This window comes from Erinaceus europaeus, chromosome 2, assembly GCF_950295315.1.
Source record: "Erinaceus europaeus chromosome 2, mEriEur2.1, whole genome shotgun sequence".
Classification (NCBI taxonomy): Eukaryota; Metazoa; Chordata; class Mammalia; order Eulipotyphla; family Erinaceidae; genus Erinaceus; species Erinaceus europaeus.
In genome coordinates, this window is record NC_080163.1 from 194785168 (window position 1) to 194918705 (window position 133538).

The 133538-nt window shown below is 50.6% G+C and overlaps 5 protein-coding genes across 14 annotated transcripts; 1 reads left to right on the forward strand and 4 right to left on the reverse strand.

Moving 5' to 3' along the window:
- Positions 1–6702: 6702 nt before the first annotated feature.
- Positions 6703–23596, reverse strand: DACT3 (dishevelled binding antagonist of beta catenin 3). 3 transcript variants are annotated; one of them, XM_060186109.1, is made up of 5 exons: positions 23222–23596; positions 11844–11940; positions 11543–11695; positions 10911–11010; positions 6703–9046 (listed from the first exon to the last, which is right to left on the reverse strand). In XM_060186109.1, the coding sequence occupies exons 1-5, from the start codon at positions 23468–23470 to the stop codon at positions 7375–7377; spliced, it is 2271 nt and encodes a 756-aa protein (XP_060042092.1). In that variant the 5' UTR covers positions 23471–23596; the 3' UTR covers positions 6703–7374. The 3 variants fall into 3 exon arrangements, with proteins under 3 accessions (XP_060042092.1, XP_060042093.1, XP_016047639.2); XM_016192153.2 differs by lacking the exon at positions 10911–11010 and having other exon boundaries at positions 7597–9046; positions 23222–23586; XM_060186110.1 differs by lacking the exons at positions 10911–11010; positions 11844–11940; positions 23222–23596 and adding an exon at positions 11242–11335 and having other exon boundaries at positions 7596–9046; positions 11543–11668.
- A 6674-nt stretch (positions 23597–30270) lies between these two features.
- Positions 30271–64945, reverse strand: PRKD2 (protein kinase D2). Of its 3 annotated transcripts, none has more exons than XM_060186105.1 (19): positions 64632–64945; positions 63906–64280; positions 61676–61733; positions 57768–57899; positions 54264–54418; positions 53946–54168; positions 52114–52191; positions 51875–52028; positions 49538–49655; positions 48363–48440; positions 46909–47167; positions 44433–44485; positions 44257–44329; positions 42450–42556; positions 41601–41762; positions 37021–37119; positions 35157–35424; positions 33298–33383; positions 30271–32853 (listed from the first exon to the last, which is right to left on the reverse strand). In XM_060186105.1, exons 2-19 carry the CDS (start codon positions 64143–64145, stop codon positions 32641–32643), a joined length of 2556 nt encoding a protein of 851 aa, XP_060042088.1. In that variant the 5' UTR covers positions 64146–64280; positions 64632–64945; the 3' UTR covers positions 30271–32640. The 3 variants fall into 3 exon arrangements, with proteins under 3 accessions (XP_060042088.1, XP_016047652.1, XP_060042089.1); XM_016192166.2 differs by having other exon boundaries at positions 61676–61814; XM_060186106.1 differs by lacking the exons at positions 61676–61733; positions 63906–64280; positions 64632–64945 and adding an exon at positions 58423–58520.
- Positions 64946–67319: 2374 nt separating this feature from the next.
- STRN4 (striatin 4) lies at positions 67320–88989 on the reverse strand. 2 transcript variants are annotated; one of them, XM_060186108.1, is made up of 18 exons: positions 88321–88989; positions 81928–82031; positions 81501–81574; positions 80275–80353; positions 78924–79121; positions 77065–77206; positions 73852–74011; positions 73311–73424; positions 72859–72953; positions 72371–72546; positions 72239–72286; positions 71887–72008; positions 69895–70065; positions 69633–69773; positions 69352–69450; positions 69129–69215; positions 68288–68533; positions 67320–68165 (listed from the first exon to the last, which is right to left on the reverse strand). In XM_060186108.1, the coding sequence occupies exons 1-17, from the start codon at positions 88600–88602 to the stop codon at positions 68364–68366; spliced, it is 2262 nt and encodes a 753-aa protein (XP_060042091.1). In that variant the 5' UTR covers positions 88603–88989; the 3' UTR covers positions 67320–68165; positions 68288–68363. The 2 variants fall into 2 exon arrangements, with proteins under 2 accessions (XP_060042091.1, XP_060042090.1); XM_060186107.1 differs by having other exon boundaries at positions 72859–72974.
- FKRP (fukutin related protein) lies at positions 88253–100805 on the forward strand. 3 transcript variants are annotated; one of them, XM_060186130.1, is made up of 3 exons: positions 88253–88272; positions 89822–89882; positions 94369–100805. In XM_060186130.1, exon 3 carries the CDS (start codon positions 94408–94410, stop codon positions 95890–95892), a length of 1485 nt encoding a protein of 494 aa, XP_060042113.1. In that variant the 5' UTR covers positions 88253–88272; positions 89822–89882; positions 94369–94407; the 3' UTR covers positions 95893–100805. The 3 variants fall into 3 exon arrangements, 2 of the variants coding, with proteins under 2 accessions (XP_060042113.1, XP_060042115.1); XR_009548383.1 differs by lacking the exon at positions 88253–88272 and having other exon boundaries at positions 94369–100003; positions 100200–100805; XM_060186132.1 differs by lacking the exon at positions 88253–88272 and adding an exon at positions 93274–93345.
- Positions 100806–101304: 499 nt separating this feature from the next.
- Positions 101305–120771, reverse strand: SLC1A5 (solute carrier family 1 member 5). Of its 3 annotated transcripts, XM_060186122.1 has the most exons (9): positions 120437–120771; positions 119742–120331; positions 114190–114247; positions 113792–113830; positions 112666–112832; positions 105069–105317; positions 104243–104437; positions 103941–104075; positions 101305–102036 (listed from the first exon to the last, which is right to left on the reverse strand). In XM_060186122.1, the coding sequence occupies exons 2-9, from the start codon at positions 120275–120277 to the stop codon at positions 101802–101804; spliced, it is 1614 nt and encodes a 537-aa protein (XP_060042105.1). In that variant the 5' UTR covers positions 120278–120331; positions 120437–120771; the 3' UTR covers positions 101305–101801. The 3 variants fall into 3 exon arrangements, with proteins under 3 accessions (XP_060042105.1, XP_016047655.1, XP_016047656.1); XM_016192169.2 differs by lacking the exon at positions 120437–120771 and having other exon boundaries at positions 119742–120429; XM_016192170.2 differs by lacking the exons at positions 113792–113830; positions 120437–120771 and having other exon boundaries at positions 119742–120429.
- Positions 120772–133538: the final 12767 nt, after the last annotated feature.

The window sequence follows — 133538 nt, forward strand, 5'->3', positions numbered from 1 at the left end:
GGTGCCCACAGGAGACACCAGCTCCACAAAGAAAAGAGTACCTTGAAGACCTTAGGGGGACCAGGCAATGGCACACCAAGGTTATGTGCACACATTATAGTGTGCAAGGACCTGGGTTCAAGCCCCTGGTCCCCACCTGCAAGGGGAAAGCTTCATGAGTGGTGAAGCAGAGCTGCAGGTCTCTGAGTCTCTTTCCCTCTCTGTCTCCCTCCCCCCTCTCTATTTCTCTGTCTCTATCCAATAATAAAGAATTAAAAAGAAAGAAAAAAGGGGAGTCAGGCGGTAGCGCAGCGGGTTAAGCGCACATGGCGCAAAGCGCAAGGACCGGCATAAGGATCCTGATTCCAGCCCGGCTCCCCACCTGCAGGGAGGTCGCTTCACAGGCAGTGAAGCAGGTCTGCAGGTATCTATCTTTCTTTCCTTCTCTGTCTTCTCCTCTCTCCATTTCTCTCTGTCCTATCCAACAACAATGACATCAGCAACAACAAGGGCAACAAAAGGAAATAAATATTTTTTAAAAAGAAATAGAAAAATTAAAAAAAAAAGATCTTGTTAACAGAAAACGTTAGTAAGGAATTGCAACCTTCCAACATTAAGTGGTGCAGCTGTTTCAGAAAACAGTCTGGCAGTTTCTCAGAATGTTAAGAGTTACCACATGACCCGGCAACGCACTCCCAGGTATTTCCCTGGGAGCAATAGAAACATATGTCCACAATCAAACTTGGACTCTAATATTCTGTGTTCATTAGTGGTGTTACTCAAAATAGCCCCAGAATGGAAACAAGACAAGTGTCCCTCAGATGATGAATGGCTAAGTCACATGTGGCATAGCCAAACAATGGAATGCCATCTGGCAATAAAAAGATGCAAAGTACTAACACGAGTTGCAGTGTCCATCACTTAGAAAACACTTCTAAGTGAAAGAAGCCAGCCGCAGAACTCCACACACTGCATTGCTTTCTGTGTCCCAAAAGAGCAAATGGATGGAGACAAAAACAGCTTAGAAGTTGCTGGGGATGAGGGAATGCAGGATGACAAGTAAGGGGTACAGTTTTTGGGGGGTGATGGAGATGTTCTGAACTTGTGATCATTGCATAGCTTGGAATATACTACAAGTCTCTGAGCTTTATTCTTTACAAGGGTGAATTTTTAAAAAAGATTTTATTTACTTATTAATGAGAAAGATAAGAGGAGAGAAAGAACCAGGCATCACTCTGGTACATGTGCTGCCGGAGATTGAACTCAGGACCTCATGCTTGAGAGTCCAATGCTTTTATCCACTGTGCCACCTCCCCCACCACAAGGATGAATTTAAAAAATTTTTGTATTTATTTTCCCTTTTGTTGCCCTTGTTTTTATTGTAATTATTATTGTTGTCGTTGTTAGATAGGACAGGGAGAAATGAAGAGAGGAGGGGAAGACAGAGAGGGGAGAGAAAGAGAGACACCTGCAGACCTGCTTCACTGATTGTGATGAGACTCCCCTGCAGGTGGGGAGCTGGTGGCTCGAACCAGGATCCTTTTGTTGCCCTTGTTGTTTTTTGATTGTTGTACTTATTATTGTTATTGATGTCGTCATTGTTGGATAGGACAGAGAGAAATGGAGAGAGGAGGGGAAGACAGGGGGAGAGAAAGATAGACACCTGCAGACCTGCTTCACCGTCTGTGAAGCGATACCCCTGCAGGTGGGGAGCAGGGGGCTCGAACCAGGATCCTTACGCTGGTCCTTGGGCTTTGTGCCACGTGCACTTAACCCACTGCGCTACCGCCTGACCCCGAACCAGGATCCTTATGCCGGTCCTTGCGCTATGCACCACCTGCGCTTAACCCGCTGTGCTACCGCCCGACTCCCCACCACTGCAGTTTCTAACACAGGGAATAGATATACACAAGTCTGGTGGAGGGAATGGTGTAGGATTGTACCCTTTTTTGGTAATTTTATAAATCACTCACTAACAGAAAAAAAGAGAAAGACACTGTCAGTGAGGGAACCCAATGAGATTGGGGTCTTGGGAGCAAGGAGAGGGAAGGGAAGAGAATGGAAAGAATACCTATCTTATGTGGGGGTCTCTGGGCCTTAGTAAGGATTTTGGTTTTTACTGTGAGGAGAGGAGATGCTAGCTCTGGGAGATTTCTCAGCAGAAGAGAGACTTGAGTTATGGGGAGAAAGAGATTATAGAGGTGGATGTAATGGGACTGAGGCCCATACCACGAAGTCCACACATATGGTTCAGACATTGGAGCACAGGATTTGTATTCTTCATGACCCTGGTTTGATCCCCAGCATGGCCATATGCCAGAGCTGAGCCTGAGCAGTGCTCTGTTCTTTCTCTCTCCTCCTCCTCTTCTCTCATCTCCTCCTCCTCCACATCCACCTCCTCATAAAAATAGGAGAGTAACATTTTAAAATACTGGAAGGTAGTTCACTCAGTAGAACACATTCCTTATAGTGTATGAGGCCCTGGATTTGAGCACCCAGCACATTAACTACCATGGATGGCCCAGGAAACTCCATGGATGGTGAACTAGTGCTGTGGTGTCTCTCCTCTCTCTCTCTCAAGAAATGAAAAATAAATTGAGTCCAAGAGGCCACTCAGCAGTGTCACACATCATGAGTCCTTGGTGCAGTGTGTTCGGGTGCGCTAGTGCGTCTATGAAGGTAACTCTGGGAGCACAGGATTTGCATGTGTGAGATCCCGAGTTCATTTCCCAGTACTACATATAGTAAAAGTGATGATCTGTTTATTTTCTCTCCCTTCAATCAACCAATCAAGTTTATGAAATTCACCCTTGTGGGGAGTCGGGCTGTAGCGCAGCGGGTTAAGCGCAGGTGGCGCAAAGCACAAGGACCGGCATAAGGATCCCGGTTCAAGCCCCCGGCTCCCCACCTGCAGGGGAGTCGCTTCACAGATGGTGAAGCAGGTCTGCAGGTGTCTATCTTTCTCTCCTCCTCTCTGTCTTCCCCTCCTCTCCTCTCTCCATTTCTCTCTGTCCTATCCAACAACAACAACAACAACAACAATAACTACAACAATAAAACAAGGGCAACAAAAGGGAATAAATAAAATAAATATTAAAAAAAAAAAGAAAGAAATTCATTCTTGTGGGAGTCAGGCAGTAGCGCAACGGGTTAAGCACAGGTGGCGCAAAACGCAAGGACTGGCCTAAGGATCTCGGTTGGAGCCCGGCTCCCCACCTGCAGGGAGGTCGCTTCACAGGCAGTGAAGCAGGTCTGCAGGTGTCTCTCTTTCTCTCCCCCTCTCTGTCTTCCCCTCCTCTCTCCATTTCTATCTGTACTATCGAACAACGACGACATCAATAACAACAATAAAACAAGGGCAACAAAAACAGAATATTTAAAAATAAAGAAAGAAAAAAAAAAGAAACTGCAGCGGTTCTCCCAAGGTCACATATATGCACTGACTATTATTTACATAACTATCTATCTCTATATACTTTTGCCCATATTTTCCTTTGTCCTGTCTTCTCTTACCTTTTAAGTCATACCTACACCTATTACTACTTCCAAATGTCTCTCCTTTTTTCCCTTCCTCTCTCTGGGTCCCGACAGAATTGGGTTTCAGAGCCTTCTAGTCATCTTCCCCTAACATTTCTCCCCCTCTGGGAGTATAGACCAAAAATCTTTTGGGGGTACAGAAGGTAGTTCTGGCTACTATAATTGCTTCTCTTCTGAACATGGGCATTAACAGGTTGATACATACACTCGACCTACTTCTTTCCTTCCTTCTTTTTAAGATTTATTGAGAAATATAGGATAGGAAAAACCAGCTATCACTCTGGTACATGTGCTGCCAGGGACTGAACTCAAGACCTCATGCTTGAGAGTCCGATGCTTTATCCACTGTGCCACCTCCTGGACCACCCCCAGACTGTTTCTATCTTTCCTTTGTGGATTAGGGCTCTGGAGAGTTGAGGCTCCAGGACACCTTGGTGAGGAGTTGTTTCTGTTTTTTAGTACATTTATTTATGAGGAGGGGAGAGAGTGAAAGCCACAGCATCACTCTGGCACATGCCATGCCAGGTATCAAACTCAGGATCTAATGCTTTTAAATCCATTACTCAAGCACTACTCCACCTCCCAGACTGCTCCACATGCCAAGCCCCTTTTTGGACTCAGGACCTTTACATTGGTTGAATCCGTTGCCTGGGATGTTCTTTCTCCAAATACCCACTCACAAATATCTCACCTCTCTTCCTTCAGTCTCTGTTTCAATGTCACCTTCCCAGTTGGACCATCCCTGATCTATTTAAGACAGCAAACTTCTCAGGCCGGCGAGATCACTCACCTGAACGGTGAACCTGCAGAGACTCCTGTGTGGGAATTCTCACCATTTAAGCCAGTTGCCAGGTGTCCAGCTGCTTTGCTGTTACAGGATTTGCTGCAGTGACGTCTTTGTACCTGTCTGTCTGTGTATATATGTATTTCTGTGAAATCACCCTTAGCAATATTTGCCACCATGGATCAAGTGCTGGATTCTCAAGCATGAGGTCCTCATTTTTTTTCATATTTTATGTATTTATTAGACAGAAACTAAGAGAAATCAGCAAAGGAGAGATAGGGAAAGACAAAAAGAGAGACACCTGTAGTACTGCTTCATCATTCATGAAGCTTCCTCTCGGCAGGTGATGACTGAGGCCTTGAACCTGGGTCCTTGAGCATGACAATGTATATGTTCTACTGGGTGCACCGCCAACCAGCTCCTTTTCTTCTTATTTATTTTATGAGATTTGGGCCTTATACATATGATTTCACTGGTCCTGTCACCAAAAAAATTTGTCTTTTATTTCATCACGAGACAAATCAGAACAGCATTCCAGTACATATGGCTCTGACGACTGAACTGGGAGTCTCAGGCCTGCAAGACCTGCTGTAGTTGACCTGCTTTCCCAGCCACAGTTTGCCTGTTTAAAAACTCGATTTGTATCCATTTTCCCCTTTTTTATATTTATTTATTTGCCCTTTTGTTGCCCTTGTTTTTTATTGTTGTTGTAGTTATTGATGTCGTCATCGTTAGGACAGAGAAAAATGGAGAGAGGAGAGGAAGACAGAGGGGGGAAAGAAAGATAAAGACACCTGCAGACCTGCTTCACGGCCTGTGAAGCGATTCCCCTGTAGGTGAGGAGCTGGGGGCTCAAACCAGGATTCTCATGCCGGTTCTGAGCTTTGCACCACGTGCACTTAACCCGCTGCACTACCACCCAACTCCCCCTTGTTTTCATTTTTTTAAAAAACTGTTTTATTATCTTTATTTATTGGATAGAGACAGCCAGAAATCGAGAGGGAAGGACCCGGGTTCCTTGAGCACTGTAACATGTGCACTCAACCAGGTGTGCCGCCACCTGGTCCCTGTTTTCGTTTTTTGTGAACTTATCACCAAACAAAACTCAATTAAAGGTCAGATGTAATCAAATAAAATAGCTCAGTGAGTTGAGCACAGGTCTTGCATACAAGGTCCTGGGTTCAATCTCCAGCACTGCATATGACAACAAGTTCTCTAGCCTTTCAATAAATAAATATGTCTTTATTTATTTTTACCAGAGCACTGCTCAGTTCTGGCTTATGGCGGCACTGGGGATTGAACCTGGTACTTTGGAACCTCAGGCATGAGAGTCTCTTTGCATAACCATTATGCTGTCCTTCCTACCCCTATGTTTTTTTAAATTTTATTTTAATTATTTTTTTATTGATGAGGTTAGTGTTTTACAGTGCAGTCACTGACATAGGAGTACAAATTCATTAGGTACCAGGATCCCACAATTTCCTTCCACCCCTCCTTTTCCCTCCTTTCCCAGAGTCCTCTGTTTTGAGGCAATATGTGTTTTTATTTTTAAACAAAATAGCAGCTGGGGAGGTGGCTCAGCAGATAAAAAGCAGGACTTGCAGGCTTGAGGCTCCTGTTTCAATCACTGGCACTGTGCACAGGAAGTAGTGCTCTGGCTTCAAGAAAAAAATTTAAGGTGGAGGGGACTGAGGATATAGCATAATGGTCATGCAAAGGACTTTCACAAAGTCTAAGATTCAGTCCCCTGCATCTCTGAAAGCCAGAACTCAGCAGTGCTCTGGTAATAAGTAAATAAATAAGTAAAATAATCACAGCAATAATAAAAATTGTCCTAGGAGGTGGTACCATGGTCGAGCTCCAGACCTGCAAGTATATGGCCCTAAGTTTGATTCCTGGCACTACATATGCCAGTGTTGCTCTGATCCCTTGGTCTTCTGAAATAAAGAAAATGTGTATTTTTCAAAGAGTAGCAGTCAGTGAAATAGCTCATCCAGGAGAGCACGGGACCTGCCTGCTTGAAACTCCTGGTTTATTCCTTAGAACTGAAAGTACCAGAATGGTGCCCTCACATCTCTCTCTCTCTTTCCATTCTATGTCATGTAAAAAATAAATTAGTCATTTTCTGGACAGCCAAAACAATCAGCAATAGTCCCAAAGGAAAAAGTACATCTGATTTTCCACAGAAAGTGAGCTACAGGCCGGGTGGTAGAGCACAGACATTACCACTTACATGGACCCAGATTCAAGCCCCCCAGTTCCCACCTGCAGGTGGGGAGGCTTCATGAGCAGTGGAGCAGTGCTGCAGCTGTCTCTTTTCATCCTCCCCTTCCCCGTCAATCTCTCTGTCTCTATCAAAAAATAAAGTGAAATGCAATAAAACAGGACTCGAGATCACCACATATGGAACACTGTGCATTTATTTACAAAGAGGTTAGAGAAACAGAATCTGGCCCCCCCTGTGCACCGGGGAGTCATCATCGTCATAATAAATACAGTAACTTTTTTAAAAGGAAAAAAAATAAAATACTGGATTCAAACAGTTGAGGGTCATCCTGAGCTCTCTCCCAGCTCCCTCTGAGAGGAGGGGAGGGGGGGCACGAGAGAGAAGCCATCTTCCTCCCCTCTTCCACCTCCCAATCCTCCATCATTGTGAGTGTGTGTGTGGGGGGGAGAAGGGGAGAGGTAAACGAAAGTTTCTCTTCTTTACAGATGTTACCAACTCCTACGTGACCCTCAAAACCCCAAAGCCTGGGGGCTCCTTCCCCGCCCAGGGCATTCTGCAGGCACCATCTGGGTCAGACTCAGAGTCTCGTGTGTGTGTGTGTGTGTGTGTGTGTGTGTGTGTGTGTGTGTGTGTGTGTGTGTGTGTGTGTGTTGGGGGTGGATGGGTGGGTGGGTGCCAAGGAGGAAATCTTAGGGGTGCAGGGACAAATGGAGGGGCACTTGGTGAACTGGGCCAGGGGTGGTGGTGGGGGCCGATGTGGGCATGAAAAAGGGAGATGACAGGCCTCGGTGAGCGAAGTGAAACAGACAAGACTAAGCGTCTAGGCTAAATTGTGGGGGGGGGGGGTTCAGAGGGAACCCCTCTTCTGCACACCACAGTACACCCATAGCACAGACAAGGGGAAACGGGGGTGGGGTGGGGTGGGGTGGGGTGGGGTGGGGGGCTCCTTCCTTGTTAAGGAGGCTGCAGAGGATGAAGGGCGGAAGGAGGACAGGAGGAAGGGAGGGAGGGAGGGAGGGAGGGGGTCTTTGGAAACCGAGGACACCTCGGAGACCGGCCTGGGGCGCGAGTGACACAGCCGCGATGGGGGTCGCGATGGGGGTCGGCAGCCCCTGCAAGCCGGCCGCTCCCCCCAACTCACACTGTGGTCATGACCTTGAGTGACCCCGACCGGAAGCGCAGGATCTTCTTCTTGAGTGCGTGGGAAGCCTTGATCTTCACGAAGACCTTGGCGGGGCCCGCGGGCGCCCCTGCCCCGGCCGCGCCCCCGGGGCCCGACGCGGCCACCAGCTGCTGCGGCCACACGAGGCCGCCGCTGCCGTCCGAGTCGCTGGAGGCGGAGCTGAAGGCGGGCGACTCGCCCTCGCTGGCGCTCGACTCGCTCTCCCCGTAGCCGCCCGCCCCGCCGCCCCCCGGGCCGCGGCGTCCCAGGGGCCCCAGGCGCCCGGCCGAGCACTCGGAGTCGCTGCCCGCGCAGCCGTAGAGCAGGCGGCGCGGCGGGGCCGACGGGGACGGGACGGGGCCGGGGCCGCGCGTGGACGGGCCGCGGGGGCGCGCACGTCGTGCGTCGGCCGCGTCGATCTCGGCGGTGGAGCGCCAGCGACGGCAGGAGCCCGCGGCCTGCGCCGCCAGGGTGGGTGCGGGCCCGCGGCGGGGCCTGGGGGGCCGCGGCTCTTCGCGCTCGGCCGTGGGGTACTTGGGGGGCCCCGGGGGCGCGGCGGCGCGGCCCAGCAGGCTGGTCTCCGACTGCGAGCGCGCGGCCTTGCGCGCCCTGGGCGAGCCCCGCCGGCCCGACGTTTCCGTCACGCGGCCGCGGCGGCCGGCGGCCCGGGGCCGCTCGCGGGGCGGCGACTGCTCCACGCTGCGGCCTCGCGTCAGGGGGGGCGGCGCCTTGCGGCGCGCGGCGCGGCCGGGGAGCCCGCGGGTGGCGGCCTGCGCGCCGGGGATGTACTGCGCCTTCACCAGGCGGCCCTCGCCCGGGCTGTCGGGGGGCGAGGACGCGGCGGGCGGCGCTGCGGGCTCGGCGGCCGCCTCCGGCTCCCACGGCGAGGCCCAGGCGCGGCCTAGGGCGGCCGGGCTGGCGGGGCGACCCCCGACGCGCTCCAGCGGGAGCTCGGGCGCGGGCCGCGCGCCTCCGGGGGACGGGGACGCGTCGGGGGGCCGCTGGCGCACGCTGTTCTGGCGCCGCGGGCCCCCGTCCGCGCCCCCGGGACTCGTCCGGGGCTGCCCCGCCCCCCGGCGGCGGCGCCTGCGCAGAAGCGCCGAGATGTAGCCGTCCAGGGGCCGCCCCGCGCCCGCGCCCGCTGCGTCCGTCGAGTCCGCCGGCGACCGGGAGCAGGGCCGCGGGCTGCGCAGCGCCACCGCGTGCAGGGGGCTGGGCGTCAGGAAGGGCCCCGCGCGCGGCCGCCGCTCGGCCGACGAGCAGGACTCCGCTGCCGCCGTCGGGTAGGGCGCCGAGAAGGAGCGCGGCACCGCGGCCCGGGCGCTCGCCGCCTCCGGAGCGCTGGGACTGGCGTCTCCTGTAAGGGAGGCAAAAGGGGGGCTGGGAGGCCCTCGGAGACCCGGCTCTGCAGCCTGGGGAAGGGGGGCCTCACAGACCCTGTTCACATGCCTCCCCTCTGCGTAGTATTATTATTGCTTTTTTCTTTTCTCTTCTTTTTTGCCTCCAGGGTTGTTGCTGGGACTCTGTGCCTGCACTATGAATCCACTGCTGCTGGAGGCCATTTTTCCCATTTTGTTGCCCTTCGTTACTGTTGTCATTGGCTGCTGTTGTTACTGGATAGGACAGAGAGAAATGGAGAGAGGAGGGGAAAGCAGAGAGAGGGAGAGAAAGACAGACACCTGCAGACCTGCTTCACCTCCTGTGAAGCGACTCCCCTGCAGGTGGGGAGCCGGGGGCTCGAACCGGGATCCTTAGGTGGGTCCTTGCGCTTGGCGCCACCTGCGCTTAACCTGCTGCACTATGGCCGGACCCCCTATTATTGCTTTTATTTTATTTTCTTTCTTTGACAGAGACAGGCAGAAATTGACAGGGACGGAGAGAGAGAGAGAGAGAGAGGAGAGAGACAGACAGACACCTGCAGCCCTGCTTCACCACTTGCAAAGCTTTCCCCCAGCAGGTGGGGACCAGGGACTCGAACCTGGGGCCTTGCGCGCTGTAACATGTGTGCCCAAGCAGGTGAGGCACCACCTGGCCCCTATTATTATCCTTATTTATTTACTGGATAGAGACAGCCAGAAATCGAGAGGGAAGGGGCAGATAGAGAGGGAGAGAGACAGAGGCACCTGCAACTCTGCTTCACCACTCGCCAAGTTTCCTCCTGCAGGTGGGAAGGACTGGAGGCTCGAACCCGGGTCCTTGCACATGGAGCATGTGCACTCACCACCCCACCCCTACACCCCTCTGATCAAGCTCCTTTTAACAAAACCTTCCTGTCACCCTGCATGCCTGGCTGACCCCTATTTTTTTATTCTGACGTATTTCATTTATTTAGTTTAATGACGGTAATACAGAGGGAAAGAGACTGACAAAGCACTGCTCAGCTCTGGTTTATAGTGGTGCTGGGGATTGAATCTGGGACCTTGGAGCCTCAGGCATGAGAATCTTTTTGCAAAAGTGGAGAGTAGATAGCATAGAGGTGATGCAGACAGTCAGTCCCAGGTTCAGTCTAATGCACCTCTATAAACTATAGCTGAGCAGGGCTCTGGTTTAAAAAAAAAAAAAAAAGAAGGAAAGAAAAAAATCATAAGCACTATGCTGCCTCTCCAGCCCATGACCTCTATTTCTTTCTTTTCTTTTTTTTTTTTTTTTTTTGCCTCCAGGGTTATTGCTGGGACTCAGTGCCTATACTCTAATCCACTGCTCCTGGAGTCCATTTTTCCCTTTTGTTGCCATTGTTTATCATTGTTGTTATTATTGGTATTGCTGGATAGGACAGAGAAATGGAGAGAAGAGGGGAAGAGAAAGATAGACACCTACTGACCTGCTTCACGGCCTGTGAAGCCACCCCCTGCAGGTGGGGGGTCCTGACACCGTCCTTGTGCTCTTAACCAGGTGTGCCACTGCCCAGCCCCCCAATGCTACTTTTGAAACTCCCTCAGAAGGCAGGTACTTTCTCTCTACCTCATTTTAACAAATGGAGACACAAAGGCCCAGCAGGAGACTTGCTCAAAGACACAGACAGGGTATGTCCCAGTCCAAATTCTAATCCCTTCTCTCTCAATTTTAATCTAGGGCAGTTGGACTCAGAAGTTTGTATTCAAAATTGTGCCCAGGGATTCGGGTGGTAGTGCAGCGGGTTAAGTGCAGGTGGGGTTAAGTGCAGGTGGTGCAAAGCGCAAGGACCAGCTTAAGGATCCCGGTTCGAACCCCCAGCTCCCTACCTGCAGGGGAGTCGATTCACAGGCGGTGAAGCAGGTCTGCAGGTGTCTATCTTTCTCTTCCCTTCTCTGTCTCCCCCTCCTCCCTCCATTTCTCTCCTATCTAAGAAAGATGAAATCAAAAACAACAATAATAATAACTACAACAACAATAAAAAGGGGGGGGGCAACAAAAGGGAAAAAAAGTTATGCCTGGACAGCCAGCTGAGTGGATGCTCCAGGCTCAAGCCCAGCCCTCACCTCACTGGGGGGGACCTTTTGTGCTGTGATGTCATTCCTGCCAAATCTATTTTAAGAAAAAAGTTGGCCCACAAAAATTAGATAAAACAAATACCTAGGATACTCTTAGGGCTGGGGAGATATGCCTGAGGCTCTGAGGTCCCAGTTTCAATCCCCTGCACCACCATCAGCCAAAGCTGAACAATGATCTGGGGAAAAGAAAGAAGAAAAGAGGGCTGGGAAGACAGCGTAATGGTCATGCAAAAAGACTTTCATGCCTAAGGCACTAAAGGTCTCAGGTTTAACCCCCAGCATTACCATGAGCCAGAACTGAGCAGTGTTCTGGTTTTCAAAACAAAAACAGAAAACTATCCTCCTAAGGTCTGGCACTCAGGCTCCCGCCCAGTCTGCCTTACCTAGAGACTTGGGCCTCTCACTCGCATAGATGCCCCTGGGTTCCGAGGGACCCAGGCGTCCATAGGAGCCAGATCCGGAGAAGGCACTGTCCCCACAGAAGGTCGATGGTGGCGAGTCTGGGCCTCCAGTGGAACTCGGGTCTTCGTAGAAGCCTGGATTCCAGAGGAAAGGGAAGAGACAATCAGAGGGGCCTATGTGGAAGACCCCGGGGGTAGAGAAAGCAGGAAACAGACAAACAGACAGGGCACAATGGGGAAGGGTGTGTCCCAGGCTGACCCCACTCCTGCCACCCATGCTCACCCGAGCTGCGCCCGCTCTCCTGCTCCAGGCCCCCTGACTCCAGGCTCAGGTCTCCCAGCTGCTGGCCCAGATCCCAGATGAGCCCGGGCAAGGCCTCCTGAGGGCGAGGGAGAGCAGGGTGATCAGTGGGCCCCGTCCTCTGCCCCCCAGACTCTTACTCAAGATGCTTATAAGCAGACTGCGACTTAAGACGATGAGACTTACTCCTAAAGCGAACAAGGAGCGACCAGGAGCTAGCACGGGACTCACTCATGAGGCTCTGGGTTTGAGCACCAGCACCTCATGGAAGCATCATGGAGGACACAAGAGAAGCTCTGTGGGTGGTGGAACAGTGCTGTGCTGTCTCTCTTGTTATTTTGCTTCCCTTTCTTTCTTGGATTTTCTTTTCTTCCTGCCACTGGGTTATTGCTAGAGCTCTGTATCTGCACAGTGACTCCACTGCTCTTAGAAGCCATTTTCCACCCTTTCATTCTGCGGGGTGGAGGAGAGAGGAACGGACACCTACAGCACTGTCCCACTGCTCATGAAGCTCCCCCTCCCAGGCAGATGTGGGCAGAGGACTTGAAACCAGCCTTTGACCAAGATAAAAGGTGTGTTCTGCCAGGTGCACCACTGCCCGGCCCTTCCTCTCTTCTCTTTCAAAGAAGTGCCTGGTCAGTGAAACTGCTGCTGTGTGAGGCCCAGGTTCTGTTCCCAGGGCTGCATTAAAAACAGAAGGACAAGGGAGGGGAGGAAGAGGAATTCCAGAGTTTCAGGCCTTCTTTTATTTCCATTAGAAAGTGGGGGCCAGGTGGTGGTACACCTGGCTAAGAGCCCATAATACTACGCTCAAGAACCTGAGTTTGGGCTCTGCTCACCACTTGCAGGGGAGACACTTCACAAGCAGTGAAGGAGATCTGCAGGTGTTTTATATTTCTCTCTCCCCCTTCTCAATTTCTTCTGTCCTACTGAATAAAAAAGAAAAAAAAAAAGGTAAACGTGGCCACCAGGAAGTGGTTCAGTGGTGAAGCACCTGCTTTACATGCATGAGGCCCTGGGTTTGATCCCTGCCACATCATTAAAACAAGAAAGAGGTGCAGCCTGGGAGGCAGCACAGGAGCTAGAGGGTTGTGTTTGAAAGTGCGAGATCCTAGGGGGCCGGGAAGTGGCACAACTGGTTAAGCACACATAGTGCTAAGTACAGGGATCCTTACACTGGTACTTGTGCTTTGCGCCACGTGTGCTTAACCCGCTGCGCCACCGCCTGACCCCTAAGTTCAGGTCTTACTGTAAAGCCAGTTCATGTGGCTGGGGAGGTGGCAAAGCAGTGGGGCCATAGGAACCACAGGTATGAGGTCCACAGTTTGAACCCCAGCATTGCATATGCCAGAGTGATTCTCTAGTTGTCTCAGTTTCTCTCATTAAAGCATAATATGTTTTGTTTTTTTTTTACTTACTTACTGGATAAAGAGAGGGAAATAGGGAGAAAGAGACAGAGACACCTGCAACATCACCACTTAGGAAGCTTCCCCCCTGTAGGTGGGGACCAGGAGCTTGAACCTGGGTCTTCACACATTGTGGTAACATGTTCATCAACCCAGTGACTCCTCTGCCCAGACCCTAAAATAATCTTTTTTAAAAGAGGCAGTTTAGTGGTTTGGGAGGTGGTTCACTGGATATAACCTTGGACTATGAAGCATGAGGTCCTGAGCTTCAACCCCAATGTTGCATGTGTGGGAATGAACTCTGGTTCTATCTCCCTCTTTTTCATGGTAAATAAATCTTAGGCGAGGGAGGCAGCACATAGTTATGCAGTCATACTCTCAAGCTTGAGGTTCCAAGGTCCCAAGTTCAAACCTACACCCCTGTCCCCCCGCCACCCCTACACCACTATAAGTCAGAGCTGAACACTGCTCTGAGAAGAAGAAAAAAGACTTTAGAGATTTATTTTGGGTGCAGAGAGAAATTGAAAAGGAACAGGAAGATAGGGAGAGAGAAAGACAAAACACTTGCAATCCTGTTTCATCACCTGTGAAGCTTGCCCCCCTGCAGGTGGAGACTGGGGACTTGAACCTATGTCCTTTGCACTGTACTGTGTGTGTTCAACCAGGTGCACCACCACCCAACTCCAGGATTTATGAGAGAACCAGAAGCACTATGGCACATGTGATGCCAGAGATGGAACTCAGTATTTCATATTAAGAGTCCAAGCTTGGTTAAAATAGAAAAATCTTTTAAAAATTAAATAATACTGGGCAGGAGTAGATAGCATAATAGCTATGCAAAGGAACTCTCTTGCCTGAGGCTCCAAAATCCCAGGTTCAATCCCCAGCACCAGAACAGTGTTCTGGTGTGTCTCATTAAAGTAAATAAATAAATTTTTATTATTTATTAATGAGAAATATAGGAAGAGAGAGAAAGAACCAGACATAGTTCTGGTACATGTGCTGTTGGCGATTGAACTCAGGACCTCATGCGTGAGAGTCTAGTGCTTTTATTCACTGCACCACCTCCTAGACCACAATAAAAAATATTTTTTAAAAATAGGGCTGAGGAGGCAGCATAATGGTGATGCAAAAATGCTTTTCAAGCCTGAGGCCTGAGGTCCCAGGTTCAATCCAGAGCTGAGCAGCGCACGCACACACACACACACACACACCACACACACACTCACACGCACACCACACACACCACACTCACACACTCTCGTGCACACCACACACACACACACACCACACATACACACACACACACACACAGTCTCACACACACACACCACACACACACACACACACACTTTATACGACATGAAAAAGTTCTCGAGAGCCAAGCCAACCCTGTTTTTTGTTTGTTTTTGCTGTAGGGAGACAACATTTCTCATTAGTTGCAGATACATGAAGGCAAAACCCCTTAACAGAAAATGACTGAGGTGAAGTTGGAGTTGGGGGTGAGTAATGGGAAGGGGCTTCAGCCGAGAGCCTAGCCCCCTTGGGGAAAACGGGTGGGGCAGAGCAAGGAAGAGTGTCCCATGAATCTGTTTGAGGACAGAGATGGCGACAGCCTCAGGCTGCTGACTGTTGACCCTTAGACAAAAGCGGCTTGTCTGGACTGCTGGCGGGCGGAGTGCAGGCGCCCAGCTCTGCCTATTTAGGGCAGAAAGACCAGAGGACTCCCCAGCAGACAGCCCCCCCCCAGCCCCAACTTCCGAATTCCAGGGCTGCTCTCCTGGTCCCCCCTCCTCACCCCTCCTATCCCCTATGGGAGCCCCCATCTGGGCTTGTTTATAAAAGGAAAGTCAACAAACCCTTCCACTTTGGGCCCCTGCCCTGTGGGGGGCGGGGAAGCAGCTCAGTGGTGCAGTATCAAGGCCTCCAAAGAGAATCTCTGGGCCTGGTGATGGTGCACCCACCGGTGGAGCGGACAAGTTACCATGTAAAAGCCCCGGGTTCAAGCCTTTGCTCCCCACCCGCAGGGGGGACACTTCACAAGCGGTGAAGCAGGGCTGCAGATGTCTCTCTCTCCCTATCTCCCTCACTCCTGTCAATTTCTCTCTTCAAAGAAAATTTTAGAAAAGGAAAGAGAAAGAGGAAAAAAAAGGAAAAGTGGCCACCAGGAGCAATGGCTTTGTCATGTAGGCACCAAATCCCAGTGACAATGCTGGTGGCAATAAAAATAAATAAACAACTAATAAACGTTAAAAAAATAAGAGAATCCATGTATGCACAACCCCCCATGCCCCCCCACTAGTTGCCCCCCTTACTCCCTCTGCTCAGGCCACCCCAATAAGAACATTCTAGGCAGGTTATCCCATGTGCTGTAGTCCCCAGATGCTTCCCCCAGACTTCTAAGACCCCTTCTCCAACCACTTTCCAAAAGAGGTCCCCTGTCCACTGTACCATGTACAACTGCTCTGCTCTTTTACATGTAACTACCCCAACCAGAAGTAATGATCTTGTGGTTTAAAAGTCTACAGCAGGGGACCAGGTGATGGCACACCTGGTTAAGTGCACACATTACAGCTTGCAAGGTCCCAGGATTGAACATCTGATCTCCAACTGTAGGGGGAAACTTTGTGACTAGTGAAACAGGGCTGCAAGTGTCTCTCTGTCTCTCTTCCTCCCCCTTCCCTCTCCATTTCTGGCTATTTCTATCCAATAAAGATAATTCTAAATAAAGAAATACATTCAAAAAGAAGTATACATCAGGTTGCCCTTTGATTGCTTGTCTGCCACCAGGATTGTTTTGGGGGCTTGCTGCTTACAGGGCTCCCTCATGCCTGGTGACCCTTCTTTTCATTTTTGATCTCCTTCCCCTCCAGTGCCAGAGCACAACGCAGGTACCCAGGAAATGTTTTCTTCCTTCCTTTTTTTTTGCCTCCAGGTTATCACTGGGGCTCAGTTCTGGCACTATGAATCCACTGCTCCTGGCGGCCATTTTTTCCATTTCATTGGATAAGACAGAGAGAAATTGAAAGAGGAGAGGGAGATAGATGAGGAAAGAGAAAGAGAGACACCTGAAGACCTGCTTCACTGCTTGTGAATCATCCCCCTCCTGCAGATCTGGGCCTTGAACCCAGATCCTTGCACTTAAGTACTATGTATGCTTAAGTGGGTGTACCACCGCCCAGGCCCCTACTCAGGAAATGTTTAAAGGAATAATACAAATATGTGCCACATAGCTGGAGAACACTTTCACTAGGCCATGTCATCATTGTGTGAACATGTAGTGTCACTACACCAGGTCATTTAACCACCTGCACCTTTAGTTTACATGGTGCACCCTGTTAATGCCACAGCCATGCATGCAAACTGACACATGACTGTGTGTGCATACTAAGGACCGCACGTGCAGAGGAATGCTACAGAGCTTCACAAAAGAATGAGCAAATCTCATGGCTGGGGGTGGGAGGTGGGGAAGGATGGCTCAGTGGGTAGAGTGTAGGCTTACAACCCTCTTAGTTTAATCCCCAGCATGGTAGATGCCTGTGATGCTTTGGTTCATTCTCTCCCTCAAGTGAACTTTTTAAAATTTAAATTATATCGGGAGTCGGGCGGTAGCGCAGCGGGTTAAGCGCACACGGCGCAAAGCGCAAGGACCAGCATAAGGATCCAGGTTCAAGCCCCCAGCTCCCCACCTGCAGGGGAGTTGCTTCACAAGCAGTGAAGCAGGTCTGCAGGTGTCTATCTTTCTCTCCCCCTCTCTGTCTTCCCCTCCTCTCTCCAACAACAACGGCATCAATAACAACAACAACAATAACTACAACAACAATAAAAAACAAGGACAACGAAAAGGGAAATAAATACTTAAAATTTAAATTATAGCTATTGATTTATTTAAATGAGAAGGACCAGATCACTGCTCAGTGCTGTGTCATGGTGGAGAATACGCTTGAGACCTCTGAACCTCAGGCATGAGAGGCTGGTGCACTACCACTGTGTTATTTCCCTGATCTGAAATAAATAAATAAAAAGAGAGCTGGATGGTGGCAAACCTGGCTAAGCACACATAGTACCATGTACAAGAACCTGCACAAGGATCCAGGTTTGAGCCCCCTCTCCCCACTTCAGGGGGGACATCCCACAAGTGGTGAAGCAGGTCTGCAATTGTCTGTCTTTCTCCCTTTCTATCTCCCCTTCTCTCAATTTCTCTCTGTCCTATTCAATAAAATGGGGAAAATGGCCACCAGGATCAGTGGGTTCATAGTGCCAGCACCGAGCCCCAGCTATAACCCTGGAAGCAAAAATAAATGGAAATAATAATAGTTTTTAAAAGCAGGGGACTGGGGCAGAGGGTAGATAGCATAATGGTTATGCAAACAGACTCTCATGCCTGAGGCTCCAAAGTATCAGGTTCAGTCCCCCATACCACCATAAGCCAGAGCTGAACAGTGCTCTGGTTAAAAAATAAATAATAGTGGTCTGGGAGATGGCGCAGTGGTAAAGCTTTGGACTTTCAAACATGAGGTCCCAAGTTTGATCCCCGGCAGCATATGTGCCAGAGTGATGTCTGGTTCTTTCTCTCTCCTCCTATCTTTCTCATAAATAAATAAAATCTTTAAAAAAAAAGTTAAAACAAAAAATAATAAATAATAAAAATAAAATTTAAAAAGTTTAAAAAAGGGGAAAGGAGGGGACTGGGCGGTAGAGCCTATCTCTCCCTCTCCTCTCATTTCTCTGTCTTTATCCAAAATAAAATATTAAAAAAAGAATGAGCCAACTTAATATGTATAGAGAGTAGAATACTAGACTGCAATTAAAATAGAAAGGGGTCATTTCCATTCACTGAACCATTGCCAAGATAGGGAACTGAGCAGAAAAAGGAATGTGCACAATGTCTAAAGTGGGGGTTAACTTCAGAGTACCCAGAAGACCTGTGAAAGCCTGGCTGACAGCCCTACCTCTAGTTTCAGATGCCTGAGAATCTGCATGTCTAAAAAATTTCTCTGTGATGTTGCTAATCCCATGTCCAGATTTCCAGAACCCCTCTGAGACCTCACCCAGTTAACTGGAGTTTATAAAAACAAGAGGAACAAAAGGTAACCCCTTAGTCTCTTGGTATGTAGATGTGGGGGGGGGCAGGGGGGGGTCTGCAGGGTGACAGTGGTGTCAAGTGAGAGAAGGCCAAGGAAGAGGGAGGAGTTCTGGATAGGGGTAGGGGAATGAAGTGTTTCCAGAGGAAGCCTGGCTCCCAGTCACGTTGTCAGGATTCCAGCTCAACCCTGCCCTTCCGTGTGACCTGAAGCTGGTTGCTTCAGTTCTCTGAGCCTGTTGGCTTGCTCCATAGCACAAGTCGCATAGCTCAGGAGCTGCAATCCTGGGTCCCAGGTCCAATCCCTGACACGTGATTTGAGTGACTACATGCACCAGAGCCATCCTCTCTCTCTCTCTCAATAAGTGAGTCTTTATGAGTAACATAGTCGCTGGCGGTGCAGTGGACAAACCCTTAGACTCTCAAGCTTGAGGTTCTGACTTTGCTCTCTAGCATTGCATGTGCAGAGTGGTAGAGTGATGCTCTGTTTCTCTCTCTCCTCCTCCTCACTCACATGTATAAATATAATACATCATTAAAAAAACTGGGGGGAGTCAGGCGGTAGCACAGCGGGTTAAGTGCATGTGGCCCAAAGCGCAAGGACTGGCCTAAAGATCCTGGTTTGAGCCCCCGGCTCCCCACCTGCAGGGGAGTTGCTTCACAGGCGGTGAAGCAGGTCTGCAGGTGTCTATCTTTCCCTTTCTGTCTTCACCTCCTCTATTTCTCTCTGTCCTATCCAACAACTATGATATCAATAACAACAACAGTAATAACTACAACAATAAAAAAGGGCAACAAAAGGGAAAATTAATAAATATAAAATAAAATTTGGGGCCAGGTGGTGGCGCATCTGGTTGAGCACACATGTCACAACACACAAGGACCCAGGTTCAAGTCCCTGGTCCCCACCTGCAGGGGGAGAGCTTTGCAAGTGGTGAAGCAGTGTTGCAGGTGTCTCTCTGTCTCACCCCTTTCCCTCTCAATTTCTGGCTGTCTCTATCCAATCAATAAAATAAAGATAATAAAAAATTTTGAAAATGAAAAAAAATTGAACAGTAGTTTCTTTTAAGCACATAATAAAGGCTCCTATCATTGCATGAATACTTGAATTTCTGACAAAGTAAATATAGAAGATTGAATAAAAAATAGCATGGCGGTGCAGTAGATTATACATTGACACTCAGACATGCGGTCTAGAGTTCAGTCCCCCACAGCAAATATGCAGAGATGCCCTTTCTCCTCCTCCTTTTTCACTCATAAATAAAATATACACAGGAACCAGGCAGTGGTGCAACACACATGTCAGTGCACAAGGATCCAAGTTCAAGCCCCCAGTCTTCACCTGCAGGCTTCATGGAGAGTAAAGCAGCTGCAGGTATCTATCTCTCTTTCTCCCTTTTCCCTCTCAATTTCTGTCTCTAACAAACACATAAAAGAAGGTCACCAGAAGCCATAGACTCATTGTGCAGGCACTGAGTCCAGCCATAACCCTAGTGTCAATAAAAATAAAAACAACATACACATAAAAGCTTATACCTCAAAGGAGGTGATGCAGTGGTTGGGCTCTGGACTTGCAAGCATGAGGTCTTGAATTCAGTCTCTGGCACATACGCTAGAGTGCTCATCTGGCCTCTCTCCTGCCTCTCTGGCTATATGTCAGAAAATAAAAATAAGGGAGTCGGGCGGTAGCACAGCAGGTAAAGCACAGGCGGTGCAAAGTGCAAGGACCGGCGTAAGGATCCCGGTTCGAGCCCCCGGCGCCCCACCTGCAGGGACAGGTGTTGCATCACAGACAGTGAAGCGGGTCTGCAGGTGTCTGTCTTTCTCTCCCCTTCTCTATCTTCCCCTCCTCTCTCCATTTCTCTCTGTCCTATCCAACAACCATGATATCAATAACAATAATAACTGCAAAAGGAAATAAGTATTAATGAAAAAAACAAAAATAAATCTCTAATAAGTAAATATAAAGGGGTTAGTGATGTAGTCCTGTAGCAGAGTACATGCTTTGAATGTATGAGACCCTGGGTTCTATCCTCATTACCTACCACCCAATAAATATTTATTTATTGGTGAGAGAGAAAGAGAGAGAGGAGGAGGAAGGAGAGAGAAACAGCATCATTCTGGCACATGCAATGCCAGGGATCAATCTTGGGATTTCATGCTTAAAGGTCCAATACTTAATCCATAGTAGCAGCTTCCCTGCTATGCCCCCAATACATAAATTGAATTAATGTTTTAATTTATTTGATAGAGACAGAAATCGATAGGGAAGGGGGAGTCAGGGAAGAGAGACAGACACACCTGCAGTACTGCTTCACTGCAGGTGTGGATGGGGATGGGGGCTTGAACCCCGGGCTCTCGAGTAAACTGAACTAATGTAAAAGGATGGGCTGGGGCAGGGGGGCTAACCTCAGATTCTCCACTGTGGGAACAGCAGGAGTCAGGACTGAAAACAGAGGCCTCTTCCTCCTTCTGGTGCTTGGGCAACCCCCCCCCCACACACACACACACATCCCTGTGAAGTCCACACACACCCCTGCTTATAAGTCTGACCTCATCCCTTCCAACTGCAGAACTGCAAAGGACTAAATCTTTAAAAACCCAGAGAACCTTGACCTGAATCTGGCTCTCCGCCAGCCCCAGAGCCCCTCCCCTTTCTCTGCAAGCCCCCTTTCCCTCCCCCATTCCAGTGTGAGCCCCATTCCCATTTAGCTCTGTGGGGAAGTCCTTCTTGCTGGAAAGAGACCTTTTTAGCCCCCCCCTTCCTTCTCCCACCAGGAGTGTCTGGGCATCCAATGGAGACAGACAGACAGACAGATGGGAGACCATCAGACACATCCAGGAATTCTGCCTCTTTTCTCTATTTATTTTGGGCCAGAACACTGTTCAGCTCTGGCTTAGGGTGTTTGGGGGGCTGAGGGATTGAACTTGGGACTCTGGGGCCTCGGTCATGGAAGTCTGTGGCTGAAGCCGCTGCGCAGTCTCCCTTCCCTCTCTTCGAAGGCCCCCCCCCCCCTTTACCAACACCCCCACCCTCCCGAGCAGATTCGGATCAAGTCTTACCCGCACCCTCCTCCCTTTCTTGTTTCAGAGGGGAGAATATTGGGGTGTGTGTATGTGGGGGGGAGGGGAAGCACAGGGTAGAGGCTCAGGGAGGCGATGAGGCCCCCCTCCCCCTCCTTCAGACCCAGGACCCCCCCAACTCCAGAGGAGTTTATATTTAGTGCTTCCCAGCTCCTCGCTCAGCCCGCGGCTGTCTTCCTTCCACCGCCTCCTCCCCGCTGCTGGGACGGAGCTTTGCCTAGAGACTGGGGCTGGGGGGTGGGGTGGGGGAGAGGCCTCTCACTGCCACCCCGTGGGGGGAGCACTAGAAGCTGGGGGGGAATAAACACAGGGGCGGAGAAGAGGGTGGTGGTGGGGGGCATGAAGCAGAGACCCAGCGAGGGGCAGGCTGGGGCGCGGGGAATTCTTGCAGAGGAGGGAAGCGCTTCGTTAGCCCAGGCAGTTTTGGGGCGGGGGGGTTGGTTCTGGTGCAGACCCCCTCCCCCCCCCCGGGCGTCTCTAACTACCCGAACGGGTGGGGCCTCCCACAGCTGTTTCTGGTTGCCGAGAAGAATGTGCGGGGTCCCACTCCGGCGAGGGGTGGGGCGGGGCGGGTCTGGCTGCAGTCTCCCCGCCACCCCACCGCCTCTTTCCCCTTCTGGGGCGGGGGGGGGAGCAGTCGGGGTCAGCCCCGGGGAGAACCCCCTCCCCCGCCACTTCGGCTCAGGTTCCCTCCACGCCCACCCCCTAACACCGCCCCCTCCCCACCCCCAAATGGGAAGCGCTGACCACACACACAGGCTGGAGACCCGGCTCGGCGGGGTCTGGGGCCTGGCGGGCTGGGAGGGGAAAAGGGGGAAGGGACGAGGAGACACGGGCCAGGGACGCGGGACAGGAAGAGCGAGGTGCGCCAGTGCCAGAAGGAGAGACGGACAGACAGAAAGAGACAGACAGAGGATTAGGAAAGTCACGGAGCTGTGGCAGCCCTCAAGGAGAGAGGGAGCGAGAGCCGTTGAGCAAAGCCAAGAAAAGGTCGGGAGAGTGAAGGAATGTCAGAGTCAGAAGGGAGGAGGGATGGTGGCGCTTTCTTGAAGTCCTCCTGGAGCCCCCTGCCTCCCTCCCACCATCAGCACAACCAGGGCATCCCGAAGCCATATCCCCTGCGACCTGGACCTGCCTCTTGGCTGAACCGAGGCTGGGACCAGATAGGGATGGAGGGTGCCACCGGAATAGGCAGTAGTACCACCAGGGGTCCAGAGACTGCGAGCTTCCTTTAGGCCTGGAGGTCCCTTCCCCCTCCCCCCCTGGGAGATCTCCAAGCACTCCAGGACCTGGAGAGGGGGGGGAAATAAATAAATAAAAATGGAGAGCCCTAGGCAGAGGAACCCCGCGGGAAGGTAGGTTTTACATCCAGGCTGTGTGACCTTGGGTGGGTCACTTGCTCTCTCTGAGCCTCAGTTTCTTGGCTCTGTAAAATGGGGACTGTCACCCCTTATCTTCCAAGCTGCAAAGATAAACGCTTGGTCCGGGGTCGGCACAGACTTGGCGCCCAGAAGCGTCTTAGGGGAAGGGGATGGGGCTGGGTGCATCCCCCGAAGCTCCACCAGAGGCGATGCAGCCCCCTCCCTTCCCCCCCTCCTTTCCCCAATTTGGGGGCGGAGAGGCCGGGTCCCGCCCGCCGCCCTGACTCCCGGGTCTCCAGCCCCACCCCCTGTCCTTTCTCCCTCTTCCCCATCCCCCACCAGGACGAGTGTCTTAGCATCCAACCAAGACAGACAGACAGACCCACAAATTGGGGCAGAGGGACGGACGGACAGGCAGCCCCTCACCAGCTGCTCCTCTAAGGCCGCGGCGGCCCGACGCGCTGCTGCCGCATCTTCGTCCTCGTCGGCGTCCTCCTCGTCCTCGGCCTCGGCGCCCCCCATTCCAGGCTGGGCCAGCCGCAGCGCCTGCTGCACGCGGTACTCCTGCCTCTCCCGGAGCCAGTGCAACTCGCAGAGCCCGGCCAGGCTGCCCTCCAGCCAGCCCCGCAGCCGGCCACGCTCGGGGCTCACCGGGAACGAGAAGGCCCGGATCATGGCTGCGGCCCCCCGCCCCAGCCCGGCCGGGCCCTGCGGCCACCCCTCTCCGGGTCCCACCTCCCAGCCCCAACAGCCCGCCTGCCCGCCCGCCCGCCCGCTGGCCGGGCTGTCACCGTCTCATCTGCATAGGCGCCCGCCCATTGGGCCGCCCACCCGCAACTTATCTGCATGGCCACGCCCCCAGAGGCAGAGCAAGCCTCGCCTATTGGTCGGGACCCTCGCTGACGAAAAGGCTCGGCTGAGCACTCGCGCCCCCCGGGACGACGCATGCTCGTAACTGCCTACTCGCTGGGTTGATGAGGAGATCTCGCCACGCCCCCCTATGCAGGCTGCCTTGCAGCCTTGGCCACGCCCCCTCGCGTCACAATGAAAGAGGCCCACCTTTGCTCCAATATCATTGGCTCTGCCTCCCCCTAGTTTGGCCCCCTTGCGGGCGATCTCTGGCTGTCATTGGACATCCCTTTGGGAAGGGAAGGCGATGTCTATAAATAGGGGCTGAGTCCACGTGACAATTTGGCAGCTGCTCCTCTCCCCCACCCTTACCCCTCGCAGCTCTCTGAGGCTGCGCAGGGGGGCGGAAACAGTTATAGAATCAGCCCTGATGTTGCCTCCTCTTCCACGAAGTCTTCCCAGACACTTAGCAATAAAACTTGAATATCAAGTCAACTAAGTAGACATTGTTCCCATAACAATATGCTTCTAAACTGGTCTGCGATCGGCTTGGAAGGTCTTAATGCTCTGCTGTCTGTCTTCAAATTCTGGTGTTTGTTTGTTTGTTTGTTTTTAGCAAGGGGCCTTGCGCTTGGGTTTTGCACCGGGATCCACTAATTATGCAGCTGGCTTTCATTCGAAGAGTCTAAGATAGACTGTATTCTTAATTCTGGAATTAGGAGACCCTGGGGCTGTAAGCCTCTTTTGTCTCTTAGATGCTGTGGAGCTTTGTTCTGCGTTCTAAGAGGCTTTGTTCTCAGCCTCCTAAGATGCTCTGTTCTCACGTTCATGGTCCTCAGAGTCTGAGCCTGACGTTGGTTTCCAAGAGTCCCGCCTCCCTCTCCGGATTCCGGGAACGGCCCCGGTGCCCCCTCAGGCGGCCAGTCTGTGTCACTACGTCCACCTTCCCTCCCTGCCCCCTTCAGGGGTCTCTGACGCCAGGGTTCATGCCATTTGCACCTGGACAGTGTGCGTGACAAAGCATACACCCTATCCAAATGAGCGATCCTGCCAGCCCTTTAATTCCCTTTTGAGAGCATCTATCTGCAGAGGCCTGGTAGTAGCTAATGTGGCAGAACACCTGCCGTGCAGTATACGGATTCCAGCCCCAACACTAGGTGCACCATGACACTGAGGAAAGCTCCACAGATAACTGAATACTACTGTGCTATCTCCCTGCCCTCTCTGGGCAGTAAAATGGGGTGGGGAGAATCATCCTGGGAGTGGTGGAATCTCTCGAGGATATAGCCTTGTGGGATTCTTCTATAACAAGGTGAACACCCTACCAGAACTATCTTCCAGCCCGAGGAAGAATCCTTCTTGTAAGAACATTAGCAATTGCCTGTTTGCAAAAAGAGGCCTGTTAGTCATCTAGAAAACACCCAGATTATTCAATATACAACCTGCCTTGTGGAGTTTTGGAAGCCCAGTAAAGTCAATTTTTCCACTTAGAAATGGATCCACGGGGGCCAGGTGGTGGCACAGCTGGTTGAGCACATGCAGTACAGTGCTCAAGGACCTGGGTTCAAGTCCCTGGTCCCCACCTGCAGGAGGAAAGCTTTGCAAGTGGTGAAGTATTGTTGCAGGTGTCTCTCTGCCTCTCTCCTCTATCACCTTGCTCTCTCTTTATTTCTGGCTGTTTCTGTCAAACAAAATAAAGATAATAAAAAATTGAAAAAAAAAAAAGAAATGGATCCACGGGGGGTGAGGTGGGTAGTAGCACATTGGGTTAAGCGCACATGGCACAAAGCACAAGGACCAGCATAAGGATCCAGGTTCAAGCCCCCGGCTCCCCACCTGCAGGGGGGGTCACTTCAAAGCGGTGAAGCAGGTCTGCAGGTGTCTGTCTTTCTCTCCCTCTCTCTGCTTTCCCCTCCTCTCTCAATATCTCTCTGTCCTATCCAACAACAACAACAACTATAACAACAATAACAACCACAACAAGGGAAACAAAAATGAGAAAAATAGCTTCCAGGAGCAGTGGATTCGTAGTGCAGGCACCGAGCCCCAGCAATAACCCTGGAGGCAAAAAAGAAGAAAGGAAGGAAGGAAGGAAGGAAGGAAGGAAGGAAGGAAGGAAGGGACCCACGGGAGCAGTCTTCCCCCATGACTAAAACTGGGGGGACACCTGGAGACCACGTGCTCAAGACGAAGGTTGACGGGGTCTGGCTGGTGGCACACCCAGTAAAGCACACGTTACCATGCATGGAAACCAGGGTTCAAGCTCCCAGTTTATACCTGTAAGCAGGAAGCTTCAGAAGCCATGAAGCAGGTCTGCAGGTATCTCCCTCCCTATTTTCCCTTCCCTGTCAATTTCTGTCTCTATCTAAAAATAAAAATTGTAGGGAGTCGGGCTGTAGTGCAGCAGGCTAAGCGCAGGTGGCGCAAAGCACAAGGACCGGCATAAGGATCCCGGTTCGAACCCCGGCTCCCCACCTGCAGGGGACTCGCTTCACAGGCAGTGAAGCAGGTCTGCAGGTGTCTATCTTTCTCTCCTCCTCTCTGTCTTCCCCTCCTCTCTCCATTTCTCTCTGTCCTATCCAACAATGACAACAACAATAATAACTACAACAATAAAACAACAAGGGCAACAAAAGGGAATAAATAAATAAAATAAATATATAAAAAAATAAAAATAAAAATTGTAAAAAGCCTGATAAAATGAAATATATATATATATATATATATATATATATATATATATGAAAAAATGAATTCAAATAAAGAACAGGCACTTGCTGGCAGAAGTGGGGGAGCTGTAGGGATTGGCGGTGGGAATAAGCAGGCAGTGAATGAAGGGCTGGAGGCCCCTCGAGGCCCCTGCTAGTGGGCATGTCAAGGCAGTTTCTGGAGGAGCATGAAAGGCCTGCAGTGCTTGCTCTTGGGGCTTCCACTGCCTGGACACACCCTGTGTTTGTTGAGTAGGAGGCCTAAGAGAGTTGGGACTTTGCAGCAGCATACCTTGACTCTGTGGGCCCAAGGGACAGGTTGATTGTTGAGTGTGGGAGAGGGGCAGAGATGGTAGTGGACTAAGACGGGCTGGACTAGTCAGTGACCATGAGAGAGACGCTCTCGCACACATGAAACATCAACATTCCAGACTGAGAGATTCAAATTTAAGATGAGCCCAGGAGAGACTTGACCTAAGAAATAAGATTGGACCCTAATGCAGAGGTTTCCTGTCTTCCTTCTTTTAATATATATATTTTAAAGATTATTTATTTATTTATCGTATAGAGACAGAAAAAAATCAAGAGGTAACGGAAAGACAGAGAGGGAGAGAAGAGACACTTGTAGCATTGCTTCATAACTTTTTTTTTTTTTTGTCTCCAGGGTTATCACTGGGGTTCAATGCCTGCACTATGAATCCACCGCTCCTGGAGGCTATTTTTTGCCCTTGTTGTTTATCATTATTGTTAATATTATTGTTGTTGCCATTATTGCTGTCATCGTTGTTGGATAGGAATTGAGAGAGGAGGGAAAGACAGAGAGGGGGAGAGAAAGATAGATACCTGCAGACCTGCTTCCTCACTTGTGAAGTGACTCCCCTGCAGGTGGGGAGCCTGGGCTCGAACAGGGATCCTTACGCCAGTCATGCACTTTGCACCATGTGCGCTTACCCCACTGCACTCTTGCCTGGCCCCCTACCAGTCTTTTAAAAATTTAGTTATCTTTATTTATTTATTGGACGAAACAGTCAGAAATTGAGAGGAGTGGGGGAGATAGAGATAGAAAGACACCTACAGCTTCACAACTTGCAAAGCTTTCCCCTTGCAGGTGGGGACCTGGGGCTCAAACTCAGTTCCTTGCACATTATAACATGTGTCCTCTGTTAAAATGTGTGCCACCACCCGGACCCCTGCTTCGCTGCAGGTAGGGCTTGGGGGCTTGGACCCAGATCCTTCTGAGCTGTAATGTGTGTGCTTCAGCAGGTGTGTTGCACACATAAGTTGAGGCCACAGCTAGTAAATATTCCAGGAATTCTGCCAAATAGAAATAGTTTCACAGGGAATTGGGCGGTAGCACTGCGGGTTAAGCGCAGGTGGCACAAAGGGGAAGCCCCCAGCTCTCTCCTCTCCATTTCTCTCTGTCCTATCTACCAATGATGGCATCAGTAACAACAATAATAACTACAACAATGAAAAACAACAAGGGCAACAAAAGGAAAAATAAATAAATATAAAAGAAAAAAAAAAGAAATAGTTCCACAGTGCTAATCATGATCCAGTGTTCTTAGAATTGAGGCATCCAAGCAAGGTAATTTTAATTTTTTTTTCCCTCCAGGGTTATTGCTGGGCTTGGTGCCTGCACCATGAATCCACCGCTCCTGGAGGCCATTTTCCCCCCTTTTTGTTGCCCTTGTTGTTGTAGCCTCATTGTGGTTATTATTATTGCCATTGTTGATGTTGTTCGTTGTTGGATAGTACAGGGAGAAATGGAGAGAGGAGGGGAAGACAGAGAGGGGGAGAGAAAGATAGACACCTGCAGACCTGCTTCACCGCCTGCGAAGCGACTCCCCTGCAGGTGGGGATCCGGGGGCTCGAACCGGGATCCTTACACCAGTCCCTGCGCTTTGTGCCACATGCGCTTAACCCACTGCGCCACCACCTGACCCCCGGTAATTTTAATTAATTATTTCCCCTTTTGTTGCCTTTGTTGTGGTTATTATTGTTGTTGATGTCGTTCGTTGTTGGATAGAACAGAGCGAAATGGAGGGAGGATGCGAAGACAGAGAGGGGAGAGAAAGACAGACACCTGCTGACCTGCTTCACCACCTGTGAAGCGACTCCCCTGCAGGTGGGGAGCCGGGGGCTGGAACCAGGATCCTTATGCCCGTCCTTGCCCTTTGCGCTTAACCCGCTGAGCTAACACCTGACCCCTGGTAATTTTAATTCTAGTACCCCACAATAACTGGTTCTTCTGGAAGTTGGGTATCATGACCCTGCTATTTTTCTTGTGTCCTTTATGGCTGGAGTTCATGTCTCAGTTCCCTGTATCTGCTTCTTCATAGAACTTGGGAGTTTTGGGATGCAGCCTCTTTCTCAGAACCAAAACTCAACTGTTGTTGAGTTTTACCTGTTGGTTCACACACAGATTCAAGAAAGCTGGAAGGATTCCAAGTGATTATTCTGACCAGTCAGTTTCTCTAACAGCAGTAATAGGGAGAATCCAGGAGGTAGTGCTGTGGATAAGGCATTGGGCTCTCAAGCATGAGGGTCTGAGTTCAATTTCTGGCATTGCATGAACTAGAGTGATGCTTTCTCCCCACCCATCCCCATGAAAATGTATATATGTGTATATAATGTAAAATCTTTCTTTTATTTGATGGAGACAGAGAGAAGACAAGAGAGGGAAGGGGGTGATAGAGTGGGAGACAGAAAGACATCTGTAACATTGCTTCATGCTTGTGAAGCTTTCACCCTGTAGGTGAAGACCAGAGGCTTAAACCTGTCCTTGTGCATTGTAGTATTTGTGCTCAACCGTGGGCACCATGGCCTGGCTCTTTAATTATTGAGAGAAATATGGAGAGACTATGGCATGACTCTTGTGCATACACCGCCAGGGATTGAACTCAGGACTTTATGCTTGAAAGTCCAACACTTTACCCACTGCACCACCTCCTAGAATGAAATAATTAAAAAAAAATAGTAGTAAGAGCCTCAAATAAAAGCACTTGTGGCGTGTGTAAACTGTGTGGCAAATTGTGGTATCTTGCTGTCATCACTATGTAGGAAGGCTGGGAGGGCACTTTGAGTTATTTAGGGGGAAGGGTATGGCCTCCATGTCTGCTGAAATGGGGTAGGATGCCCATTAATGGTGATGGTCATTTCTATTCCCACACCCTGTGGGTTGAGGTATTTATGGGCAGAGGAGAAAGTCTGCCAGAAGTGAATCACTGGGGAGACTGACTCTTACACAGCAGTTCCTTTACATATTTAAAAAATATTTATTTATCTATCAGTTAATGAGAGAGTTGGGAGTAGGATAGATAGCATAATGGTTATGCAGAGAGACTCTCATGTCTGAGGCTCCAAAGTCCCAGGTTCAATCCCCACACCAACATAAACCGGAGCTGATCACTCCAGCATAATTAATGTCAGGGATTGAACTCAGGACACCATGCTTGAAAGTCCAATACTTTCTCCACTGCACAATCTCCCAAGCTGCCCTTGCTGTATTTTGAAGTTCAGTTTCCCTGTTGTTAAAATTCGGAGGCTCTTGCCGGGCTAGGAGGGTAACAGAGACGCGGAGACAATGGCTGGGCAGGGAAGCTGTATTTCTTTATTCAGGACCAGCGTAAGGATCCTGGTTTGAGCTCCTGGCTCCCCACCTTCAAGGGAGTTGCTTCACAGGCGGTGAAGCAGGTCTGTAGGTGTCTCTCTTTTTCTCCCCCTCTGTCTTCCCCTCCACTCTCCATTTCTCTCTGTCCTGTCCAACTACGATGACAATAATAACTACAACAATAAAACAACAAGGGCAACAAAAGGAAAAAAAAAACAAAAAAACCAGTGGCCAAGATCAAAGCAGTGTGATCATCAAGAATCAGGTCTGAATAATCTCTTCACACATTTCAGAACCTGGGTCTGTTGTTGGAGATGGAATCAATTTTATTGTCTACATTCCTAGGCCTTAGGCCAATCAGCTTTATATAAGGTTCATTAGGAAAAGAAAGTCATTAGGTCAGGGAGGTAGACCAGCGGTAGCACACCAGACTTGTATGCTTGAGTTCCCAGGTAAATATAGAGGGAGGGAGATTTATCACCCTGAGACAGCTGGTGTCAATGATTGAACTTGAGACCTCACAAATGAAAGTGTCATGCTCTACCACTGAGCCACTTTCCCCTGAAATGGACCAATCAATTTCAGAGGGAGGAAGCATTTAGGATCAAGTCCAAGAGACATCCCCCAATAGCACTCACTGTGATTTTTTATTTTTATTTATTTGTTTTTTGCCTCTAGGGTTATCACTGGGGCTCAGTGCCTGCACTATGAACCCATCGCTCCTGGTGGTCATCTTTTTTCCACTGTTGTTGTTGGACAGGATAGAAATCGAGAGAGGAGGGGGAGACAGGGGTGGGGAGAGAAAGATAGACACCTACAGACCTGCTTCACCGCTTGTAAAGCGACTCCTCTGCAGGTGGGGAGCTGGGGGCTCCAACTGGGATCCTTGAGCTTTATACTATGTGTGCTTAACCTGGGGTGAAACTGCCTGGCCCCCAGCACTCACCCTGATTATGCCTCAGAAGGGTCCTGGTTCATGTGAAGATCCTCACTGGTTGAAGATCATTAATCCTCCTTTTCAAATCAAAGAGCTGCAGCTGCTGAGCAGACCAGCCGATGGGCTAGTTGATAGGAATCGCTATGTTCTGGACAGCAAGCTCTTAGCACTAGTGCAAATAGGCTACTCAATACTGCTCCGTGGTGTCAGGGCTCAGGAAAGTCATGTGTGAAAGCTAAGTATGACTTACACATATAGAGAACCTGTCCAGGTCCTCTCACATCTCCCCACCCCCACCCCACCCCCAAGTCTAAGTGAAGACAGGGAGCTGAGAAGCTTGAGGGCAAGGATCAAAGGTGGAAAAGTTTCTCTCTCTGCCTATAACCTCAGGACTACAATGGCACTTAAACCAACTCAGAAGAATACGCCATCCTCCTGGGCTCCTCCATCCCAACCCTGCCTACTGTGGGCCATCATTGTCTAGAGACTAGTCTGACTCCCTTAGATGATAGGCTCACTCAGTCACCACCATGTTCTCAGTGTTACTGATAAATGAATGAGTCAGTGAACACACATGCAATGTGCTGCAAAGTCATTACATCAGGGCAGGGAGACTGCATAATGGTTCTGCAAAAGACTCTCCTGCTTGAAGCTCTGAAGTCCCAGGTTCAATCCCTAGCACTACCATAAGCCAGAACTGAGCAGTGCTCTGGTTAAGAAAAATAAAAATCCTTGTGGTTCGGAGGTGGCACAGTGGATAAAGCATTGAATCCTCAAGCATGAGGTCCCAAGTTCAATCCCCAGAAGCACATGGACCAGAGTGATGTCTGGTTCTTCCTCTCTCTCCTCCTATCTTTCTGGCTAATAAATAGTCTTAAAAAAAAAAAAAAAAGAAAAATCCTTACAGCAATTTAAAAGGAAACATGAGATGTGTGTATCAGTTTCCTACTATGAGCCAAAGATGTGTTAACTGCATTATAACAAATAGTTGTGTTCTGGGCTGGGGAGCTAACACAATTCTGATCAGAACATCAGCTTTCATGTCAGATGTTCCCAAATCCACAGGTTCTAGCTCCAACACCACCTTAAGTTAGAACTGAGCAGTACTCTGGTCCTCTTATTTTCTGTCCTTCAAAATAAAATAAGGCTTTTGTGATTAGTAGTAACACCACTAGATGAACAATCAAATTAGCTGTGTGATTACATGCCTTTATATGATTCCTCCATACCTCCAGCCATCTCCCCTCATATTCTTTCTCTTTCTCCTCCATTCCTAACTTGGTCCTTCATTCTTCCTCTCCCTATGCTACCGTCTTACCTTTCTCTCAGCTAGTCATCCCTGCTAGCAACTTCCCTGTATATTTTCTACTCCACTCAGTCTTCCTTCTGAACTTCCTCTCTCTTCTGACCCCTCTTTCCCACTCTTCCCATCTCTCTTTCAGGTAGTCAGTCATCCAGGTAAAGTTCACCTGGGTGAATGACAGACTAATGAAACCGGAATGCGGTGTGGCCGTAGACCACAATCTGCCGGCCAGAGATAAGTCTATTTTAATTGTTGGGGAGTTGATTTTGTAAAGAACTCCCCATCACGCTCTTCCCCCAGGGAGCTTGTCTCCTGAGTTTGCACCGGAAGCCCCTGCCTCTGCCACAGTTCGGGGCTGGGATGGGGTGGGAGGCTGCTCCCCGAAGATGAGAGCAGAAGGACAGAACCCAGCGGCCAGGGTAGAGGCCCAGAACCTCAGAGGACGCTGATGCGCTCGGCCAGTCCCTGCATCTCGTGGTCCTGCGGCCGGAGGGCGCCACCGAGCTCCCCATCGGTGGGCAGCTCTGGCCCGGGCAGCGGGTGCTCGGCCACGAACTGCTCCCAGCGCGCATCATCGCTCTCGTGCGTGATGTACCGCTCGCCCATCTTCCCCTCCAGCTCGCGGAGGTCCAGCCACGTCTGGTACTCCTGCACCCGGGAGGACAGGGGTAAGCTTGGGGATTGCATCGAGGCCAGCCAATTGCAACGGGGAGCGGAGCCGACACACACACACACACACACACACACCCACACCGACACAAACACCCACACACCCACACACACCGACACACACCGACACACACCGACACACACACACACCGACACACACACACACACACACACACACACACACACACACACACACACACACACACACACACACACACACACACACACCACACCCGCGCAACCAATGAGAGGCCAGGTGGAGCCACACACCCCCTTCTTACAACCTACTCAGCCAATAGAAAACTAGCTCCAACCCGTCCATAGACTCCGCTAGCCAATGGGAGGCTCAGTCACGTTCCACATCCAGGGAAAATAGAATGGGCCAGCCCCACCCCTACACTCTAGCCACGCCCCCTGCATCACCTGTAACCAGGGATGGCTGAGAGACTTGTCCACGCTGTAGCGCTTGCGCATCTTCACTTGCAGGAGGTTGTTGATGAGATCGATAGCTGTGTGGAAAGGGAAGAGACAGCTCAGGCCCTGGGGGATGGGGTGGATGGAGATGCACCTGCTCCCATAGGGACGCCCAGTCCACCTGCCTGTCATTCAGAGCTTCCTTCTGCATTGCCCCAGGTGGCTCAGAAGCTTCACTCCCATCAATTATGCAGTTCCCCCATCCCATTTCCTCAATAAATTATTAATTTGTCTCTCCTCTCCCCACCCCACCCCTCCCCATCCCAAAGTGACACATCCTTCTTCATCTCACCAAATCTCTTCCTCAGTTTGCTGAGCTCTGGCTTATGGTGGTGCTGGGGGTTGAACCTGGGACTTCAGAGCCTCAGGCACGAGATCCTTTTGCATAACCACTATGCTATCTTCCTTGTCCTTACGTTTCCTATTCTTATCTTTTTTTTTCTCATGCTTCTTTTTTTTTATATTTATTTTATTTATTTATTCCCTTTTGTTGCCCTTGTTGTTTTATTGTTGTAGTTATTATTGTTGTTGTCGTTGTTGGATAAGACAGAGAGAAATGGAGAGAGGAGGGGAAGACAGAGAGGAGGAGAGAAAGATAGACACCTGCAGACCTGCAGGTGTGGAGCCGGGGTTCGAACCGGGATCCTTATGCCGGTCCTTGTGCTTTGTGCCACCTGCGCTTAACCCGCTGCGCTACAGCCCGACTCCCTCCCTATTCTTATCTTACCTTCACAAATTTTGTTGCTTACAGGTACATATAAGTACACTGGTATAGTTCAATTAAAAAAATTTTTTTTGATTAGAGCTCTGGCTAATGGTGATGCCAGGCACTGAACCTGGAACCTTTAAGTTGCAATCATGAAGGTTTTTTTTTTAACTTTAATAAATTTTATTTATTTATTGGATAGAGGCAGAAATCAAGAGGGGAGGGGGAGACAGAGAGGAAGAGAGACAGATAGATGCTTGTAGCCCTGCATCACAGCTTGCTAAGCTTTTCTCCTACAGGTGGAGACTAGGAGTTTGAACCTGGGTCCTTGTGCACTGTAACATGTACACTCAACTGGGTGTGTGTCACTGCTTGGTGCCCATGAAAGTCTTTTTCACAACCATTATGTTATCTCCCCCACGCCACTCCACTTAGACGGACACTGCTCAGCTCTGGCTCAGTAAGCTGCAAGTGATTGAACTGGGAACCCTGACTCTTGGCTTCCTCAATTCCAGCCCCTCTCCTGGTCCCAACCTAGACACGATACATGTTTCCTAGTCCCCAGTGTGCCAACCAAGAGTCTGTCTTGGTGTTTCTGGGGCAGGGAAGTAGCTGGGCCTGGTAGAACACCAACCTGTATGCCTGAAGTCCCAGGGGTTCTGGGTTCAGTCCCTGGCACCACCTGATCAATGTTCTGGTTTTCCCTCTCTGACTCTCTCCCTTTCATTCTCTCAGTTTCTTTCCTAATAAATAAATAAAAGTGTAGGTAACTCATAATATTAGAATTAAAAAAAAAAAAACGCAGGGGGTGTGGGGAGATAGCATAATGGTTAATGTAAAGAGATTATCATGTCTAAGGCTCTAAAATTTCAGGCACAACCCCCACCCACTACCATACGCCAGAGTTGAGCAGTGCTCTGGTAAATAATAATAATCATAATTATTATTATCATTTTTAGGACCTAGTTCAGTACAAGTTCCTGAGTCTTCCAGGCAAGGTTCCAGGATCACTGTGACCCAACATTGTTTCTGGGTTCCACCCCTAAAGTCAGATTCTAGTCCTCCCCACGCCATCCCCTCCAAATACACTGCCCAGGCCCACCTCCTGCAGATATGCAGCTCCAGGGACAGGCCGGGTACATGAAGGCTGCGTTCTGGATCTGATCGTTGATGTCCTCATCCTCATTGAAGGGGAATGTGCCGCTGAGGCTGACGTACATGATGACACCCACCGACCACATGTCCAGCGAGCGGTTGTAGCCCTGGTTGAGCAGCACTTCAGGTGCTAGGTAGGCGGGTGTGCCCACCACCGAGCGCCGGAACGACTTCTCCCCGATGATGCGTGCAAAGCCGAAGTCACACAGCTTCACCTGTGGAGGGTGGGGGGGTGGGGAGTGCTCGAAGGGGGCTTCAAGCTGTACCCCCACCCCGGTGTGCTATCCACTCCACCCCCTGTGGTATTCAGAGAAAATAGAATGCTGGTTGGAGTCCAGGTTTCCCACTCACTGACTAGTGACTTTCTCTCTGTGTGCCTCAATTTCCTCATATGTAAAGGAGTGTCTATCTCCAAAGGCTGTCATCAGTATTACAAGTGTTACCTCAAGGAAATTTCACAGGACAAAAAAATGCCCTCAATGCTGAGGTGTCTCCATGTTCTCCACTCCTTTCTTTCCTGTTTCCCAGTGCCATTATCTATTCGCAGGGTGTGTGGGTGGGAGCATCAGGAACCACGCCTCATCTTTGAGAGGTCTGAACCAGCAGACAGCAAGAGCTGTGGTCCCTAACACTGTGGGACTGTTTTTTTTTTTTTTCTTGTCTCAAAATCCTATGCTGGCCTCTATGCAAACGAGGTAAGTGAGAAACAAGTCTGGATCTAATTAAGCTAGTGTTATCTTGGGTCTGTCCGTCTGATTTAAATATATATTAATTATTTATTCATTTATGATAAAGAATACTAGACATCACTCTGGAACAAAGCGATGTCAGAGACTAATCTCAGGACCTCATAGAGCTGGAGAGAGTCCAATGTGCTATCCCCTGCACCACCTGCCTGGCTGCTGTGGCTAATTATTATTATTAGATTATCATGATGATGATGATGATGTCATTACTGAGCTTCACTGCTACAGCCTTTTTTTAAAAAAAAGAATTTATTATTTATTTACTTTTAATCTTTTTATTTTATTATTGAACAGAGAGAGAGAAACTGAGAGGGGGAGGGGGAGATAGAAAAGGAAAGAGAGAGATACCTGCAGCTCTGCTTCCCCATTTGTAAAACGTTCCCCCTGCAGGTGGAGACCAGGGGCTTGAACCTGGGTCCCTGTACACTGTGATGTGTGCACTTAGCCAGGTGTACCATTGCCTGCCCACCCTTTTTTAATAGAAAGTGACAGAGAGGGAGCTGTGCAGTAGCAGTGGGTTAAGCGCAGGTGGCGCAAAGCATCCCAGTTCAAGCCCCCGGCTCCCCACCTGCAGGGGAGTCGCTTCACAAGCAGTGAAGCAGGTCTGCCGGTGTCTATCTTTCTCACCCCCTCCTCTCTCCATTTCTCTGTCCTATCCAACAATGACAACATCAATAACAACAATGATAAAAACTACAACAATAAAACAACAAGGGCAACAAAAGGGAATAAACAAATAAATATTAAAAAAAAAAGTGACAGAGGGGCATGGGAAATAACAAAGCAGTCAGGTCTGAGGCTCTGAGGTCCCAAGTTTAACCCCTCGTACCCCAGTACCACCATAAACGAAAGTAGTGCTCTGATAGATAGATATCACAGCATAGGTGCTTCCCCCAGTGTGATGGGGGCCAGGCTCAAACCTGGGTCATGCACATGCAAATCCAGCGCACTATCTAGGTGAGTTATTACACCAGCCCCTGATTACTGATCTGGATCAATATACTCCCCACTCACCACTAGTGCTTGATGGTCTTCGAAAAGTCAGGAGAAAGGGACATAACTCACCTGAGGAAATGGGTCGGCTGATGCCAGCAGCACATTTTCTGGCTTCAAGTCACAGTGGACAATGTTCTTGAAGTGAAGGTGTCTCAGAGCCACCAGAATCTGGGGTCACCAAAAATGGGGTCAGTAAGACAGGAAGGGGGTGACCCAGATCCCACCCTCAGCATTCAGCCCTCCTCCCCCAATCCATCTCTGCACACTTAAGATGTCCCCTGGGGAGGCAGAGAAGGACTGGAATACCCAAGAAGAATCTCAGAGCTACAGGCTGGAAGATCTTGAGACCCTCTGGCTTATGCCATGATCCTGGGAAAAAAGAGCTATGCGCACAAAGCAGTGGTTTCCAAAGACGTTACACAGGGCTAAGTGTGCACTCTACCAGGTGAGTTACCTCTCTCTTTTTAGAACATTTTTTAAACTATTTTTTATTATCTTTATTTATTAGATAACACAGCCAAAAATTGAGACAGTAGAGGAGATAGAGAGACACCTGCAGCACTGCTTCACCACTTGCAAAGCTTTTCCCATGCAGGTGGGGACTGGGGGCTCAAACCCTGGTCCTTGCACATTGCAACATGTGCGCTCAACCAGGTGTGCCACCGCCCAGCCCCAGTGAGTTATCTCTTGACCCCAGGCAAGCTGACTTTTGTTTTTTTAATTCCCTTTTGTTGCCCTTGTTGTAGTTATTATTGTTGTTGTTGAATAGGACAGAGAAATGGAGAGAGGAGGGGAAGACAGAGAGGGGGAGAGAAAGACAGACACCTGCAGACCCGCTTCACTGCCTGTGATGCGACTCCCCTGCAGGTGGGGAGCCGAGGGCTCGAACCGGAACCCTTATGCCGGTCCTTGCGCTTTACGCCACGTGCGCTTAACCCACTGCACTACTGCTCCCCCTTTTTTTTTTTTAATTACCAGAGCACTATTAAGCTCTGGATTATGCTGGTGCAGGGGACTGAGAGCTGACTTTTATAAAATAACAACAACAACAAACAGCTGCTATCATTTGTGATTATTTACCTGTGGGAATCAGTTTCCCTCGGGTCTTTGGGTCTTGAGAAGCCAAAGAATGGACTGCTCTGGCAGTATGGAGAGAAGTGGTCTAAAGCTGTGGTCTAAAGCTGAGCATTTTTATATCTGTGTTGGATATTTCTACTTTCGAGTATGGAAATGGAAGTAGGGGGCTGGGTGAAGATGCATCTAGTTGAGGACACATGTTGCCACGTGCAAGGACCCGGGTTCATGCCCCTATTCCCTATATACTGGAGGAAGTTTCATGAATGGTGACGTAGGTCTGAGGTGTCTCTGTCACACCCTTCTCTATCTTCCCCTTCCCTCTCAATTTCTCTCTGCCTATCAAATATAATAAACAAAGAAAGAATGAGATGGAGGGAGAGAGAGAGGAAGGACGGAAGGAAGAAAGAAAGAAAGGGAGGGAGGAAGGAAGGAAGGAAGGAAAGCAGGGAGGCTATTGGAAAGTCAGTGCTATAACCCTGTCTGCTCATTCTCAGACAAGAAGACTGATCCAACTAATGAGGCACACGCACATCTTCCCCAGACTTCCTTTCTTCATTCTTCTTTTTAAACCACAGACTTGATGCTTCCCATGGGGTGGGCTAGGGGTTTGAACCCAGATCACAAGTATGACAAAACAAGCATCCTCCCCAAGTGAGCTGTCTTGCCAGGCCATTCCAGACACCATGATTGTTGCTGCCCCCCCCCCCCCCATTCCACTCCTGTGGACATGACGAAAAAAGACTTTTGTGCCTGAGGCCCTGACTACCATAAGCCAGGGCTCAGTAGTGCTCTGGTGGAAAAGAAAGAAAGGAAGAATGGGAGGAAATGAGGAAAGGAGGGAAGGAGGGGGAAAAAAGTTAGGTTAGAAAAAAAAAAAAAGGCGTATTGCACCAAAGTAAAGGATTCTGGGTTGGGGGGAAAGCAGGGGTTTTCAGGTCCTAGTAAAGATGGTACAGGAGGACCTAGGTTGGGGGTGAGAATGTTTTGCAGAAATCTGAGAACTTTTATACATGTACCAATAACTGTATTTACTATAAACCGTTAACCCCCCGATTAAAAAAATGACTTTAAAAAAACCTACCTCAAAGAGTCCTGTGAGACCTACATGTTCATGGGGAAAAAGGACAGGATGTAGCATGGGACAGGCAAGAACTAGAAAGCAGAAATCTGCAGAAAGAGAGAAAGAGAGATCTGGCCCAAAGTAGAGGAAAAGAGATGATCAGAAGGAAAGAAAAACCATTTTAGTAGCTGCTGACAGGCAGTTATTCCCTCACCCCCAAAGCAGTCCGGGTGAGCAAGCCCTGGTGGGTTTGTCCCCATCCCTCAGCCCTGTCTCGTTCAAATTTGTGGGGCTGGGCAAAGATGGAAGACACCCCACTGGGAGGGAGCTTTGTGATCAGCAGAAACACATCCTAGAACGAGGTATGAGATCAGCCAGACAGGAAGGCTCTTCTGAAAGAGAGAGAGGAGAGAAAGCTCTAAAAGCCACAAAAGAGAACATTTAACACAGGGAAAACTAAACTCTATGACAAATACAAGCTCTGAGTGAAATGAAGAGGAAAACAAATACAAAAGAATGGAGCAACAGGCAAGAGATGCCATGTCTTTCACGTACAAAGACCCCATACAATTCAGTAAGAACGATCCAAATGAAAAACGGGCAAAGGACATGGCGCAAAGCTTAAGGACGGGAGTAAGGATCCCTGTTCGAGGCCCCGGCTCCCCACCTGCAGGGGAGTCGCTTCCCAGGCGGTGAAGCAGGTCTGCAGGTGTCTGTCTTTCTCTCCCCCTCTGTCTTCCCCTCCTCTCTCCATTTCTCTCTGTCTTATCCAACAACGACGGCGTCAGTAACAACAACAATAATAACTACAACAATAAAACAAGGGCAACACGAGGGAATAAATGAATAAATATTTTTTAAAAAGGGCAAAGGAGATGTAAAGAAAGCACAAGGCAGTGAAAAAATGGGAAAGACTTTCAGTTAAATTTTAAAATTGACAATGCGTAATTTAGGATATAAAATAATTCATAGGAGTGTACAAATATATATTTTCATTTATTATTTATTGTTGGATAGAGAAAGAGAAACTGAGAGAGGAGGGGGTGATAGAAAATGAGAGAGAAAGATGTCTGCAGGCCTGCTTCACCACTTGTGAAGTTTCCCCACTACAGGTGGGGACCAGGGGCTTGAACTTGAGTCCTTACTGTAATGTGTGCACTTAACCAGGTGGACTACCACCTGGTCCCTGTATTTAAATATATTTATATATAAAATAAAACAAGTTTTACATTTATAATAATCTCATCCATAATTTTTTTTTATTGCTACCAGGGTTATCACTGGGGCTTGGTATTAACAATATGAACCCACCACTGTTATGAATAATTATAAATATTATTGGTATTAACAATATGAATATGAATCCACCACTGTACCATATTAACACTATGAATCCACCACTGAATTTCACTGACATGAGTCCACCAGTTACGTGACCTTGGACAAGTTACTTTTTTTTTTTAATATTTATTACCTTTTGTTGTTCTTGTTTTGTTATTGTAGTTATTATTGTTGTTATCGTTGTTGGAAAGGACAGAGAGAAATGTAGAGAGGAAGGGAAGACAGAGAGGTGGAAAGACAGAAACCTGTAGACCTGCTTCACCGCTTGTGAAGCAACTCCCCTGCAGGTGGGGAGCCGGGGCTCGAACCGGGATCCCTACCCCTACGCCGGTCCTAGCTTTTTGCACTACATGCACTTAATCCGTTGCACTACTGCCCGGCTCCATTTTTTTTTTTTTTTACCAGAGCACTGCTCAGCTCTGGCTTAAGGTGGTGCAGGGGATTGAACCTGGGACTTTGGAGCCTCAGGCATGAGAGTCTCTTTGCATAACCATTATGCTATCTACCCCTGCCCTGGACAAGTTACTTAACCAACCACTCTGTGCCTCACTCCCATCTCAGTAAAAAGGGAGTGGGGGCCAGGCAGTGGTGCATCTGGTTAAGCACACACATTGCCATGAGCAAATATCTAGGTTTCAGCTCCCCTCCCCCCACCTGCAGGGGGGGATGCTTCACAAGCAGTGAAACAGGTCTGCAGGTGTCTATCTTTCTCTCCCCCTCTCTATCTTACCCTCCTCTCTCAATTTCTCTCTGTCTTATCAAATAAAACAGTAAAAAAAAAAAAGTGGGGGTGGGGAGTGACAGCAGCAGCTCCCACACACAGGTGAGCTGTATAGATGAGATGACAAAAAAAAAAAAAAAAAAAAAGCAAAACCAACAAAAGCAGAGCCTGGTGCCCAGGAAGAGCTCAGCAATTGCTAGTGACTGTATTATTTATCATTATCAATCATTATCATTAATAAAATTCTCTGTCCCAGCCCAGCCCAGCCCAGCCCAGCCCAGCCCAGCCAGGGATCACTGTCCAGGGCTGGGGCTGTCTTTTTCATTTCAGATAGGTACCCACTATTAGGACTCTGGCTCAGTGTCTGCTTGGCCTTCTGGGCCTCTCCAGAGGGGAAAGCTGCCCTGGAGCAGGTAGGGAGACAGCAGGCGGGGGTGAGGGGCGGCGCACCTGGGTGATGAGGAACTTGGTGAGGCGCTCAGGCAGCCGGCCCTTCTCGCTGGACAGGATCATCTCCAGCATATCCCCATGCAACTTCTCCATCACCACGAACACCTTCTCAGGTGTCTCGAACATGCACTCCAAGTTCACGATCCCGGGGTGTCGCAGACTCTGGGGAGGGGCAGGCATGAGGTAGGGGTCAGGGTGCAGGTCGGCCCTGAATGTTGGAGCCCCAGAGAGCAAGCCACGAGGGGCTGGTAGAAGGCACATAACAAAGATGACTGGGTGCTGAGGAGGGAGTGGATAGCTCAGTGGTTCTGCAGAAGGCTTTCCTCTCTGAGGCTCTGCAGTCCCAGGTTAACCCCTAACACCATTATTAGCCAGAGCTAAGCAGCACTCTCTGCAGCTGTATCTCTCTGATTCAAAACATAAATATATATATATGTAATATATATTTTTTAAAACAACCAAAAATCTCAAATAAAAATTAAAAGGATCCACTCACAGGGAGATTCTGGGTAAAGGCCCAGGGCTACAGCAGGAAGTAGGCTGGAGGTGGAGGAGTGGAGAAACAGGAAGGGACTTTACAGGTCTGTGTCTGTGATTTTTCTGTTTGTTTGTTTTTTTGCCACCAGGGTTATTGCTGGGGCTCAGTGCCTGCTCCACTCCACCACTCCCAGCAGCCCTTTTTCCCTCCTTTCCTCTAGAGAAAGGAGACACTGCAGCGCCATCCACCTTAAACTTAGCACATGAAACCTCCCTAGCCTACCTCCAGAATCCTCCAGACATATGGAGTGAGGAGGGAAGGTGGTTTCTGGGTGGGGGGCAGAGCTAGGCCACACAGGGCCCAGGGGTCACCTGCAGAATGGCCACTTCATTTCGGAGCTGGCTCTCCTGCTTGGTGGGGAAGCGCAGCTTGTCGATGACCTTGACTGCCACATCACGGCCCGTCTTCCGGTGCTTTCCTGGGTAGGGTGGAGGAGGTGGGACTGAGGTCCTGGTAAGAGGAAGACGCAGCACAGAGGCACAGAGGGAGCTCTGAGGGGGCCCCCAGGAGAAATATGGGAAACAGAGGAAGCTCCTAGGAAAGAAAGAAGGAAGGGAGGAAGGAAGGAAGGAAGGAAGGAAAGAAAATAAGCTCCCAGAAGGGAAATCTATTCACATGGGAAGTGAGGTGGTCAATCAGAATCTAGGCTTTAGTTTTTTAGCCAGAGTGCAAAATTAGATTATAATATTTATAATAATATATCTATACAATTATATATATATATATATATATATATATATATATATATATATATATATATATATATATACTCATCCATCCATCCCTCCAGGATTATTGTTGGGGCTCTGTGCCTGCACAATTCCACCTCTCCCGACAGATTTTTTTATTTCTTTATTGGGGAATTAATGTTTCACATTCAACAGTAAATACAATAGTTTGTACATGCATAACATTCCCCAGTTTCCCATATAACAATACAACCCCTACTAGGTCCTCTGTCATCCTTCTGGGACCTGTATTCTCCCCACTCACCCACCCCCACCCCAGAGTCTTTTACTTTGGTGCAATACGCCAATTCCATTTCAGGTTCTACTTGTAGATTTTTTTTTTAAAGATTTATTTATTGAGAGAGAGAGAACCAGAGCATCACTCTAGTACATGTGATAACAGGGATTGAATTCAGGACCCTGTGTTTGAGTGTTCAATGCTTTATCCACTGTGCCACCTCTCAGGCCTCCGAAGATATTTATTTATTTATTATATATTTATTTGTTTTTTAAAGATTGAGGACTAGAGATAGAAAGGGATAGACAGCACAGCCATTGTCTCTCTCTCAAGCTTCCCCCATGAAGCAGGTGCTTATATGTGGTGGCAGGGGCCTCAAATCCAGATTCTGGCTTGTAGCTCAGAGTGTACTCTACTGAGTGAGCTATCTCCTGATTCCCTATGGCCCCTTTTCATAAGAAAGAAAGCCCACTGGTTTTCCCACTGAGGAAAGGAGAGCCGGTGACCTCTGCCCCTAGGATCTACATTTTCATTTTTTCCTTTCTCCTTTCTTCCTTCTTCCCTCCCTTCCTTCTCTACTTCCTCTTTTTTCTTAATTTTTTTAAATAAGGGAAACTATTTTTTTTGGTATTTATTTATTCCCTTTTGTTGCCCTTGTTTTACTGTTGTTGTAGTTGTGTTGGGTAGGACAGAGAGAAATGGAGAGAAGAGGGGAAGACAGAGAGAGGGAGAGAAAGACAGACACCTGCAGACCTGCTTCACCACTTGTGAAGTGACTCCCCTGCAGGGCAGGGTTGGGGGCTCCAACTGGGATCCTTATGCTGCTGGTCCTTGAGCTTCGCACCACGTGTGCTTAACCTGCTGTGCTACCATCTGACTCCCTTCTTCTTTTTTTTTTTTTTTCTTTTTTTGATAGAGACAAAGAGAGGCATAAAGAGTGAAAGAGACCACAGCACCAAAGCTTCCTTCAATGCAGTAGGGGCTGGGCTTGAACCTGGGTCGTGCACATGGCAAAGCAGTGCACTGTCCCAGTGAATTCTAGGTTTCTGCATGAGCCAGAAGAGCACTGAACAGGTGGTCAGCTGGGAGGGAAGGGCTGACTTGTTGCATCCCCCCCCTCCCCCGCCACAGTCAGCTCTGAAGCTTCCTCACCTCCATATACCACTCCGAACTGCCCCGAGCCCAGCACCTCATCTGGAAAGATCTGGTAGACTGTGGCAATGTCCTGCAGAGTGGGAACAAGGGAGGGTGGGTGTGCACATGGAGATGTGGGGGAGACAGCAGGGGAAGGAGGCCAGGCGTCAGGGGGTACGGGTGGGGAATCTCACCACATTCTCCTGGATCTGGCTGTTAGACACAGAGATGCTCAGAGAAGCTTGTCCTGAGAAGAGGGGGAAATACAGGGGTTAGGGCTCAGAATTAGCTTCCCCTGTGAATCCAAAGGCAGCCTGTGGAGCCAGACCACCTGGGTTCAAAGCCAGACTAAGCTTGTGGTGACTGACTGGTCCACTAGGAACTTTTTTTTTCTTTTAATTTAAAATATTTTTTATTACCACCACAGTTATTGCAGGGGCTCGATGCCAGCACTCTGAATCTACTGCTCCTGGAAGCCTTTTTTTTTTTTTCTATTTTATTTTTTACTTGACAGGACAGAGAGAAATTGAGAGAGAAGGGGAGAAAGAGGCCAGGTGGTGGATTACCTGGTTAACACACATAGTACTAAGCACAAGGACCCATGCAAGGACCGGGGTTCAAGCCCCTGGCTCCCCATCTGCATGGGGGGGAGGCACTTCATGAGTGGTGAAGCAGATCTGCAAGTGTCTTTCTCTCTCCCTCTCCCCATCCTCTCTCAATTTCTGTCAAAAAAAAAAAAAGGAATAAAAAAGGTTAGGAGAGGTGGATTTGTAGTGCCAGCACTGAGCCCCAGTGACCAGAGGAAAAACAAAACAAAATAACAAACAAACAAACAACAACAACAAAACAGGAGAGAGACATCTGCAGACCTGTTTCACCACTTGTGACGCATCCTCCCTGCAGGTGGGGAGCGGGGACTGAACTCAGATCCTTGTACACGGTGATATGTGCCCTTAACCGTGTATGCCACCACTTGCCCCCCCCCCATCCACCACTAACTTCAGCGTCCTTTGGAGAAAGGAGCACCCCCCTATCCTGCTTGAAGCCAATGGGCTGGGCACAGGAGAGGATGTGTGAGGACTCAAGAAGTGACCTTAAGGATAATTTCGAGAATGTCTCATGCCATGTTCTTATCACCAAGGGTAGAAAGCTGAATCCATTTCACAGAGGAGGAAACTGAGGCTCTTCCTTTGAACTCACCCCCCTCCCCAGTCTCTATTGCCAACCCCATCAAAGCCAGACCCTTGTAAAGATCTGAGCTTCCTACCATTTGAACATTACTCTCCTCCTGCTCTAAACCCTGCCAGGGGTCCCCAGTGTCCTGTGGGGAAGGGGATGAAAAGGGAGGCGGTACCAAGCTCCATATCTGAAGTAAGAGGCAGGACCAGGCGCTTCGCCTCTGATTTTGGCCCTAACACTGCTGTCTATTCTTGGCACTCAAGTCTCCACACGGAGGCCTCACATCTGAGTCCTCTCCTACCCCTGGGCCTTGGCACTTGCTGTTCCCTCTGCCAGGAGAGCTCCTCCCCTCAGAATGGACATAGTTAAACCCACTTTGTCTTAGCTCAACTGTATTTCTTCCTGGGGTCCAGCCAGAGAATTCCAGCACATGTCCTCTATCCTGTGTGTTTCACTGTGATGACCGGATTACTGTCTGTCCCTCACACTGCATGAGCAGCTCCAGAAGGCGATCCCCCTTTCCTCAGCCTGAAATGATTTTCCATTCTTTTCCCCTTCTCTCACCCCTTCTGTTCCCAAGTCTCAGAACCTTGATGCCAGCTCCTCCAGGGAGTCCCTTCGGATAAGCAGACTGGATTAACAGCATCCTCTGGACTCCTGTAGTCCTTTGAGTGTCTTTGGGCTCCTGTACTTCTCTGGTTCCCTTGTCCCAGCCCTGCCAACTCTGAGCCATCACTATCTGGGGGTAGGTCTGTTTCCCTTACTGAACCTCGAGCCTCATGAGGGTTGATATTGGACTGTTTTGGCCACAGCTATGTCCCTGGCATTGTCTAGCACAGGATGGGTACAGAAGAGGAACTCGGGAGTTGGGTGGTAGCGCAGCGGGTTAAGCTCATGTGGCGCAAAGCGCAAGGACCGGCGTGAGAATCCTGGTTCAATCCCCCAGCTCACCTGCAGGGGAGCTGCTTCACAGCAGTGAAGGAGGTCTGCAAATGTCTATCTTTCTCTCCCCCTCTCTGTCTTCCCTTTCTCTCTCCGATTTCTCTCTGTCCTATCCAAGAATGATGACATCAACAACAATAATAACTACTACAATAAAAACTACAAGGGCAGCCAAAAGGGAATAAATTAATGAATTAATTAAAAAAAAAAAAAGAGGAACTCAGCAAAGACACAGATTCAAAAGTCTGAACCGGGGGGCCGGGCGGTGGCACACCTGGTTGAGCATACGAGTAACAATGCAAAAGGACCTGGGTTCAAGCCTTGTGAGTGGTGAAGCGATGTTTCAGGTGTCTCTCTCTCCCTTTGTATCAACACCTTTCCTTTTGATTTCTGGCTGTCCCTATCCAGTAAATAAAGTTAATGATAATAAAAAATACAAAAGTCTGAACCCCATTTGGAGGTGTTACCACCTGGGCTGAGACTCAGAAAGGGGAAGTTAGTATCCTCCCACCCCACCCCCATCTCCCTTCCAGCAACCTCAGGACTCACTGTGGGGAGTGTGGCCGGGGGCGCTGGGGGCATCCTGGAGGATGACAGGCATCAGGGCCTGGCGGATGGCGGTCTCCCAGCCCCGAGCAGCCTCAGCCCCCTGGCCGCTTGGCCCCCTGGGGGCTCCGCCTGGTGTCTCGCCCACGAAGTAGGTGGTGTTGGCAGTGATGATCTCAAAGCAGTGTGGGTTGGTGCCTGGCGACACAAGGCTGAAGTTCTGGGCAGGCTCCACAGTAAGGATTTCAGACAGTGGGATTTCCTGGCAGGGTCGGAAGGTAGAGCTAGTGAGCACACTGGGCTGAGTCTGCCCCCCATCTCACCCCCCGCCCCAAATCAGAAGCACAGAGAGAACCCACTATTAGTCAGGAAGAGTCTGGGATGCTGTTTTAGACAGTAGGAATCAGTCCTGGGCTAAGGAGATAGTGCAATGTGTTAGAACACAAGATGCACATGCTTGAGACCCAGAGGTCCAAGGTTCAATCCCCAGGATCACTATATGTTGGAGATGAGAAATTCTCTGGTCCTTCTCTTTCTCTCATTAAAAAATAAACAGGGCTGAGAAGATAGCATAATGGTTCTGCAAAACAACTTTCAAGCTTGAGGTTCTGAGCTCCAAGGTTCAATCCCTAGCACCACAATAAGCCAGAGCTGAATACACACACACACACACACACACACAAACTTAACTGATTAATTTTAGGAGGAGGAGCCACCCTGGGCAGTAGAAGGAATACTCTCCAGGGCACATAAGAGCTAAGAGACCAGGTTTGATTCTAAAAGCAGTGGGAGCTACTGTAAGCTTCTGATGATCTGGACTGACTTCTCTGGCTGTTATGAGGGAAAAAGACAGTGTGATCAAGGACAGAAACAGAGATCCGAGGGGACGGGGAGACAGCATAATGGTTCTGCAAAAGACTTTCATGCCTGAGGCTCCAAAGTCCTAGGTTCAGTTCCTGCCACCACTAAAAGCCAGAGCTGAGCAGTACTCTGTATATATCTCTTTCTCATTAAAAAAAGAAAGAAAGAAAGGAAGAAAGAGAGAAGTAAAGAAAGAAATGGAAGCAGGGACCCAGTGAGAAGATGCCACTGCTATCCAGGCCTGATGGAAGACCAAGCTGTATGGGAAGGGGGGATAACTAGATGGAAGTAATCCAATAAACTAACAACAAATTCATTGTGAATTATCATTACAGGGAGATCACACCTGCTGAACCTAAGCTAACTGCTTCAGGTTGATCACTGCTTTGAATTCCAGTAACAGTCCCACCGTGAGAACTAATACTCTCAGAGACCATTTACAGGTGAGAGAGGTGGGGTGCTGGGAGGTGAGGTCCCCCAGCTGCAGAGTAGCTAAGACACACATCAGCAAGCAGGGAGTGAGGAAAGGATGCAATTGGCAGGCCCTAGAGAAAGGTGGGGCAAGGAGGCGGGGAACTGGGAATGGGGAAGGCTACCTTATAGTATCTGTTGGTTGTGTTATTCTGGAAGAGGGTGATGCACTTGCAATCCAGGCGCCAGTAGTGCCGCTTTCTCTGTGGAGAGAAGGGTTGGAAAGGATGCTAGGGCTCAAATTTGCTCCCCCCAAGCCCCTTCCCCAAGTCTAGCTCCTCCCACCAGGTACCACCTGACCAATAAATACCCTGACCTAGTGATGACCACGCCCATCAGGCCCCGCCCCGCCAGCACCACGCCCCAGCACTAGTCCCTCCCCAGGCCACCAGGTCCCAAACTTTTCATTCCAGCCCTGTAACCCAGTCCTCTACTTTTAGCTCTTCTTCCATCTGGCTCTGTCCACCCCTCACTCCGGTCCCACCCCTCTATCTCACTTTCTATTCAAATTCATTCTATCCTGGGCCTGGGAGATAGTTCAGTGGTGCACACCAGAGTTTCATTCCCCACACCCCAGAGGTTACAGATTCAATCCCTGGCACCACCATGCGTGAGAGCTGAGCAGTAGCTCTGGTCTCTCTTGTTCTTAAAATTAAATAACATCTTCAAATAAACAAACAAACAATCCATAAACTACTGGACAAAATTAGGGGTTGGGGAGATAGCAAAATGACTGTGCAAAAGACTCTCAGGCCTGAGGCTCTGAGATCTCCGGTTTAAACCCCTGCACTACCATAAGCCAGAGCTGAGCAATATAATTAAAAGTTGTATCAGGAGGTGGTGTAGTGGGTAAGACATTGGACTCTCACTCATGAGGACCTGAATTCAAGCTTCAACACCACATGTACCAGTGTGATACATAGGTTCTCTCTTCTCTCTCATTAATACACAAATTATTTTAAAATATTTAATTTATTTTAATGAATGATACAGAGAGAGGGAGACTTTGGAGCCTCAGGCATGAGAGTCCTTTGCATATCACTGATACTATCTACCGCCCCCCCCCCCAACTATCTTTCATTCTAAATTTGTCCCACCTGGTCTCATCCTATTAGAGACCACCCCCACCCCACTTTACTAACGATGCTACAGCCTGGTCCAGTACCATCGGATGCCATCCTGGACCCCTATGCCCGGTCTATCTATCCCCAACTTGCCTTTAGCTCCTCCTCTTCCGCCAAGTCTGGCCTAAAACCTTTCCACAGCCAGACCTGGCCCCGCCCACCCACCGCCAACTCACCAGGGTGTCCTTGTTGCTGTAATGGACCACCCAGCCCTCACGCAGCGTGGTGCTGGATTTCCTCGTTGTATGTCTCACGGACTGTACCACCCTCATTAGGGGGATGTACCCCAGGGAGCTGAGGGTGGTGGAGAGGAAGGGGAGTGAGGTTACAAACTGAAAATAACCATAGCTGGGAGAGAGATACACAGCGGTAGTGCAAAGGATTCTACTGCGAGAGGTTCCAGGTTTGATCCCTGGCACCACCAGGGGTGTGATCTGATAAAAAAAAAAAAAAAAAAAACTTTTAATAAAATCTCCATAGTTACTGGAGCCTCAGGGGGGCATCTCTAAGAAGCTGGAGAATTGGAGGGTTTTGGTTCCACTTTTATCCCCTGTGGTTTTCAGATTTCTCATAAGGAAAGGGACTCTAGAGGGGTAGGGACCATGTACAGATGTGGGGGGTGGGAGTGAGGGGATGGGGGAGCTGACTCCTGAAGTCATGCTGCCTGACAGATTACCTATCGGCCAGTGTTATTTAAAAAAAGGGGGGCAGCCAGTAGCGCACCTGGTTGAACACTCACATTATAGTGTGCAAGGACCCAGGTTTAAGCCTCCAGTCTCTACCTGCAGGGGGAAGCTTCGCAAGCAGTGAAGCAGTGCTGCAGGTGTCTCTGTCTCTCTCCCTAGCTCCCTCTTCCCTCTCAATTTCTTTTTTTTCCCCTCTCTATCCAAAATAAATAAATAAAAGTACAAAAATCAATCAATACAAAAAAGGAGGGCAGCAGGCACTGGTGCAGCTGGTTGAGCACAACTGTACCATGTGCAAGGTTCAAGCCCCCAGTCCCCACCTGCAGGGAGGAAGCTTCATAAGCACTGAAGAAGGGCTAGAGGTGTTTTCTTTCTCCTTCTCTATCTCCTCCTTCCCTCAATTTCTCTCTGTCCTGTCCAAAAAAAAAAAAAAAAAATCATTAAGTAGGGAGAGTGCAACAAAGAGATAGCTCAGTATGGCAGAGCACAGGATTTGCATAACTGAGACCTCAAATGCCATGGGTACAATCCCCAACACCCCTGTATGCAGAGCTGAGTGGTGCTCTGGTTTCTCTCTCTAAAATCAATCAATCAATAAAAAATAAATAAAAATAAAAATGTGTGTGTGTGTTTCTGGCCATCACGGTTATTCCTTAGTGCAAGCATGATGAATCCACTGCTCCTGACAGCCATTTATTTATCTTTCATAGAGCCAGAGAGAAATTGAGAGGAAAAGGGAAGAAAGCGAGGGAGAAAGAAAGATACACCTGCAGCATCCCTTCACCATTCATAAAGCTTCCCCTCTGTAGGGAGCGACTGGGGGCTTGAACCAAGTCCTTGTGGATGGTAACATATGTGCTAACACATGTGCCACCATTCATCCCTCCATCCCTCAAAAATAAATCTTCAATTAAAAAAAAGAGGAAGGGGGCCAGGTGGTGGTGCATCTGGTTGAGCGCATGTTACAGTGTGCAAGGACCCAGGTTCGAACCCTTGGCCCCCACCTGCAGGGGGAAAGCTTCACAAGTGGTGAAGCAGTGCTGGAGGTGTCTCTCTCTCTCTCCCTCTCTGTCACGCCCTTCTCTCTCAATTTCTGACTGTCTCTATCCAGCAAACAAATAAAGATAAAAAAAATTTTAAAAAGGGAGTTGGGTGGTAGCACAGTGGGTTAAGTGCACGTGGTGCAAAGCGCAAGGACTGGCATAAGGATCCCGGTTCAAGCCCCCTGCTCCCCACCTGCAGGGGAGTCGCTTCACAGGCGGTCAAGCAGGTCTTCAGGTGTCTACCTTTCTCTTCCCCTCCTCTCTCCATTTTTCTCTGTCCTATCCAACAATGAGGACACATCAACAACAATAATAACTACAATAACAATAAAAACAACAAGGGCAACATAAAGGAAATAAATTTAAAAACATTATTAAAAAAAAAGAGGAACAGTGAGATAGTGGTGCTCTTGATTATCTCTCTTTCTCAAGTGAAACTGTCACTAATTTGGGCAGGGGTAGATAGCATAATGGTTATGCAAAAAGACTCTCGTGCCTGAGGCTCAGAAGTCTCAGGTTCAAACCCCTGCACCACTATAAACCAGAGCTGTGCAGTGCTCTGGTGTTTTTCTCTGTCTTTCTTTCTCTCAAAAGTAAAATAAATAAAATATTTAAAAAAAAAAACCTCTCACTAATTCAAATGAAATAGAGAACATTCATCTTCAAAAGGTAAATAAGGAAAGGCATGTAAGCTCAAAAGCAAAGCCTGGGTTGCTGAAAAGGACCCATCTTGATGATGTCAGCCCTGCTAGGCTGGGACCGGGAGTCCCCACGGCCTGGGTACCTCTGGGCCTTGCCTCCCTCGCCCTCCTCCTCCTCACTGGCGTGGAGGGCATTCTCCGAGTGGGAGCCTGGGATGACACCTGAATCGTCTGACTCGTCCATGAGGGAGCTCTTGTCAGCCTCACTGTAATCGGTGGCCTCCTCCATCGGCACATCTGGAGGGGCAGGGGGGCATCAGAGAAGGGACATCCACCTCGTCCTGCCCCTCCTCCCCAATTCCGGCTCACTCCTGCCCCTTACCTCCATTAAGAAGAGCCTCCCCTAAACAGTCATTGGGGACACGGGTCGCACAGCGTTTGTGACAGTTGAACTTGCAGTCTAGTGGGAGGACAGAGACTGCGTCAGGTGGGAGAGGATTGAAGGGAGGGTCTGTCAGGGTTGAACCTCAACCTCTGAATCCATCTTCAGCAGGAAACCTTCCTTTTCTTTCTTTTTTTTTTTTTTTAAACCAGAGCACTACATGGCTCTGGCTTACAGTGGTGCTAGGGATTGAACCTGGGACCTTGAACTCTCAGTCATGACAGTCTTTTCCATAATCACTATGTTATCTATTTCCCTGGCCCATGTGGCTTCCATCTTTGAGGCACATTTCCCAGCTATGGGAGGCTTGATTCAACAGGAGAATGAAATTAAGAGTCTGTGGCTCTAAGCCCCTCAGTCTTGACAGGTGTAGTGCTCTAGCAGTGTGACTACTCATGATCCTAGACTACTTCCCCTTGAGGTGATACATCTAATAAATATTCTATGATTCTAGACAGGGAACACTCAAGGGCAGGGCTTCTCAACCTTTAGTGCTATGAACACTTTGATTTCTTGTGTGTGCACGTGTGTGTGTGTGCGTGCGTGTGTGTATGTGTGTCCTGCCTTGTACATCACCTCCAACCTTTACTCACTAAAACCCAGCAGCACCATTCCATTGTGACAAAAATATTTCTGGCAGTCCAGCAGGTGGCAAAACATTGGACTTATTGCTCCTCCTTCTCTCTCTAGCCCATGAAATAAAATAAATCTTAAAATAAAAAAAGTCTGGCAGTGGCTCACCTGGTACAGCACACATATTACCATGCACAAGGGCCTGGGTTCAAGTCCTTGGTCCCCAACTGCAGGAAGCAAGCTGCAAGAGCAGTGGGGCAGTGCTGCAGGTGCCACTCTCCCTCTCTCTCTTTTTAAATTTGTTTTATCATCTTTATTTATTGGGTAGAGACAGCCAGATATCAAGCGGAATGGGAGATAAAAGAGGAAAAGATACAGAGAGAGACACCTGCAAACCTGCTTCATCACTTGTGAAACTTTCCCTCTGCAGGTGGAGACCAGGGTCCTTGTGCACTATAATCTGTGGGCTTAACCAAATGCAACACCACCTGGCTCCTTCGATTTCCCTATTTAAAAAAAAATTATTTTTTTTAAGGAAAAAAAATGCCACTGGGAATGGTGAAGTCATAGTGCAGATACTCAGCCCCCTTGATAACCTTGGTGGCAAAATAATAATAATAATAATAATAATAATATTTTTCAAAGGTAAACTATGATTCTTGTTGCTGAATTCCATACTCCAGAATTCCAGAACCTTATGTTCCTAAGCCTCTCTGAATCTCAAAGTCTCAAGTTGTATAGTTTTAGAATTTCAAGCTGTGTATCTTATGAAGCTTGACTTCCATGGTTCTAGAATTCCAAGGTCCTAATGAGGAAAGATCTAGGATTTCAGAATTTCAAAGTTCCTAGAAGACTAAGATTCAGGACTCTCCTTTTCCTCACCTTCCTCCATCTTTTTCTAAGATATATTGATTTATGAGACAGAGGAAGAGAAGGAGAAAGAGGACCAGAGCATCACTCTGGCACATGAAATACCAGGGATGGAGCTTGGGACCTCACTGTGTTTCTATAACTGTCCACTGTGCCACCTTCCAGACAGCAAGGTCCTCCCTCCTCCTCTAAGGTCCTGAGCTCCTAAGGAGCCTAATAGTGACATTTTTGGGTTCTGCAGAAGCCAGGCTAGGAGCCTGTACGTGTGAGTGTGTGTGTGCATGGTGTGCATGTTCTGACCCTGGCTGTCACCCACCCCCCCTGCTGACCTTTGCACTGTAGGCCTTGGCGGAAGAGGCCCTTGAGGAGTTTCTTGCAGGCCTGGCAGACGGTGGGCCGCGTATAGCTGTGGATAAGGAAGGTGTGTGGCACCTTGACCTTGGACAGCAGCATCTTGTCCAGCTCGATGGGGCGGCCGGTGTAGGATGAGGCAGAGGACGAGGGTGACGACGAGGGGGGCCGGCGAGGCAGGAGCTCCATGGTGCTCCGGCTCTGCCCATCAGCCAGGGGGAGAGGGACAGATACATCAGGGCTCTAACCCAGGCCTGGGCCCCGGCCCTGCCCCTGCCTGCACCCCAATCTCTCACCAGCTCCTCAGCTGTGCAGGGCAGGGACTCAGAGATGCTGAGGCGCACAGAATGGCCACTGGCAAGAGATGTGGATGACAGGCGCCGCTTGCGGGCCCCGCTGCAGTTGTTGGGGATGCTGAAGGCGCAGCGCTTGTGGTAGTTCAGCCCGCAGCCTGCAGGGGGCGACAAACGGTCAGGACCAGTCTCCACCCACCCTGGACTCCACAGCTTCCCCCATCCTTTCTTCAGCTCCTGGGCCTGGGAGGTGGGACATTCGGTAGGGTGCATGCCAGACATGCAGCAGGCCCCTGGCTGAAGTGATGCTCTGGTCTCTGTCATAATATATACATCAGTACTCGTTTTTTTTTTAAATATATATATTTAAATTAAGGGGCTTAATGCTTTACAGTGCATTCATTACATCTCCATACAACTCACCCTCCCCTTTCTTTCTTTTTTGCCTTCAAGGTTATTGCTTGGGCTCAGTGCCTGCACTATGAATCCACTGCTCCTGGAGGCCGTTTTTTTCCCCTTTTTGTTGCCCTTGTTGTTTATTGTTATTATTATTGTTGTCATTGCTGTCGTTGTTGTTGGACAGGACAGAGAGAAATCGAGAGAGGAGGTGAAGAAAGAGAAGGGGAGAGAAAGGCAGAAACCTGCAGACCTGTTTCACCCCCCACACACACAGGTAAGGAGCCGGGGGTTAGAACCAGGATGCTTGCGCTGGTCCTTGTACTTCCCATCATGTGCCATAACCCTCTGCGCTACCACCAACTCCCCCCTTTTTAAAATTTGTAAACCAGAGCACTACTCAGCTCTGGCTTATGGTGGAGCTGGGAATTGAACCTGTAATCTTAGACCCTCAGGTATGACAGTCTTTTTTTGCTTAATTCCATTATGCTATTTCTCCAGCCCTGTAGGCCTATTTTTAATTAATTATCTTTATTTATTTATTGGAGAGACAGGCAGAAATCGAGAAGGGTGAGATAGGGAGAGAAACACCTATAGCACTGTTTCACCCCTCACGAAGGCCCCACTCCCCACCTGCAGGGAGGACATTTCACGTGCGGTGAAGCAGATCTCCAGGTGTCCATCTTTCTCCCTCTCTATCTCCCCTTCCTCTCAATTTCTCTCTGTCCCATTAAGTAAAAATAAAATAGGGGAAAAAAAAAAAAAGAGGAAAAAAATGGCTGCTAAGAGCCCTGGATTCATAGTGCCAGCACTGAGCCCCAGAGTTAACCCTGGTGGCAATAAGAATAAATAGGGAGTTGGGCAGCAGGTTAAGCACACGTGGTGTGAGGCATAAGGACCGGCCTAAGGATCCCAATTCGAGCCCCCGGCTCCCCACCTACAGGGGAGTCACTTCACAGGCAGTGAAGCAGGTCTGCAGGTGTCTCTCTTTCTCTCCCCCTCTGTCTTACCCATCTCTCTCGATTTCTCTGTGTCCTATCCAACAATGACGACATCAATAACAACAGTAATAACAACTACAACAATAAAAACAAAAGCAACAAAAGGGAAAATAAATATACAAATTTTTTAAAAAGAATAAATAAATGAAATGAGATGTGCTTCCCACCTGCAGGGTGGAAGTTTTATGAGTGGTGAAACAGGTCTGTGGTCTGCAGGTGTCTTTCTCTCTATCTCCCCCTCATCTCTCAATTTCCCTTTGTCTCTATCCAAAATAAAGAAATGGGGCCTTTAAAAAAATAAAATTTGGAGGCGGCCATGTGGTAGCGCACCTGGTTGAGCGCTCCTACTACAATGCTCAAGGACCCGGGTTCAAGCCCCCAGTCCCCACCTGCAGGGGGGAAGCTTCACAAGTGGTGAAGCAAAGCTGCAGGTGTCTCTGTTTCTCCCTCTCTACTGCCCCCTTCCCTCTTGATTTCTGGCTGTCTCTATCCAATAAATAAAGATAATAAAAAAATTTTTAAATAAAAAAAATAAAATTTGGGTGGTCTGGGAGGTGGTGCCATGGATAAAGCGTTGGATTCTCAAGCATGAGGTCCCAAGTTCAATTCCCAGCAGCACATGTACCAGAGTGATATCTGGTTCTTTCTCTCTCTCCTACTATCTTCCTCATTAGTAAATAAATAAAATCTTTTAAAAATAAAATAAAATAATTGGGCTTCTAAGGAGAAAATGAAGATTAAATGAGGCCCTGGTCTGAGGCAACTGGGTTCCCTCTAGAAGAGACATCAGCAGTCACTCCCCCTCCACCCACACATTAGCAGAGTCCATAAATCAGGAAGTGTTTGTTCCCTTGGAACTGACCCTGTTGGAACCCTAATCTGGATCTTTCCCTAACTCTGAGAAAATGTCTGTTGCCACCCCATGTGTGGTATTTTGTTATGGCAACTCAAGCAGAAGGAGGTGTTAAATTGACAGGGGTGGAGCTGGATAGTCACTTTCATGAACCAATTTGGCTGACTTAACACCCTCAAACTCTAATCTGTAGGCGGGATCCACAGTCAGTTGACCTCAAGTGAGGAGCATTCTCCTAGTTAATCTGAATGGGCCCATCTCAGTCTCAACAGGTTGACAAGTTTAAACTGCAGGGCTGCTATTTCTTTTTCTTTTTCTTCTTATTTATTTTCCCTTTTATTGCTCTTGTTTTATTGTTGTAGTTATTATTGTTGTTGTTATCGTTGTTGTTGGATACGACAGGGAGAAATGGAAAGTGGAGGGGAAGACAGAGAGGGGGAGAAAAAGAGAGACACCTACAGACCTGCTTCACCGCCTGTGAAGCAACTCCCTTGAAGGTGAGGAGCTCAGGGCTCCAACCGGGATCCTTACGCCGGTCCAGTCCTTACGCTTTGCACCACATGCGCTTAGCCCGCTGCACTACCGCCCAACCCCCACAGGGCTGCTATTTCTTAGATGAAGGCATTGCCCCTGTGGTTAGCAGGTTCAGCTCTGGCCTGAGGGTTCCAGTTGGCCCTTCCTGGGGGTCACCCTAAGATTTCAGGGCTGCTGAGCCAACTCTCACAATCCTACAAGCTAATTCTCCCACCCTCCCCCCACCCCCGCCCTCATCCCTTAATATGTATCTCCTAGAGGTTGGGGAAATAGATTGACTGGTAGGTAGAGCATTGGATTTTCATGACTGAGGTTCTTGGTTTAATCTCTGGCATGTGCAAATACCTGGACTCAAGTCTCCCGGTCATCACCTGCTGAGCGTAAGCTTCACAAGCAAGGAGGTAGGTCTGCAGGTGTCTCTATTTCCCCTTTCTCTATCTCTGATAAAAAATTTTAATTGTTTCAATTAAAAAATACATATTCATATATACTTTATAAAAAAGATATATATGTATATATTACTGGCTCTGCTCTTGTGGATAAGCTATGTGGATAAGTATCAGTAGATACTAATAAGCTATGCTTACTCCTTGGGGGCCTTATGAGAAATTCCCTCATAACCACGCCCTCTGCTCAAGCCCCACCTTCCGCCACGCCCACCACCCACCCGGGAACCCTGCTGGCCACGCCCACTCAGCCCCAGGTCAAGGCCACGCCCCTCACCATCGCACTTGAGGCCCTGGCGCACCAGGCCGAACAGCATCTCCCCGCAGTGGTCGCAGAATGCCGGGGCGCGGTACGAGTGCACCGTGAGAGCGTGCGGCCGGATCTGGAAATCTTCGAAGGTGGCTGAGGCTGCAGATGGCAAGGGGAGGAGGGCCAAGTGGTTGAGCCCGGGGAAAGTGGCAGTTGTTCCAGCTCCCGTATTCCTGGGTTTCTCACATTCCTTGATGCTCAAATTTTGTTCTTTTCTTTTTTTCATTTGCAAGCGCGCGCGCGCGCGCGCGCGCGCGCGCACACACACACACACACACACACACACACACACACACACACACACACACTACTACACTGCGTACAAACCCTGGTTCTGTCGCCTGGCAAAACCCCTGTGCCGGGGGCTGGAGGATGGAGGAGGCTGGGCTTGAACCAGGGTTGTGCACATAGCAAAGCAGCACACTATCCAAGTTAGCTATTTTTTTTTTTTGGCCATCAGGGTATGTATGGCTGGGGCTCCATGGCTGCATGATTCCACCACTCTTCCAGGACTATTACTACTTTTATTTATTTATTTTTAAATAGAGACCAAGAGAAGGAGAGACAATATAGTACCACTCCCTCCATCTCTTGTAAGGTTTCCCAGTGCAGGGGCTCCTACCATGTAGTGGACAGGGGCTTGAACATGGTCCCTCCAGCAAGATAAAGTGTGCACTCTACCAGGTGAGCTATCTCCCAGCAGGTGGCCATAGCTTAGATGCCAAATGTAACTGTAAAAGAGACACCTACATGAACAAAACTGGCTTTAGGGATGAAACCAAAATGATATAAAGATATATATAGGGAGTCAAGCGGTAGTGCAATAGGCTAAGCACACATGGCACAAAGCACAAGGACCAGCATAAGGATCCTGGTTTGAGCCCCTGGCTCCCCACCTGCAGGGGAGTCGCTTCACAGGCGATGAAGCAGGTCTGCAGGTGTCTATCTTTCTCTCTCCCTCTCTGTCTTCCCCTCCACTCTCCACTTCTCTCTGTCCTATTTAACAAAGACGACATCAATAACAACAATAACTACAACAACGATAAAAACAAGGGTAACAAAAGGGAAAATAAATTTTTTACAAAAGATATAAATATTCCTAATTTTCTGTGTCTCTGTCAGAAAAGAAAGGAAGGGGCCTGGCAGTGGTACACTCAGTTGAGCACAGATATTACCATGTGCAAAGACCAAGGTCCAAGTCCCCAGCGTCCCCACCCACAGAGGGGAAGCTTCACAAGCCTTGAAACAGTACTGCTGGTCTCTCCGTTCTCTCTCTCAAATTCTCTTTATCCTATCAAATTAAATAAAGTTAAAAAAATCTTTTAAAAAGAAGAAAGAAAAGAAAGAGGCTGCTGGGAGTATTGGAGTTGACATGTAGGCCCTGAGTCTCAGTGATAATCCTGGTGACAAAAAAGAAGAAGAAGGGGGGAGTCGGGCGGTAGCGCAGTGGGTTAAGCGCAGGTGGCGCAAAGCGCAAGGACCGGCGTTAAGGATCCGGGTTCCAGCCCCCGGCTCCCCACCTGCAGGGGAGTCACTTCACAGGCGGTGAAGCAGGTCTGTAGGTGTCTATCTTTCTCTCCCCCCTCTGTCTTCCCCTCCTCTCTCCATTTCTCTCTGTTCTATCCAATAACAACCACATCAATAACAACAACAATAATAACTACAACAACAATAAAAAAAGACAACAAGAGCAACAAAAGGGAAAATAAATAAATAAATAAAATTTTAAAAAATCTTTAAAAAAAAAAGAAGAAGAAGAAGAAGAAAAAGAACTACTACATGGGACATGATATGGTAACAGAGGAAGGTCTGGAGCTGTGCTGTCTTTCCTCTATTTGAACGAACAAGTGGTTCAGAAAGGCTGTTGGGCTATAGTGGAGGAAGGTATCTATTGGTGGGAGTGGTGTGCAGATAGCCGGTACGGGTGCTAAGACACTGCACCCAGGGCCAGTGAAACAGCTCACTTGCATAGTGTGCTGCTGCTCTGCCGTGTGTACAGCCCATGTTTGAGTCCTGCCTCCATCACATTAAACCGCTATGGTCTATTTCACTCTCTCTGCCTTGCTTTTGCTTCTTCACTGTCTCTCTCTAGAAAGGAAAGAAAGAAAGGTAGGTAGAAAGGAGAGGCTGGGTGGTGGCGCACATGTTACAGTGCACAAGGACCCGGGTTTGAGCCCCAAGTCTCCACCTGCAGAGGGAAAGCTTTGCAAGTGGTGAAGCAGTGCTGCAGGTGTCTCTCTGTCTCTCTCCTTCCTATCTCTCTCTACCCTCTAGATTTCTGGCTGTCTCTATATAATAAATAAAGGTGAGAGAGAGAGAAAGAAGGTAAACTGTGCACGCAGCTTGGGAGGTGGGTGCAGTGGGTGAAATGTTGGACCCTTAAGCATGAGTTCAATCCCCAGCATCCCTTGTGTCAGGGTAATGCTCTGATCCTCTCCCCTCCATGTCAATAAACGTCTAAAGAAACTGTACACATGTGACAACAACTGTCTTGTAAATCATTATTCCCTGCCCCCATGAATTGATAAGGGAAAAAAAAAAAAACGGCCCAGAGCAGTAAAATCACACACACACCCACACACACCAGTTCAGTGGCAGGAGGGTAGTACAATGGTAGAGCTCTGGACATGCAGGCATGAGGTCCCAAGTTTGGTCCCCCTCCAATATGCTTGCCAGAGTGATCTCTACCCAATCTCTTTTTTTTTCCTAGCTCTCATGAATTAAGTAAAATTAATATTTTAAAATTATATGCATGAAGCTGGTTCTGCATGTCTGAGGCTCTGAGGTCCCTGTTTCAATCCCCAGCACCACTACAACCCAGAGCTGAGCAGAGAAATAAATAAATAAATAAATAAATAAATAACATAGTAAAAGTCCATCAGGCAGGGAACCTCAGAGATAACTCTGGTGGTTAGAAAAAAAAAATCTGGGAGGGGGTAGATAGCATAATAGTTATGCAAACAGATTCATTCATGAGGCTCCAAAATCCATAATCCCTTGCACCACCATAAAACAGAGTTGAGCAGTGCTCTAAAAGAAAAGGAAGAAATCATATGTGTAAAACAAAGTGACTTTCCAAAGCATGTACGCCATGCTACCAGCATCGTGGTGGAGAACTAGTCCCCAGCAAGTGCCCTTCACAGGACCAGGAGGTGGCCCACAGGGTTGAGCAGACACATTACAGTGTGTAAGGACCCAGATCCAACCCCCCCCAGCCATCCCCCACTCCCCACCTTCAGGGAGGAAGCTTCATGAGCAGTAAAGCAGTACTGCAGGTCTCTCTCTCTCTCTCTCTTTCTCCTTTCTCTCTCAAATAAATACATAAGATATAAAAAACAAGAAGCTGATTGGTCTTACAGCATCACCTTGAAAGAGAGAAGAAAGTGCCCTCCTTTAAACTCCATCCTTCCCCAAACAAGGCTCTCCACTTTTCCTAGCTTCGAGGCAAAGAACCTTTAGCCCTAAACTTCCCCCCCAAAAAAGATGTATTTTAGGGGGAGGGTGGTGGCACACCAGGTTAGGCGTACATATTACCAAGCTCAAGGACCCAGGTTCAAGCCCCTGCTCCCCACCTGCTGGGGGTCCATTTCACAAGTGTTGAAGCAGGTGTGCAGATGCCTATCTTTCTCTGCCTCTATCTCCCCGTCCTCTTTCAATTTCTCTCTATCCTATCGAATTAAAAAGAAAAAAGAGAAAAATGTGTTTTATAAGCAAGTGTTGGGGACTGGGCCCCAGCCCTCACAGCTGCAAGCCCTGAGCTCTATCCTTAAGTCACTCCTCCAGCAGTGGCCCCTAGGAAGCAGGTTTCTGGGCCTCCCCTGCTGTGGAGGTCCCACCTCATAAAGGCCCCACCCCCAGACACCGGGGACTCTCACCAGACAACACCACCTCCACCAGGTCGCCCTCCTGGATGTCTCCGGCGGAGCGCACCAGCTGCAGGAGGTTAGCCGAAGAGGGGTCATGTTTGAAGAGCAGGATCTTGTCGTAAAGACCGTAGAAGCCACACTCAGGGAACTGGGGATGGTGGGGAGGAGGTGATGGAAAAGCTCAGAGCCGCCTTCTGGAGCCCTCCTGGGGCAGGGCCAGCTGTTTCCCCCGGAAACTCAGACCCCACAGCCCCCACAGCCCCTCGCTTCCGGCCAGCAGGCTCCCAGATCCCTGTCAGGAGGCCAAGGGGGCAAGGCAGCCAGCGAGTTTCACTATGCTGTACTGTGAGACGGGGCAGGGGGCTGCTAGACACCTAGAATATTCTGGAGATGGGGAGGGGGGGTGAATGAGCACCCCGCCCCACAGCCCCAGCTTCCTTCCTGGATCTATTGTCTCGGTTACCTGGCTCTAGGCCCAGCCTTGGGGCAGGGGAGTTAAGAGACTGGGGTGGGGGTGGGGAGGGTTAAGGGAAGGTTCAGGACTGAGCAAACTGCAGGTGCCCCCCACCCAGTGCCCAGGTGTCAGGATCCCCAGTTAGGGATGGGGGGGCAGGAAATGAAACCTGATAGAACTGAAAGTGAAACTAGCCAGGTGGGGCAGTGGAGAAGGAAAGAAAGGGGCCCCACGTCCCCCCCACACACACCTGGAAGGAGAGTAGAAAATATACCCCCACACACACATACACCCCGTGTGTTGGCTGAAGACCTGGGCGTTGGGCAAAGAGTTTCACCCAGGGAACAGTCTTCCTTCCCTCTGTCTCCACCACCCCACCCCACCCCTGTCTATTTTCCTCAAGAGTTGGACCTGCTAGTTTGGGGTAAAGGCACCCCTATCTGTTCCTGTCTCCAGACAGGAGAGGACCTGTCAAGTGCTTTATCTCTGACATACCCCCAACACCACCTCCCCCTCCCTCAGTTTTCTCTCTAAACTTCAGACTTCTTGTCTTCTAAGGGGGAGGAGGGAGTTGGCTCAATTCTCCATGTTTCTCTGAAATCCAGAGTTTATTTCCAGGAGGCTGAGAAGATTCTGGAATATGGACATTCAGGGATTCTAACATGCACACTCACTGTAGGGCTTTTATGCATTCTAGATGCCAGTGTTATTATGGTTGCATGCTAGGATTTCAACAACCTAGCTGCTCACTACTCTGATATTTTAATGTTCTGGGAATCTGACAGATTTAAGAGGTTAATATTTGAATATCTTGGCACTAAATAAAGGATTTCAACCCCAACTCCTGAGCCTAGAAATCTCATATTTGAACACTTCACGATGCTAACTAACAACCCAGTCAATCAAAGACCCCGGTACTTTACTGTTTTGAATATTTTAACAACCTACTGTCCTAAAGTGTGAACACTTCAACATTAGAGGAGTTCACACAGCACTTGAATGCTCCAAGACTTTAGGACTGTAATATTTTACCTTTTATTTTCTATAGTCTCCATCTCTGGCTACAGAGAAGCACCCTGTTCTGAACCAGGATTCAGTCACAGAGGCCCATCTGGCTCCCTCCCGCCATGTCCACAATTACGGGTGGGGGTGGGAGAAGGCCCACACTGTTTACACTAGTGTCTGGCCTGGGGAGTAGGGCGGCTGTGATTAGGAAAGGGGACAGAGTCCCCGCTGGGATTTCCCAAGAGGTCTCTGCCCCTCTGTACACATGGCAGCCTTGGGGGAGGGCAGAGACTGGGCTCTGAGACCTCACTTGCCCTGGCACCCACAGGCACACATGTCACCCGATCGCCAAGGCCTGTGCAGCTTCAATTTCTGTTTCCATCGAATGGGCGGTGGGAGGTGGGGGGTGGGCTGGGCCATGAGGGCCCCCTGCGTGCACACACACACACACACACACACACACACACACACACACACATCTGCTTCCCCCACTTGCCCCTTCCTCCTGGCTTCTTACACCTGGGGGGGGGAGGGGGGTCCTCCCTTCCTCTCTGCCAGTTGTAGAAAACAACAAGCAGTGACAAGCAATTTGGGGAGGCCCCTGGGGCACCCCACCCCTCCCCTCAGACAAGGTGAGGTGAGGAGGCATTGGGGGTGGGTGCCCTGTCCCTCGCCATCCGCGGTTTAAGGCTTAGAAGCGCCCCCCCTTCTCTCCTTAGACGAGCCCCGTCACCCAGATTGCTCCCCAGGCTGGGTGCAGAGTGGCCCCCGCGCTCCTACCTTCTGGTCCACGATGGAGCAAGCCAGCTGCTTCACGTGGGCCAGCTCCGACGCGGCGGGCAGCAACACGAACTCGCGGGTCAGCCCGATCTGGATGTGGAAGGAGACCCCGGGGCCCGGGGCCGGGAGCTGCGGCTGCAGCGGGGGCGGCGACTGCAGTTCGAAGCCGCCGGGGGGCGGAGGAGACCCCGGCCCGGGCGAGCCCGGCAGCCCCGCGGGGTGGGAGGGGGCGGCGGCCATCGGGGGAGGCCCGGGACCCGCCGCCCGGCGCCCACCCGGGATCAGGCTGCAGGAAGCCGGGCTCGGGGGCTTTGGATCCCGGGGCTCCGGGAAGTCGAGTCCAGCAGGTGGCGGGAACTTGCGGATGGAGAGGCCCTGGGAAATGAGAAAAGGAATGCAGTGGAGCAGGCGGTCCGGAATCCATGGGTCACAGATGATCAGAAAGAAGGAAAAAAAAATTGGGTTCTTTTCTCTTTTTTTTTTTTGAGGGTGTGTGTGCAGGGGCTAGCGACTGAGCAATTCCAAGAGATCAGATTTTTATAAATCCAGAAGGTCGGGCCACTGGGATCAGAAGAATATCCAGGTTCCAAAGACGCCCGAGAGAGAAAGAGAGAGAGAGAGAGAGAGAGAGAGAGGGAAGGGGGAGCAGGGGCTTCAGCACCCGCAGATGCGGTTAAAAAGAGGCCGCGATTAAGAAGGGGGTAGGGGTCGAGGGGTTCACCAGACCTGGGGATGCAGAAGAGGCTCGGAGTCAAGGATCTAGTGGATCCCAGGGATCCGACGGGCCCGGGGATGGGCAGGGGGATCCTGAGGGCCGGGGTGATCAGAAGAGACTCTCACAGGCCTCGGAAGTTGGAGGAAAGTTCCGCCAGGGCCGCGGAGAAGGGGGCGTTGTCGGCGGCTCCGCCGGGGGCGAGGAGGGCGAGGCGGGCGAGGCGGGCGAGGAGGGATCCGGGCGCCCGCGGCTCGGCTCCCCCTTCCGAACTTTTACTCGGCCGCCGCGGCCCAGGAGGAAGTGTCCCGAGCGACGGCCCCGCCGGCCAATCAGCGCCGGCTCTGGTGACGTCAGAGAGGGCGGTGCCCGCCCCGGGGCCCGGGACGGAAGGGGAGGGAGAGCGGGCGGGGGGTTGGGGTGCCCGGGATTTGGGGGGGAAGGGTGGGGGGAGTTTTTGTTGAGGGCAGGGAGGTCGACCTAAATGCCTCCTGCCAGTCCAGTGTGCCTGAGCCTGGAAAGTTAACTTCTTTCGGAGCTGGAGTGGGAGGGAGGGGCGGGCCTGTCACCTCACTCCAGGTCGCGGGGCTGGGGGGGGGGGGTTGCGAGGAGGCGCAGGGCCCTTTAAGGGGTCGGGTTGCATCTGGCGCCCACCGCCCAGCCATGGTGGTGGTGAGGGGTTGTGTGTGTGTGGGGGGGAGGTGTCAGGCCTCCATCCTCTGGCGCTGGCTCCTAGAGATGCCTGCTTGGGGTTGGGGTGTGTGTGTGTGTGCTGCTGAGGGCCCCCAACCCATTTCACAGGGGCCGTGCTGACACCTCCAGGGCACTGGGACTCCCTGGGCAAGGAGCTCAGAGTGAGCTGGAGTGCCAGGGATCCTGCTCGCAATGTGCAGAGAAGGGCCAGATGGGTTATTGTCCTTTCCCAATTCCATGGGGACGGTGACAAAGGCCCAGGGGTGCACACACCGCCACCGATTGTTCTCCAGGGGAAGTGTGCACGTGTCTGTTACTTATTTTTACCAGGGCACTGCTCATCTTTGGCTTGTGGTGGTGCTGGGGATTGAACCTGGGACTTTAGAGTATCAGGGATGAAAGTCATTTTTTGCATAGTCATTATGTATCTTCCCCATCCCTGTGTCTGTTATTTTACAAATACTTATTTATGGGAAACGGAAGAGAACCAAGCATCACTTTGGCACAGGCAATGCCAGGGATTGAATGCTTTGTACACTGTGCCACCTCCATGCTCTCTCTCCACAATATCATTTTGTCATCGTTGGGACTTTACTGCTCCAGCAGTCTTTTTTCAGATAGAGACAGAGGGAGAGAGCAAGATACCACAGCACCCATGAAGCTTCCTCGAGTGCGGTACGTGGCCAGGCTCCATCCTGGGTGGAGCTCATGACAAAGCAGGCTCGTGATCCAGGTGAGTTACTGTACCACCTCCTGTGTGGCTTTAGGTGGAGGTGGATGTCTTCCGTCTCAGTTTCTCTAAGTGATAGGCCTGCCCTGAGAGCATCTTTGTGGGGGTTCACAGGACTGCAAGGTGGTGCCTGAAAACACAACTTTCAGTGAATGGTGGCTGTTGCTGTTATTTGCAGAGAGAAAGGGGTGGGAACCCCAGACACCAGGTGTTTGTGGGTAAGAACGTTCATTCAGTCACTTTGCAAGTATGGGGCAAGGGCCTGCTTTGTCTCTGTCACAGAAGGCCCCCCCATTCAGAAGCAGATTGATGCCTATCCTCTCCCCCCCACCTCCAGCTAATAATAACTTGAGTGGCTGCCCCCTAGTTTACATACAGGAAGCCAGGCCCTCTGTGAGGCAGAAAATGACTAGTCCAAGATCACCTATCGAGGTGCTACCATCAGCTTCCATTACTAAAAGCCTAGTGGGCTCCAAAGGCACCCCAAAAGATACAGGCCACCTGTCTGCTGGGGATGGCTGGGGTGGGGTCACAAGGTGAGCCCCTCTTGCTGGTGTGTGTGTGTCTGTGTAGTGGGGGCAGCTGAGGTTGGTACCCTAGTGATTCTGCCACCACATCCGGGGCTGGCTGGCTGGGGAAGGAAGGAAGTCTGAGGCTGGAAAGAAAACCCAAACCACCACCTGAGGAAGCAGTGCAGAACCCAGAGGAATGAGGGGGGAGTCTGTGTCGCTGGCCACCTGTCCACACTCTTCCCAGAGGACCTGCCCAAGGTGGGGCCTCAGCAAGGCAGGAAGTCACAGGGCCGGGCAATCTCCATCTTGTGCCCGGGCTCGTGGACAACACCCTGCTTTCTGAGGTTGCTATAAGGACCACAGGTGGCGGTGAGGGGCCCAGCACACAGGACAGATCCACTGGCGCCTTGCATCGAGGGAGGTGGGGGTGGAGGTTAAGTACTCTGGGCCAGCACCTTCACCCCACCACCACCCACCACACATCCCCAGGGGGGGAAGAGGTGTCTCATCTGTCACCTCAGCCTCTGCTGTCCCCAGGTTGCTGTGGCCCCTGGGGAGGGACTATGAAGAGACAGAAAGGAGGGGCACAAGGAGATTCGGTCCTGTGCCCCCCACTTCCGTCCGGTCCTTCCACCCACACCCAGCCCAAGCTCTGGGCCCCTCCCGCAGCCACCTCCCCCCATAACCCCAGCTCCTCTCCCCCCAGGCTCCGCCCACTGCAGGCAGAGCAGCACCTCCTCCCCCAAAAGTGAACTGACTGCCAGGCATCTTACTCCAAAGGCTTTATTGAGACAGGTTTCACATACAAGTCGGGGGCAGAGTGGACAGGGCTTATAAACAGGAACCATGAAGGGGGCCCGAAGGCACAGGGTGAACCCAAGAGAGAGTGAAATAAATAGCGGATTAGAGCGGAGGGCAGGAGAGGAGACACAGACTATCACACAGTGATAACGTGGGCGGGGATAGGGCTCCGTTAAAATCCCAATTATTATACAGATATACAGGGAGATATGGGGGGCCCAGGGACCCCACTCCAACCTCCGTGGCCCTGGTAGGGGCTGACCCCGTGAGGGGCTGGGAGGAGTGTTGGGGGAGGTAGGGAGGGCACCTCCCAATGGCATCTCCTGCTCCCCAGGCCTCGAGGGGCGCTGGGAGTGCTGGGTAGTGTCTGAAAGCTGTGCTGAGGGACTGGAGGAGAGGGCAGTGGACCCTGTGGGCCAGGTCTAGTGCCCCATGAGGACAGCCTGGGGAACTGCTGGCTCTCCGGTGCCCCAGAGGGTAGACCCCAGAAGGGGTCCTCATAGCACAGCTCCCACCCAAGTCCAGGAGGGGGGAAGGTAGGGGTCAGGGTTCAAAGAGAGAACCTGGCACCTTCTGGCGTCTTGGAAAATATGATCCCCACCCAAGGACACCCAGCCATGGCTGTGCTGGCCCAAGAAACCAGGAGTGGGTGTCTGGTGGCACAGAGGAAGCCTCCTGGACTGTCCTGGAGAACTTCGTGCAGGAGGCCACCCCCCCCCCCAGGCTGTGTGTTGGGGAAGGGCAGGCCAGAGGAGGGCCTGCCTGGTAGCACCACCAGGCTCCAGGGCTGGTGGGAAGAGGCCAGGAGGTACCTGTGAGTGACAGAAGGAAGAAAACTGAGCACCACCTCTGGGTGCGAGGCCCCTACTGAGTGTCAGGAAGGAGCTACTTCCAGCCCCCACTGCATCCCGACTGCAAGAGGTGGCACCCTCACCTCAGCCCCACCTGCCCGGCCCCACTCCTTAGCTGGTAGCCAGCATGGTGGCGGCCAGGGCAGGGCCATGTGGGCGTCACACGAAGACCTTGGCCAGGGCATCGGCGCCTGCGCTGGCAATGAGGGCCTTGCTGGGGTGACAGGCGACGGCATGGATGGCCTCCTCATGTTTCTTGCGGTGGGCTGTGATCTCCTGCACGCACGTCTTGTTGTCCAGGCTCCACAGGCGCAGGGAGCAGTCGTGGCCTGGGTAGGAGAGGAGTGGTTACCTGGGGGAGCAGCAGCCGGGCCCAGCCTTGCCCAAAGGCTTGAGTCCAAAGGAGGCTTAAGTCTCTTCCTCAGCTGCTTCTGTTCCCATCACCACCTGGCCTGGGTAGTAACTGGGCCCATTCTGAGCATGGGCCTGGGGTGCAGCTCCCTGCCTGGTGCTGCCAGGCTGAGCAGGAGACAGTGGACAGGGGCCCACCACAGCACAGAGAGGTGTGGTGGAGTAGTCAGCAGACTGGGACTGGTCCTGATGGCCTGTCTTCTCTCTAGGATCTTCTGGGCCCTGGACTGAGTACCTGTATCAAGGGCCTCCTTCCTGCTGGAAGGCTCACACCCCCCACCCCCACCCCCACTGGCCTTCAGGAGCAGGGTGCCTGTGAGTGTCGAGTCAGAGATGTGAATTTGATTCCTGCCACACATGCTGCTGTGACCGAGTCTCTGAGCCTCACTTTCCACACCTGTACCAGGAGTTGACCTCACAGGGTTATTCAGACTGAATGAGCTGCATGAGCTCTATTGTCACCACCCAGGTTTTTGCCCCTGGCCCCCCAATCTCAGGGGATCCCCAACTCACTTCCTGACATCAGGAATACGCCATTGGGGTCCACGGCCAGGCAGGTGACGGCGTCCAGGTGGGCGACCATGGAGTGCACAGATTTCCCTGGGGGAGGGAAAGCACATTATTTCCTACCCTAGCTCCTGCCTAGGGAGGCGAGGGAGCTGGCGGGGTGAGGGTGGAGGACCCAAGGGCCCCATTCCAGCCTGCCCCCCACAAGCACAGGAGGGCTGGGCCCCACCTGTCCGATTGTCCAGGAAGCGGATGCCCCTGTCGTCGTGGGCAGTGATGGTGAGGGGCTGGTTTGGATGACTCACCACCTGGTTGATCTGGGTTGGGCCTACAAGGAAAAGGGGGAGAGGACAGAAGGTCAAGTACAAAGTTGGGGAGACCAGGAGAGAGTCAGGGGATGTGCCACTGTCCCCCACACCTGGAGGCCGGGGGGGGGGCAGGAAGGACCCAGACATGACACTGTTCAGCCTGGCAAGAAAGGATGGTGACTGGGCCCCGGAACCACCTTACCACTGCTCCCCTGGGACTCCAGCGTGAGCAGTGCACTGCCGGTCTCCACGTCATACAGGACAGTGTCTCCAGAGCGGAAAGAGGTCACAATGTGGGCAGGCTCGGTGCTGGTGAAGGCCACTGAGGTGGGGATCCCGTGATCTGAGGTCAGAAGAGAGGGGAAGGCTGCCTAAGGGAGCCAGTGCTGCCCATGGCCTTGGTGGGAAGGCCCCCTTCTTCAGGGACACCCCCCACATGAGATGGCAGGGTGGCTCCCGCTCACCGCTGGCTGTGGAGAAGGTGCAGAGGCAGCTGGCACTATTGCTGCTGGGGTCCCAGATGCGGATGGTGCCATCAGCCGAGCAGGAGGCCAGGCGCTGTGTGGCAGAGCTGAAGGCCAGGCCCCACACGGCGTCCCCGTGGCCCTCCAGGACATGGCTCAGAACGCTGGGGTCTGAGGGGAGGACATGGGCTCTGTTAGGGCCACCTGCCCACCATGACCCTGGGGAACTCCTAAGGGCTGGGCTAGCACCTCCACTGGCCAGCTTTTGGGGACTCTTCAACACATCCCTGACTGGACATGTCACTTCCAGTGCGTGGTCAAGCTATTCCTGAAACAACCTTTTCAGGACTTAGCTAAGGGGGAAGGAACAAAAGTAGCTATGTGGCTGAGTGCCTTTGCAGCCAGGCCCTGTATGGGGGCTGACAGGACTCAGCAAGGCACCCCCCCACCCTGGCCCCTGGCACCCCACCCCACGAGCTGCACAGAGCATGTTCTATCTGGCTCCGACCTCTGGCAAGAAAAGGTTTAACTTCAAGTCCTACGTGTGAGGATAAGAAGGGTTACCAACGTGGGCTGGGGGAAAGGGACAGACTCTAAACAGAAGTGACAGTCTGTTCACTGAACTTTTTTGTTGTTGCCAGGACTTTCTCCTAGGACTTCATGTCTGTGGAATTCCACTGTTCAGAGGATTTTTTTTTCCCCCAATGAGAAGCATGGCCTGGGAGGCAGTGCAGTGGATAAAGCACTGGACTGGGAGTTGGGTGGTAGTGCAGCAGGTTAAGCGCATGCGGAGCGAAGTGCAAGGATCAGTGTAAGGATTCGGGTTTGAGCCCCCGGCTCCCCACCTGCAGGGGAGTCGCTTCACAGGCAGTGAAGCAGGTCTGCAGGTGTCTATCTTTCTCTCCCCCTCTATCCATTTCTCTCTGTTCTATCCAACGACAACAACAATAACAGCCACAACAATGATGGAACAACAAGGGCAACAAAAGGGGAAAAAATGGTCTCCAGGAGCAGTGGATTTGTGGTGCAGGCACTGAGTCCTGGCAATCACCCTGGGATATATATATATATATATATACACATATACATACATACATATATATGTATAGCATTGGATTCATAAGCATGAGGATTTAAGTTCAATCCCTGGTGTTATGTGTACCACAATGATGCACTGGTTCTTTCTCTGATAATAAATCTGGGGGCTAGGCAATGGTTCACCTGCTTGAGTACACATGTTACTAAGTCCAAGACCAAGGTTCAAGCTTCTGCTCCCCACCTGTGGGGTGAAGCTTCAAGAGTGGTGAAGCAGGTCTGCAGGGGTCTCTCTTTCTCTCTCCCTATCTCCCCTCCCCTCTCAATCTCTATCTGTCCTATCTAATAAAAATAGAAAGAAGGAGGGGGCCAGGTAGTAGTGCAGCGGGTTAAGCGCACGTGGCAAGGACTGGAGTAAGGATCCTGGTTCGAGCCCCAGGCTCCCCACCTGCTGGGGGTTGCTTCACAGGCGGTGAAGCAGGTCTGTAGGTGTCTGTCTTTCTCTCACCATCTGTCTTCCCCATCTCTCTCGATTTCTCTCTGTCCTACCCAATAACAGCGATAACAATGATAAACAACAAGAGCAACAGAAAGGGAAAAAAATAGCCTCCAGGAGCAGTGGATTCCTAGTGCAGGCACCAAGCTCCAGCAATAACCCTGGAGGAAAAAAAAAAAAAAAGGAAGGAAAAAAGGGAAAACTGGCACCAAACCCAGAGATAACCATGGTAGCATTAATACATATTTTTTTTTCTCCTAGAAGAGAGAAAAAGATAGAGAAGGAGGGACACCACAACTCCATTCCAGCATAGCATTCCCCACTGAGCCTCTGTCAAAGCCTGAGCCAGACTGGGTACCTGATGTCCCCTCCCAGGGAATATACGCTTGCCACCTGTGTGAAGTGGACCCAGTCTGCGTGTGTGTGTGTGTGTGTGTGTGGGTGGGTGGGTGTTTCCTCACCGTAACCATCATAGGGGTCCATGTTGAGATCTGGAATCTTCCAGCTGTGGATGTGGGCATCTGCACCTCCACTATAGCAGAATTCGCTGTTGCTGCCCATGACCACGGCCAGCACAGGGCCCCTGGAGCATATGGAGGAAGGTGATGTGGGGAGCAGAGCAAGGTACTCCCCCTTCCCCTTGGCCCCTCTATAGTCCCTGAACTTCTCACCCAGAACTTATAAGAACACCCAAAGGGACTCAGCAACCGGGGCTCTATTTGTGCCACCCAGGCTATGCCTGTCCCCTGCCTCCCCCAACCGGACTCCTCTTCCTCAGGGCCATGTCACAGGCCTCAGGGGGCACCTCCCTACCTGTGAGCCCGGAAGGCGTGAATGGGCTCCACGTCCAGCGCAGCATTCCTGGGAGGGCACAGAGGAGCTGGAGGTCACCCCCTTGTCACCCTGACCCCGGCCCCCATCCCCCGGGCTGGCCTGCCGCCTCACTTCTTGGCTGTGACAGCCTTTTGCAGGTTCCAGAGCTTGAGCGTGCCATCCTCAGAGGCTGTGAGCAAGGCCGACTGGTTGTGGTGGAAAGCCAGGGAGCGGATGCCATCATAGTGTGAGCGCAGGGTGAACTTGGGGTTCCACGTCTTCTTGAAGGCATCCTTACTGTCAGACAGCTGGTGGGGTAGGGGGCTGCTTCAGCGTTGTGGTTTCGTTCCATAGGCAACACAGGCAAGTGACATCCGGGCCCTGTCCTGTCCCCGCCTAGACCCTCAGGGCACACTCTACCTTCCTCCCAGTGTGTGTGCACACATGTGGCTGAGAAGCAGGCTCAGGAGTCCCACAGGCCTGCGCCTGGTAACCTGGACAAGTCCCTCCACCTGTCTGCAACCTCATCCCTCCAGGGGTGTCAACCAGAGTGCCAGGCACCCTCGAGTGGAAACAGTGGGTGTGGGATGCCTGAGGTGGTGGGGTACCCAAGGACTTACATCGCAGCTGAGGTCGTTGTCATTGGTGACGGTGAGATCTGCCAAGTCCCCCAGGCTCACCTCCCCGCCCCCGATAGTGTCCATGATGAAAACGTCTGAGGAGAAGCCAAAGGAACCTGGTGGGGGGAGGGGAGGGAGGGGGCAGAGAGGGGAAGGGAGAGCAAGAGATCGAGGTAGAGAGGCAGAGGGAGAGATAAGGAGTGAGAGAGAGCCAGGGAGAGGACAAGATCAAGAGTCACAGCTGGAAAGAAAGAGACAGGGAGAGACAGACAAATAGGGCAGGACAGACAAAAAGAAAGGGAGACAGACAGACAGACAAACTTTTGCGACAGGGAGGCTGCAGACTATAGAGGCTGGACCACAACCCTGAGGACATAGAAGCCCCAGGCCTGACCTTGCAGCCCCCCTGTGCAGTGGGACAGCCCTGGGACTGGGCCGGGTGGGCCTCTTACCTTCGTGTGGCCGTGGCTGGGGGGTGCCAGGAGGTGGGCCTGTCACTTTAGAGGGCAGCCCATCCACGTCTCGGAGGTCGGCCAAAATACCCTGGAGTTTGACCCGCCGACTTTCTGCAGGATGAAGTCCAGGACAGGGTTGGCCACGGGTCCACCCCAGAGAGACCTCTCCCACAGCCATGGGGGGGAAGTGGGGCACCCTCAGCCCAGGGACAGACTGACCGGGACCTCGGGGTGGTGAGCCTCAGCCCCACTTCCACGTGACCTCCATTCCAGGGCCTGCAGCTTGGTCTCAGGGGGAGGAAGAGGCGACACTGCGCCCCCCGCTGGCCCGCATCCTGCTTGCTTCCACTGAAGGAAGAGCCCGCCTGCCTGAGCCTCCACAGGGATTTTCCAAGGAAGGGGGGGCGCCTGGCTCTGATGGTGTGGGCCTCCTGCCAGCCTTGGTCACTCTCCTTGCAGGAAGTGTATCCGTCCGGTGGAGACCAGGGGCAGGAAGCAGCTGCCGCGTGCGGAGGGCAGGGCCACGACCCTCACTCACCCAGCTCATGGTGGGTCCCATCTCCACCGCAGCGCCGGGAATCGGGGGAGCCCTCGCCGTCCTCCCCGGAGCCCAGAAAGTCAAACTCATTGATGGCGTCCTCTGAGTCATCCTCCTCATCCTCATCCTCCATCTCAGGCACCATGGCCTTGGATGGCAGCTGGGGTGTGAATAGAACCAGACAGGTCAGGGGGTTCTTCCCAAGCTCAAGTTCTTCTGGGTCTCAAGACGCCAGCTGCCAGGGTGCCTTGCCTTGACCCCCACCCTGCAGGGGCTCACACCCACCTCCCAAGCCCCACTATGACTACAAGGCTCCCCCTGCTGGCAGTTTTCCAGAACTGCTATTTAGCAGGCTGGCCTCTGCTGCCAGCCTCCAGCTGTGACCTCACAGGCCTCTCCTGGTTCTGACACCCCCATTCCCCATTCCCAGCCCACAGAACTTCTCATAACGGAGTGCTGGGACACCATCAGTACTACTTTCAGGGGGCAGAGGGGAGGTTGGTCTATGCACATCAATGTGTATTTAAAAGTGCACGGGGGGGGGGGGGTCGGGGTCGGGCAGTAGCTCATTGGGATAACCACACGTGGCGCAAAGCGCAAGGACCGGCTTAAGGATCCTAGTTCGAGCCCCTGGCTCCCCACCTGCAGGGGATTCCTTTCACAGGCGGTGAAGCAGGTCTGCAGGTGTCTGTCTTTCACTCCCCCTCTCTGTCTCCCTTCTCTCCATTTCTCTCTGTCCTATCCAACAACAATGGCATCAATAACAACAACTACAACAATAAAACAACAAGGGCAACAAAAGGGAATAAAAAAAAAAAAGACTGGGGTGTGGGAGCAACAGGACACTCATCAGACACCACCCCCCCTCCCCCCTCCCAAGTACTGAACACACAGGACAAGGTCACAGAAATGACTTTGCAGTCCTGTGAGACCTTACTGTGAGACTTATATTATCATCTCCTGTCCCATTTACAGAGACACCTAAGGCCTAGCAGTGAAGTCCCTGGCCTTGGTCATTCATTCAAGTCACTCCTCTGAATGTGTGCATTTAAGAATTATTTGTGAATGAGAGAGAAGCAGGGCTTGAGCTCAGTCCTGCACTCTGCTACTGTGTCATGCCTGGCAGCCAAACCACCTCCTTTCATACCAGGCAGACCTGGGGTGTGGGTTGGCCTGGGGTTCTCGAGGTTCCCCCATAACCTTCTACATGGACTGGATTTTTGCTTTATGTAACAAGCACACACTCCTTTTAGAATGAGAGGAAGCAACACTTGTCTATCTGGAGAAGGTGGATCCTGGAAGCCAGGAGCCTGCCCCGCCTGCCGGCAGCAAGACCATCCTGGCATTTTCTCAACTCACCAGGCTGGACAGCATTCCAGATCATGGGCCCAGGAGCAAGAGTCCTGTGCTTTCCCTCAGGGACACCTCCAGCACAGCACGTGGATGGCCCTTTCCCTCTTGTGGTCAAAGTGTCACCATATTTTACACAAAGAGCCAGCCAAGGGCTGTGAACTTGGACCCTCAAGGACTTCACACTAAACTGCTCAAAAGCATTCTGGAATTTTCCTTCCTCTTCCATCTTTATTTTTTTATTTGCATGTTTGTAAGTAAGAGAAAGAGAGAACCAGAGCATCACTCTGGCACTTAGGATGTTAGAGATCAAACTCTGGACCTCATGCTTGAGAGTCTAAGGTCTTACCTACTGTACCACATCCCAGGCCACTCCTCCCTATTTAAAGAACAAAAAAGATCGATGGGACTGGGAAGACTGCCACATGTGACAGGTCTTATGCAAGGTCTCTACGGAGCCACCTCCTGGTCAGAGTTCCCGACTGAAGACAGCCCCACCACCACCTAGCATGGGGTTGCTGGCAACCACAGGTGGAAACAACACCACTTCTGGGGAGGAGGGTCCCTGTCTGGACACCTGGGCTCACCCCCCACCAACAGTCTTAGTGATGAGCTAGGTCAGGAGGGTATGATGGACCAGGACGAACAGTCCTTGGCTGGTGTGGGAAGACCAAAGGGTGGGGTGTGGACACCTTTTCCTGCTCTCCTGGAGGAGACCTTGGCTTAGAGTTGAAGCAGTAAGCCAGAGAGGCCACAGCCAAGGCCAAGTACTTCAGAGCATGGACCCCTAACAGGGGTGCTGAGAGAGGAGCTAAGGGCCCCTCAGTGTCAACTCATTGCCAAGTTTTGCCACTCTAACCAGCACTCCTGAGTGGGCAAGGCGGTGAGGACTCCCCAGGTCTAACTGCACCCTCACCACTCAGGGACAAGGGACTATGAACCCTTGATTTGGAAGAGACAGAGAGATGGGTGCCCAAGCCCTTGGGTCACGTCAGTGCCCTCTACTGCCCCCATAAGGTTTCTGATGGGAAGAGCAGTGTGGAGCATGGCACCCCAGGTGGCTCTCCCAGGCTGGGAGAAGGCTGGAGAGAGTCCCCGCCCGGCAGAACCGGACACGGGACCAAAGCAGGGCACTACACATAGCCCGGTCCTTCCCAGTTCAGTGTTCAGCTCCACAAAGGCCAATTCACTTGGAGCACACACTGCACATATGGGGGGGCCCAGTGCTGAGCCACACTGGGGACATGTGCCAAGCCTCAACAGACCTGCACTAGCCAGGGAGGACCTGGGGTGAGTAGGGTGGGAGAGCCCAGATAGCCCCAGACACTGTGAGGGAGAGGGAGCAAGGGCAAGACAGAGAACACTTCCTGGAGGAGGGGTGTCTGAGTGGGCAGTGAAGGAGGCAGCTCCCTCCTGGTGTTCCTGCCGCTGCAAAGGTGACACCAGCACTTGCTTTGCACTTAAAAGAGTTTGGCCCAGAAAGCCTATGGTTGTGCCCTGGACAGATAAGGCCAAGTTGCCCCTCTGGCAGTGCCCCAAATCCGTGGACCTTCCCCCACCTCCCATCCTCCAAGTTGAACCCTGGTCCCAGTCACACTTGGCCAATCTGTAAAAATCTGCAGGGATCTTGTGTCCTATTCTTCACAGGGTGCTCAGGATCAGCAGGGAGATATCCACCATTCCCAAACCCTGATGAAGCAGGCCGTTAGTACGAAACTCCATACGCTGAGGGCCCCAGGTGGGTGGTGTGTGGAGCTCCCGAAAGGTCTCGGGACAACTAGCGGAGGCAGGGAGGATGGTGCCAGCGGAGGTGAGCTGGCTGTGGATGCCAAGCCCCTGCGGGGCCCTTGCTTGCCAGCTCACCTTCACACGCTGCTTCTTGTGCTGCACACTGTCCAGCTCGTCATCCTCATCGCTGTCCTCGTCCTCACAGTTCTGCAGGAAGGGGATCTGCTCTAGCACTGAGCCGCCCAGCCGCTCTTTGCCGTCTTTGCCCGCTGCGTTCCTGCCCATGACAGGGGTGAGGGCTTGTTAGTCCTGCTGAGTGACACAGCTTGAGTGTGACCACTCTGAGCCCACGGAGCCTCAACGCTGATCACAAAGGGCACGGGGCACCGAGGAGGAATGGTCACTCTATACTCAGGCCCCTGCAGCCAGGTTGGCATCCCCCCGGAGACAGATGGCACGCTCACTGTCTCCACCTCCTGGCCCAGTCAGTGCTCAGTGCCTCCGACTGCACACATTTTAACAAAGGAGGGATTTGCCAAACCTGAATCAATGGGGGAGTGAGGTGAAGGTTGCAGAGAGTTCGCTAGGTAAGGTGTCTGCACTACTATGCACACGGCCCACGTTTGAACCCTGGCACATGGGAGGAGTTATGTGGCAGTGAGGAAGTTACCTGAATGAAGCAGTTCTGGAGCAGTGCAGTCATGCAAGTAAGAGCCTTCAGCTCAGCTAATATTCTCTTTTTTACTCCCCCTTTTGAACTCAAAGACCCATGCAGTCAGGGAGGTAGCTCAGTTACGATACAGGACTTGTGCAGTCCCCAGCGTGAGCTGGCACCCACACATGCCAGTACAATGCTCTTGTTCCCCCCACCCCCATTAGTAAATATTTCAAAGGGAGAGAACACAGCTCAGCTCTCCTGGTGCCATCTATACCCCTCGCCTCCATACCCTGCCATCTGAAGGCCTCTCCTTTCACCCCACAACCACTTTCCATCCTCCCCTGAGTAGCTGAGCACCCCTCCCAGAGCTGCCCCCAGTTTAACCCCTCCCTCTAACACCTCTCTAGGCTGGACACTACAGGTTCTCCTGAGCACCCCCCTCCCCCAGCACACCATACCTCGCCACACTCTGCTTGAAACCACATGCCTCAGAGGGGGATCCAAACGCCTTATCACGCCCGCCAGGTCCCATCTGATCTGCCTCCTCTGAGATTTCACCACAGACCACAACCCCACACGCATTGCTGGGCAGCCAGACGGGTCTCCCCACTGCTTCCTGAATGTACCCAGCCTCCCTTCTCCCAATCTGTACACCCGTGGTTCCCTCTGCCTGGAACATGGGCCTCCAGCTCCTCTGGTGTCTTTCCCTCTGCTCCTGGCCCTCCCTGCCTGTCCACAGAGCTGCCTCCCCCATCACTCTGGTTTCCTGTTTTATGCAGCACTGAGGAATAAAGGTGGGCGCTCTACTAGGTGCATGGCCTTCTGGTTCCCTCCCATCTCTGATGACCTCGCCACTTCACCTTCACAGCACTCAGGGACACCCCTGCAGGGGGTAGCTGGAGCTGGAACTGGGATCCTTACGCTTGGTCCTTGTGCTTTGTGCCATGTGTGCTTAACCCGCTGTGCCACTGCCCGGTGCCCAATTCTACATTAGTTTTTAGAGATGGGGGAGAGAGAAGATAGCGTCAAACCTAGGGCTTGAGGCCTGACCCCACATGCTCCATGGCTGAGCCACTTTGGTGTGACTGTGTTTGGTTCCCCACTGGGCCATGTTACCAGGAGCTGGCAGACGCTCTATATTCACAAGGGAGCAGGGCAGCTAGAGCCTCAGCAGAGGGGCCAGGATGGACACAAGCCATATATTATTACCGTGACAGAAGAGAATCTGGTGATCCAGCAATGAAAAGACAGAAGTTTCTAGAAGGAAGTGGCAGCAGAGCATGGGAGCTCAACTGACACACTGATGAAGACAGACTCACCCAGCTCTGGGCCTCACCTCTTGATCTGTTCCTCGATCTGTTTTACCAGCAGTGACTCCCCACTACTGAGCCCCCCTGGGCCCGGTGTGGCCCGGGGGCCCCCTTCACTGGGCTCCACCGCGCCGTTGAGCTCCAGGGAGCGGCCCAGCAGGGAGCGCACACGCTTGGAACGCATGTCCAGGATGGTGTCAGTGTAGCCCACCTCTTCCAGGTACCTGCAGGGAGGAAGAACCAGCCCGGGTTGGCTCCTTTCGGGACTGCAGGGACCAGTGCTAACTGGACAGTCTTGCATGTCTGAGGCCGTGGGCTCATTACCCAGCACAACAAACCATTAAAGTAGAAGGCGGCGGGGAAGGCAGGGCAGGGCAGGGCCAGTGAGACCTCACTTAACAGTGCGCTCTGCCATGTGTATGGCCCAGGTCCAAGCCCAGCTCCCACTTCTATCTTAAAAGGGGGAGGGGTGAAGATAGCGCACCTGGGAGGGCACTGGCACTACCAACAGGCAGACCCAGCACACACAGCAGTGCTGAAAGCATTGAAGGCAGCTTCAGCATTGTGGAGTCTGCCCTTCTCTATCTGAAAAAGTCAGTCTAGAGCAGGGAAGCCCCTGGTGATGCCAAACAAGGGGTGTGGGTGGGCAGGAGATAGTTCATCCAGTAAACATGTGCCTGGCTACAATGAGGCCCCAGGAGCAAACCCTGGCAGCACACAGGTGTACCACAACACCTGGGGTGAGCTCCATGGATGACGGAGCCTTACTATAACGTCTCTTTCTCTCTACCTGAAATACAAGTTGACCTAGGCCCTGTGGAATCACACGCCATGAAGTGAGGTCTGGCACGCCACGTGCCCATGAAGTGAGGTCTGGCACGCCACGTGCCAGAGTGATGCTCTAACCCCCCTCCCCCCATCCTGCACTTATAAATAAAATCTTAAAAAAGAAAAGTTTACATGGGTGAGAGTTCTGTGGGCAGTAGAAGGATGAGTGATTTCTCTTTATTCCTTGTACTTCCTTCTTTCCCCCAAGTTTTCTAAAGCACACAAAGCTCTTTAGTAGTAAAATCAAATTTAATGCCAGCCTGAGGGATGCACACACTGCTTTTCAAGGACATATACCTGGAACCTCTGTCATGCTACTGTGTAACGGAATCTCAGAATTAATAAAAAAAAAAGATAAAAGTAATAGTTCAGCAATACCCCGGGAGAAGAAATCGAAAGGGATTTGGGGTTGCATCTTTGTAAGAGCATAGGGATCCTGGATCTCCCCTCCCTCTTCCCAGACAGGGATCCACCCAGGATGACAGGCCACCTTGGGCCAGCAGGCATCCTGACAAGTGTTCCGCCCGGTCCTCGCCCCTGCACACTCACTGCCGGAGAAGCTGCCGTCCCTCCTTCCATGCCAGGGGGCTGTTTTCCAGGGTGACCGACTCCACAGGGCCATTGGAAACTGGAGGGTGGTGAGAAAGGAGGCAGACTGAGTCAGGGGGACAACCCCCCACCTTCCTTACCCCTAGTCTCACACTGACACTATTGGGAGTCCTGCTCTCCTGATTGGTCACCCTCCAAACTAACTCCAGACGTACTCAGCTGTGCTGGTTCCCTTCACAGAAAGCAGGAGCAGGCCGACTGGGAAGGGCAGGCTCAACTGAGTTCAAGCCCAGCTCTGCCTTGTTCCGGCTGTGTGACCCAGAGCCGGAGGGTTCGGTCTCACTTTCCTCTTCCGAGACTTGACATTAGTAACACCAGTATCTATCTCAGGGGGTTGGTGCAAGAATTAAATGACATAACTTCTTTTATTCATCAAGCTGGTATTGGGCAGCTCCTATGGCCTGGCCCAGAGCTGACTACATCAGTAACAGGCCATCCAGAACGTGTGGTTCTGGCAGGAGGGCCTGACAGCAAGGTTTTCAGGCTGACAAAAGAAAATTCAGGGAAGCTAGCTCAACATGTCAGAACACAGGTTTTCAGGTTGGTCGCTCGAGGGCCCAGGTTCAATTTCAGGCATGAGTCAAGAGCTGAGCAGCGCTCACTCAGGGTGTGTCTTGTGTGTCTCATAGAAATCAACTAGAGGGGCTGGGTGGTGGTGCACCTGGTTAAGTGCACACATTATAGTGTACAAGGACATGGGTTCAAGTCTCTGGTCCCCACCTGCAGGGGGAAAGTTTCACAAGGGGTGAAGCAGGGCTGCAGGTGCCTCTCTATTTCTCTCCCTCCTCCTTCCCTCTCAATTTCTCTTTGTCCTAACCAATAAAATAAAATTAAAAAAAAATAAATAAAAGAAAAGAAATTAGAAGAAGTTGAGGCCTTGACGGGTCACTGCAGCCCAGTTTCCACTGTCTCCAGCGCCCCTTGCCCCAGCGACTCCTCGTCTTGCGCCGTCAGACCACTCCCCCTGCTTGGGTATCCTCCTTTCCTCCCCAAGGGTGAAAGGACTGCTCCTGGGCAGCTGGCACTGAGAGGGGTTCTGAAGTTGAGGCTTCAGCAGCACCCCCACATACTCCCATGTCAATTCTGCTTTCTCTGGGGCACAGCAACAAGGAGCAGCATCCCCATCGCCACTCCTCCTCCCTCACCCTCACTGGGGGCCTGTGTACCTTGTTCTGAGAGATCTGCCTTCTTCTCCCCTTGGTTCAGGTCTGTCCCGAACTTCAATTTGTGGTATTTGGCCCTGGAAGATAGCGAACAACAACCACATGAGACACAGAAGAGCAGACGAGGCTGGTACTCACCCCAGAGGCCCCAAATCCTAGGAGTTGGAAGCTGAGTGGCCCCCACCCTCATGTCCCCAGAAGAAGTTCTGGAGGAGTCGGTGCCACAGATGGCAGGAGAACAACCCATCCCTGAAATCAAGCAGACAGGGCCTCCCTCGTGCCCACTAGTGGGAATACCCAGGTCCAGGAAGAGTCGGCTGGCCACCACTGTGGAGAGTACTGTCATGAGGGTCTTATCCCATCCCCTCCTCTGGAACCACCCTGCTTCGCAACCCCCACCACCCCAAGGCAGGCTAAGTGGGGGGCGCACCTCTCCTGCTTCAGTGCATACTCCAGCATTTTGATCCGCCGCACCAGGTCTGTCTTGAGATTCTCCTGCCCTTTCCTCTCTCCCTGGAGGAAGGCCACCTGAGCCTGGAGGGATGAGAAGAAGATACTGGGGTTTGGGCTCACCTTCACATAGGGACAATCAGCTCTGGTCCTAGCTGGCAGCCGAAGCCCACAGGGTGATGGAAAGCAGTCACTCCCCAGCTTTCCAGGTGTGAAGCCCCCACATCGGGGGCTCAGTGGAGAAATCAGTCTCCCCCACATGACCCACCATGAGCGAGCAGAGGGAGCCCACGCTCCCTAACTGGGTCCCTGCCTCTGGGGGAGAGGTCAGTGTGGCATGAGGATGGGGGAGGCAGGTATAAACAGCCTGCAGCCGGCAGGTGCTGCCCTAGGGTCTCGGTGGAGGCGGCAGCATCTTACCCGAGCATTTGCCTCGGGAAGGCGTGGGAAGCTACTGCTGGAGCTTGGGGACAAGAGTGGGTGGCTTGGCTCGGCTCCCGCTCCCATGTGCCCACTTTCCCACCCGACCTCCAAGGGGACATGCTGGAGTCTGCCCAGGTGAGGATGAAGTGCCACGGGTGGGACCCAGGGCCATGCCAGCCTCTCCACACCATCTGCTGGCACAGGCTACCCCCATCTGTTCTGGCCTGTCAACAGGTGGTTTCCAGACACTAGGCCAATGGCCTTCGAGGCAGGATCCCAGCCGCCCACTGTGTCCCCAGAGCTCTCGTGCCAAAGCCCTGGGGCAGCGCATCCCGTTCGCTACCTGCTGCTCCAGGCCAGCCTGGCCACTCATTCTCTGAGCCTCTGATCCTGAGCATCAGTGCTCCCTGTGCCCCCACCTGAATATGGGGTTCATGAGAGGGCTACCAAATGCCAGTTTCCACCTCCTACTGTCTTTATTCTCCTTGCCCATTCTTCTGAGATAGTGAGCCAGGTCTGGTGCCTTGGGAGACCCACCGAGAAGGGGTGTTAAGCTCCTGGCTGGCAGCCACACCTCCCTGCAGCCAACCTCCCTGCATGTCACAGACACATGAAGAATTTCAGTGGCTCCCCAGAACCCCCCCGCATGGCCTGACACCCTCCTCAGGCTAAGCCAGGACTGGGCTCAGCATCCTCGCAGCTGCCCACCCACATGGCTTTCCTTTTGTCTCCGGAGCTCCCAGGACTCTGACTTCACAGCCGCAGGTGCTAGAGCAGAGCCCCACCCTGCATTCTCATCCCGCCTGATGCAGGGATGTCCACGCCACGGCTGCACACTGGCACCCGGTGGGGTCATAATCAGGACCCACCCTTCCTGAAGAGCAGTCTGGCCCGATCTATAAAACTGCTCAAAATTCCTCTGGTCCTGGCAGTTTTCCTCTTGGGAACTTGTCTACAGGCAAAGCTGGCTTCCTTCTGAAGCAATAAAGAAGGATGCAGCTCAGAGGTGGGAGTGCATACTTCACATGCATGAGGGACACACATCCGTTAACGTCCGACAAGGTAGCATCCATCCACTAATTCATTCACTCCACAAATATTTATTCAGCCTACACTAAATATCAGGTGCTGTGGTGGACGGAGGTTATTGAACCGGTTCATATTTTAGAAAGGAGTAACATGGGGGCAGACAAAACACTTGTCATCAGGTATATTATGAAAAAAAGAAATCTCACCTATCCAGAGAATGGGACTTTCCTCCACTTGACACGTCTCTCTACACTCTTCTTTAAAAAGATTAATCCATAAGTGAGTAAGTGAGAACACGAGTGAGCCAGAGCAGGATTTGAACTCAGGAATGTGTGTCTGCAAGTCCTCCACTCTAGCTGCTGTGCTCTTGACCTGCTTTAATGCAACACCTGCATGAGCAGTCTCTGAGGTGTGAATTTCTGTCCTGTGCATGCCTTCCAGTCACCCTCATCTCTTCTATCAGTCATTTTGGAAGTGGGGGGGAAGGGCGGCATGAAGGAAAAGTCAGTCACCAAGAACAGCAGCTGGGCTGCCTCCCCACTGTCCCCCACCAGTGACACTCTACTCCCCAGCGCCATATGGCCTGGTGGGCGCCTACACGGGCTCCGCACTCGACACTTTTTGTCGGCTGCCCATGCCAGGCAGGTGCTTTGTGAGGCCTTGGGGAGCGACAGGCAAGACAAATGCTTTCCATCTCCAGAGCTCTGGGCCCAGCACAGGAGATAGGCATGTGACCAAGGCCTGGGTGGGAGCAAAGGATGCCATGGGAGGAGGGCACCCCACCCGCAGCAGGAGCTGTGACAGCCGAGTCACATGGGAGGGCAATCAGCTGGGAGGTGGGGGGAGTGAAGGATGCCACTGGCTGTCACTGGCACACAGACGTGGACAGGCCAGTGGACAGCAGCAGGATGTGCCAGGGGCTAGTGGGGAGTCAGAGAAGCACATGGGCTAATCAATGACCCAATGGGAAATTTATCCCAAGAGTCAAAGAACTTCAGCCTAAGATCTTAAGGGGAACCATCAAAAGGCTTGAAGCAAAGAAGAAGCAGCACAGAAATCCAGCAAGAAGGGGTAAAGGGTAGTGGGCAGGAGAAAGCTGGAGGGGGGGGCAGCTCTCCAATAACAGGAGGCAGGATTGGGGGCCTGGCAGCGATACACGTGGTAGAGTGCATGTGGTCATGCACAAGGACCAAGCCCCTGGCCCCTCACGGCAGGAGAAAGCTTCATGAATGGTGAAGCAGTGCTGTTAAGTCTCTCTCTCCCCTCTCAATTTCTGTCTCTGTCCAAATTAAATAAATAAAAATATTTTTTAAAAAAGAGACAAGACTGATAGCACAGTGTGACATTCGTCTGTAGAGTAAGAATGCAGAGTCAGGAATCACACCTGTCCCCACCACCCTTTGAGCCCCGGTCTGTCGCCCTAATTCTAACTCCTGTGTAATTTCCCAGCCCACTCTGTTCTGTGGTTCCCTTCCCAGGTTCCCTGGCAGAAGGAGAAAAAGCAAACCCAAAACGTGTGGCCCTAGTGTCTGAAGCTGGTGGGAGCTTGCCCTGAAAGTGGAAGTGTGCTAGCCAGCCCCTCCCACCTGCCCACACTGGCTGCCAACTGGGGGCCTGTCTAGGGGGCAGGTTAAGTCTGGGATCCAGACATTCTCTGTGCACCATCTCCACCCACTGCCACCCTTCCCAACACCCCCCTGGCCAGATGCCCCCAGAACCAGGCTTGCTGCTGCATCAGAAAGGTGTCTGAAGGTCCCCTTCTGCTGCCAGCCTTTCTGCCGCTGGCCTCAGGGAGGGAGTTCCCAGCTTTCATGCCTCTGGGCAGGGAAGGGCTCCCTTGAATCCCACAGGGTTCTTTTATGAAGCTGGGAAAGGAAAGGACTAGCTCTCCACTTCCTCTAAGGCCACCACAGTGGCCATATCTCCCTGCCACAGCTGTGACACCAATGTCACAATGTCCATCTCCCCCCCCCCCCAAACACACAGATAGGTTCCTCTACTTCTCCAAGGGCTTCCCTTCCTAGAACCCAATGTGTGGAGTTTTCTGTCCCTCTCCTCTCAGCCTGAAAGTTTCTTGAGGGTAGGAAGCACATGGCTACCTCTGGGAATCCACCCCCCCACACACACACCTAACAAAGTCCTGTTTGTCACCAGACCATGTCTATACTGCCTCCCTGTCTACACCACCTTCCCACCTCAATCTGCGGACCTCCGGAGAAGATGCCTCTGCCATTCAACTCCACCAAGCACTCACTGCACGGTCCCATGTGAGACCACTGTACTCAACTACTAGAGGAAAAGGTATTTAGAGTTCAACCCCCCCCCCCCCCCCACACACACACACTCTAACACTGACATGGGAGAAGACACACCTCTGCACTTGGGGAGTGCCCAAGGCCTGGAGAAGAGGTTCTGCTGGGTGTGCGTGCATGTGTGTGCGTGCGTGTGTGTGTGTGTGTGTGTGCGTGTGTGTGTGCGTGCGTGAATTTGTCTTGTGCACAAGATGCTGCTTGGCAGGACCAATCACCATGTTCTTTGCTTTCTGCATCACAGCCCTGCTCAGCTGGGCTTATGGAGGCACTGAGGTTGAACCGGGGACATCAAAGCCCCAGGAATTACAATCTGTTGCATATGTTCTGGTGCCAGCTCATCGGCCCCAGCCCCATGTTCCAAACCCATTCACTTCTCTCCACACTCAAAGGAACAGGACGAGACCCACTGTAGCGGCTTCTGCTGGGAACAAAATTGGAAGCAACCTGAAAGCCCATCAACTGGGATCAAACTCTCTGATTGAGGGCACAACATCTGGTGGAATGCAGTTATCTAAGAGCATGAGAAGGTGCCCTCTGTGCTGAGACACATGGCTACGTGCAAGAACTCTGTAGAATGATGCAGACAGTATGAGCTCACATTTCACCCCAAGAGCTAAGGAGAGTAGCAACAAGACCAGGGGAGCATTCCTTTTTTGCTAAGCATTCCCTTTTTACCACATGTATATGTGAATGTTCTCCCCCCTCCCGAGATCTTTCAGCTTTCACTAATCTAACAGAACAAAAGACAAACAGCAAAGCAACTGAGCTGGACACAAACAACATACAGCCTAACTGGGGACCAGCCACAAGTTCCTCTCAAACGCAGAGCAAGGCCCCAGCCTTCGTCTCACTGGGATGAGGATTTGAGGATACTGCAGGGCTAGCTGACATGAAGTCTAGGAGAGCAAGATCCAATCCCAGTTCTGCTACGAGGAGGTGACCAAGCTTCCAGGGGCAGTTTTCTCCGTCTGTTCTGGGGGCAGCAGAGAGGTCTAAAGTATGAACCTGAGAGTCCACCCACCCATGGGCTATAATCCTCAACAAATCACTGATATCTTCCTTACACACACCCAGAGCCTGTTTCTTCTTCCATATTTAAAAAATAAAGGGGGGTGGGCTGGGCAGACAGCGTGATGATTACACCAAAGGCTTTCATGCCTGATGTTCTGAAGTCCCAGGTTCAATCCCCTGCACCATCATAAGCCAGAGCTAAGCAGTGTTTCTGGGGAAAATAACAAAAATAAAATAAAGTAAAATGGTGTGTGTGTGGGGGGGGGTAATATCACTTACTTTCTGGGGGCTGCTGTAATTTTTACTAAGTGAGGGTATTGGCAATGGCTTTGTCTACATGATAGGGTACTGGAAAGTTCTGATGAAGCCATCTGCTGGGGAAAAAAACATTGGAAATGGCGTGGGCACAGGAGGGGGTACTTATACATGGATCGCCCTCCCACTGCAACCCCAACCCTCAGCTACCACAGCCCCCTCACCCAAGTGGGGGCTAGAGGACTGGGGAATGCTCGCTCTCTCTTTTCATCCTAGAGACACAATTTTAAGCAGCCGGCCATTTATCCGGATGCCCAAATTGACTAGATAGGAAACAGGGACACTGCAAGAAGCAACGCACTGACCTCTGCTGATGGCCCTGGCCCAGTCCAGGAACCCTCATGCTCGCAGGCTCCCCAGGACACTCTCTGCAAATGGGTCCACACCTCTCAAGGGCCCAAAACCCAGCCCACCAGGCCAGGCGGTGGCCCAAGGGTGGAGGTGCAAGGTCTCGAGTTCAACCGCTGGCACTGTGCATGCCAGGTGCATGCCCTGGCCCTCCGACTCCTGCAAATCATCAACCCAGAACAGAGTTCGACCCTCTTCCCAGCTACTCCACAATCCGTGTTTTTTTTTTTTTTTTTCCCCAGAAACTGTTCACACACACACCCACCCTCGCTCTCTCTGCCTCCCCAGGGTCCTGCTCAGATGCCTCCTCAGGCCATTTCCTCCCTGACTTCCTGGCCCAGGTACCCGCTCAGAACCCTTCCAGCTCTCCTTTCCTGGTGGGATGCACCTGACCCCAGCCCCCACCCCTCCCAAGCTGGAGTTTCGGGTCCCGAGCTCCCCCTGGCTCCCAAGGGCGCTGGCGCTGACCGGTGCACGCTGTCACCCCGTCTCCGGTCCTTGCGCCCGCCAGCCACGCGCTCCGGGGCTCCCCGAAGTTTCCTTCTCGGACGATCGGGGCGCACACTTCCTTCCATCCTGGTCACTCTGCCATCTTTCAGTTTCCACCACCACCCGGTGCAAACGCTCCGAAAACATCCCGGGATCCCGATCTCTCCCCCCGCCTGCACCCCCGCGGGCCCCCGACCACCCCGACGGCCCCCGCGGGCGCACCCGGCTCGGGGAAGGGGAGGGAGACCCTCGGGCCCCCCCGCCAGCTGCCCCCGCCTGGGTCACGGGGCCGCCCCCGGCCCCGCCGCCGCCGCTCCGTCCCGTCGCCGCCGCCGCCGCCCCCCCCCGCGGCCGTCCCGGCGGCCATTGCTGCAAGATGGCGGCGGCGGCGGCGGCGGGTGAGGCCGGGCCGGGCGGGGGACCGGGGTCCCGGGGGCGGCGCTCACCTGCAGCTCGGCGCGCTCGGCCTCCCAGCGGGCCTTCTCCGCCTCGAAGCGCGCCCACTCGTGCTGGATAAAGTGGAGGATGCCGGGCAGGCTCAGCGGCTCCGGCCCCGCCGTGGGGCCGGGGCTGCCTCCGCCGCCACCGCCGCCTCCCTTCCCGGCCGGGCCGGGGGCAGGGGCCGAGACCGGGGCCGCCCCCGTCGGGCCGGGGCCAGCGGCGGAGCCGAGCGGACGGCAGGAGGAGGCGGCGGCGGCGACCGCGGCGGCCGCTCGCTCCTCCATCATGGAGGCCCGGGGCCGGCCCGCGCGCCCGTGTGTCTCGCGCGCCTGCGCGGCCGCGCCGCCCCCGGGGAGGGAGGGGGCGGGACGGGACCGAGGCCGGGCGCGCGCCTCGCCCACCCGGGTCGACCCCGCGGGCGCGCGCGGGGGGCGGGGGGTGCGGGCGGGGCGGCGCGGGGACGCGCGTCCGGGCTGGGACCGACGGGACCCCGGCGGGGCTGGCCGATCCCAGCGTGCGGGACCCGGACGTCGGGAGGGGCCGCCTTCTGCTCCCGTCCACTCTCTTCGCCCCCGAGGGAGCTTGCCACCCTCGCCGGCTCTCCCGCACCCCTTCCCCCCCCCCCCCCCCCGCGATCACTGTCACTCTTGGAGAGAAAGGGCGACCACCAAGGGTGGTTTCAGCAATCGTCCCAGCTTCTAGGTTGGTTGTCATGGTAACCCCTTCCCAGCCTGGAACACCCCCTCCGCTCCACCTTTGAGGCTGTGGCTCTCCAAACGTCTCTCTTGCCCCCCCCCCCCCCCCCCCGCACCAGGAGAGGGGTTGCTACGGTAACCTGAGTCCCTAGTGGGCCTAGCGCCCGGACCCTCGGCGGTTGCCATGGTAACCTCACCTAACTGTTCAGGTGGAAAGGGCCCCTGGTCCGAGGACATGGATGGCTAGGGGGTACCTCTTACTCAGCCCCCCCCCCCAGCTCCCAGTTGGCGTTGCTATGGAAACCATTACCCCCCTTCCTATCGTGGGAGAGCCATGGACCAAACCAACCAGGTGTTTTTTATTTAGAGGAGGAGATTCGGTGCTGAGTAGTTGCTATGGTTACAGGGTTTGGACCATCCATCCCCAGGGAGGTGAAGCAAGGCCAAGTCCTAGTTACTAGAGCAATGGTGAGGGGTGGGGGGCCTTCCAGTGACTCCAGGAGCTCAGTCCTCCAATGTAAGCAGTGGTTCAGCATTGTTCTCAGGATGGAGTGTGTCTAGAGGGGGTGTTGTCATGGACACAGCTTCTGTGGCTTCTAGCCCTGCCTCTCTGGACACGTTCATGACAGAGAGATGGGTACAGGTCGCTGCAGTAGTAGCTGACACCCCTTTCACTCCCCTGAGGTGCTCCAGGTGGGGCTTCTGCAGGAGTGAGTCTGTGACCTCCTGACCACTTTAGTTGGTAAATTGAAAGCATGCTCTATTGTGCAAAAGTGTCTGATTTGGGGTTTTCTGGTTCTCCTTCCCTCAGCTGTGCAGCTGAGCTGGGCTGGACCTGCCCTCTGGAGCGCCCCCTGCTTGCTACCTAGGAGGTAAGAAGTCCTTTCTTGGCCCCTAGCACTAGCATGGAAACAACCCCCACCTATTCCCCCCAAAAGCTTTTCCTCCTAGGGCCACACTCTCAGCCTACAGGTGCAGAGTGAAGCTCAGGCCAGATCAGAATTTCAGTGAGCCCAGGCGTGAAGTGAATCTGAGTCCACTATGTTGTTGTTCATGGCAAAAAGGAGAGACAATAAGCTTTGGCTTTGTCAGTCAGTCGGCTCTGATCACCTTTCTCTGCAGCTCTCTCTAGTGCCCCCTGCTGCTTTCCAGGTCCACCAGCAGTTGTGTGGATTTTGTCTTCCTGCTATGGGAGGAACTGCCTGGTGCAGTGACTGCTTCCTTGGTCCTTTGTCCCCAGAATATGGGATAATGCACAGTGCACTCTAGTAATTAATAACTTGGTTGAGTGGATGAGCTGAATTAGTCCTGGTGTGCCACATTCTGATTTGAAAGCGCCCGTCAGGTTAGGATACAAGGAAGAGTTCATTGAATTAAAGTACAGCTCTGAGCCAGCTTCTAATGGGAAGGCAGGAGAGCTCTAATGGGCAAACTATCTCTCCATCCCCACATTGTGTTGTTATGATTAGAAACAAAACAAAACATCCCAACCTTCCAAAATTCATTTCATCTGCCTTAGATGAAGGAGAATGTCTTTGTAGTTAGAGGGGGAGAGATAGAGAGGGAAGAATAACTGGGGAGGTGATAGAGGATGGAGGAGATATTTCAAAAAGGCATTCCTGCCTGAGGTTCAAAATCCCACCACCACAAACCAGAGCTGAGTAGTGCTCTGTAAAAAAAAAAAAAAAAAAGAAAAGAAAATCATATATTAATAATAAAAAAGAGAACTGACTTTTGGTCCACACTATCTTTTTTTTTAATTTTTTATTATTTATTTTCCCTTTTGTTGCCCTTGTTGTTGTAGTTATTGTCACCGTTGTTGGATAGGACAGAGAGAAATGGAGAGAGGAGGGGAAGACAGAGAGGGGGAGAGAAAGACAGACAGACACCTGCAGACCTGCTTCACCGCCTGTGAAGAGACTTCCTTGCAGTTGGGGAGCCGGGGGCTCGAACCAGGATCCTTATGCCGGTCCTTGCGCTTGTATCCTGCTGCGCTACCGCCCAACTCCCTTTTTTAAGAGAGAAAAGATAAACATGTTACTAATATACCACTCATAAAGCCTCCCCCGTGCAGGTGCACCCATGTGGTGGCCAGGGCTTCAAGCCCAGGTCCCTGTGCGTGATGAAGTATAACCTCCACTGGGTGAGCTATCATCTCTCAACTCCCTCTTTAGAAGATTCTAAGGCTACCTGTGGGCCACTTCTGGATTTCTGTGTTCCTAAGCCCTAAGATGCTAAGAGTTTTAAGGCCCCCAAGCTTGTATGGCCTCACAGGTTCCTCAGCAATGGTACTTCTGAGAGGTCAGGGCCATTCTCCTGAGAGTTGTGTGGCAACCCAGCACCAATAACTGAGCCTGCCATGTTACAGGCATTTCCAAGCTTCTAAAAGCATGAGGTCCTCCCAGCATTGCCAGAGTGATGCTCTGGTTCACAGTCTCAATAAATAAATGGGGCTTATTAAAAATAAAAAAGAGGATTGAGGGGTGGAGTGATTGTAATGGTTATGCAGAAAGACTCTCGTGCCTGAGGCAGGTGATGGAGAGGTAAATGTGAGTATGCCAGGGCCTGGTTAGAAAGAAACATACACTTTCTTCCCAGGGTACAAGGGAGCCATGGCAGATTCTAAGCAGGGAGGAAGAGGTCAGATTTTGTATTTTCTTGAACACCTTTCTGCTGTCACGAGGAGGGGATCTGGCAATACACCAAGGGGAGGCTAGGTGGGAGGGCTAGTTGAGGAGTGCTGGGGGGGAAGGGGAGAAGTCTGAAGTGGTCAGGAGAGTAACAGGGTCCTTGATGTCCCCCTCTCTGGAAGGGGCAGAAGAAACTTGGGAGAGCACTGCACTGAGTGAGGCCCTGGGTTCGGTGCTGGTACCACATATCCCAGAGCAGAACAGTGCTCTGACCTTTCTCTTTCTCAGTGAAATAAATAACTCTTTTTTTCCTTTAATTATGAAAATCCCTCATGGGGAATCTCATTTTGAATTTGCTAGAAGCCAGAGTTAGTTACAGCTCTGTTTTGGCAACCAGCCAATGCATGCAGTTGTGCCTGAAACAGGGAAACACTGCCACCTGCAGGTATCTGAGGCCCGTGGCCAATGTGAAGAGGAGGCGCAGCAGCCGCTCATCACCCTGCCTGCTTTTTTCTTCTTGAGTTGAGATAGAGCAGTGATAGCTCACAGGACTTGCATACAATAGGTCCTGGGTTCCATCCCAAGCACCCCCCAGTAGCCAGGATTGAGTACTTTGGTTAAAAAAAGGGGTGGTGGTGAGGAAGCCGGGCAGTAGCGCAGCAGGTTAAGGGCAGATGGCCTAAAACTCAAGGACCGGCATAAGGCATAAGGATCCCGGTTGAGTCCCCGGCTCCCCACCTGCAGGGGAGTCGCTTCACAGGCGGTGAAGCAGGTCTGCAGGTGTCTGTCTTTCTCTCCCCCTCTCTGTCTTTCCCTCTTCTCTCCATTTCTCTCTGTCTTATCCAACAGCGACGACAACAATCATAACTACAACAATAAAACAACAAAGGCAACAAAAGGGAATAAATAAATATTTAGAGAGAGAGAGAAAGCAAGCGTGACTGGGGTGAAGGAGAGTCAGAATTCCCACTCAGGGTTCTTGAATTCCATAACCCTTACTGTAAATACTGTACCAGACCTCAGCAAGATCTTTTTTTTTTTTTTTTTCAGATAGAGACAGCAGAAGCAGAGAAATAATGAGTGGAGTTGGGGAAACAGTGTAATGGTTCTGCAAAAAGACTTTCATGCCTGAGGCTCCAAAGTCCCAGGTTCAATCCATAGCATCAGCATAAGTTGCAGCTGAGTAGTGTGCTTTGGTCTCTCTGTACCTTCCCTCCTGCCTCTCATTAAAATAATATATATATATTATTGTTGTAATTAATGTCGTCGTTGTTGGATAGGACAGAGAGAAATGGAGAGAGGAGGGGAAGACAGAGAGGGGGAAAGACAGACACCTGCAGACCTGCTTCACCGCCTGTGAAGCAACTCCCCTGCAGGTGGGGAGCCGGGGGCTCGAACCGGGATCCTTACGCCGGCCCTTGCACTTTGCGTCATGTGTGCTTAACCCACTACGCTACCGCTCGACTCCCTTGAACCGGAATTCTTAGGCCGGTCCTTGCGCTTTATTCCACCTGCGCTTAACCCGCTGCGCTGCCTACCGCCTATTCCCTCTTTCTCCCTTTCTATCTGGGGAAAAACAAAGTATGATTCCAAGGGAGCAAGCAGTGGGGTCACACAGTTGTTTTTTTTTTAATTCTAACCAAAACCAAACCAATCTGGTTGACCATCTGGAAAGAGATGACCAGATGGCACAGAATTTGAGGAAGTGAGGAGGCAGTGGAGAGAGGGCTTGATGATTCAAGACCTGTTTTGGAGCCAAGGCGGGGGACTGGATGGATGGATGGGGTGGGGAGGGAGGGAGGAAGAGGCCAGGGGTGGCTTCCTGGAAGGTGGAAGAGGGTAGACAAAGCATATGTTAGGGACAGAGATGAAGCCATGTATAATTAAACTGAGTCTGAATGAGCAGTTGACTCAGAATAGAAGGGTGTGGTTGGGGCTAGTGAAATAGTTCACTTGGATAGTGCACTGCTTTGCCATTTCCCCAACCCTGGTACAATCCCAGCCTCCGTGGCATTGCAGGAAGATGTAGTCTATTTCTCTCTCTCTGTCTCTCTCTCTCTTTTAAAAAAGGAGGCTAAGAACACAACATAACTGTTCTTCAAAAGACTCTCATGCCTGAGGCACTAAAGGTCCCAGGAGCTGAGCAATGTTTTGGTGTCTCTATCTTTCCTTTATTAGTAAAAATAATACTAATAAAAAACTTAAAAATATCTATTTTTGAGTGAACAAGGGGAATAGGTAGTGGCACATCTGGTTGAGTGCACATGTGATAATGTTCAAGGTCCAGGGTTCAAACCTATTGTGCCCACCTGCAGGGGAGAAGCTTCACAAACGAAGTAATGCTACAGGTGCCTTTCTCTGTCTCTGACTTCGTGTACCTCTCAATTAATTTCTACGTCTCTGTACAAAACAAATAACATATATATATATATATATATATATATATATATATATATATATATATATATATATATATATATAATTGAACAAGGGAGGGATTCATCTCGTAAAAACTTTCTAGCCTCGTAATAGCTGCCTGCCTCTGTGCTAGGTGGCCCCAGGCACCCAGGGGAGACCAGACAGACCCAAGACCCGCCCTCATGGGGCTCACCATCCAATGGGAGGGGTGTGAGGAGGAGAGTCAGGGAGGACTTCCGGGAGGAGGGCGAGGCAGAGCTGAGAGCATCTAGATAAGAGACCCGACTGCAGCCTCCTCTCTGGTCCCCAGGACGCCCCGCAGGCCCAGCTAGGCCCGGACCTCGGCTCCATGCGGCTCACGCGCTGCCACGCCGCCCTGGCGGCCGCCATCGCCTTCAACCTGCTGGTGTTCTTCGTGTTGTGGCTGCAGCCCCAGCCCAGGAGCTGGCGGGCCCGGGGCCCCCGCCGAGGCCCCGCCGCCGGGCCCCGCGTCACGGTGCTGGTGCGCGAGTTTGAGGCCTTCGACAACGCGCTGCCCGAGCTGGTGGACTCCTTCCTGCGGCTGGACCCCGCGCAGCCCGTGGTGGTGGCCGCCGACCGGCTGCCCTACCCGCCGCTAGCCCTGCCCCGCGCCCCCGGCGTGCGCCTGGCCCTGCTGCAGCCCGCCCTGGACCGGCCGGCCGCCGCTGCGCGCCCCGAGACCTACGTGAGCACCGAGTTCGTGGCGCTGGTGCCCGACGGGGCGCGCGCCGACAGCCCGGGCCAGCTGGAGCGCATGGCGGACGCGCTGCGCGCGGGGGGCGCCCGCCTGGTGGCCGTGCCCGTGGCCTCGGCCAACCCCGCCCGCTGCCTGGCCCTGAACGTCAGCCTGCGCGAGTGGACGGCCCGCTACGGCCCCACCGCCCCCGGCCGGCTCTGCGACGCCCTGGACGGGGACGCCGTGGTGCTCCTGCGCGCCCGCGACCTCTTCAACCTGTCGTTGCCCCTGGCCCGGCCGCTGGGCACCGGCCTGTTCCTGCAGACGGCGGCCCGCGGCTGGGCGGTGCAGCTGCTGGACGGGGCGTTCGCCGCGGCGCGCCAGGCCCCGCTGGCCACTGCACACGCGCGCTGGAAGGCAGAGCGCGAGGGGCGCACGCGGCGGGCGGCGCTACTGCGGGCGCTCAGCATCCGGCTGGTGGGCTGGGCGGGCGGGCGACTCGAGTGGTTCGGCTGCGGCAAGGAGACGGCGCGCTGCTTCGGGACCGTGGTGGGGGACACGCCGGCCTACCTGTACGAGGGCCGCTGGACGCCGCCCTGCTGCCTGCGCGCGCTGCGGGAGACGGCGCGCCACGTGGTGGGCGTCCTGGAGGCGGCGGGCGTGCGCTACTGGCTGGAGGGCGGCTCGCTGCTGGGCGCAGCGCGGCACGGCGACCTCATCCCCTGGGACTATGACGTGGACCTGGGCATCTACCTGGAAGACGTGGGCAACTGCGAGCAGCTGCGGGGCGCGGAGGCGGGCTCGGTGGTGGACGAGCGCGGCTTCGTGTGGGAGAAGGCCGTGGAGGGCGACTTCTTCCGCGTGCAGTACAGCGAGAGTAACCACCTGCATGTGGACCTGTGGCCCTTCTACCCGCGCAACGGGGTGATGACCAAGGACACGTGGCTGGACCACCGGCAGGACGTGGAGTTCCCCGAGCACTTCCTGCAGCCGCTCGTGCCCCTGCCCTTCGCCGGCTTCGTGGCGCAGGCGCCCAACAACTACCGCCGCTTCCTGGAGCTCAAGTTCGGCCCCGGCGTCATCGAGAACCCCGAGTACCCCAACCCGGCGCTGCTGAGCCTGGCGGGAAGCGGCTGAAGCCCGACACCCCGCGCTCCTGCCATCAGGGGAGGCGCCTTTGGTGCATGGGGCCCATGTGCTGGAGAGAGAAGGGAAGGGACCCTGAGAGACACCAGACAGGGAAGTGTCGTCTGAAGCCACACACCCCAGTCCTGGGTGGGGGTAGGGTGCAGCAGTAGCTAATGGGACTTGCATGGGACAAGCAGCACCAGAGCTGAGCGCTGTTCTGATTCAGATAAGTCGGTAGGGCCGGCGAGACAGTTCGCCTGGCAGTGCACGCACTGCGGCCTGCACGCTGCTCAGATTGGAGCTTGCCCCCACCAGACTGCAGAAAGCTTGGGTGCTGTGCTTTTCTTTCCTTCTCATCCTCTCTGAAACAAAGTGGGCTGGAGTGGTCAACTACCGACCAAAATAATAATTATAATAAATGAAAATGAACCCACATGCATAAAGGGTCCCAAATGGTCCTGCCCACCCGGTAGTAATGGCTCCATGCGAGTCCATTCCGGGTTCTCCCAGTTATGGCAGGTGCCGCTGGCCACTGGTGGCTGAGCCAGGGATGCCTAACATCCTACAGGGTCCAGGACGTCAAAGACCACCCTACCCAAGATTTAACCCAAACCCCAGGCTCCAGAGTGGAAAACTTCCAGAATCTGGATAAGAGAATGCAGTTTCTGAGACCAGACTGCCATAATACAGATCCCGGCTCTCCCACTTACTAAGTAGGTGGGTCAGGGTGCGTGTCTCATCTCTGTGCCTCAGTTTCCTCCAGGACTCAGGGAGCACTCTCCCTCCCTGGTGTCTGGTTGTTGCAACCCCCTCTGTCACCAGAGGACACACCTGTTCCGTGGTGGTCATTGGCAGGTGCCGCTCCTGGATCCGAACTCACGCTTAGTGACCAGCACCCAGCTATTTTAGCCCTGCCTTGCCAGGCGGCCTAATCACTCAGACCTCACATGGACTGAGCACCCACTATGTACCTACCAGGAGTCCTCATTCTCTGATGACGTGGGTTTACTTGGTTCTCACCTCAGCCCTCCAGAGTGAGAGTTGCTCTCATCCCCACTTTAAAAATGAGGAACTGAGGCCAAAATGGTAAAGTCTCATTTGTCCATTGTCATATAGCTGGGGAAGTGGCAGAGCTGAGGCCTGAACCCAGGCTGATAGTGTGGACTCCACAGCAACCCCAGTGTGTCTGTCCTTCACTGTCACTAATAATGGCTCTTCAGAAGGGCTCTGGGGACTGACTCCATGCCACCTAGCAGAACACTCCTAATCACACACCCCACCTTTTACATTTTTTATTTTATTGAATAAAGGCAGAGATTGAGATGAAAAGGGGAGCTAGAAAGGGAGAGAAGAGACACCTGTAGCACTGCTTCACTGCTTGTGAAGCTTCCCTCCTGTAGGTAGGGGCTAGGGGTTTGAACCTGGGTCCTAGCTCATGGTAATTTGTGCTTAAATAGGTATTCCACTGCCAAGTTTCATTTTGTTGTTGGTTTTTTTTTTCCCCAGAGCCCTGCTCAGCTCTGGTTTATGGAGGTTTTGGGGACTAAACCCGAGATGGCAGAGACTCAGGCATGAAAGTCTTGCAGAACCACTGTGCTATCTCCCCTTTCTGTGCCCGTCCTTATTTATTTATTCCTTTTTTGTTGCCCTTGTTTTATTGTTGTTATTGATGTCGTTGTTGCTGGATAGGACAGAGAGAAGTGGAGAGGAGGGAAGACGGGGGAGAGAAAGACAGACACCTGCAGACCTGCTTCACTGCCTTTGAAGCGATTCCTCTTCAGGTGGGGAGCTGGGGGCTTGAACCAGGATTCTTACTCTGGTCCTTGAGCTTTGCTCCACGTGTGCTTAACCGGCTGCGTTACCGCCGGACTCCGGCTCCTTTTTTTTTTTTTTTTTGCCTCCAGGGTTATTGCTGGGGCTCAGTGCCTGCACCATGAATCCACTGCTCCTGGATGCCATTTCCCCTTTTGTTGCCCTTGTTGTTGTAGCCTTGTTATTATTGTTGTTGATGTTGATGTCATTCGTTGTTGGATAGGACAGGAGGGGAAGACAGACGGGGAGAGAAAGATAGACACCTGCAGTCTTGCTTCATTGCCTGCAAAGATACTCCTCTGCAGGTGGGGATCCGGGGGCTCAAACTGGGTTTCTTAAGCTGGTCCTTGTGCTTTGCGCCACGTGCGCTTAACCAGCTGCACTACCGCCTGACTCCCGCCCCTCCTTTTTTAAAGGTTTATTTTCAGCTGACAAGACAGCTCACTTGCTTTGTCATGTAGCTCGAACCCAGCCCTCACTACACCCAAGGAAACTTTAATGCTATGGTGTCTTTCTATCTGAAAAACACATCAACCTGGAGCAGTGAAGCTCCAGTGATAACCAAGAAAAGATTTATTTATTTATTTATTTATTTATTTATTTCATATGAGAGAGAAGCCAGAGCCCTGCTTCAGCACACAGGGTGCTGGGGGAGGGAGGGTGAATTTGAACCAGGGAGCTTCAAGCACGCAAGTCCTGCACAGTACGAGCTGAGCCATTTCTTCAGCTTTCACATTTAAGAAGTGTCAGGACTTGTACCTTTCATATGCATTATTTACTTAAAAGATTTAGTTGAAAAAAAAAAGATTTAGTTGGGTGGGGGTAGGTAGCAAAATGGTTATGCAAAGAGACTCATGTCTGAGGCTCCAAAGTCCCAGGTTCAATCCCCCATACTACCATAAGCCAGAACTTAGCAGTGCTCTGGTGTTTCTGTGTCTTTCTCTGCATCTCTCTCAAAAATTAAATAAATAAAAGATTTAGTTTAGTGTGTGTGTGTGTGTGTGTATGAGAGAGAGAGAGAAGCCAGAGTATCTGATATGTGCAGTGCTGGGGATGGAGTCAGGAACCTTGAGCATGAAAGCCTGATGCTCTAACAGTTGAGCTGTCTCCCCAGCTGCACGTATTGTTGAGAAACTATACAGGTACAACTCTCAGTCTGGATGCTCCTGAGAAGGCTTGAACTGTCCCAGTTTCACAGGGAAAATACACAGGTTTTGGGCCTGGGTGGTGGCATACCTGGTTGCAATGTGCAGACCCAGGTTCAAGCCCCCAGTCCCCACCCATAAGGGGAAGTCTCATGAGTGGTGAACTAGGTCTGCAGGTGCCTCCTTTCCTCTTGCTATCTGACTGTCTCTATCAAATAAAGATGATAAAAAACAGTAGAGATTTTTTTTTTCTGCTTAGCTTATCCTGATTGTTTGTTACCTGCTCAGCTCTGGCTGATGATGGTGCTGAGGACTGAACCTGGGACCTCAGAACCTCAGGCATGAGGGTCTTTTGCTGTCTCCCCAGCCAGCTCCTCCTCAATGACTTGACCACTCAGGAGTGTGTGCACACCTGGCTTTTGAGACCGTGAATTTTTGTTTGGTTTTGTTTTGTAATTTTTGCTGTTAGAGCCTCATGCCTTCGTGATTCCACAGCTCCTACAGACATTTTTTTCTTTCAATATGGGGGGGGGGTGGTTAGGAGGAGGAGAGACCATAGCACTATTCCTCTGCTCATGATGCTTCCCCTATGCATGGTGCGCCCATGTGGTTCTGGAGGCTTAAACCTTAGTCCTCAGTCATGATAAAGCTTATGATAGGGTAAAAAAAAAAGGGGGGGGGGTCTGGGTAGTGGCACATCTGGTTGAGCACACATTACAGTACACAAGGACCTGGGTTCAATCTCACCTATAGGGGGAAATGCTTCAGGAGTGATAAAGTGGTGCTACAGGTGTCTGTCTGTTAATCTCCTTTCTCTCTGTCTCCAAAATAAATAAGATATTCTTAATGTAATTATCTTTATTGGATAGAGACAGCCAGAAATTGATAGGGAAGGGGGTGATAAGAGAGGGAGAGGGACGCCTTCAACACTGCTTCACCACTCGAAAAGCTTTCCCCCAACAGGTAAGGATGGGGGTTGGGGGGCTCGAACCTGGATCCTTATGCATTGTTTTTTTTTATTATTATTTTCCCCTTTTGTTGCCTTTTTTAAAATTGTTGTTGTTGTCGTTAGAACAGAGAGAAATGGAGAGAAGAGGGGAAGACAAAGAAAGACAAGACACCTGCAGACCTACTTCACTGCCTGTGAAGCGACTCCCTTGCAGGTGGGGAGCCGGGGGCTCGAACCGGGATCCTTACGCCAGTCTTTACGCTTGGAGCCGCGTGCGCTTAACCCGCTGCGCTACCATCTGACTCCTGTCCTTGTGCATTGTAATGTGTGCTCAATCAGGTGTGCCACCACCTGGCTCAATTATATATGTATGTGTATGTCTATATATATATATGTTTTTTTCTTTGAAGGCTCTGAAAGAGGAGGGGCTCATGTTCATAGCTATGCACTGCTACACCTACTGTGAACTTGGGCCACCTGATTCTGCACTCCAGAACTCCAGCACTGCAGAACTAAACAGGAATGGGAGCAGTAGCCAAGAGCTCCTACCCTACTTGGGGGGTGAGACAGCTGGGAATTCACTGATAATGAAGTCTGGAGTCAGGGCAGGGTGTGACTTCTGATTTGACCACCCAGGTTTTTTCTTGTCTAGTTTTAACATTGTTTTACAAAAGTGTAAGATTTCAGCAGCCTGGGAAGTGGCGCAGTGGAAAAAGCACTGAACTCTCCAAGCATGGGGTCCTGAGGTCAACCCCCAACATCAACAAGTGCCAGAGTGGTGCTCTGGTTCTCTCTCCATCTCCGCTCTCATACATAAATAAATATACCCGCAAGTCATATAGTTTCATACATAGGCAGCAATACCACCATGAGAGATGCAGAACTAAAGGAAACTTCATGGGGGTCTCTGTCTGTCTACCTGAATGGAAAGGTGGTCAGGTGGTGGTGAAATTGCACATGCCTGAGGCCCGAACTCTGCAAAGAAATGAATAAAGAAATGCATTATCTGAGCCCAAGACCTCACTCTCTCTTCACACAAACAATCCGTCCTTTTTGTGAGGTTTAAACAGGTCCTGAATTTTCCAGGAAGTGCAGCCACTGTGTATAATAGGGGACGCCTGTGTTGTGTTTTGCTGCAAATCTGGCCAAGGCTTGTCAACACTTTCAGAAAATCATGTTCTACAGGCCTTGGGTAATTAGACACCTGCACTGTGTATTTCCATTCTTGGGGGAGGATGGGGAGAGCAGGGCACATGATAGGGCCCAACCTCTGGCTTGAGGGGGTTTGGAGTGGGGCAAGGCTTCACATGCTCACATAGGGAAATGCATGTGAGAAATCACTAGCCTTTTGTCACTTTTTTGGACCCTTGTACAAACCAGAAAAACACACCCAAAATAGAAAAATAAATAAATTGAGGCACTCAGTCACACACTGAAAACAAATTTTAAGTATTTATTTTTTATTTAAATATTTCTCCTTTCTAAAAAACATTTAAAAAAATGTTGAGAGGCAAGTTTGACACACTGGGAGGTTTTATTGCTTCAAAAATGTGCTCTGGGGTGATAGCGATTTCTCCCAAGGGTTCTCAGGAGTGTTTTACTGTGTGTGTGTGTGTGTGTGGAGGGTGGTGGGGGAGTGTCACAAAGGGCCTGGGAGGGTGAGCAGAGGGATGTTTAATGGAGAGGGTCACAGGCCACACAAACACACAACATACTTGACAGCCACCAAAGTCACCAGCAAAAAAATGACCTGAGTTCCCTTATTCATAAAGACAGCAGGCTTGTGCCCGGTGCCCCCACAGCCTTAAGATAGGGTGGCCCGGCAGACTCATGGGATGGGGTCCTCAAAAGGTGGGTGTGGAGAATGCTATATCTCTAGCTTGCCTGCTTCTTATAGCCTTGGTTGGGACAGCAGTGGAATCTGGGAGGTCTGAGGACACACACACATATTAAACCCCAGTAGCGAGACTTCCCAGATATCCCCAGGTCCCAGTGTTCACCGTACCTGGTGATCACATGACCGATTCCTTCTCACAGGGATCAGCACCCCCGCCAGGCCCCGGGCAGTGTTTGAGCAGGGGGTTCCCCTCCTCCGTGGGTGCCGGCAGCGGGGACAGGGGCAGCTCGCTCTTGACCTGGATCAGCTCCGGCACTGAGCTCCGAATCTCTGAACGGTCCATGTAACTCTGAAGGAGGCCGGCCCCAAAGGCATCACCTTCCATGTTGATGACAGTACAGAACCGGTCCCTAAACAGGGAGAAGTGCCAGGCCAGGGATGTGAGTGGCAGAAGAGGAGCTAGGAAACTTGTCTCTCTGTAATTTGTTGTTGTTATTGTTGTATGATTTCACCAATCCTGTCACTTTTTCATCCAGCCAGAGGCAGAGAGGTGAGACACAGCATTATCAACAGAGCTTCCTCTGATGCCTTGGTACCTTTCATGTGGTACTGGAGCTCCAACATGGGTCATTTAAAAAATTACGAGGGGCTAGGCAATGGCGCACTTGTTGAGGTCACATGTTACAGTGCCTGAGGACCTTGCTTGGTCCAAGCTCCCAGTTTCTACCTGCAGGGGTGAAGCTTTCACAAGTGGTGAAGTAGTGCTCCAAGTGTTTCTTTCTCTTCCTGTTTCCCCTTCCCTCTTAATTTCTGTCTCTATCCACAATAAATATGATTTAAAAATAAATATACTTTAAATTGTCTAAAATAAAAATATAAACATGAGAGAGAAGAAGAAATGAGAGAAAACCAGAACCTCAGTCTGGCATATGCAATGCTGTGGATCAAACTCAAGGCCTCAACACTCTAGCCACTGAGTAACAGCCCTATTCTCTCTCTCTTTTTAAAAGATTTTATTTATTTATTTATTTATTCATGAGAAAGATAGAGAAAGAAACAGATATCACTCTTGTACATGTGCAGCCAGGGATTGAACTTGGGGCCTCATGCTTGAGAGTCCAATGTTTTATCTACTGTGCTACCTCCTGGACCCTAATTCTTTATTTTTACCAGCTCTGGCTTATGGTGCTTCAAGCCTCAAGAATGAAACCTATTTGCATAACCATTATGCTATCTCCCCGCCGCCGTCTTCTTATTTTTTTTAATTTAAAAAATTATTTATTGAATAGAGATATACACCGAAGGCACTCAGCACATGCTTCGTTAGAAGACTTTTTGTTTGTTTGGTTTGGTCGCCAGGATTATGGCTGTGGCCGGAACAACTCCACCCCCTTTCCTTTTTTGGCTACTAGAGGGGTGAGAGAGGAGATACCACAGCACCAGTCTATCATTTGTGAAGCTTTCTCCCTGGGTGGGATATTTCCCCCTTGTGATAGCCTAGGCTCAAACCTAGTGTGTGATAGAGGGTGAGCTCTACCAGGTGACTCACCACAAGCCCTGAGACTTTACGCTACTAGTGGCTTCCATGTGACCACTAATATGTAGAGTACATGCATTGCTTAGCTGGTTCAAGATGGCTGTATGTGTCAGCCCATTTACTGCTCAAGGAGTACTCTCTCCACTTTACAGATGGGGTAGCTGAGACACAGGAGGTGAGTGAGTACTTGCCCAGGATCCTAACAGCCAGCAGTGATGGTGCTGGCACTGAGTACAAGCCACCTGGCTGAGGAGTCCACTGTGACAGCCACACTTGCAGGTTACCTTTCTGGGGTTCCTTTTTTGAACCCCAGTGGTGCATTCCTTCCCTTTAAAGGGAGCACTCGAGGTCGCAAGGTTCCTCCACTTAAAAAAAAATTTTTTTTTAATATTTATTTTATTTATTCCCTTTTGTTGCCCTTGTTTTTTTTAATTTTTTATTGTTGTAGTTATTATTGTTGTTGTCGTTCTTGGACAGGACAGAGAGAAATGGAGAGAGGAGGGGAAGACAGACACCTGCAGACCTGCTTCACCGCCTGTGAAGGGACTCCCCTGCAGGTGGGGAGCCAGGGTTCGAACCAGGATCCTTATGCCGGTCCTTGTGCTTTGTGCCACCTGCGCTTAACCCGCTGCGCTACAGCCCGACTCCCTCCACTTTTCTTTTTGAAGGCTTCCTTCCCTTCTCCTCTTCTGCTCTGAGGCTCTCAATGCCTCTCTTTCTCACCCCCTGTCCCAGGGGTTAACTCGGAGCATCCCAAGCACCCACACCCACACTTACACTAGCCAGTCCACAGCCAGGATCAAGGAGATGTAGTGAACAGGCAGGTTGATGGCCTCGAGGATGATGGTCAGGGTAAGGATTCCTCCGGCTGGGATGCCCGCGGCCCCCACACTGGATGCTGTGGCCGTGACCCTGGAGGGGCGGGCAGGGAGGGTTAGGATGAGGACGCAGAGAGGGAGAAGCTTCCTGCTCCACCTCCACCCCAAGCCTGCATGCAACGTCTCAGGACAAGTCGGGAGAGTGGTGGGATCTGGTTCTGGGATCCCTGTACTCACAGGATGATGACAATATTTACTCACAGGATAGTGATAAACTGCACAAAGTCTAGGGATTTCTGGTTAAGTTGTGCGATGAACACGGCAGCCACACACTGGAAGAGCGCTGCCCCGTCCATGTTGATGGTGGCACCGATGGGCAGGATGAAGCGGCTGATATTCTTGGAGACGCCATTCTTCTCCTCCACGTACTTCATCATCAGCTGCAGTGTGGCAGAGCTGTGGACACCAGGGAAGGTCCCTTAACCCTGTCTACTTGACCCAATAGCTCAGACCCCACCCATTCGGATGCCACCCCTGGGATTGGCCACGCCCACACCGCAGGACCAATCTCCAATTTCAGACAAGTCCCCAAACTAGACCCACCAATCTGATCTTGCCCAAGACACATCCACAAACCTATCACCCTGGATACAAGCCCCTCCCAGGAGCCTGGTCCCACAGCTTAGGCCCCTTCTAGGCCTCCTTTATAGGACTTATTTTCATTTATTAAATATATTTATTTTAGGGTGGAGGAGATAGCATAATAGTTATGCAAACAGACTCTCATGTCTGAGGCTCCAAAGCCCCAGGTTCAATCCTCCGCACCACCGTAAGCCAGAGCTGAGTATTTTTGAGCTCTCTCAAAAATAAAATCAATCAAACTTACTTATTTTAGGAGAAATAATGCGCGGGTTTCTCTTTCATGAAATAAGTCCCCCTGTGCCCACACCCAGTGCCCCTCCCCCACCCACAAGAGCAAAAGGGGTGTTCACAGGTCTGAGGGCTCGAACTTTACATCAGGCTCAACCTGACGCTGTTGACTGGCTACGGAAGAAGGGCAAACGCTAGAAGAAGAAGAAGGGCTCACCTAGAGGAAGTTCCAAAGGCGGTGGCCAGGGGCATCATGATGCCCCACAGGAAGGTGTAGGGGTTTTTTCGCGTGAAAATGAAGTAGATGAGTGGTAGCACGAGCAGCCCGTGGATGGCGTGGCCCAGCAGGCAGCACAGGATGTACTTGCCCAGGCTCTGAAAGAACTCGGACACTTGTTGCTTATTCTCACCCTTCATCTCCACGATCTTGGTGGCCACGAGGAACATGACGCCGATGGGTGCGTACCTGAGCACCAAGAGGACAGAACAGCAACTTTAGCCCAGCCTGGCCCATTGTGGCTAGGCACTGCGTGCCTCTCACACTCCTTGGGTCACACTACCCAGCCCTGTCTCCTGAAGGCCTGGAGGCTGTGCAGGTGCCTGTCCCCTGTACTCTCCATTTCCTAGGCACTTTTATCCCATTGAGATACAGTCAATCAGAAGATCAAAAAAGTCTGGACAGGTGGAGAAATAGCACAATGGTTCTGCAAATAGACCCTCATGCCTGAGGCTTCAAAGTCCCAGGCTCAATCCCCAGCACAACCATGAGCCAAAATTAAAATGTTAAAAAAACGATGAAGAGAAGGAGAAGGGGGTCGGGTGGTGGTTCACCTAGTAGAGTGTACATGTTACAATGTTCAAGGACCCAGGTTCAAGCCCCCAGACCCCATCTGCACGGGGAAAGCTTTGTGAATGGTGAAGTGGGGCTGCTAGTGTCTGTTTCTCTCCCTCTCCCTCTCTACCTCCTCCTTCCCTCTCAATTTCTGGCTGTCTCTATCCAATAAATAAGATTTAAAAAAAAAAGGCAGTAGCAGGATGAAACAAGGTGGCTTGCTCAGTAGAGGGCTGATGTCTCTCTTCTTTATTTTTTATCTTTATTTTATTTATTTTAAAAAATATTATATTTATTTATGAGAAAGATAGGAGGAGAGAGAAAGAACCAGACATCACTCTGGCACAGGTGCTGCCAGAGATCAAACTCGAGACCTCATGCTTGAGAGTCCAAAGCTTTACCACTGCACCATGATCTTTATTTTTTTTATTACCAGAGCACTCACTGTTCAGCTCTGGCTTACGGTGGTGAGGAGGAGAGGGGAGGATTGAACCTGGGACTTTGGAGCCTCAGGCATGAGAGTCTGTTTGCATAACCATTATGCTATCTACCCTCTGCCCTAGGGCTGGCCTCTCTATATACAAGGCCCTGGGCTCAAGCCCTGACACCACATGGGAGTACCATGAATAGCATTGGGGATGCCATGGAGCAGTGCTGTGGTTTCTTCACTCTCCCCCTTTTTTTTAAATATAATTTTTAATTTAGTTTATCTTAATGATAGAGAGATACAGAAAGAACAGAGCCCTGCTCAGCTCTGGGTGATAGTGGTGCTGGAAATTGAACCTAGAATCTCAGAGCCTCAGGCACAAAGTCTTTTGTAAAACCACTATGCTATCTTCCCCAGCACCTTTCACTCTCCCTCCTCTATCTGCCTTTCCACTTCCTCTCTAAGATAATAAAGTGGATGGGGAGGTGGTGCAACTAGTAGACCATAGGACCTGCTTGTGTAAAGTCCCAAATTCAATCCTGGGTAATGCATGTGCCAGATTAATGGCCTGGTTTTTCTCTTGTGAATAAAAATATCTCTACACGAGGCTAGATGGCGTGTGTGTGTGTGTGTGTGTGTGTGTGTGTGTGTATCGGGAGTGAGCGAAAGAAAGACACTAGACCACTGCTCAGCTCTGGCTGATGGTAGTATTGGAGACTGAACCTGAGACCTCAGGACCTGGTCAACTGTGCAGTTGGCCAAGTGCCCAAGACCTGGCATGAGAAGTGTCCAAAAGTTAAACAAGCCAGGCAATGCATAAATATTAGCTGCTATTATTCTTTGTCCAACTGTCAGAGGTCAGGCACAGCCCCAAGCACCTCACTTGGATTAACTCATTTGTGCCTGGTGTCAAACAGAGGCACAGAGGGGAATTTAGCTTTAAGGAAACAGCTGGGGAGGAGCACTCAGTCCACACAACTGCAAATCCCACTCCTATCCAATCACTGCCTGTTTCTCCCCACTTTCCAGACCTCTAGCTCCAAAAGACTATGGTAGGAGTCTCCTGCTTGGGGCGGGGTTGAAGACTCATTGGTGTTACTGGCCTAGGCGGTGGTGCAGTGAATAAACTGTTAAGACTCTCAAGCATGAGGTCTTCAGTTCAATCCTAGGCAGTGCATGTACCAGAGTAATGCTCTGGTTCTCTTTCTGTCTCTCAGTAATAAATAAATAGGGCTGGGGAGATAGATGGCATAATAGTTCTGCAAAATACATTCATGCCTGAGGCTCCAAGGTCCTGGGTTCAATCCCCAGCATCACCATCAGCCAGAGCTGAGCAGGGCTCTGGTGTCTCTCTCTCTCTCATTATAATATTAAAGAAAAAAAAGGTCATTGGTGTTCAGAGCAGCTTCTTAATTGGAATCAGGGCTACGGGGATGAAAGGCTGGGGGGGTATTAAAAATGCAGCCACCATTCAGTACCCATGGGACAAGCTCAGTAGTTAGAGCACAGGATATGCATTTAGGAGACTCCAAGTTCAACCACCAGGATTGCATATATCAGAATGATACTCTGCCATTCTCTCATATATATACTTAACATTAAAAAATTTTTTTGTATTTATTTATTCCCTTTTGTTGTCCTTGTTGTTTTATTGTTGTAGTTATTACTGATGCCATCGTTGTTGGATCGGACAGAGAAATAGAGAGAGGAGGGGAAGATAGAGAGGGGGAGAGAAAGGCAGACACCTGCAGACCTGCTTCACCACCTGTGAAGCGACTCTCCTGCAGGTGGGGAGCCCAAGTCTCAAACGGCGGTCCCTACACCGGTCCTTGCGCTTTGCACGTGCGCTTAACCCGCTGCGCTACTGTCCGACTCCCTATACTTAACATTTTAAAATTTCATTTATTTGTTTGATAGGACAGAGAGAAACTAAGAAAGATGGGGAAGATAGGGAGAAAGAAAGATACCTGCAGACGTGCTTCACTACTCATGAAGTTCCCCCGATGCCCCCGTGGGTGAGAACCAGGGGGCTTGAACCAAGGTAATGTTTGTGTTCACAGTATTGTGTGTGCTCAATCAGGTGCACCACTGCCCAGTTCCACTTCTCTTTCATTAAAGAAATAAATCTTGGGTAAATGGGAGATGACTAACCTGGTAGACTACTACTATTTTTTTTTTTAATTTTTTATTTCTGCCTTATAGTAGTACAGAGATTCAGTCTGGGAATTCTGGGGTCTTGGGCATGCAAGCCTGGAGCTGGGGGATGAACCTGAGACTTTCCTTGGACCTTCAGGTATGAATTTTTTCAAAAAACTATTTATTAATTAATTTATTCCCTTTTGTTGCCCTTGTTGTTTTATTGCTGTAGTAGTAGTAGTTGTTGTTATTGATGTTGTTATTGTTGGATAGGACAGAGAGAAATGGAGAGAGGAGGGGAAGACAGAGAGGGGGAGAGAAAGATAGACACCTGCAGACCTGCTACACCGCTTGTGAAACGACTCACTCCCCTGCAGGTGGGGAGCCGGGGGCTTGAACCGGTATCCTGATGCGGGTCCTTGCGCTTTGCGCCACGTGTGCTTAACCCGCTGCACTACCGCCCAACTCCCCCAGGTATGAATGTTTTTTGCATAACCGGTATGCTATCTTCCTAGGCCCTAAAGCGCGTACTTTCCCATACACAAGGATCCAGGTTTGAGCCCCTGGTCACCACATGAGAGCACTGTGCACAGAGGAAGCTTCATGAATGGTGAAGCAGTGCTGTCTGCCTCTCTGCTTTTCATACTCCAGCTTAAAAAACAAAAATAAAAACTGGGGAGGAGCAAGCAGCTGCATACCTAGTTAAGCACACATAGTATTAAGCAAAGGATCTGGGCTCAAGCCCCCACTTCCCACTGCAGGGAGGATACTTCACACAAGTGGCAAAGCAGGTCTGCAGGTATGTCTCTCCTTCTCTCTCCCTATCTACTCTTTCCCTCTCAATTTTTCTCTGTCCTATTCAATAAAATGGAAAAAATGGCTTCAGGAACAGTGAATAACCCTGATGGCAGGTTCCAGATGCTAGCAGGATGCTACCAGACTTCCCTGGACAGACAACCCCACCAATGTGCCTTAGAGCTCTGCTTCCCCAGAGCCCTTCCCCACTAGGGAAAGAGAGAGACAGGCTGGGAGTATGGATCGACCTGTCAACGCCCATGTTCAGCGGGGAAGCAATTACAGAAGCGAGACCTTCCACCTTCTCCATCCCACAATGATCTTGGATCCATACTCCCAGAGGGGGGTTAGAGAATAAGAAAGCCGTCAGTGGAGGGGATGGTATATGGAGGTCTGGTGATGGGAATTGTGCGAAGCTGTACCCCTCTTATCCTATGGTTTTGTCAGTGTTTCCTTTTTTTTTTTTTTTTCTTTTCTTTTTTTTTTTTAATTTTATTTATTTATTTAATATTTATTTTATTTATTTATTCCCTTTGTTGCCCTTGTTGTTTTATTGTTGTAGTTATTATTGTTGTTGTTGTCGTTGTTGGATAGGACAGAGAGAAATGGAGAGAGGAGGGGAAGACAGAGAGGAGGAGAGAAAGACAGACACCTGCAGACCTGCTTCACCGCCTGTGAAGCGACTCCCCTGCAGGTGGGGAGCCTGGGCTCGAACCGGGATCCTTATGCCGGTCCTTGTGCTTTGCGCCACCTGCGCTTAACCCGCTGCGCTACAGCCCGACTCCCAAGTGTTTCCTTTTTATAAAAAACAAAACAAAACAAAACTAGCACTGTTTGCCAGGGGCAGTAGAACACAGGCACAAAGTTCTGGTGAATCTCTGGCAACTACTGTTAGGAGAAAGAAGGAGAGGAAGGAAGGAAGGAAGGAAGGAAAAAGAAAGAAAGAAAGAAAGAACAAGAAAGAGAGAAGGAAGGAAAGGAGAGAAAGGGGTGGGGCACTGGTGCAGCTGGTTAAACACACATATCACCCTGTGCCCCAGCTTGTCACCTGCAAAGGCGGGACACTTCAAGAGCAGTGAGGTAGGTCTGTAGGTGTCTTTCTTTCCTCCCCTCCTCAATTCCTCTCTGTCTTCTAATAAAACTTGGGGTGGGGGGGAATGATGTTGTTTTCATTAATGTGTGTTAACCCCTAAGTAACTAAAGTTTGTTTTAAGTTTTAAATAAGATTTAGTTAAGCTGAATGTGATTTTAAAGATCCCGACTTGTAGAGTTGACACACCTTTACCGGACTAAAATATAAGACAGTTTCGTCCTTCTGATAGCTAACATCAGCGTCAATTCATTAGCTAGAGATTTTCTGAGATCTCTAGGCATGGTAAGATGCCTCTGCAGTCTCTCTCACTCTTGTGAAAATTCTAAATCTTACCAGCACCCCAATACCAACTGCCTGTTTGTAACAAATTCCACATTTGGAGTGGCTTTATAATAACCCAATCTGGGTAGAGCAGGGGCCTTGCCAGAAAAGAAGGGTTAAACATGATATTCCTGGTCTGATAAAAAGTTTTTATTCAACAAATGTGATTCAACAAAATTATTTAGTGTAAAATTGTCATCTAAAAGAAATGTAACAGTAAAAATTTATTTCTAAACATTTAAGCTATGAGGTTTATCTTAGCCTTTTAAGTGAAAGATCAATTAAGTTGTGTACTCACCCTTGTTCATAGCTGCCCTAAGGGTGTGATAAGCTTTGTGATAAGCAAAGATCCTAACAAAGTTTAAAATTGTTTAAGTGATTAAAAAAAAAAGGTAAACATTTTATCATGTCAACACATTAGGTATTGACTTTCTATAACATACTGGTATATTTTAATAAAGAGCCTTCTAAAATCATATGAAGGAACTCAAGCCAATTCTAACCATTAAACTTCTAACTTGGTACACATTATTTTCTCTCTTAAGTAAATAGGTACAACTAAACATTTTTCCTTTTTTTATTTATGGGTATGTGATAACTCCTAAAGTCACTCATATCCTTAAATTTTTCTCTCATTTTTTACAAGCCTCTTACATTTTAACGCTTGACCTGCCATAGTGAGAGCACTTTACTGGCTCCTACATTGTTTAATTAAGATCCTGCTATTCAGATTTTTAAGATTAATCCCCATTGATAAAAGCCAATGCTCTCTGGCAGATTGATGTAACTCACCTGCCCATGTTTGGTAAACAAAAATATGTTTTTGTTTTCTCAATTGGTACTTTTTCTAAATTTATGTGGGCTACAGCTCAAACAGAAAAAAGCTCAAAAACCTTATGAGCCATATGCTCTCCTGTTTTTCTTCAATAGATATATCCATTCCATGTATTTTTGTTTCCTTTAAAATATTATTCTCATTACAATAACCCCTATACTATAACCCTTAAGCTCAATTAATAAAAAATAAAAAAAGGGGAGTGCACCCCCCAATATTCAGTTGGCTAAAGTGTCAATAAAGTAACTATACTAAATCTTTTTAATATTTACAAAAATTTGAATTGTCCATTTATTATATCTCATTGACAAAGCCACCCACTTTTCCAGTCATAGAGACATTTTTTTTTTTCTTTTTCTTTTAAACCCTGGATATCCATGTTTTGTTTTTCTTTTATTATGGTGGATGCCATTATTGCTCTTGCAAAATCCACAGAGTCCCTGTTGACAAGTCCTTACCACAAAGGACACCATACCAGTATATACCCAGCTAACCCAACCTACCTCCTCCCCCTGACCAGCTGCACTCTATTTCCACCCGTAGAGGTCCAGGTACTCCCCCTTGGTAATCCGGGTGGCTCCTCTTTCTCCTTCTCCTCCTCTTAACCGTGGGGCCTTGCTTGCTCAATAAAAGCGCACAGCTCATCCAACAAAGGCTCGAGGAAATACGGCTTCACCAAGTTGAGGTCCGCTACCACAGACTCAAAAGACTCTGGAGCCTGAAGGCTACGAACCCTCCCTGGCACTCCAGTAGACCAATGATGGGTAAGATCTCAGAGAGACTGAGACAACCTAAGACAGGTCATGGAGCCAATATCCAAAAGCCAGCAGAGGCATGGTATCCAATGACGGGTAAGATCACTGGTGCGGTGACAACCTAAGACAGGAGCTATGCGACCTGGCATTACACACAGAAGGGGGATATTTTGGGGTCTGCTTGGCCCCAATCTAGGCCCAGCAGAAACTGGAACCATAAGCCTGGTTCCAGTTTCGCTGATGGTCACTAACCTCCTCAGAGTGACACAGCATCTCCTGTAGGCCATGCCTGAATTCACCTCTGCCCTCCAGCTGATGATGTGTAAAGAGCATAGGCCCCACCGACGGTGACGCCGCCTCACACCACCTCAAACATCATCTCACCCTACCTTTCCATCTCTGCCTCTACCCCCTGCCTATAAAAAATGGTCTTTTCCTCAATAAAGCGAGTCACTGCCTTGACAGTACTCCCGACTTGGTGTGTTTTCTTTTCTCAAGTCGTCGACACTCCCCCTCCCGCTCAGCCCCAGAAGGGGGGGTCCGGCTGGTCCAGATCTCCCTCCTCGCGACTAGGTAGTCGGGGAGAACCCCACCAGTCCTCACCCCTGCCCATCACCTACCACATGATCCAGGAGACCAGCACCATAGTGGCTTCATTGAAGGAGTTGAAGAATTGGATGAGTATTTCTCCCTGGGGCCCCAGCTTCCGCAGAGCCACGCCAAAGACGATGGCAAACACCACTAGGCCTAGGATGTTCATGCCTTCCACCTCATCCCCCTTGGGCACCTTTGGGTGAGAAACAGAAGAGATGGGGACACTCCATCACTGAGGGTCTTTCTGGGCAGTGCTGTGCCCCTTCTTCCCAAAGATCATGATGGGATGGATGCCTTGGGGGGGAAAGAGGGTCTGGATAGTGGGGCCCAGGGCAGTGTGGGAACTGGAGGAAATGGCAGCTTGACAGTTTTTTGGAGGTGGGGGGTAGATCATGAAGGGCTTCCTGGAAGAAGGAGCTAAGGTCTGCACAACAGGAAGGGTAAGGGTGGTAAAGAGGCGTGGTAAAAGGTAACGGAGAGAGAAGACAATTACCACCTAGAAAGGAGACTAACGAGGGACATTATGACATACTTGGTAGAGTCCATGTCACAATGTACAAGGACATAGGTTCAAACCCCTGGGTCCCCACCTGCAGGATGAGGGTGAGGGGGACTTTAGGAAAGGTGATACAGGGCTGTAGGTGTCTGTTTCTCTTTCCCTATCACCCCCTTCCCTACAGATTTCTCTGTCTCTATCCAATAAATTATATATAATTTATTGGATAATTTATATGACTATATGAGCAACTAAGATGCTAAAACAAAACAAAAAACCCAGAAAAACAGTCACTAGGGAGGAACATGAGCTGGGCAGTCACAAGACAGGTCCTGTGGGTGGTGGTGAGCTTGACTTCCTGCCAGGGCACAGGGGAGCATCTGAAGGCTATAGGGACAAAGACCACTTGGGTTGCTAGGCTTGGGGCACAGGAGGGAGGCCTGTGGCAGAGAGAAAAAGATGAGTCTGGATGCAGGGAGTGGGTGGGTGGGGGTCAGGGGTTGTAGAATGGAGATGTTTCTCCCACAAGGGAGAAGACAGAATTGGGGATGGTAGTCACACAGAGAGTCTAAAACTGGAGACGGTAGAGATTAGGGACACACACACAAAGGTCCAAGGGGTGGGGTCCTTGCTACCTCCTCCCCGTCCCACTTTACCAGAGTTCCGTTGATCGATCCTTTGTAGGAGGCTGAGTACTGTGGAAGGGGTTGGGGAAAATCAGTTTCAGTTTCAAGACCCCTCCCCTCCAGGACCAACATCCCTGAGACATGATCTGACTTCATACCCCCACTTCTCAGAGGTGGAAACCCAGGATGTGAGAGAGCAAGGTACTTGGGTGCCCTGAACCTCCTATATTCATTAGTCATTGAGGAACATGGGTGAGGTCACTGAAGATCCCCCCCCCATCTGATGTGTAACAGTGTGAGTGTGGGTCTTTAGTTCCAGGCACTGCCCAAATCAAGACGCATAGCTCATAAACTGGCTGTCTTCCTCCCTCATAACCCCCCACCCCAGGACACACCTCCACTCCCCACCTCCCACTTCCAGAACTCACTGAGGGGGAGGCGGCCGGGGAGGCGGCAGCAGACACCAGGTTGGAAGGGAAGGCATTTCTGCAGAGAACAGAAGGCTTATTAGATTCCAAGGAGAGGAGGAGCCTTGGTTTGCACTCCCAAAAGGGGCCTCCCTCCCAGGACTCACACAGGCAGAACTAGACCTAGACCTGCATTTTTGGACCCCAGAAAGCTGACCCCCAAGCCCTGAGGAATTGTGGTCTGGGGGTGGGGCATGTTGGCTTCTTAAGTGGCAGGGTCACACAGGGCCTTGGCCCCACCCCCATGCAACAAACTTAACACCCTGGGCGTCTTGCATCAGCCACTTCTTCCAGGAGCACAGGGAACAGGGCGGGCTGAGCCTATGGCCACCTGCCCCCCCCAGGGGTGGGGCTGGTGGGTGGATCAGAGGGTCTGTTGCAAAGGGTAATGGCAGAGGCGGACAAGGGACAGCAGCTTGTGCCACACATGTGATAAAATCTGTGTTTACAGGGCTGCTCATGTATGACATGTCCAAGGGTGACTCAGTGTGTGGGATACTCCTGAGGGGGTGGGCAGACAGACAGCTCAAGCAGTGTTAGAGATAGTGTCAGATACAGTTAGAGCACTGACTTTCATACATGAAACCCCAGGGCCCGGGGTTCAATCCCTGACATGACCATGTAGAGCTGGGGTGTGCTCTGGTGTATCTCTCATTAAGCAAAAAAATGTAAAAAGATATATGCATTATTAACATGAAAGAAGAAAAAGAAACAGCTATCACACTGGCACATGTGATGCCAGGAATCAAACTCAGGACCTATGTCCAACACCGTATCCCTTTTACTGCCTCCCAGTCCACATAAATAAATATTTCAAAAGAGGCTGAGGGGACCAGGTGGTGGTGCACCTGATTGAGCACACATGTTATCATGGGCAAGGACCCAGGATCAAGCCAGTCCCCACCTGAAGGAGGAAACACTTCACAAGTGGGGAAGCAGGGCTGCAAGTATCTCTCTTTTCTCTCTCCCTATCTTCCCTTTCCCTTTTGATTTCTCTGTTTCTATCCAATTAGAAAAGAGAGAGATGGGGAGGGGAGGACTGGAGAGATAGCAGTAGTTTATGTAAAAGACTTTCATGCCTAAAGCTCAGGTTTAACCCCCCAGCACCATAATCAGCCAGAGCTGAGCAGTGCTCTGGTGTTTTCTCTGTATCTCTCATTTAAAAAAGGGTGAGACTTGCCTGGCTAGGAAGGGACAGACCTGAGATGTGAACCCAGATAGCTACAGAGGCTGAACCTCTGAGGTTTTTTTTTTTGCTCTCCCTGTCCCCAAAGACACAGCCCTGCACGGTGCCTGTGGGCCCATGAAGAGATCTGTCAGATGCCAGTATCCAGTGAGGGGAGCATTCAGACATGTAGGACACCATTGGTGTGGGGTCATGTGTGTGCATATGTATATAAGCAGCTTGATGTGTCAGTGGCATCGTGGACTGGCTGTTTGTGACCAAGGGGTATTAGTCTCTAGTGGGACTGATAGAGTGGGTCACTGCACTGAGATGCCGTAGTTGTGGTTGAGTGTGCCTGTGGGATGTCTCAGCTAAGTCTCGGGGGTGGCTGGCCAGGTTTGAGTCTGTTTTGGTGTCTCAGTTTTCATATGGTTGTGCCCTGCCTGCAGATCAGACATGGGCTGGGCCAGCACCCTGCTAATCTCCCTCAGCCAGGAGGTCCTCACCCCCTGCAACTCCTGAGACACCCCACCTGCCAGTTCTGCCTGCACGCAGGCCTCCAGAGGTTGAGGGAGCCCTACCCCATGACTCATCATTTCCTGACACCCCCAGTTCCAGGAAGTTCCCCCACCAACCTGGAGACACTTAGTCAGCAGGGACACCAAAGCCAAGGCCATGTGGACCCCATAATCTGATCTCCTTTAAAGTTAGGAAAGGATTCTTTGGGATTGAAGGAACCTGGGGTGACAGGTGACATGCAGGGAGGAAAATCTGGTGGGGTTCAAGGATCTCATGTACTACTGGAGCCCCAAGTCTGCAGACGCTGAATTCAAGTCTCTACCCAGAAGTCCCATCCTGGGCTCTTTGGTCACCCCAAAACTCCCCTTTCAAGAACTTTCCTTCAGGTGCCCTCCCCTCATAGGAAACCACCCTTCCCCCAGCTCGTCCCCCCGCCCCAAGACTTTGATCCACTTTCCAACATGGGGCTTCCCTTTGAGACTCAGGCACCCACATTATAAATTCTCTGTCCCAAACCCAATTGCAAGTAAGACTAAAAAAATAAACCCATGGGACTACATCACACTGAAAAGCTGCACAGCAAAAGAAACCATCACCCAAACAAGGAGACTCCTCACAGAATGGGAGAGGATTTTTACATGCCATACATCAGACAAGAGACTAATAACCAAAATATATAAAGAGCTCACCAACAGTGGGCTTAAATTGTTAATGCATGGGAGTTGGGCCATAGTGCAGCGGGTTAAGCGTAGGTGGTGCAAAGCGCAAGGACCAGAGTAAGGATCCTGGTTCAACCCCTGGTTCCCTACCTGGAAGGGAAGTGGCTTCACAGGTGGTGAAGCAGGTCTGCAGGTGTCTTTCTCTTCCCTCTTTGTCTTTCCCTCCCCTCTCCATTTCTCTCTGTCCTATCCAACAACAATGGCATCAATAACAACAATAAAATAAGGGCACCAAAAAGGAAAATAAAAAAATTGTTAATGCATTTCTTTTTAAAAAATATTTATTTATTTATTTATTCCCTTTTGTTGCCCTTGTTGTTTTATTGTAGTTATTATTGTTGTTGTTATTGATGTCATTATTGTTGGGTAGGACAGAAAGAAATGGAGAGAGGAGGGGAAGACAGAGAGGGCGAGAGAAGGATAGACACCTGCAGACCTGCTTCACCGCCTGTGAAGCGACTCTCCTGCAGGTGAAGAGCCGGGGGCTCGAATTGGAATCCTTATGCTGGTCCGTGCACTTAACCCGCTGTGCTACCGCCCAACTCCCCTGTTAATGCATTTCTAATAATGACCTTTTTTTCCCCTGAAATATTAAATCACCTATAATCTTAGGCCAGGGAGACCAGAAGCAACCAGTCTTGTCAGTATAGAAGATACAGTTATTTGTAAATAGTATTAAATAATATAAATCATGGTAAGGTCTTGTATGGTACAGTAAATCCTAACCATGGAATTTTCAAAGTAAATTAAGTTACCAAATAACTTGGTTACAATAATAATTATCTTTTGCCTTCTTAAACGAAGACAGCAAGGAACCTTCCTCATTCTCTATAAAACCTGTATTTCTCCCAGTCCTGGAACCTCTGGGGCTTTGCTTGTTTTTTCCTTCATGCCTCTCTTGATCTGTACCACTTGATACTTCACCTGCTAATCTCAACCAAATCAAAGCAACCAGTGTCACCTAGATATGTTTCCTTCGGACTGTATCCAGAGATGCCAGGTCTGGGATGTCAGCCTTCCAGCTCCAGTACTCAGGTGAGACCTTTCCTAGCTCATAGGACTCCTTAATTCCATTTCGGTAGTGCACTTCCTAACAAAATTACAGAACCTAGATAGAGAGCAGGGCCCATGAGATAGGGCACATGTGCACATGTATCTGTAAGATAGGGGGAAATATGTACCTTAAAGGAAAAGTATGCAATGGCCTACAGTGACTCACAAAGTACAGCAAGCAAGTAGACAGACCTAAAAAAGACACAATAAAGTACTTAATCAGATATTTTCTTTCTTTCTTTTTATTATTTTTATTTATAAATAGCGGCAGCCAGAAATTGAGAGGAAGGGGGAGATAGAGAGACAGAGGGGCCGGGTGGTGGAGCACCTGGTTGAGCGCACATATTACAGTGCATAAGGACCCAGGTTCGAGCCCCCGGTCCCCACCTGAGGGAAAGCTTTCCAAGTGGTGAAGCAGGTTTACAGGTGTCTCCGTCTCTCTCCCTCTCTATCTCCCCTCCTCCTCTCAATTTCTGGCTGTCTCTATCCAATAAATAAGTAAAAGATAATTTAAAAAAGAGAAAGAGAGAGAGACAGAGAGACACCTACCTGCAGCACTGCTTCACCTACTTGTGAAGCTTTTGCCTTGCAGGTCCGGGCTTGTAACACATGTGCTCAGCAAGGTGCACCACCACCCAGCCCCTCAGATGTTTTCTAATTAGACCTAAATACCCTCCTCATCTACTTCCTATTTCACTTCCCTCCATCACTCTACATCTAATCCTGTCAGATAAAATAAGGACTACAAAAGCTGGATAAGAGCAAGAGACCAGCACACTTTAATGATGACCAGTTTGGTCACTATCAGGCCACCCCATCATCCAGGGTTCTAGTTAGGGAATCCTGGGATTCCCACATAGATATGATGGCCCTAGACCTCTAATAGAACCCTCTCCACCATCACTGGTCATCTCCATGAGGAACAATACTATAAACCCTCTTGCGGGCCTCTACAGGGCCTTGTCCTCAATGCAGAACAACAATATGGGGCTAGGAACTGCCCCACTCTCTGAAGGAAGGATGGGTCAACATACTCTGCCACTGGAGGAAAACTGGTCCTGAAATGAGTGCAGCCTAGAATGTTCCTAGCTGGACTGCAAGCTCAGACTGACAGGATGCAGAGGTTACACAGGCTCCTATGCCAAATATGAATAGACATGGGCCCTAGATCTAATGGGTGGGGTTTACAGTTAATGTCATATATATATATACTTATTTTCACTTATTTGGGAGCTACTCTCTGTCCTGATTCAACTTTCTAATCCTACTTCCAACTCTGACACTTTCTTCCCAGACAATATTTTTAGCCCACCTGCATGTTATCTGTGGAGCTCAGACAAAATTAGTAAAGTCATGGGCCCCTTAGAATATACCTAAAATAGACTGCTTAGCTCCTTCCAACATAAAGACTCCAAATCTCATCTGCTAGTTTTTACCTCTAGGTTCCTGATTATTAAACAATTTGTCCTGCTTTATATCTTAATGCTTTTCAGCCACCAATTTGCAGGTGCTACTCTGACACCAAGTTGACTTCCCTGGGCAGACGATCCCACCAATGTGTCCAGGAACCCCACCTCCCCAGAGCCTTACCCCTCTATAGAAAGACAGAAACAAGCAGGGAGTATGGATCCACCTGCCAACGCCCATGTCCAGCAGAGAAGCAAGTACAGAAGTCAGACCTCCCACCTTTTGCACTTCATCATGATCCTGGGTCCATGCTCCCAGAAGGATAAAGATTAGGGACTCTTCCAGTAGAGGGGGGGTATTTCGAACTCTGGTGGTGGGAATTGTAACCTTCTTATCCCACAATATTGTCGATCATTATTAAATCACCAATAAAGATAAATTATCTGTCACAAGGGTCAGATTTCCCCCACCTCCCCCTAGATCCAGTTTTCTTGACCCCCTGGGGTTGGCCTGCCTCTGGGAGGGGGAGAGGGAGGGGGGCCCAAAGTCACCCTTCTGGTTCTCCAGTCCACGCGGCCTAAGTCCCCGAGTCTCCCCCCCCTTTCCTCCCCGCCAACTCTCTCAAACTTCCGGGGTAGGCGAAGCCTGACCTTAGGAGATCCAGGAATGAACTAAGCATGTCCTTTTTGGCGGTCTCTTCCGTTGCCAAGGCGTGGGACCCCGCCGAAACGTTGAAGGCGACTCCGGGCTGCAGAACCAGCGCCAAGCTCACGCCGAGCGCGGACGCCAGCAGGGTGGTGACCATGAAGAAGAGCAGCGCCCAGGCGCCCAGGCGCCCCAGCGCGCTCGGGTCCAGGCTGGAGGCGCTGGCCACGAGGCTGCAAACCACCAGCGGCAGGATGATCATCTTGAGCAGGCGCAGCAGCAGCTCGCCCGGGAAGGCGAAGGCGGCCAGGGCGGAGGGGCTCAGCTTGCTGTTGGACTCCAACATCCCCAGCCCCAGCGCCACGCCCGCCAGCACGGCGGCCACCGTCAGCAGCACCAGCAGGTTGGCGCGCAGGCAGCGGCGCACCCGGCCCGGGGCCGCGCCCGGCTTCTCCACGTGGACCATGGTCGGGATGCAGTTGGCTGTGGGTTCCGCCGCCGCGAGCCCCTTGGACTCCCCCTTGGGAAGTTCGGCCACCATGACGAGTTCCCCCGGGGTGCCTCGGCGCTTGGAAGTTGGAAGCGCTGGAAACTCCTTAGAAATGAAAGTTAAGCAACAGCGTGAGGAGGCTGGGACTTCACAGCGGGGCGCTCAGGGCCACTCCGCTCCCCTAGGTCGTAACGGGGAATAGGGGAGCACCTGGGTTTCTCAGTCCTTGAGGTGGAGTGGGGGTTGCGCAACTGGGAATTCAGACGCTTTGTCCAGCTAGGCAGCGGGGTGCTCGGCCCGAGGCGTCCACGCGGCGGTCTTTGAGAGGCCTAGATCCGGGACGCCTGGATCCCTGGATCCGGGAGGCGGGGACCCGGGGTGTCCGAGTCTTGGAAACGGAGATCTGGGGAGTATGAGTCGGGGGTGGGGGAAGCTAGAAGTAGGAACTTCTGGAAAAAGGGGTGGGGGGCGCTCAGGCTCCTGGGCGCGGAAGGCGGCCACCCAGAAGTAGCGGCCCGAGACGCTACTGCCCTGGGGCGCTGCGCGGTTCTGAGCCCACTCAGCAGAAGCACCAGGTTTAAGAAGAGGGGCGGAGCCTTGGTGGGCGGGAACAGGATGGTCATCTCTGATTGGATTCTAGTTGTTGCGAGCTAGTTTGCGGGGCGAAGTGGGAGGGTCTAAGCATCCCATACAAGGAGCTACTCTCTTCCTAGATCCACCTTTCTGGTCCTTTTTCCAGCCATAACATTACCTCCCCAGACTATTAACTAGGATTCACCTGCATATCAGATTTCAGGCCCAGGGAAAAAAAACCAAAACAACAACCTAATATAGCCATAGACCCTTTGGAATATAACTAAAATATGCCTACTAGCTATCTACAGGACGGAGACCCCCCTTCCCAACTCTTCATCTGCACTACTCCTGCCTTTAGGGTCATGGTTAGTCAACAAATTGTTTGGCTTTATATGTTATCTCTCTTTTCAGCCACCAGGTTCCAGATGCTAGCATGATGCCAACCAGACTTCCCTGGACAGACAACCCCACCATTGTGTCCCGGCACTCCAATTCCCCAGAACCCCGCCCCACTAGGGAAAGAGAGAGGCAGGCTAGGAGTATGCATCGACCTGTCAACCTCCATGTTCAGCAGGGAGGCAATTACAGAAGCCAGACCTTCCACCTTCTGCATCCCACAATAACCTTGGGTCCATACTCCCGGAGGGATAAAGAACAGGAAAGCTGGGTGTCGGACGGTAGCGCAGCGGGTTAAGCGCGGGTGCCGCTAAAGCTCAAGGACCGGCGAAAGCATCTCGGTTCGAGCCCCCGGCTCCCCACCTGCAGGGGAGTCTTCACAGGCGGTGAAGCAGGTCTGCAGGTGTCTATATTTATCTCCCTCTCTCTGTCTTCCCCCCTTTCCATTTCTCTCTGTTATATCCAACGACGACATCAATAACAACGATAATAAAACAAGGGCAACAAAAGAGAATAAAGGAGCCAGGAAGTGGTGCACCTGGTTAAGCACTCACATTACAGTGCCAAAGGACCCAGGTTCAAGCCCCTGGTCCCCACCTACAGGGGGAAAGCTTCATGAGTGATGACGCAGGTCTGCAGGTGTCTCTCTGTCTCTGTCCCTCCCTGTTTCCCCCCTCCCTTGCAATTCCTCTCTGTTCTCTATCCAATAATAAATAAATAAAAATGTATTTAAAAAAAAAAACAAAAGAGAATAAAAAAAATAGGAAAGCTACCAAAGGAGGGGATGGGATACGGAGTTCTGGTGGTAGGAATTATGTGGAGCTGTACCCCTCTTATCCTATGGTTTAGTCAATGTTTCCTTTTTATAAATAAAAAATAAATAAATAAAAAAGAAGGCCTACTAGCAATGGCTTGGGGTGGGCCAGGGACTGTAGGGGGCGGGGTCTGCTGGAAGGCGCTTGGTGACTGGAAAGGCACACCCCACCCCCCAGCCAACGGAATTGGGCAGGGGGGGTTTAAGTTGTGAGGATTCTGGTGGAGCCAGAGTAGCTCCAAAATACAGTTGATTAGCCGGTGGTTCATTTGCAAATCAATTCGGCCCCTTCTCCCAATTTGGTCTCCAGTCTCTCTAACTTTGATTCCTAGAATGTGAAAAATATACAGGTATTAGGAGCACAAGATTGGTGTCAGATTTAAATGAGATAGAGTTAATTATTTAGTAATGTTACTAGTATTTAAATTATGTGTCTCCACCTTCATGAACAGTGGACTACTGTGTCTCTCTCATCTCTGTCCCTATTTCTCGATCTGTCACTCTCTCACAAAATGAGTAGGCAGGCAGCAGAGAAATCGTGCGCACACAGAGTCCCAGTAACAACTCTGGTGGCAAAAATGAATAGATCAGTAACAAAATAAGTGACCCTAATTCAGTTTACATTCAACAAAATGCACACTTATGAATTAATGACAGTTATCCGGATTTCTTCATGGAACACGATTTACAATTCACCAATTAAAAATGATAAGGATCCAGGCACAGGTGCACATAATATGCTCAAGGAAGTGGTTTCCAGCCCCCAGCCTCATCTGAAGAGGGGGAGATTCGTGAGCGGTGAAACAGGTCTACAGGTGCCTCTGTCTTTTTTACCATAGCACTGAACCTGGGACTTTGGAGCCTCAGGCATGAGAGTCTCTTTACATAACCTTACACTATCAACCAACCCCACTCCCACTCTCTTTCTTCCTTTCCCTTCTCAATTTTTTCTCTGTCCTAACAACAGAAAAGAAGAAAAAAGAAAAGAAAAGGGAAACTTGGCTGCCAGAAGTGGATTTGTAATGCAGGCACCGAGCTCCTACCATAACCCTGGTAGCAAAATAATAATAATAGATATAAATAATAATTCAGATATATGTAGAGGATTGGGGAGGCAGCACAGTGGTCATGCCTGAGGCTCTGAGCTATTAGGATCAGCCCTCTATACCACCATAAGCCAGAGCTGTGCAGTACTCTGGTTAAATAAATAAGCAAAAATAATAATTCAGCAGTTGGGGAAATATGCTCAACCAGTAGAGCATCTGACCTACATGTCCAAGGTTTCTAGTTCCATCTGTGGTGTCACTTGTGCCAGGGTGGTGCTCTGACTTGTTTCTCTCTTTCACTTTGTTCGAAACTTTCTCATATTTACTAAATAAAATAAATCTTTAGAATAATTATGATATGATAAAGTGCTGGACCCTCAAGCATGAGATCTTGAGTTTAGTCCCCAGCATTCTATGTGCCAGAATGATGCTCTGGTTCTTCAATCTCTCACTCTTTCTCTCTCTCATAAGTAAATCTTAAAATAAATAAATAAATAAATAAATAAAGTGAACTGGAAGATGGCACAGTGGGTAGAGTATCGGACTTTCAAGCATAAGGTCCTGAGTTTGACTCTGCGACATGTGTAGCAGAGTAATTTCTGGCTCTATTTATCTGCCCTATCTCTCTCTCTCTCTCTTTCTTCCTCTCTCTCTCTCTCTCTCTCTCTTCTGCCTCTAGGGTTATCACTGGGGCTCCATGCCAACATTATGAATTCACTGCTCCTGGCAGCCACTTTCTCCATCCCCCCCCCCATATTATTTGATAGGGCAGAGAGAAATTTAGAGGGGATGGTAGACAGATACATAGAGATAAAGACAGACACCTGTAGTGATCTGGGAGGTGGTGCAGTAGACAAAGCATTAGAGTCTCAAGCGTGAGGTCCTGAGTTCAGTCCCCAGCAGCACATGTACCAAAGTGATGTCTGGTTCTTTCTCTCTATCCTCCTATCCTTCTCATTAATAAATAAATAAAATCTTTAAAAAAAAGACAGACACCTGTAGACCCACTTAACTGCTTGTAAAGTGGTCCTTCTGTCCCCTGCAGGTAGGGGTTGGGGGCTCCATCCTGGGACCTTACAGGAATCCTTGCACATAGAACTATGTGTGCTTGGGCAGAGGGTGGATAGCATAATGGTTATTCAAATAGACTCTCATGCCTGAGGCTCCAAAGTCCCAGGTTCAATCCCCCGCACCAACATAAGCCAGAACTGAACAGTACTCTGGTTAAAAAAAAAAAAAAAAAGAACTATGTGTGCTTAATTGGGGCATCACCACCCGACCCCCTCTGCCCTAAGTAATAAATGAAAAAAAAAAATATATATATATTTTTGCATCCAGGGTTACTGCTCCTAGAGGCTATTTTTTCCCTTTTGTTGCTTTGTTGTTTATCATTGTTGTTATTGCTGTCATTATTGTTGGATAGGACAGAGAAATGGAGAGAAGAGGGGGAGACAGACAGGGGGAGAGAAAGACATCTGCAGACCTGCTTCACAGCTTGTGAAGTGACCCCCCCATAGGTGGGGAGCCGGGGGTTAGAACTGGATTGCTTGTGGTGGTCCTTGGCTTTGCGCCATGTGCCTTAACCCGTTGCGCTACTGCCCGGTCCCCGAGAATAATTTTTAAAGATTTTATTTATTATTAATGAGAAGGATAGGAGGAGAGAGAATGAGACAGAACCAGTATCACACAGAGGACCTAGTGGGGGTTGTATTGTGATGTGGAAAACTGAGAAATGTTATGCTTGTACAAACTATTGTATTTACTGTCAACTCTAAAACATTAACCCCCTAATAAAAAATTTGTCCCGTCCCGTGGGACCTTCAACGTGGGTTAACCTAGGAGAGGGAGTGAGGACAAGGACAAGAGGGAGAGGACAGAGGACAAGAGAGATATGAGACAAGTCAAGATTCTGATCAAGTCTGTTTATTAGCACCAAAGATGCTGTTTTTAAGGCCGGGGGCAAGGGAGGAATTAGCAGCTGGGGACTGTTGATTGAGGTGGTGTGTTGTCATGGTAATCAGCCGTTATCTGGAAGGTGCTGGGTGATTCATGGGGAAGTGGAATTGGGAGACAGGAATTTATCTTGTCTATGAACAAAGACTCTAAGGTGTAGGAAGCAGGAGCTTATCTTTTAACAAAGACTCTATGGTCATGCCAATAGCAACCTTGAGGGCACATGTGGCTCCCCACAAAAATTAAATAAAAAAAGAATCAGATATCACTCTGGTACATGTGCTGCTGGGGATTGAACGCAGGGACCTCATGCTTGAGAGTGCAATGCTTTCTTTATCCACTGTGACACTTCCCAGACCACTAAAATAAATTTTAAACAAATAATATAACTACAAACCAATGGCTAAGTCACAAGCTTGATGTGTACGAGGCCTTGAGTTTGAGCCCCCCAGCAGCAAATGGGAGAGCCAGCTGTCTGAACAGGTGAGTTATTTCTTAAGCCACTATTGTTATTGTAATTGCAAAACAAGGTTTGTATCCCAGCCCAGGCCCAGAGTCTGCAGAACCCCACTGGGGAGCTCACTGCCTGCCTTTCCCCTGATTGGAAAGGAGGCATAAAACTTGGGGTGACATCCCACAGGATCTGGGGCTAGGCTGGGGATCAGGCTCTCGAGGGCTAGGCCGGCAGACTGTTGTGGTTATTGTTATTATTGATGTTGTTGTTGGATAGGACAGAGAGAAATGGAGAGAGGAGGGGAAGACAGAGGGGGAGAGAAAGACAGACACCTGCAGACCTGCTTCACTACCTGTGAAGGGACTCCCCTGCAGGTGGGGAGCCGGGGGCTCAAACTGGGATCCTTACACTCATCCTTTCACTTTGTGAGTTCAGTCCCCGGCAGCACATGTACCAGAGTGATGTCTGGTTCTTTCTCTCTCTCCTTCTATCTTTCTCATTAATAAATAAATTATTTTTAAAAATTAATGAAGCTTTTTTTTTCATTTTTTAAAAATATTTATTTTATTTATTTATTCCCTTTTGTTGCCCTTGTTGTTTTATTGTTGTAGTTATTATTGTTGTTGTCGTTGCTGGATAAGACAGAGAGAAATGGAGAGAGGAGGGGAAGACAGAGAGGGGGAGAGAAAGACAGACACCTGCAGACCTGCTTCACCGCCTGTGAAGCGACTCCCCTGCAGGTGGGGAGCTGGGGGCTCAAACGGGGATCCTTATGCCGGTCCTTGTGCTTTGTGCCACGTGCGCTTAACCTGCTGCGCCACCGCCTGACTCCCCCTCTCTCTCTTTTTAAAGAACTTATTTATTTATTCATTCATTCATGAGAAAGATAGGAGGAGAGAGAGAAAGAACCAGACATCACTCTGGTACATGTGCTGCCAGGGACTGAACTCGGGATCTCATGGTTGAGAATCCAATGCTCTGTCCACTGATCCACCTCCTGGACCACACCATTATGCTATCTCTCTCCCCCTCTTCCTTTCTCTAAAAACAGAATATCAAAGTGGGCAGCTGGCCTGCCATGGCAAGGTAGCTCACTGGATAGCGTATCTGCCTTGCCAGGTTTGAGTCTGGCCTGCACTGCGCTGGAAGGAGCTTTGGGGCTGTGTTGTCTTTCTCTTTCTCCCTCTGTCTCTGTCTTTATCTGAAAAATTTGCCCCTGAGCAGTGAAGCCCCGGCAATGACAAAAGAAAAGAAAAGAAAAGAAAGGAAAAGGAAGGAAATGGTAGGGAGGGCACTTGGCAGTATCACATATATGTGAAGCTGGTGAAGCTTCATAATGCCTGCACTATGAATCCACTGCTTCTGGTGGCCATTTTGTCCATTTTTTTTTTTTTTTTACCGGGGCACTGATCAGCTCTGGTTTATGGTGGTTCAGGGAATTGAACCTGCGACTTCGAAGCCTCAGGCATGACAGTCTGTTTGCATAACCATTATGCTATCTACCCCTACCCCCCCCCAATTTTTTGTTGTTGTTGTTGTCATTGTTGTTGGATAGGATGGAGAGAAATGGAGAAAGGAGAGGAAGATAGAGACGGAGAAAGATAGACAGCTGCAGACCTGCCACCACTTGTGAAGAGACCCTACCTTCAGGTGGGAGGATGTAAGTTTATGCCCCTCATCTGCAGGGGGACACTTCAGGAGTGGTGAAGCAGGGCTGCAGGTGTTTCTCTTTCTCCCTCTCTGTCTTCCCCTTCCCTCTCAATGTTTCTCTACCTCTATGGATTTTATTTATTTATAAGTAAATAAATAAATAAAAAATATTAAAAAGCAAATATCTAAAAATGAAAGGAAAAAGGAAAAGGAAAGAATATAGATGATAGATAGATGATAGATAGATAGGTGATACACAGATAGATGATAGATAGATAGATGATGGTCAAACAGGGGCTGCACCGACCAGGCACAAGAAGAAAATGTAATGTCCCAGGAAGGAAAGGCATGAGTGACCAAGAGTGGGTGGGCCCATAGCCCTTCCAGGAGACAGACATCCATTGAGGGGGCTGTGGTATGAGGCAAATGAGGGGTCCTGGCAGTGTCATGCTGCAGCTCCCCAGCTGCCAAGAAGACAGGACTAGGCCTGACTACATAGCAGCTGCATCTCGAGACAGTCTACAGGCTTTGACCTGGGGACATCAGGAGCCTATAAAAGTTTCAGCAACAAAGGGGCACAAGTCAGTGTGACCTTAGAAAGGAGGCCTCTGTGCTCTCAGCCACTGGCTGGCGGGCACAGAAGTGGGCACGGCCTCCACCCAGAGTCATTAGGCAACAGGCATTAACATTAGACCTGCCCACAGCCTCTGGCATAATTGACCTTTCAGAATTTTTTTTTTTTTTTTTTAGCTGAGTCAAGGCCTCTCATGGGCACTTTCACTGCTCTGGGCCCCTTTTATATTCAGAGACAGAGACACACAGAGGGGGAGAGACACCACTGCACTAAAGCTACTTCTGGTGCTATAACATCTTCCATGTGGTGCCAAGGGCTCAAACCTGGGTTGCTTGCAAGGCAAGTACCCTACAAGGTGAGCTACTTCTCTGGCCCCTTGCAGGATTTCCTCTACAGTCACAGTTCTGCCTATGGGGAATTCCCCACACTGTGTTTGTTTATACAGGCAAGGACCCCTCAGGAGAGTCTCTGTCTTTCTCTGTCTTGTACCCTGTATCTGGGCAAAAGAGGAAAAAAAAAAAAAGGAAGAAAAGAAAAAGTCAGGTGTGGTGGAATCATTATGCAGACACAGAGCCCCAGGAAGCCCAAAGGGCCTAGGGTCTGTCCTGTTGCAGACAGGCAGATGTATAGACTCACTCGCAGAATACAGCATAGTCTAAGGTTGTGTCATAAGTAGGGAGCAGCTCAGCTGGGCAGGTAGACACCCATTCACCATGTACAGGCTCTGGGTCCGTCCCCAGCACAAGGCTGCACCAAAGGAACAGTAAGGTGGAATGGGTGGTGCTGTGGTGTGTCGTATGCTTTACATTGGCTTGTTCTAGCCCTCCCCCTCCAAGAGAATTGGATGAGTCCTGTTAATTTCGCGGGCCTGCTTGGCCCCGCCCCAAGGGACCCTGGGAGAGGGTTCCGGAGTCCGAGAGTTCCTGAGTTCCCCAGTGACCGAGTTCCTGAGTTCCGGAGTTCGAGAGTGCGAGGGTGAGAGAGTTTCTGAGTTCGAGAGTAAGGGAGAGGGTTCCTGAGTTCCAGAGTAAAAGAAAGAGTGCTTGCGCCGCCGCAAAGAGACAGCAGAGTTCTGTTTGGTGATTAGTTTGTCTTAGTTTGTGAATCGTTGTTCCTGAATAAAGAAATACAGCTGCCCTGCCCAGCCGTTGTCTCCGCGTCTGTTCACTACCGTGAAGCTAGCCGGCCCGGCAAGAGCATCCGAAATTTTAACAACAAATGGCGCCCACGTGGACCTGACCTGCGCATCTCTCAGATAAGTAAAGACAATTTGGCTACCTATGTACTATGGCCTTCTCTTCTGCTTGTGAAGAGATCTCCAAAGGCCTCTGCTCTTTCTTCACGAGACTGTTTTGCTGTTTCTGGAACATTTATCTCTGGACCACTCTGTGGTTTCCACTCGCTCTGGCGAACTCACAACAGCCAGCGGGAAGAGCCAGCGGGCGGGAGGCAAGGCGCGGAGCTGCTGTTTCCACCTGGTCAAACAGCCAGCCAGCCGGCTGCGCCCAGACAACCCCGCGCACCGCGCCAGCAACCCCGCAGCCCCGCAGCCCGCAGGAGGCCTACGCCACCATGCAAGAGCCCGATGCCAGCACGCTAGAGCCCGATGCCAACATGCTGGAGCCCGATGCCAACATGCTGGAGCCTGAGGCCAACATGCTGGAGCCCGATGCCAACATGCTGGAGCCTGAGGCCAGCCCACAGGAGCCGGCTCTCCACCGCGTGGTGCAGGGCACTGGACGCTTGATCCCTCCACGCTGCTCGGCCACTGCAAACAGGGCAGCAGACATGGCAGGGCCATGGGGCAGGGCCGCGGCGGCCTATCATGGCCGCCACCCCTGGGCACCTAGGCCCACGCCTTCTACAAAGATGGCCTGCCTGCCCTCTTTCTATGAATTCTGGAACCATCCCGGGCCTCCCGGACCCCCGGGCTCCCTGCCAAAACTGGGCACACGAGATCTCCAGCCGCCGGTCCGGTCTGAAGGCAGACAAGCTGGAGTATGCAGAGATTTGTGCAGAGATCGCAACCTGCAATTCCTAGAAGTGGAGCTGCTCGGAAATGGAGCTGCACGGGAAGCCACCTCCGGATGGTGAACCCCCCCTCCCCAACAACTAAGACAATATAGATTTAAATTCGTGTTTAAAATGACATGTCTTCGTAACAAAGGTTTCTCTCCTCGTGTATTAATGACTATGTTTATGTGTATGTTTAAAGTTTGGTAAACAGTAGCTTTAAGGCTAAATTCTTACTAGTCAAAGATAAATGAAAAAGGTTTTCAATGTAATTCTCATAAAGATAAAAATTAACTTACATTTAAAGTCTGAGGTAAAAATTAGTTAACAATATATTTCAACTAAGTTGGTCTAAACAAAAGGTTAAATAGACTTGTTGATATGTAAAACACTACCTTCTCTATTAGAAATGGTAGATCGCACAATGGCTATGCTAATTATTCTCATGCCTGAGGTTTCCTCTCCGGCCCACACCTAGGGTGTGTCTCCATCTTGAATGGGTGTAACAAAAGGTTAAAAGACGTTGTTGATATGTAAAAGTCTCAAATTCCTTCTCTATTAGAAATGTTAGATCGTGCAGTAGATATGCTAATAACAAGTTTTGTTTCATAGTAAGTAAGTTGCAGCCAGCTGCCTTTGGGACCCTAGGCCGTTCCCCGCCCCCATGCAAATGCCCGTCGAGGCAAGTAGCCCCCCAGAGGCAAGAAATGTTTTTTTTTTCAGATATGGCCCCCTCAGGCCTTCCCTTGGCAACATGCTGGTTTTGGTTATATATGTTTCTGTTCACCCCACACCCTTGATACTATAGTCATTTAGTTAAAAAGAAAAGGGGGAATTGTCGTATGCTTTACATTGGCTTGTTCTAGCCCTCCCCCTCCAAGAGAATTGGATGAGTCCCGTTAATTTCGCGGGCCTGCTTGGCCCCGCCCCAAGGGACCCTGGGAGAGGGTTCCGGAGTCCGAGAGTTCTTGAGTTCCCCAGTGACCGAGTTCCTGAGTTCCGGAGTTCGAGAGTGCGAGGGTGCGAGAGTTTCTGAGTTCGAGAGTAAGGGAGAGGGTTCCTGAGTTCGAGAGAAAAAGAAAGAGTGCTTGCGCCGCCGCAAAGAGACAGCAGAGTTCTGTTTGGTGATTAGTTTGTCTTAGTTTGTGAATCGTTGTTCCTGAATAAAGAAATACAGCTGCCCTGCCCAGCCGTTGTCTCCGCGTCTCTGTTACCCGCCGTGAAGCAAGCCCGGCCAGAGCCTCTGAAAATTTTAACAACAGTGGTGTTTCTCTCTTTTCTCTGTCTTCCTCTCCTCTCTTCCCCTCCTCCTTTCCTATCTTCTTTCCTCTCCCCTCTATGTCTCTGTGTCTCTTTTTTTATAGGGACTAAGAGAAATTGAGAGGGAAGAGGGAAGTAGAAAGGAATGGTGGGAGGGAGGGAGAGAGAGGACTGCAGCACTGCTTCATCCTTTGTATGTTTGTGAAGCTTCCTACCCTGCAGGTGGAGAGTGGGGACTTGAACCAGGGTCCTTGCATATTAGGTAACATATGCCACTACCTGGTCCCCCTTAAATATACTCTATACTCTTGCTTTTTAAAATATATTCTTAAACTAAAAAAAAAAAAAAATCTGTGCAATAACCTGGAGAGTAGCTAGCAAATAAAGCATTGAACTCTCAAATATGAGGTCCTGAGTTCCATTCACAGGATAACACATGACAGAATGATCCTCTGATTTGTTCTTCCTCCCCAAATAAATATTTAAATAAACATATATATATTTAAAATAAATTCTTATATATATATATATATTCCCTTTTGTTGCCCTTGTTGTTTTACTGTTGTAGTTATTATTGTTGGTGTTTTTGATGTCAACGTTGTTGGATAGGTCAGAGAAATGGAGAGAGGAGGGGAAGACAGAGAGGAGGAGAGAAAGACACCTGCAGACCTGCTTCACTGCCTGTGAAGTGACTCCCCTGCAGGTGGGGAGCTGGGGGCTCAAACCAGGATCCTTATGCTGGTCCTTGCGCTTTGTGCCATGTGCGCTTAACCCGCTGTGCTACCGCCCAACTCCCAAATAAATTCTTTTTATTATTATTTTATTTTTAAAAATATTTATTTATTCTCTTTTGTTGCTCTTTTTATTGTTGTAGTTATTGTTTTTATTGATGTCATCGTTGTTGGATAGGACAGAGAGAAATGGAGAGAGGAGGGGAAGACAGAGAGGGGGAGAGAAAGACAGACACCTGCAGACCTGCTTCACCGCCTGTGAAGCGACTCCCCTGCAGGTGGGGAGCCGGGGGCTCAAACTGGGATCCTTACGCTCATCCTTTCACTTTGTGCCACCTGCGCTTAACCCGCTGCACTACCACCCAACTCTGTATATATACATATATATATGTATTTTAACAGTCTGCAGACTTGGATAGTGTGCTTCTTTGCCATGCATGTGACTCAGGTTCAAGCCTGGATTCCACTGCATTGAAGCTTCAGTGTTGTGATCTCTCTGCACCCCACATTTTTTTTTTTACCAGAGCTCTGCTCAGCTCTGGCTGATGGTGGTACTGGGGATTGAAACTGGGACCTTGGAGTCTCAGGCATGAAAGTCTTTTGCAGAACCACTATGCTGTCTCCTCAGCCCTATGACTCTATCTTTAAAAAGAAAAAAAAGTGGTCCGGGAGGTGGTGCAGTGATAAAGCTTTGGCCTCTCAAGCATGAGGTCCTGAATTTGATCCCCAGCAGCACATGTGCCAGAGTGATGTCTGGTTCTTTCTCTCTCCTCCTATCTTTCTATTAAATAAATAAAATCTTTAAAAAAAAAAAAGAAAAAATATCAATGCAGAACCATGCAGCCAACCCAAAGAGTATGTTACTCTGTGAATTTTGTCACGTGTGCTAACAAATGACAGATAGCTCCCAGGAGAAAAACTTAAGAAACTTACCTCCCCTCATCATTTCCCAGGAGATCTCTTGGAGAAGGAAGGGGGGGGGGAAGAGAAGGCTTTCTACCATAGCCCTTCACCCCCGTGGCCTTTAATCACCCATTAACATTTTCTCCAGTGTTCTATTAAAAAGGAGCCGGGAGGAGGGTGAGCCTGGGCCCTGGGGTGGCAGGGGCGGTCATCCGGAACTGGGGCTGCCAAGTCTTTACTACAGAGTCCAGAAGGTCAAGCTGTGGAATGTTGCACAAAGCTCTGAGAAACTTCTGGGAGGCCAGGCCTGTCCCCTGGGCCCCACTCACTGGCCTGGTCTCTGCCGACAGCCAGATGGCTCTTCTAGAGAGACATCTCTGCCACCTCTGCCACCCTCCCCCCCAGATACCCCCCCCATAAAAGATCCCACCAGATTCCCACCTACTCCATCTGCCCAGTAACAGAAGCTTCTTGTTTGTTTCCCTGCAAGCATTTTCACTGGGACTTCAGGATTACTATTAATTAATTAATTCATTTTGAGGGGCCAGGCAGTGGTGCGCCTGGTTAAACACACGTTACAGTGCACAAGGACCTGGGTTTGGACCACTGGTCCCCACCTGTAGGGGGAAAGCTTCACAAGTGGTGAAGCAGGGCTGCAGTTGTCTCTCTGTCTCACTCCATCTCTATCTCTCCTTCCCCTCAATTTCTCTCTGTCTCTACCCAATAATAAATAAATAAATAAAAGTTAAAAAGAATTAAAAAACATTTAAAAGAAAAAAAGCATTTCTTTAAAAAAAAGCAAGAAAGAGAAAGGGAAGGGAGGAAGGTGGAAAGGGGGGAGGTGTTGCACCCCTTAGAGAACACATGTTACAATGTACAAGGCCCTGTGTTCAAGCCCCTAGTCTCTACCTACAGAGGGAAAGCTTCGTGAGCAGTGAAGCA

Excerpts from the sequence above, each read along its gene's own strand:
- DACT3 (XM_060186109.1), bottom strand. The coding sequence starts at position 23,470 with ATGATCCGGGCCTTCTCGTTCCCGGTGAGCCCCGAGCGTGGCCGGCTG. Across the intron at positions 11,941-23,221 it reads CGGCCTTAGAGGAGCAGCTG|GAGGCCTTGCCCGGGCTCAT; the intron begins GTGAGGGGCTGC and ends CCTCGCCCTCAG. Across the intron at positions 9,047-10,910 it reads GTGAATCGACTCCCCTGCAG|GAGACGCCAGTCCCAGCGCT; the intron begins GTAGGGAGCTGG and ends CCTCCCTTACAG.
- PRKD2 (XM_016192166.2), bottom strand. The coding sequence starts at position 64,145 with ATGGCCGCCGCCCCCTCCCACCCCGCGGGGCTGCCGGGCTCGCCCGGG. Across the intron at positions 47,168-48,362 it reads CAACCAACAGATACTATAAG|GAAATCCCACTGTCTGAAAT; the intron begins GTAGCCTTCCCC and ends CGACCCTGCCAG. Across the intron at positions 33,384-35,156 it reads GAGCTGCATATCTGCAGGAG|CTATCGATCTCATCAACAAC; the intron begins GTGGGCCTGGGC and ends CTTTCCACACAG.
- STRN4 (XM_060186107.1), bottom strand. The coding sequence starts at position 88,602 with ATGATGGAGGAGCGAGCGGCCGCCGCGGTCGCCGCCGCCGCCTCCTCC. Across the intron at positions 77,207-78,923 it reads ATCGAGGAACAGATCAAGAG|GAACGCAGCGGGCAAAGACG; the intron begins GTGAGGCCCAGA and ends TGTCATGGGCAG. Across the intron at positions 69,451-69,632 it reads GGAGTCCCAGGGGAGCAGTG|GCCCAACCCAGATCAACCAG; the intron begins GTAAGGTGGTTC and ends TTTTCCTTGTAG.
- FKRP (XM_060186130.1), top strand. The coding sequence starts at position 94,408 with ATGCGGCTCACGCGCTGCCACGCCGCCCTGGCGGCCGCCATCGCCTTC.
- SLC1A5 (XM_060186122.1), bottom strand. The coding sequence starts at position 120,277 with ATGGTGGCCGAACTTCCCAAGGGGGAGTCCAAGGGGCTCGCGGCGGCG. Across the intron at positions 112,833-113,791 it reads GATCGATCAACGGAACTCTG|GTGCCCAAGGGGGATGAGGT; the intron begins GTAAAGTGGGAC and ends TCTCACCCAAAG. Across the intron at positions 105,318-112,665 it reads CTGGTCTCCTGGATCATGTG|GTACGCACCCATCGGCGTCA; the intron begins GTAGGTGATGGG and ends CTTGGTGCTCAG.